Source organism: Numenius arquata, chromosome 1, assembly GCF_964106895.1.
Source record: "Numenius arquata chromosome 1, bNumArq3.hap1.1, whole genome shotgun sequence".
Taxonomy (NCBI): Eukaryota; Metazoa; Chordata; class Aves; order Charadriiformes; family Scolopacidae; genus Numenius; species Numenius arquata.
The window spans coordinates 10,498,305-10,620,200 of record NC_133576.1 but is presented as its reverse complement, the minus strand read 5'-3'; the positions used below and the strand labels follow the sequence as shown (position 1 = coordinate 10,620,200).

Here is a 121,896-nt window from a genome sequence, read left to right as displayed (position 1 = left end):
CATCCCTGGAATTGTTCAAGACCAGGCTAGATGGGGCTTTGAGCAACCTGGTCTAATGGAATGTGTTCCTGCCCATGGCAGGGTGGTTGGAACTAGATGATCTTTAAGGTCTGGTCCAATCTAAGCCATTCTAGGACTCTATGAAAAAATCCAGACCGTGGTAACACAGACCAAAGGACAGTATGCAACAAATGCTGCCTGTCGGCATTGTGGGAACAGCGTCAAACTGTATCCACATGCAACTCCAAACAAATGCCGCTGGTGTTGAATAGTCTGGAACAATGTTGATAGCTTCTTACTTTCAGGGATGCTGAACCTATGCTTGCTGGCCATTCTTCAATTTTTATTTCCTTTCAGATTTTAGTAGATTATTTGCACAAACACACCATGTTCACTGATAGTTTAGGAAGCATCAGTTCAGGGAGAGCCCTGTTCTCCCTGCTCAGAGATGGTCTTTACTGTTTCTTCCCCTCTAGGACTGATGAAGCTGTAGAAGTTCAAGAAAGATGCCACGTGTGCTTTCCATTTGAAAATTATTTTAATACTATAAAACTCATTTGTTCACATATTTTGTACAAAAGAGGAGTTGTTTTCTCTTAATTACAGGAGAATCATTTCAACCTTGAGATTTCAGCTAAGCAGGTCCAAAACAAAACAAGACTGGGTTCTGCTGCTTCTGGAGGGTCCCAATACAGCTCACCCAAGATCTCTTTCCAGTTTGGCTCTCATGGTTATGGACCACCTTGATGGAAAATACCCCACATCATTGACTCTTCGGAGGCTTGTAGTGAATTCGGCAACGCTCATTAAATACCTGAGACACCAAAACAGAAGAGCAAAAGCAAATCAGCCCTCATCCAGGAGATGATCAGAACTTCAGAGCTAGTTCAGGCAACTATCTCTTCACGTAGCACCCGTCTCAAGCTGCCCAGCCCTGCTGTACCAATACATGGTACTTACCAAGGCAGCTGTCTCCATTCACCTTCTCTCCTGGCTTTAGTGAATCCAAAGTTTGCCTGGGGGACTGCACAGCACTAAAAGTATTCTCCCTCAGGTAAGGCAGCCTTATAATCCTGGTAGTCTGCTAGCCTGAAAGATGATGATGCTTTTTTGTCTTTTAAAGAGGGAGGGAAATTATCAGTGGAAGGCTCCTGACCAGCTGCCTGCTGTTAAGTTCACTATGGCATTCAAATTTGGACACTGTATTCTTCTCTGTCCTGAGCAAATGCATTTTACATTGTCACGACAGCTAAGAAGAGGTGCAAGGGCTCTTACAAGCCACGTTCACGCCTTTAGTTATCTGACCGTAGGTGCTGATGCTGCCAGCACTCCTATGCAAAGGGCACACTGCTCTTGCTGCACTTGCCCCTGGCACCCTCTCCGAGTGAAATCTAGCACACAGAACTAGAGACTGAAGATCATGTTCATTCAGCTGGAACTGCAGGACTTGCCAAGCAGACTGCTTACCCTAAGGAGGGACGATATATGCAACTATTGAAAGGAAGGCAGTCTGAATCAGAAGCACAACGCATAGGCTCACTCCAAAGTTACAGGTGCTCCTTACAAGTTAGTTAGTTAGTTACCGGTTTGGCTCCAAACTTTGCCCAGCACACCTCCTGAAAAGGGACACGAGCACCACCTTGCAGCAACTGGAGGCACTGGCGGTTATTGGGTGCCCCACCAGCACTCCTGCAAGAGCACGATTCACCAAACTGCCCAGAGACTTTTCAGGTCCAGATGCCTGTGATCTTCAGGGTGCCAACTTTCCTGAACTCACCCACTGGCTCCACGTGCAAGTGTGTGGTCTTGTACTTTTGAGGAAATTACGCATCACTTTATGTAAATATATTATTTTAAACCATATCTTCGTAGAATCTACTACTCCTAAGCTAATCTCCTTATTCAGAGATCAGAAACCATGGCAACTTCAGCAAAAGTGAAGTTTGCAGCATGCATTCATTTTAGCGTGGATTCTTAACAATTTATGAGACATTTTCAACTTATTTTCAAATTTAATTTACTTTAAGGAACAGACACATACCATGGACTGCTTCATATTGCAGAAAAAAGTTGTGATACAGTTTCTTTCCCAGACACAGAGACAGCCTGTCCCACTCCATTACCACACCCAATGAACCCCTCTGGAAGAGTGAAGAGTATCGAAAGCCCTCAGATCAGATAATTTCTACGGTTTTCTTCCATTGCTTAAGAGCCACAAAGGGTTCTCATTCAGCAGCATTTTAATGCTAAGCAAATTGCACCGCTTATATATCTTAAAGGGAAATCACACTCTAAAACACCATGAGGGTCTCTTGCATCAAACAACACACCCCAAAAGTTCCAACTTCCAGCTTGCTACCATGCAAACTTTTAAAGCATCTTTAACAGTAACTCTGCAGCCTATGGAGGGAAGATCAATACTGCAGTCTTACTCACACTGCCTCCTACTTTTAGGATCATTGACCCACAGATCTCAGTGTGTTACTCAGGCCAATTAACTCCATTGGTCCACTTGTGAAGCGCTATTCTCATTTTTCAGACTGGAAAACAGTGCCTGAAAAACCTTCACATTCATCTTACTATGCAGAAGTTTGATTTTGCGGTCTTTTACATATTAATACGAAACACTCCAACGATAAACTCCAGGGTGGAGGTGCTGTACAGAGACTAAAGCATCTTATTTTGGAAGTCAGTTCCTCGCTTGGTATCAGCCAAACAAAATCCCACTGCACACAGTTCTATAGAGCAGCATCTCTGTGTCTGCCACTATTGCTACAGCTACCCAGAGCAAGCGTTCGAAGATAACTTCCTGTTTCCTCATCAGATTTTTTGAATCAGTTTTCTGTTGGTTAGGGTTTATGTAAATACATGAGTGTACTTTCCAACTAAAAGTCTGCAACAGTAAAAAAAGAGTCCCCACCTGCAAACCAATAAACAGTTCATGTAACAAATGGCATTCAGTCCGCAACTATGACCAGCTCTAATTCTTTCAGTGACATATTTTTTACAGGCAGCTAAATGAGACATCTATGCCTATACTCAAACAGAGACAATAGCAGAGCTGAAGATAAAACCCAGAAATACTTTTCAAGTCCTACTTGAAACACCACTCATACCTCACTATTTATAAACATGTTCTCCACCTTTAGGAAAAATTGGACATTTCTGTCTCTAGCAAAAGCTTAACACAGCTACAGAAAATCACAGGCATCAGGGCTGCCTTTGGTGCCAACTCTGGGCTTCAGGATGGATAGTGCGGGGGGTGTCTTCCCCTCACCTCTTTTAAATAAAACTGACAGCAGGGTTGCCATGAAATGTTTGCCACTGGTGGCCTTCAGCATGGTGTTAAGGCTGTGGAGTTGCTTAGTCATGTCTGAGCTGGCTTTAAATTAATTAAGCTGAAGGGCATGATTAGCTTTTTCAGAAAGTACAGAGGCAATACTGGCAGCAAAGCTTACCTGGAAATATGTGCAGATGCTCATCTAATCAGCCTGCATTGAGCTGTATTGTGCTGAATTCACAAATTCTATTGCATTTATGGTGATGCCATCTAGAGGACTAAAATTCTGAAGCGGAGATTAAAAAGGGAGCTGCAGCTTGTACTAGCTATTTGCAAAAATCCTTTTTGCACTTAAGTGAGGGAAAGAGGTTTGCTATATATTACTGAAAGCTCTGAAGAGCTACAACAAATGAGAAAAGGATGCTAGACGTGAAATGCTGCAGTGACAGAAAACAGCCATCTCAGAATTTAGCTCAGTGTTAAGATCACTTTATAACAAGACAGTGTCTGGGGCCATCAATCCAGAGGGTGATCTGCCCCCTCTGTTGATTCTGGAGAGCAATGGCAAGCCTGCCCTTTGCACCAGGGAGCATCATTCTGGGCCTGCAGAAGCTCCATCAGATAAAGGTTCCATTTCTACAGCCCCACCTTCTGCTCAGAAGTGTGATCAGTACCAAACACAGACAAAGCTGAAAGGCTTATCCCTCTGACACTGTCAGAGGCCCAGCAAAGCTTTTCAGATGGACCATCATGGAGAAGTCTACAAAGCCCTTAGCCACTGGGCAAGGCTGAGAAAGGGATTTACACAGGGAGTACTCCACAGTCCTTCCTCCCCACTCAGTCAGAGGCTTTTCTTGCCTTTGCAGTGCAACTGAAAAGTTTTGATCTCTGCATCCAGAACTGGGAAAAAGACTGATCTGAAACATTTCCCTCTGCAACACTTTCACCTACTTCTAATTCACCTGCCTCCTACGACACTGGTCCCACACCTCCAGTGCAGGACTGTCTGTCAGGACAGAACATCGTCACTTCTTTAAATGACTGAGTACCTTCCAGCTTCTGTCGTTTACCACTTCTTCGACATTCAGCTCCGACTGCATCAATTTCAACTGCGGAAAATAACAGATAAAGAGGTTATTGTCAAACAGGCCTCCCTGCAGCCTTCAATATTCACCACCGTTGCAACTTTCTAGATCAGAGCCCCAGGACCAGGTACGCTCCCCCTCTGACGGCTGCAAACCGAAGGGCACGATACATAATCATCCGGAAAGCCTGGCTCTTCTACTCAGCCAATACTCAGGGCGGTCCGAAGTCTGCAGGGGCATGGTGAAGGTAGACTCACAACGCAAGCCTGACAGAAGTAGCTCCTGATTACTAATGCTCCGTTCTTAAATATTGCCCATCAAGATTTGCTAGCAATTAACCGATTAACATTAATGGCTTCACAGACAAAAATAACTACACCTAATTGAAACACTTGGCACGGGGAATGCCAGCGCTGGGCTTAGCTTTGCAGCGTTGAGTTGTCATTCTCCTGTACACGCATTATTAGAGTCATGCAGAGAGCTGGCAGCAAAGCCAGGGCTGAACACAGATCTCAGATTCTGGACTAAGAACGAAGATCACAAAAGAGATAACCCCCACTTCATTTGCTGTCTACTCTGTGCACCGACCAAAAAAAGGGTCTGCAAGAACAGGTCACGTGTGTTCACGCCCTCTGAACCAGTTAATATGTTATGTGATCACAGTAGGACAAATCAAGTCTACACAGATACAAAAGCTCTGGCTACCACAATATGCAGTTCTTGAGCATGCACTCAGTGCATGAGAAACGTAAGAATCTCTTTGTTTTACACTATTAGAAACTCCAAGGAGCACATGTGACAGCTCTGTTCAGGTGACCTCTGGTAATAGGACCCTGCCACGAGGCTCTAAAGCAACAGTGGGAGATATAAGAACCATTTGTCATTTTTGCCTGCATTTAAGATGTATTTTTGTTGGAGTTTTTAACACAGCAGACTAAGGATTGGAGCTTCTCCATTTTACATACATGGTTCAAATGGGAGAGCTGGTGAACGGTGCAAGCCAAGACAGCAATCCCATTAAAAACCTTCCAAGAAAGATGGCCAGACACACACAGCTAATACAGCTGTTGAATGAACTTTTACCTACTCAGTAGGACCCCAAACTGCCGGAAATAACAATCCAGCATCCACAGGGTGACAAGATGACTAGGATTAGTCTCTATAAAATAAAATACTCACTCAGCAGAAGGTCTTTAGCAGTTCAAAGAAACGTTTTTCCTGCTGGAGGATGTCAATAGGTTTACAGTCATCCCAACTGTTGCATTAATTGCCTTTGACACCAAGCCTAAGCAAAACTATTTTAGCTTTTTCCTTAGAGGTGCAGACCTGAACAGCAATATAGCGATAATCAGCATGGCCATATAGGGGGGTTTGTTGTTGTTTTTATAACATACCGACATTTTAACAAGCCTTACTAATTTGATTTGACATAGCTAATAATCATTATGCTGTATGTTTGGATTTCCAGAATTTAATTGGTTGGGTATTTTATGACACTTCATTCAAGTAAACTAAGACGATAACACATTAATACTATAATCAAATGGTGGTTTAATATAAGCCGACTAAAAGAAATGGCTGCGAGGCTGACGCTACTTCAAGTTTTCTTACTCAATGACCCAGAAGCAGTAATTTTGGATAAAGTCCTCCAAATTGTACCATCATCAGGATGAGAGAAACACAAATAACAAGAGAAAACAGATGTGTACTGCAATCAAATGCATATATTTGAAATGCATAATCTTCAGTGTAGGCTGTGTTCTCTCAAGATGGCTTATTTGAGTTCAAGAAAAAGCACAACTCTCACAGAAAACAACAAAAACCCAAACCAAACCAGGGGGATGACACCTCAAAAAGTCCAAGTGCAAATTTGAGATAATCTCATCAAAAGATTTCGGGGATATTTCCAAACATTTGAAATCACCTGCAATTATTAAACATTATCACTGTGATCCTCCTGGTGGTTTCAGTGATAGGTTTTGGGCTCTAAACCATTTAAAGAATTGGCTCTGCAAACAAAATTTGTAGAAAATACCAAGCTACCATTCTAGTTTTCCAAACATATACGGATTCTCGTTAGCAGTTCTGCAAGTGAGGGTTTAAGAATAAATCCACTCGCCTGCCACCTGGTTCTTTAAATCTGAGCTCACAACAGAGCACTTCTCTGAAAAGCACATGAACAACAGTTCCTTCACTCCATGCCTGGGAAAAACCAGATGATTGAGTTCAAATCATCTCCTCGGGAAGCCTTTTAACTACAGCATTCAACTGCTCTTTGAAACAGGAGCTACAACAGGCTCCTCTTGGAAGTACAGGGGCAAATGGATTTTGAGGTAGTTCATCACTGCAAAAGCAAAATTTCAAGACGCACTTCTTCAACTCTTATGGTATTGCAGCAGGGAAAGCCCCACCCAGGATATAAGACCATATATATATATATGTAGTGATATATATCTCTATATACCCCACTATCACATATATATATGTGATATATATATATATATATATGATGGTGGGATGTCTGGCTGTTATGAGAAGAACTCACTGTTACATTGGGAACTCAAAGACACCATTTTAGAAACCCTGGTCAAGACAGTCCTCAACAAAGGAAGGCTCACTAAACTGTTGAACACCTAGCCAGTGTATGCAAAAAAAGCAGTAAGCAAGCAGTCCTATTTGGTATGTGCTGCAAACTTATGGTGTAGAAAAAAATGTAAAGTGAACATGAGCAACACGGAGAAGGTTTGGGAGAGAAATCAATGGAACAGTTCACATCCCTGCCAATCTCCACTCCTAGAGCTACACATGCAGTATCCTCTCCCCTACAAAGGAGGCCCTGGAATGGGGGCAAGAACTTCAGCAGAGTTCCCTTCTCCACTTCGGATACTCCACCTATGTCACCTCTGGTGAAGTACACTTTCCATTCAGAGGCCAGAAGGTTGAGAGGGTGTTTGCACATTAAAATTCCGTATGCAAACCCAGTAATCTCTCCCACTCCATCACAAGGTACTCAACAAATTAATCCATTAAATGTTAAACAACAACAAAGTTGGTTAAGTGCAATTCAAGGTTGCCTGGCAGCTCCTCGTAGAGGACAGCACCTCCAACTAACACACCAAGTAAGAATGATGCTTCTCAGGGTGATGATGAAGAGGGACAGCTGCATAGCTGTGTGGTGCAAGAGACATACACAAAAGCCATATTCCATTATCTTCTGGCGTTTGCATCTTGGCACCCATACTTGCCGTTTGCAGATACACTGGTTTTACAAGATCTCAAAAAGGCAAAGCGAACCTTCAGGCATTCTCAAAGGATGAAGCAAGCCTTAGGTAAGTTGTACGCTAAGTGGTGTTAGTCAGTGAAGGTTAGAGTCCACTGTGGAGAAGTACACATGCTTTTCATGACATTTGTGTAACAGGATCTCAGAAAATGCTCCACTTGCAGGATAAAAGCAGCTCTGTCTTGAGGGCTAGGGGAAATGGTTCTTACAAACCCAGCCAACAAGAACCTCAGAAAAGATTGCATGAGTCAGGATCCACTTCAGGTTCTCTCTATCATACTGGTCTTTCTGTTTGGGAAAGATACCCCCTTCTTCCTCTCTAAGTGATCTCCAAAAAGCTCCATCACTCACCTTTGTCTGCTCTTTCCTTAGCTGCTTTAATAATGCTAAGTCTTCCTGGGCCTTTTCCCTCTCTTCTCTGAGAGTTTTCACTACGCTGGAGGTCTGAGCGATGCAGTTTTTGATGATTCTCTCTCTGCTGGTGTGAGCATCCATCAACTAAGTGGAGGGAGAGAGAAAGTCACAACAACTAGTTCAGCAGAGAATGAAAACCAAGTTACAAGTTAAAAGAGAGACTTTTGAAAGTCCAGGCATTGCTGTGCCTGTAGAAATCCCTTTAACTCTATAATCCACACGTTGAAAGCAACACTGCTTTGAGCAGCAGCTACCAACTTGATCAAAAGTCAGAGATACACATGAGCAGGACTCTCGCAAAGTAGCACTAAAAGCGTGCTAGCACCCATTTTTAAAAGAAAGAAGTGGACTGGGCCAATGTCACCCACTGAAGCTTGAAGTGCACCTCGAAAGATCGGCATTGCAGAACAAGTCAGTCCCTCACAAGGTTTTAAACTGACATAGCTGTTATATGAACGTGGTGTAGCTGCATGGAGAAGTCGAGCATGGCCATTACAGATACATAAAGCACAATACATCAAGTCAGTGGTTTCCTTAGAAACTGCAGGTTCTTTACTGGCCACTGCACATAACAAAACATCAGGAAGTGTGCTGGAAGTTGAAAGAGTACACACTCACAGACTGGTAGAGCTCTTTACACGTCTGGCCAGCATCAATTTTCCCCACAAAGGAAGCTGTTGGAATCGTAGTGTTTAATTCATGGACGATTCTGTCATCGATTGTCCTCATCACCCTGAGCAACTCCTGTAATAAAAATAAAATAAAAATCTTTCTCATATCTCTGAGAAAAGCTTACTGCAAAAAAATCATAGGATGGTTAGAGTTGGAAGGGACATTAAAGATCATCCAGTTCCAACCCCTCTGCCAATGGGTGGGGACACTTCCCACTAGAGCAGGTTGCTCAAAGCTCCACCCAGCCTGGTCTTGAACACTTCCAGGGATGGGGCATCCACAACTTCTCTGGGCAACCTGTTCCACTGTCTCACCAGCCTCAGAGCAAAGAATCTCTTCCCGATATCTAATCTAAATCTCCCCTCTTAGAGTTTAAAACCATTACATCTCATCCCATCACTACACTCCCTGACAAAGATTCCCCCCCGATCTCTCTTGTAGTCCTCCTTTAGGTACTGGAAGGCCACAGTAAGGTCTTCCTAGAGCCTTCTCTTCTCCAGGCTGAACAATGCCAATTCTCTCAGCCTGTCTTCATAAGAGAGGTGCTCCAGCCCTCTGATCGTCCTCGTGGCCCTCCGCCAGACTCTCTCCAACAGGTCCATGTCCTTCTCATGCTGGGGACTCAAAAGCTAGACACAGAACTCCATGTGCAGTCTCACAAGGGTGGAGGCAAGGGCCAGAATCACCTCCCTCGACCTGCTGGCCCATGCTGCTTTTGATGCAGCCCAGGATGCGGTTGGCTTTCTGGGCTGCCAGCGCATGTTGCCGGCTCATGTTGCGCTTCTCATCAACCAACACCCTCAAGTCCTTCTCCTCTCTCATCTTGTGCGAGTAAGTCTCAGTGGAAAATTAAGCAGACTGCTTACAAACAGCAAAAAAACCCACCCCGCACCAAATGAACCAACTTCTGCACGCAGGACTACGTGCTGCAAACCAACCAGCCTCCCGAGCAGCCAAGGCCAGAGCGGGGTGACACAGACCCGGGCAGCGATGAGTCCCTCACACCCCCCCGGCCCGGCCCGCACCGCTCCCCTCCGGGAACCCGCCAGCGCCCGCGGCCAGGCCGGAGCGCCGCTGTCCAAGGCCCCGGCCCCACCCGTTAACGCTTCCCGGCGGGAAACTGGGCACAACCTGCAGCGAAACGGCAAACTTCGAATGAAAAACCAACCGTTTTGAGGAGGGGAGAGGGGGCGAGGTGCTTAAGAAGAAGGCGGCCAGGTACCGCCGCCTTCGCCGACCCGCACCCTGCCCACCCCGCGGAGGACACCTGCCGTACCTTCACGCCCCGTTGAACAACGCGGAGGCACCCACGGAGCCCCCCTTCGCCCACGGAGGCTCTCACGCCGCGGGCTCCACCTCCCGGGCCGGGCCGGGCCGTCGGGAGGGGGATCCCCCGCCCCGCTCCCTACCGGAGGGCACGGCGCTGCCGCCGCCGGGCTGAGGGGAAGGCCGGACGCCGACCGTTGCGGGAAGGGGTGACCTCGCGCCGCGCCGCGCCCCCCACCCCCACTCCCGGAACGCGCGCTCCCTCAGGGCGGCGCGGCGTTGCCAGGAGACGGCGAGAGCGCGCCGGACTCCGGCGCGGGATGGCGGCGGGAGCGCGCACCCCCCGAACCCCACGCGCGTTACCTGGAACTCGGCGAAGTCCTCGCAGCTCGCCGCTCCGCTGGGCGCCGCCATATTGGAAAGGCCGAGGGCCGCGGCGGCGGCCAATCCGGCGGGGAGGCGGGATGACGCGCCGGGCGGTGGGCGGGGTGCGGCGGGGCGAGGCGGCCCCTGCCCCGGGCCGGGGGCGGGAGAGGGAGTGGGGGCGTGGCCGCCTGTCAGCTCCGAGCGGCGGCCTCGGCGGTCGCGGGGGCGGCCTACGCAGGGCAGCGGCGGCCCCTCAGGGGCGGTCCCGGCGCCCGGCCCGCGCATTCCGCCGCGTCTCTCCAATCCCGGGCCCGGGACGGGGCGGGGCGCCGGCCCAGCGGTGACATTGAGGGGCGCCGGGGAGGGCCCAGGCAGCGCTGCCGGGGCGGGAGGCCGCGCCATGTGGGGCCGCGCCGGTGAGTGACTGCCCCGGGGCTGGGGGAGGCTGACCGACGGACCGACCCACCGACCGACCCCCGCCGGTGGCGGGCCCCGTGGAGGGGGAGCGTGGAGCGGCGGGGATCCCCCGGGGGGCCCCGGCCCGGCTGCGGGCGGTGCGGCGGGGCTGAGGGGAGACGTGAGCGCCCGACTCCGGTGGGCACCGGCGGCTGGCGGCCTCCGAGCTGGCTAATAATAATAATAATAATAATAATAATAATAAAGGGAATGGATTTGTGCCTTTTTTTCCCCCCTTCCCTGACGGTCTCGAAAAGGGTTTGGTTTCGTTAGGCGTGGGGGAAAGGTCGCTTATAGATGTAAAATGTGGGGGTTTTTTTCAGAGCTGGGATGTATTATGCCTAGAAAATACAAGGCAACTGTTTCTCGTAGGGCGTTTTCAACCAGCATAAAGAAAAAAAAAAAAAAAACACAACTCGGTTTATGCTTTTAGAAGTACCCTTTGCCTTTCAAAGTTGGGGTTTTTTCCTCCCCTCAGAATTTTTTCATTATATTAATTAGTGAATAAGAAGCTTTTTCTTGAATGTGTGTTTCCATATATAAGATGCCCTGTCCTTTTCTAATGCACTACAAAGTGTATGTGTACTTTCTAATGCACTACATAGTAGTGCATTAGAAAGTATACAAAGTATATCTCTATACTGCAAGATTCTGTTTTTTTCTTGACTCTGTCAAGTCAGGGACTTCCTTTTGGGATGTGACAACTTTGGTAGAAGGGTGGTGTGCGGTCCTTGAAATAACACTGCCGAAAGTATAACTGAAGCCCAGGAACAGATAAGTTCCTTGAAACCGTGATGTGCGTTGTCTTGTAGGAATTGCTTGTAGGCTGTAATCTTGCATTCCCATTTTTCTAAACAAGGTTAATGTCCAAGCTCAGGTCACAGCTTATAGACAAGCTTTAATTTCTTTGATAGACTCTCTTACAACCTAAATCTGGTGTTTCTTGCATAATATTAGATTGGTACTTATTGTTTTTCTTTCTTTTTTCTCTGGTGTTTAAAAAAAAAAAAACACAAACAAACCAAAACCAAAAAACCAACTTCAATTTAAAAGGTAGCATTCTCTCTTTCTACTGTTCTGTGTTAGATTTGGCCCCTTTGCTTCCTCTGCTTTCTCTTTCAGATAGGACTGTTAAACTGCTGGGAAGAAACATTCCCTCAATTCTGAGGATGACTAAAGGAGTGGATGTGAAGATAAGCAGAAGGCTTTGCGTTAAACCCCAGGAAGAAAGTCAACTTAAGCCAAGAAGTAAGAGTTTCTGATAAAGATTATGCTACATTTCATGACATGAAATATGTATATTTCTAGGCTGCAATCATCTGAACAGTAATTTGGCTGACACAGGTGCTGATATTCCTGATTTCACGAGAGAGAATTCTGATCTTTAGACTGAAAAACTGAGCATTAAAGTTAGCAATAAGACCTTGATTTTGAACAAAGCCAGGGGTCAATATTTCTTCTTGTGACAATAACACATCTTTCGTTTTGTAGCAGGTCTCTAGTATCTTATCTGATGTACATTGAGGCTCTTCAGCTGTGTTCTAGAACTGACTGTTCAACCCCAATGTAAGCTATTGATGTTTAGGAACATCATACAAGCTAAAATACTGCTGCAGTTTTTCATAGTACAACCAGCTCCAGCTGTTCACAAAACTGAACATGTCCTGCAGGAGAGAGTCAGTCTGAATCTTTGGTTCATTCCTGTTTAACCATGGAGTTGTTCAGGTAAAGCTCAGGCCATGAAACATGTTTTTCACTCTATATAGGACAGTTATGATGGTCTAATGAGAACATCTCCCTTCCCTGAAGAGTGAAAGGTTAAACAGAACATCTGTCATTTGTTTATTGGCCGGCCCAACCTAAACCACGACACCCGTATAACACGTTCCTGTCTTTGCCTGCTGATGCTAGATACAAGGAACATACAGGTGTGAAGCATTTTGCATACTTCTGTCTTACAAACATAACGCAGCTCTACTGGATAAGACAAAAGGTCTTCTTAACAGTGTCACATCTCTGGTAGTGGCTGGGAAAGGAGGTCCCTTAGGTTTACGTGAGGACTAATAGGAATGGTGACCAATAGCAAGGATCTAAGGAAGAGCACAGAAATGGAACAAACCTAGTGTTTCTCCCCTAGACTGCTGTCCCCAGAGGTGGCATCTTTGCTTTTAATGGTCCTCACAGGATATTTCTTTCATAAATTTTTCTAGTCTCTTCAAGCTGGTTGTATTTTTAGCATTTGCATCCTCTGGGAAGGAATTCCTCAGTTGAACCATGCTGTGAGAAAACAAGTATTTGTTTTTGAAACTGGTGCATGCTGTTTTCAATCTCATGTTCCTTTATTCAATACCCCTTCCAAAATGGGACCTGTTCCTTACAACCCGCGCTCCCAATGTCACTTAGGATTCTGGTGCCTCTGTTGTGCTGAAGGGAGCTACAATTACTGCTTTTGCAGGCCAAAGGTCTCAGTCTATGATACTATTTCTTATATGATGACCATTCCATACCTGTGGTTGTCCTTACCAAATTTCTCTGTGAAAATTCTATTCTATTGCAGCTATTTTTGAGATGAGGGATCAGTATTTCACATGCTTTTCAAACTGCTAGAGTCACTGTTTTATACAGTGGTATAATAATGCTTTTGTGTTGTGTTCCTAACCATTGCTGGTGATGCTGTTTCCCTTTCTATTACTAAACATTTTGCCAAAAACTCTAGGAAATGCCAAGAACTTACTTCTCAGCAATAATGGTTAGGTTAGACTCTGTTTTCTGCATGTGAACTGGAATTGCTTTCAGTTATATTCTGAAGCCCTGTGGCTCTTCGCACTTAGCCCTCCTCTTTATGTTTCTAGATAACTTAGTATTGTCAGCAAACTGTCTATCCACCCTACTTCCTAAATAATTCATAAATCCATGGGGCAGCACAGAGCCACACAGTATACCTCCCAACATTGAGGTGGCTTTGTTTTGTTGTTTTTTTTGGGTTGGGGGTGTGTTTTGTTTATTTTAAAGGAGGTGGGAAAGTTACCTATCTTTGCGCTTCGCTTACTAGTTTTTAATGGTATGTTATGTATGGAAACCTTCCTGTATTACATTCTAACTACTTTTTTTTATATGGATTTTGAAAGATGGAGCTGAAAACTAAGGGTCTAATCGTTGCCTATGGTCATCTATTTGTTTATACTTCCAGATAAGATAAAATCTTACACTCCCTGGAAAAGTTAACATTTTGTGATGCAATGGTGCAGCATATTGGTTTTTCTGTAGCAGTTCCATTTGATTTATTTTTTAAACTAATTTAAATGTAATAAAAAAACTGTAATATCACAGCAGCTTAGGAAGCTTAAATGCTGGAGCAGGTTCCACAAATTTAGAACTAGAAATATAGAGGTCTTGGGTAAGATTTGGCTTTTCTTACATGGCCTCAGCTTAATCCATATTTACGGGTTTGTTAATCTGACTCTGATACGCTTTTGTTCCCTAACCAGCTCTAGCAATGATACTAAAAATTCTGCATTGCTCACCCTAACTGGTTTCATTACAGTTGTGGTAATTCATCTTCTTGGACTGTTGGTTTTAGTGGGTTTTTTGTTTGTTTGTGTATTTTTTTGTTTGGTTGTTTTTTTTTTTTTTTTTTAGGTCAGTCTCCTTTGAGGGTGCCTGGACACAAGCCTACAGACTGGGAGAAAAAATTTTTGTTGTGGGCAGGCCATTTCAAAAAACCAGAGGATATACCAGAGACTGTCTCGTAAGTGCCAGTTTTGAAGCTGTAAAAGAGACACTGTCTACACAGGAATAAGTTACTTGAATGCAACCTCAGAATAACTTCTCTTAAATGGGAAGGGTTTCCACAGCTGAAAAATCTTACACTGCTCTGTCTGGTGTATCATCTTGTAGATGAGATGACCTGAGCAATTCTGTATTGCTGAGATAATATATCCCTTTTGATTTTTTTCCCCGAAGGGATGACCAGCATCTATCAGTCGTTTCATTAGAAAAACATCACAAATCGGCCAAGTTTTACTCTTTTCTCACAATCAAAAAAGGTTTTTGCAAATACTGGTGTGAACTTCTCGTAGTGTTTTTCTTTATAGGTCAGTCTCCCATTGTGTGCAGCTTCCATGATATAGCATGATATACAGTAACTGAATATAATTTAAAATATTTATTAATGAATGTCTGGAGGACATGGGCCAACTTTCTTTACTCTAGGAATTTAAACTAACAAACAGTGGAAAGGCTCCCTAACAAAAAATATATATATTCAAAATTTCCCTGTTGCTGGTGGAGTCCAATTGTCAATGCTCTGCCCTGTGTGAAAAGTAGAAAATAAAACTGGATATTCTAGTTTGCCTATCTAAAATGAAGATCAAACTTAACAACAGGGAATTATTAGTTTAAAAAAAACATGGTGGTAGTATAGTTATCTTTTAAAACATGCTTTTAAATATACGCATTTATTTAAATTAAAAAGATACAGTAAATCTTGTGCTACTTGGGTAAGCAAACTATGTAGCTGCCCTCTAAAGTTACTCCATTTGTTTGGATGCACAGTATGGGAATTAGAAAAAACTTAGATGCATGGGTGGATTTTCAAGTGTATCACACTGGATATTATTAAAAATGAATTCTTCGATTTTGTATTGAATAATGTTTCTTAAAATTACATTTGAAATACATAAAGGTGTGATTTATTAAAACATACTAAATTATGTCAGTCATATATTTTTGCATACCAAAAGCTTGTTATGGGTGTTTTTTAAAAAAACAGAGTTAGCAGAGTCATTGAAGTAATTTCAATGGTTTATTGAAAGAACAAACCAACTTCTGATAAAAGCTGACCAGCTTTGCAAGTGCGTCAGGAATTCTTGGTTTTATTTAGGCAAATAGTTCAGCTAAAGCTGAGAAGACTATTGAGAACTATAAAAGCACAAAAGATTTTTTTTTTTTCCTGCTCTAAGCTGAATTAAGAGTGGATTGTAAGGACTTGCAGTATAACTCAGTAATCTTGCAAGGTGTGGTGATCAGAAGTAACTCATTAAACAGATGTTAATCTTAGCCACTGAACTGATTTATATCACAAAATGCATTCAGATAACTACCTTTTCCTCTTGTATATTCTAACACATCCAAGGTACTTCAAAAATTAACTAATAAAGTTTTTTTTAAAATCCTACTTCTGTGCATTTCACCTTAATTGCAGCCTGCACCCAAGTTGTTGACCTGGAAGCAAAATTTAACTACTAGTTTCATGGTAGATGGACGTGTTCCCTGTGATCAGAAGTCTTGTGTGCTAGTGGAAAGTGTCCCTGCCCCATGGCAGGGGGTTCGAACTAGGTGGTCCCTTCCAACCCAAACCATTCTATGATTCTGTCAATACTTTGAAACAGTGATCTAATCACTCTTGCCCTCCTCTTCAAAAACAAGAACAAAACTCTCTTTGGTTCTCAGGTCCTACCCTACACGACTTAGCATGTTGAGCTATCGTGGATCCTTTGGTATCTTTTTTTCTCCAAGTATAAGGGTCAAAATGTCAAGATTCCATATTCACTCATGTTTGTGTACAGTGATAATTTTCCAGTTCCATTAAACTCACTAACCACGTTAGTTTTGGGGTATAATTACCTAGTTTGCATTTATTCTTTCATATTCTTTCAACACGATGTTGATGCTTTTCTAGTCATCTGTAATTTTATAATATCCCCAATTTAATCCGTGAGACTATTAGATCCCCTTGAGAAGGGAGTCAACTGCTCTGAATTCTGCAAGGGGAGTTAAATATATAGGGTATAGGTCTTTGGTTATTGTGGAAAGCACATCTAAAAGCATTATGCTTCATTGGCCCTTCTTGCATTGGTATCTCCAATACGAACTTCAAATTTGCTGTAACTGAGATGTTATTTGGGTAGAATGACCTTCAGAGTTTAACCCTAGATGATCTTAAAGGTTCCTTCCAACCTAGACAATTCTATGATTCTAACCCAACTTAAAATAAATTACTTTTTGTCTTAACTCATCACATGTACAGCTGAAAGGCTTTAATAAGTGATACTCTTCTTGTGGAAGATCTTTTAAAAGATAACAGTAGACTAGGCAACAGGTTTCCCGAAGGAGTGGTACAGATACTGGTGTGGCTAGATAAGCCCCCTGAAAAAAACAAAAATAATAAAAGATTTAAAGCAGTCCTCTGTCCAAAGCTGATGTTGGAAGACTTGCAATCCTCTGCGCCTCCTTTAGTTTCTTAGGAAAACAGACTACCTTAATACTATTCTAGCAGGAGGGAAGTGGTAAACACTGGTCTTTTACCAAATCCTATTTACAGTTTCTGAGGACTATTACATTCACAGCCAGCGTGTAATCCCTAGTGTTCTCCAGTCCCGTAGCAGAAGAAGCCCTTATTGCTGGAAAATAGACTGCACCATAAATGAAACCAATTTGAAGGTCAGGCAGAAAGAATTGCTCAGCTGTAATAATGCTTCCCTCTGCCCAAAAAATGCTGGCTGTCAAACATTACGTATTTTATTCCTGCTGACAAAAGGTTTTTTCCTGTGCTTCTGCTATTGAGGGAAAATGCATGTTTTACAATGTTAAATACACTGCAGTTCTAATATGGCTGGGGTACTCGCTGGCTTTGCAGACACTAGAAGGTGGTAGCGAGCGCAGAAGGAGCTAGCATTAAGAAAAACATTGTATTAGTAAAAGCATCCCTCTCCTTTTCCTGTCCTCCCCGTAGTGAACGTACACGTTTAAATACTGCAGCCCTCCTCCTTTGCATTGCAGTCCAGTAGTCTAGAAAGGTGGTAATGTCTTTTAACCATTAAATAACTGAAACTTAAAAAATGTTGGGTTTGTTTCCAACTTTGAGAGGAACTCCTTTGTGATCACAAATCTCCCAAGGTAGCTTGTTCTTGTAAAACCTTTTTGTGAAAAGTACGGTTAGCATGATACAAGATGGCCTAAATAACATGCCAGGAGAAATTAAACAATTAGCCAAATGATTGATCTGTGTCTCTGATAACGAGTCTGTGTTCTTTTATTATTATCTATTGAGGATTGAAACAATCAGAGCAGCAAAGACCACGCTGCGTGTGAAGTTCAGCTACGTGATGATGGCCTTGACAATATTGGGATGCATACTCATGGTGATTAAAGGGAAGCAGGTAAGCCGATTTTTGGCTGGTGGGTACACACCAATCTTCACATAAACTCCTCAGTTCTTCCTATGGATTGTTAGTACTGTTTTGTTTAGGGGTTTTTCTTTTTCATTTTATCACTGAGCAAAAATTAAAAATAAGTCGTCCTAGCTCCCCAGAAGTGACCCTCACTGATTAATTCCCAAGTTAGAACAGGGTGGTGTCACTGTTAGACTACACATGCTCCCTTTAAAAGGGGAAAAAAATAGTCTTCTTTCCTCAGTGCAATACTTAAATTTAGCGCTATTATAACTTCTTAATTTTACTGATGGACTGAGAGAGTTCGAAAGGAAAGCGCACCTTCTGTTCTGTGGATCCGGAAGGCAGGTAAGTGCTCCTTGGGCCATAGGCTCCAAACGCCTCTCTACACACAGCAACACTCACAGAATCAACATAATGGAAATGGCAAATGAGTATGTTTCTCCACAAAACACAAACTTTTGAATTCTCAAAAATCTTTTTAACCAGTGAGGAGATGGTCAGTAATAATTCTGTGCTCTTCAAATGCATTAGAAAATAGATTTCCTTTAGTGTGAATGGAACAACTTTTCTCAAATTATTATTGTTTGTAGAATTAGAAAACTTTTTTATAGAAAAGCTCCCGTAGATGCTGATTATCCTTCACTTGCATAGAATTTGGCAAGATAACAAAGAAGTTCAGTATATGGCTGGTCTATGATTTAATTTGCATCATATAAAGAGAGTAAGCATAAAGTTTAAGATTCCAAGTGCAGCAAAGGTTAGTCATGCCTTAATTTTATGTGTTTTTTTAACATAGTTGGTGGACTATTAACTTTGTGGGATTTCTGTAAAGAAGCAAGGAACGCTTTTTGTGTGCTAAAGCCTCTCAGCAGCATTAAAGACAAGGAAATATAATCTGTGCAGTTTATTGTCATGCTGCTTGTGATTAAAAGCACAGTGGTAACAGAAACAGTCTGCTACATTCTTTTAAGGATGACTGGAAGCAGAAAGCCCCAAGTTCAAAGCATCTGCATGGGCAGAACCTTATCTGTATGCTGCCCTTCTCTGAAGCAGCTCTGATGACAATGTTCCCATCTTGTTTCTGTAGGCTACTGAGTGTCCTACAGAAACCTTGGAACTAGTAACAGAGTCTCAACCCCAGCCCTGGGAACTATTGGAAGTGTCAAGCCACATTTCTACTTGTCAGCGTTCCCCTATCAAAATGAAAAGAATGCAGCACTCTGAAACAAAACAGGGGGAAGGTTTTTCCCTGGCTTCAGCAGAAGAGATCAAACACTGACAACTCCCAGAACGTTTTTCTCTTACATTGGAATAGGATGAATGCAAACACTGGAAAGAAGAGGACAGCTGCTTTGGGACCCTTATTTTCACAGCGGCTGTAATCTGTCGTAACTTTTGCTTTGTTTCCAGTACCTCTGACTTCTGCAGACCAGAGATTAGTATTACATTTTGTGCTCCTGGTCAGTATTTATCTTCTAAGTTTAATTTATTCCCAGAGAAGTAAGAGTTTAAGCCAAAATAGTCTCTGGATGTTTTATTTTAACCCTCTCTCTCCCTGGCATTAAAGCTGACAGAACTGTGCTTTGGTAAAGATAGGCCAGATAATTTTGTAAACTACTGATTCAAGTTTAATCTCCGTAGTCCTTTAGGTGATAACTTTCTGCTCTTGCTTTATCGTTATGTTATAGGCTGTAAAAAGGCATGAATCTCTTACAAGCATAAACTTGGAGAAGAAAGCTCAGTGGAGAGAGGAAGCTTCTCAGAGTGTATCTGCTAAACCTTAGAGGAGGAATCGAACAGACCAAGGACTGGGGAAGAAAAGCCGAGTGCTTTCCAGGACTGGAAGGATGAAATAGTCACATCTTTCCTGTATGTTAGTTCTGTACTCTCTCATGTCCAAGAAAGAATGAATACATTATCCTGTAATCATTAAAACCAGAAATACCTATTTTCTTTTCCTAACAACCTCCCCTTTCATCCAAACTCTCTTCTTCCTTAGAGGAACAGGGCAAGCGAATAAACTGGATAGACAAAACAGTTGTTTCCCACATGTGCTATACGCAAGACAAAGTGTGTGACGCTGCAGGAGCTGTACCTACATTCATGGTACTAGTACCCTTTACAAAGGCTTATGCTCTTACTTAGAATCATTTAGGTTGGAAAAGATCCTTAAGATCACTGAGTCCAACTGTTAACCTAACACTGCCAAGTCCGCCACTAAACCATGTCCCTAAGTGCCACATGTCCACATCTTTTAAATACCTCCAAGGATGGTGACTCCACCACTTCCCCGGGCAGCCTGTTCCAATGCTTGACAACCCTTTCAGTGAAGAATTTTTTCCTAATATCCAATCGAAACCTCCTCTGGTGCAACTTGAGGCCATTTCCTCTCATCCTGTGATGTGGGAGAAGAGTGTGACCCCCACCTCACTAAAACCTTGTTTCAGGTAGTTGTGGAGAGTGATAAGGTCTCCCTCAGCCTCCTTTTCTCCACAGTGAACAACCCCAGTTCCCCCAGCTGCTCCTGGTAAGACTTGTGCTCCAGACCCCTCAGCATCTTCACTGCCCTTCTCTGAACACGCTCCAGCACCTCAATGTCTTTCTTGTAGTGAAGGACCAAAAACTGAACGCAACACTCGAGGTAGAGCCTCACCAGTGCCGAGTACAGGGAGACGATCACTTCCCTAGTCCTGCTGGCTGCACTATTTCTGATACAAGCCAGGATGCTGTTGGCCTGCTTGGCCACCTGGGCACGCTGCTGGCTGATATTCAGCCTCTGCCAACCAACACCCCCAGGTCCTTTTCCACCAGGCAGCTCTCCAGCCACTCTTTCCCAAGCCTGTGGCACTGCATGGCATTGTGACCCAGGTGCAGGACCCAGCACTTGGCCTTGTTGAACCTCATCCCATTGGCCTTGGCCCATCAATCCAGCCTGTCCAGATCCCTCTGTAGATCCAGTCTCTACCCTCAAGCAGGTTGAAACTCCAGCCCAACTTGGTGTCATCTGCAAGCTTACTGAGAGTGCACTCAATCCTCTTGTCCAGATAGTCAATAAAGGTATTGACAGAACTGGCCCCCGTACTGAGCTCTGGGGAACACCACTTGTGACCACCTGCCAATTGGATTTAACTCCATTCACCACCACTCTTTGGGCCCAGCCATCCAGCCAGTTACCACCTAAGAAAAGATAACAGGGACACAAAAGGACAACCCATTAGGTTCCCACTTGTACAAACAAAATGCTTTTGGTGGGCAGTCATCCACTATCACTGACTACTTCAGGTCCCTGCAGGAATAATGGTGCTATATGTATACTCTCTTGTTACAGGCTGCCTAAAATATTCCATATGTTTCTCTTTGTGGAAGAGAGAATAATTATTAGGGGAGTCCTTGAATCAGGAATAATTGTATCACCTGCATTAATACCATCAAAATGCTCTTAATAAAAAGTCCGCTTACCTGTTCAAGGTCCAATATATTCTGGCTGCATTTAAGTGAAGGATTACTTCTTGTGAGTAACTGCCTGCCTCTAATAAAAAGAGGAGAGGGAGTCATAGGGAAATGGTATTCCAGAGAACCAGTGTGTTGCAGGTGACAACCTAATGGTTTTTACACCACAGCTGGTAGTGAGATGAGAGAATATCCAAGCTAAGGGAGCAGAGGAATGTCGAGGAATACCAAGCAACAGCCTCAACCTCTGCAATCAGACTCACTATTTAGAGGCACATGAGTATGAAAAAAAAAAATAAAAAAATCAATCAGACATTCCTGCTCTCTGCTGCTGAGCTCTTTTTTTCCAAACCTCATTTAGATTTTTTGCATTTTTCCCCTTTAAATTGTCATCTGTGCTTTCCTGATACTAGCTCACTCGAAGATCATCTGCCTCAAGTTTTAAAAGCGGTAGACCCAGTAACAACCTGCAAAGAGCAACTCCCAACAGTCCTACTACTGGCACACATCCCAGAAGAGTCACATACTGTTCACGCTGAACAGCCTGCAGCAACCGGAGACCAGGATTCTTCCTCAGTCCTTTCAGTTCGTTTGGAAGGAAATATAGATTGGGTCTGTCAGGACTACTGGAAAGCGTGTTACTCTCCAGGACTGCCTGCTAACTGGCCGCTGGGAACGGAGGAGGCATTATGTGTTTGACAGATTTAGTTGGTGAACTTCCTGAGAGCTGGAGGCAGATTGCATTTCTGGGTACCGCTCATGTTGATGAGATGTAACCAATCAAACAAGCTGTGCAGTCATTCCACCACAGAAGTTACAACCTTCAGATGACATCACAACCTGTTACCGGGTTCTCTGTAAGGCAATTACCATCGCCACGTATGCTGGCAATCAAACAGAGGAGGCTTCCACAGACTCGTCCCCTCAGTCAGCGCTGATTGTAAGTCATGCTTAATTCCACTGCAGGCACGTGAACAGATCTTTCATGACAGCTCTCGTTCTTTGCCACACTAATAAGCACACAGGCAGGAACCATAAAATCTTCCCATACGCTGTGGCTGTGCTCATTTATGTATTAAATGAGACCAAAAAGGAGAACGTGCACTTCAGACGGTATTTCAAAAGAAACTTGTGATTTGATTTATGCTTGGTCATGGCAGAGCTTAAAACCATGCATCTCTCAAAAATATCCCCCTTTCAATAAGCACCTCCGAGTGCACTCTTGTCAACAGAACTGGAGGTACCTCATCTAAGTTTTGGAAATAAAACTCATCCAGCTGGTGAAGTATTTCAAATAAAAACATGTAAAATACCACTTAGAAAGCAACACCCCAGAGCAGCAATGCTCACCGGTTTTTCATTTTAAATTTCTATAAGCTTTACGCTGTTTACTCAGAAATTAAACTCTGGCCCCGTGGTTTGACAGGAAGCCCATGCAGAAATCATAAATCCTTTCCTTCTATCACTCTGGTATCTCCACCATTCCAGTATTTATGCACCATAAAACCTGTGCAGCACTGCACACATTTGTGTTTTCTTTCAGCTTCCACTTACGCTCTGGAGTGGCAAATAAAAGCCTGAGCCACTGGCCTTCATGCTCTCTCCAGCTCCCTCCCAACCATCGCAAATTTTCTTAGCGAGCGTTTGGGCACTAGAAAAATTATGTATATCTTAGAGGAGCAATGAAGGAAACCACCTCTTTCCTCGTGTGATGGCTTCCAAGAAAGCACTTCTAAACACAGACAACAGTTTAGAAAACAACACATATTTCTGGCCTAGGCAGCCCATCTAGCCAACTGGAGAACTTCGTAATAGGCCCTGTATCACCTGATTAGCTCATAGCTTTAGCCTACAGCCTTTTAACCATGCCTGACGGAGAGGAACATACTAAGTCCTTAGAGAGTATTTCCTCTCCTTTCTCCACTTTGGCTTAGTCTGCAATACCATTCAATTTATTCAAAAAAGTAAAATTATCAATCCTATACCATAGAATCATAGAATTTCTACGTTGGAAGGGACCTTTAAGATCACCTAGTCCAACCATCAACCTAACTCCAATAAAAAACCACCACTAAACCATGTCACTAAGCACTATGTCAACCCGTCCTTTAAATACCTCCAGGGATGGTGCCTCTTCCCTGGGCAGTCCATTCCAATGCTTAATAACCCTTTCAGTGTAAAAATTTTTCCTAATATCCAATCTGAACCTTCCCTGGCACAACTGGAGGCCATTTCCTCTTGAAATGCCATATGCCATATTGCTGTACCTGTTCCAGAAGCAACTGAAACTTCCCAGTGCAATGATCAATTTGACAACTTGAATGACACCTTAGGACCCCTATGAGCACGGCCAGAGCCGTACACAAAAAGCTCCTGTTTATTTTCCTACTAAGACTCAGGCATCCAAAGAAAGATTCAAATTCTTCTGGCTAAAGTTGGCATCGGGAAGTACTAACGATGTGTTGTGCCAATCTCAGAAGCAAAGAAACCATACTGGAAGACGTGGGAATTACTTAAAGCTGGCACAGAGGCACAGGAAATACTCAGGGAAGCACAGAGATGTACCACCAGGAGCACTGTCAGGCATTGCAAGTCTGTAGACAGGATGACTAGATAACGATTCAGGTAGTCCTACATCTTCCTTTCTCTAACACACAGTTTAACTGACACTGCAAGAACAACTCAGAGATTCTTGTTCTCATGAATCTTTTTACCTTACCAGCTTGCAGGGCTTTTGGATGGTGCTTAGATTGGATCTCCACAAGCAGACAAAACCAAATGCCTTAACTTCCAGGTTGAGGATAGGGGCAGAAGAAAATATGTAAGATCACTTTTCTGGCACTACACACTGCATGGCAGAGCTAAGAGAAGAACTCAAGAACCCCAGCAGCTTCCTGGCCTTTCCGCTACGCATGAGAGCACGCTGTCTCCTACCTACACACAAAACAAGAACAGATCATTTAAACACACAGTGTGACCTTCACAAAAGTGGAAGCTAGAGGCATCCTCTGAGTTAGCTCCTGTTTGGGCAGCAGGGCACCCCTCAGGAAAGCAGAGAATACTGGTTTCATTGTTTCTAGCAGGGGACACGTCCCTTGTTGCTCTCATGTCAGTCTAAAAAAATGCCTCGTTTCTCATCTAAATGGAACTTGAAACCTTTTAATAGTTGTTGCTGTTCCAAATTTTTAGCAACCCTTTTTAGCTGCGGATAGCAACACCAAGAGCATTCCTGTAAAAAAAAAAGCTGCACCAATGCTGAATTTAAAGTTAATATAAATTTCCCATTTCTACTAAAGATTTCTTTTTGTACCTATAAGCATTAGAGTAACCACAGAATCGTGGTAGGAAATAGTGTTCAAGTGATAACGTATATTGATCTTCATACTCTTTCAGAGGCACTTTTCCTCCAAAACGGTGTCCTTCACCTGTGGCCTGAATGTTATTTATTAGGTGGGTAACATAACACTACACATTTAGCTCTTTTAAAATGCGAATAGTTTACTTGCCGCTGGTCTACCGAGTAATTCTGATCATTCGGTATCAGTGAGCTGTTCCTTCCATAATTCACAAGTCTGATCCCCCTTCCGTACTCACCTAGTTTGCAGCCTTTGTTAGAAGTGGATTTTGTTTCTTTTCAACCCATCAATAAGGCTAAGTAAAGCAAGGCCACGAACTGACTGCTGGAAGATCCTGATGGAAATACACTCAATTAAGCACCATTTAAAATTCAATTGAGACCTATGAGTTAGCCACATTTTAATCCATTTAATGTGTGCCATGTTGATTTTTGTATTGTTTTAGTTTTCAGTCAAAATGTTATGCAGTACCAGTCAAATGCCTTACACAGTCTAAGTATATATGACAATAATATCACCTGTGTCAACCAAGCCTGTCACTTCAAACAAACATACCAAGTTTAAAGATTTATACTTATCTGCTCTGAATTCACATATCCACTGCAAAAGTAACAAACACTGGCCAGGCTCCTTACAGAGGAAGGCACACCATTCAGCTTAAATGGACTCTTTTTTTAATTCACTCATTTAGAGGCAATTGTCATTATTTTCTTGGGGGGTGGGGGGAGGGAAACGCCAATGCACCACATTGTTTTCACTAGCCTGGAAGAGAAAACACTTATATATATATAGATATATAGATATATAGATATGTATATATGTACACACATGTGCATGTGTGTATATATATACGTGTGTGTGTATATATGTATATATACACAACTAGTGTATATATACACAGAATATACATATATGAATATACAGAATATATGCACACACACTTTGCTCAGATTTGTTTACAAAATATGTAGCATTTTTATACCATCCAATAAGAGGTACATGATTTTAAACAAATCTTATAGAAATGACATGTTATTGGAAATTTACACGTAAAAAAATCCAGCACAAAAAAATCCAAAAGCTAAAACAAGATTTTGCTACTAATCAGTGCTTCTATCACCCTTCAAGAAAAGAGAAACACAGTTATTTATATGTGATGTAAAGGCAACATTGAGGGGTTTTTTGCTTTTTTTTTTAAATTAACCACCAAATTTAACCCCCTAAAATTACAAAGAATCGAAGTCCATTTACAGATCAAGTGCAGTAAACTAAATGTTCCTTCAGCACAAAGCAGCACTAGAGAAAATAACTGGGAGAGGGAAGGTGGAGGCCAACTGGCTTAGCTAGGGAGGCAGCAGGTGGCCTCTGCAGTGGCCACACAGGTCAGAGTCTCCATCCTGAAGCACAGGCAGAACTGAAGACTGTATTTAAATAATGGTCACACAGAGCTGATGTTCAGGCCTTTGCCTAGCTTTTTTTCAGCAGTTTGACAAGTGATTTATATGTGTTTATTATTCTGTATCCAATGGGCTGGTTTTGCTTTTGCAGTGGCTTGTCACTGAGAGGAGTCATAAGGAGGATCTTGTAGACAGTTCTGCCACTAACATTTACCACAGGTACACGACGCTGCAGTTGTCAGTGGTGATTTTGAAATGTTTACACTGGACAAATGTGTGTTCCAAGCATCCAAAATGGCTTGAAAGAACATAGCCCGATGCAGGGCGGGAAGCGGACGGTCTGGAGAATCCATTGCATTTACAGAAACGGAACTGCCACTTTCAAGCACGTGGCATCTCCCCAGTTGCGTGAAGAGTTTGGTGTCAATGTCAGCTGAACTCAGTGAGGAGTGGCTGGCCTTTGCATCAGATGTCTGTGATCCAAGCAGGTTGCGGAGCCAAGAACATGCTGCTAGCAGAAGGGCAGTCCGCAGCTGCAGATGACAGCTGTCATGCAGTCAGCGATGTCTTATAGATGTCACCTGTAGGAACCATGCGTTCCATGCTAATTCACCTGAAGTCCCGTAAACAGCAAAAGGGAAAAATGAAATGAAAGGGCCAGGTGGATCTGTGTGTAATATTACTATCCCTTGAATGTAGTGTCATTTTAGTTGTTAAATAAGGGGCTTGCCCAGGAGGACTCCGTTTTATCAGGTGAGCTGGAGAGGAAGCTCTTGTCTCGCGAAAATGAAAAGGAGATCGAACGCTCCTTGTACTAAATTTTACAAATGAAGATTTCTGTATTCAGAAGGTAATTTTTCAGAAGACAAATCTGTTCAAGTCACGCTGTGTAAAAATGTAAAGAGGCAGACAGGAATTTTTCAGCCATAACTATTAATACCAAGGACCAGACTCTGGAGCATGAAGTCAGAAAGGGCTTGATTTCTAAGGAAGGCCCAGGTGGATCATACTGTGCTGGCAAGCAGAAGTGGGGGTAGTTTCTCCATTCTAGAGGCTGGTTTGGAAAGTCATTTCTGGGTAGGTGGTAAGAGTGACCTATTCACAGGCTCTTTTTTTTTTGTGGATGAAGAGGAAAGACTGGGAAGGTATACAAATCTCCACAGTGGCCTGCAATCCATCTTAGGAGCTCAGTGTCGAGAAGGGATAGGGCCAGATGTGCTCAGTATTCTTAAGAACCAGAAAACATGTCCATTGCAGCCTGTTGTTGCAGGGGATAGAGAACTTATTCCATTCTTTGTAACATGTTCTATATGCCAATAACCCCAGCTGGCACATACAGCAAAGTAGATACGTTGCATGTGAAGATCTAACACATCTCACACAGCCATCCAAAGAGGCATCCAGGGAAGAATATGGGGAATGAATTCAGCTACGTTCTCAGAAAGTCCGAATGTCTCCCTGGACTGCAGGCACATGCACTGCAGCAAATACAAGAGAAAGGCAGCCTTATCTTGGATGCCAGGAGTGTGGGGGCTATGGAGGAGGGATTATTTTCCTGTAATAGGAGCAGGGAATATCTCAAAGTATAGAAAGGTGCCTCAACTCCACGAAGATGATAGTGGAGAAGTTCAGAATCTAGAGGAGAAGGGTGATTCTGGCGACCCCTTGCCAAGGAGAGGGCATCCTGCCACGGAGAGCCAAAAGTTTTCCAGACGTATGTAAGAGCATGTGCACAAGGCAAGCGAATGAGCGCAAACAGGGTTATGGAAAACATTGAGAGAATCACTCCACGGGTGGCTTGTGGCTCGACAACAGGATTGGCTAGGTAGAGGAGCACACAGCACAGGGGCACCTCAGAGCTGGAAGCCTTCCATGGGAGCCTCACACTGCTGGAAGATGTACTGTTGCTGGTTGAGATCCACCTGTGGGGCAATGCTGCTGTCTTCATCCTCTGTTCCAAAGTAGTGCTCGATCAGATCGAAGGCCTTCTGATAAATCTCTTGATTCTCATGGCTCTGTAGAAATTCAATCTTGTCCAGGCCTGCAGAGAAAAGAAGCATGTAACAGTTACAGCTCAGTGAAAGCATATGACCATGACAATTTAAGTCTGTTGTGAACATCGAGCTCCACAACAATTCTCTCCCACCTTCAGAAAAAACAGGTCCCTCTATGGAGACCCTTACCCAACTTTTACCCTCCATAAACAAGGAAAAATAAGTTGAACTACAGAGTTCCCTGTAACTGTGTGATGTGTTTCCATACTGCCTGCCTCTACCCTTTCACTCAAAAAATGAAAACAAGCTTAAATGCGTAAAGAACAAGGCCTCGAAGACTTTTTCTGAAGAGACTGTTAGGATCATGTTTCCTGAAAGTGTGTTCACAGTGCTTTCTTTACGAAGACCGTGATGACAGAATCACATAACTGCAAGTTGGAAGAGGCTTCTGGTAATCATCTAGTCCAACCTGCAGCCCAGCCCAGCACTACTACCAACACCAGACTAGGTCAGCTGTGTCTAGCTGAGTCTTTGAGACTTCCAGTGATGGGAGACTCCATCACCTAATCTGTATCATGTGTATACACAACGCAGTTAAGACTCACGCAACCAGTTTTTGGGCAGACATTAAGCAGATGGAGCAAACTCAGGCTTTATAGTCAGAAACAAATGAAAATAATACAGCAAGCTAAACTATCTTTCATACTTAGGAATGACGCTATAATGAATTCCAAGTCTTAGTCACTCTAGTAAATCTCTAATATTGGGAATTGTAGTGGCTTTCTCATCTGCTCCTTTTACTATGTATGAAGACTAGAGGAAATAATTCTATGATACTCTATATATAGGCATTTCTGCAACACTGGAAAAGGGAAATTAAAACCTAGAAGCAGGCAAGAAAAAAAATCCTATTCTGATGTAACTCTTCCCTGGAAAATCAAGGTAACCATGAAGGAAACCATAGTTCAAGAAACCATGTTCAGTGGTTCAGAAATTCAAATTTCATCCTCTTCTATGCTGTTCTTGATAATCCATTTTTATTTTTCTTAATGAGTACTTGCCCATCGACAAGGAAACTAACCTTAAGAGCAGCAGTACCTCAGAACTGGAATAAAAGCATGCTGATACATGCTAGAGCCTCAGCACAGCAAAGGCAAACAAGGAAGCTGCTGCTGCTGCCATAATTCTACAGGGCAGCAGAGGGGGTGAAACTGTAGCGGGTTTGTGATCACTGCTTTAACCCCTGACTTCCACAGATGTTTTGCTCATACCATACGCTTCTTCAATAAGAGCGCAGTAAGGATTAATGCCAGTGCCACTGCGTTTGGATTCCTGCTCTCCAAGCCTCAGGATGTTCTCCAGCCCATTCAGTGCTACTTGCACAATCTTTGAGTCCATTACTGTAAGGAGGTCGCAGAGTGGTTTGATGCATCCAAGTTCTACTAAATACCTGAAAAACACCACATGGAACCCAGTAAATTGTCTGCAAAATTGTAATTTTAGCCATTTAAGCCATTAGCCATTTAGCCATTTAAAATGTAGCCATTTAAGCACTCAGCATGAAGGTCTAAGAACCAAAACAATCAGATAAAGTATCAACTTGACTGGAGAAATTATAGACTTTTATTTGTATCTAGTCAATTCTGCTGAAACAATTAAAATAACTTTAAAATATCTTCTCTGTCTCTCTCTGTACATACAAAATAATAACTTAATTTTGTAACTTAAATTTATAATTCTATAACTATAAAGATTTTTCTATTAATATCAACTATATTAATTTAATATATCTATAATTTTAGGGGGCTGTTTTATACAAAATTGCATATAGGCATAACATACTGGTATAAGTTAAACAGCAAAAACAATGCACATTGTGCCCTCGCCTGAAGGGCTGAGCTATTCCTTCTCCAGACTGCTAATGCACTTTGTTACACTCCACAATGACCACTAAGAAATTAGTTGAAAAGTTGCATTTCATTTTTTTCCACATAAGAGAAGTGGTTCAATTAATTAAATAAGTATTACAGCTGAAATACTTCTGTGATTTCTCCCTAAAGGAATGAATGGCTCACTCACAATACAAAGACACGGTCTCTCTGGAAACAACACTGGGAGCACACAGAAAGGTTTTCCAGTTCCTAGGTTATTAGTTTGATTTCTTGCACAAACACTAATTCACTCAATTGCATTGAAATATTTGAACTATTTCATACTTGATCTGTTCAGCAGAGCCTCCAGACGTTGCATTCGTGATTGCCCAAGCAGCTTCCTTCCTTGTCCGAAACTCAGCCGTTTGCAAAATATTTATAAGAGCTGGAAAGATATGGGCATCTATGACCGTCTGCAAAAAGAAATGACATGGCAGGGTTATAATAAAAATCAGGAATAACTACCTTGTCCTGAGCTAGTTAATGTCGATTCTCAGCACAGCACTTTAAACAATGAAATGTTACTTATCAAGGGGCAAAAATCAGTTTTCAGCTTTACATTCAAAAAATTAGTTATCACTGGGGTCTGTGCTTATCCCAAAAGAGTTCAAAACACATTCAGACTGAAGTGACTGCCACATCTAATGCGTTACTTAATCATACTTTGACAGCCAAAGAATGCCACACTTCCCTTATTTTTCCAGGTAACAAACCACTCAGCTATTAAGTCAGTAAACCACTAAGTCATTAAGATACCCGAAACAGAGAAAAAAACCTCACAAGCCTGTACATTTCCACTAGGTGAGACAACAGAGCAAAGAGAGAATGTATTGTAAGAACTCCTCGAGACAAGAAAGCAGCAATACATTCTTTACAGGTGAAAAGACAAAGCAGTAGATGGTTTGGTTAATTGCTTAGCTCACCAAGCTGCTATCAGTCAAATGAGTTATTTACTCAACAACTCAAAGTTTCTAGTGATTTCCTCTGGAAAGAGGCTTTTGCACAAATGAAACCAGTTTAGTTACACACGTGCGACAAGGATCCAAAACACTTTCATAAGGCTCTTTCAAAGAAGCAAGAGCTTAGGATTACATTTTTAAACTACCGTTTTACAAACACAAGTCATCACAGAAGAGATAAAAGCAAATTCAAAGAAAGCCAAAGAGATTTTTTCCAGGAGCTCTGCAGAAGAAAACTAACAGATTACATACTGCAAAAAGCTATAGTCAATTCACGGTATGGATGGTTAACCAGTGAAAAAAAACCAACTGATATTTCTTTTTGTCTGGGCATCCTTCCTGTTTGTCTGGGCATCCACACTGCATCTAATTTGTAAATCCATACCATGCATCAGTTGTATCAACAGTCCCGTGAACACTCTCTCTTTTATCATAGAATCTGCACTTCTAGTACAGCAATCTGGGCCCCTCTAGGAAAACTACTTACACTTCCATCATGCCATGTTATATTAGACTTGTACCTTTCAAAGAATATTTGGCAAAACGTCCTGAAATTTTTGAACATGAATGATGGTAGAGGTAGATCATAAAAAGGAGCCAGCAATTTAAAAAAAAAAGACAAAAGATAAAAGAAAGTATTTTCAAAAAACAGAATGCATTTTACTCCCTGACATATTTTACTGAGAAAAAACACTTAATTTTTAAAAATACACAAAACCAACACACTGTGAGGCTATGTGGAACACGAGAGCATCTGCTTCATTACAGTTATCAGATCAAGGACCTTTTTAGCTCAAAGGGAGATATAAATAACAGGAAAGTAATAAATAAAACACACGGTGACACAAACCTGATAGACAAGGGATAAGAGAGGCAATCACAAAGAAGGAAAAGGCTCCAGTCACTAATTAATGGGCCATTAAGAAACTACAGGCACAGCTTTGCAGAGAGCCAGCCTGGACTTTGTAACTGGGAAGAGCAGAAACAAATAGGACTGTGCAAAACTTAATAACGTATCTTTTAACTATGCAAATTCCCTCTCTAGATTGCGTGTGTGCTGTAAGGATTAGGTGCTAGCAACTGAGATAGGCATGACTGGATTTAGGCCAGGAACTGAAAGAGGCCTCAGGAGAAACCCCTGTGTCTACATGGCCAGCAACTGAAGTGGTTGGGGGTCTCAGCATCATTAGCAGGAGGGGACATGGACTAGGGAGCATGTTTCTAGGGTACCCAGAAAAGGTGAATTCAAGGCCGGCAACTGGTGTCAGACTGGATGAAGGGGCCCCTGCAACTGGAGAAGGTGATGAAGTTCCCAGCACCAGCCACCAGGGCAGGATCACAGTCCATAGGGCCCATGTGCCTGGATGCCAGCGACTAGGGGACTGGGGTGAAGTTGAGCAAGGGTCTCGGAACCTCAGCTGGAGTAGGACTGCAGGTCACAGGACCCATGTGCCTGGGCACCAGCTCCCTGCGATGGGGGGATTTACATTATCCCCAAATGTGGTGGTGGGAGTGTAGATCACAGTGTACATAATTAGCTGGCAAACTGGACTACGTGGCAAGTAGGAGGCACGGGTTCCAGGCATGGACAGAGGGCTCATGCTCAAGGGATCTGCAAGTGTGGGGGATGCCCGAGATGAATACGTGCATCCGTTTGCTAGTGAGAATCAAGCTGAACTGAGAACTCGCTGAGCTAGCGAGCGGGAGCCAAGTACAGCAAGTTAAGAGAGCTCAGGATCCAGCCCCGATGCCCACAGAGCCCACGCTGATATTCAAGAGATCTGTGAACATGCACATGTGCTTGTAGATCTAGAGAGCGAGGGCATGCATGTTTTCACTAGTGAACTTCAGTCCTGATCAGGTGGAGAGGAGAAAGGGGACTTGGCAGCCTACACTTGCATTTTACGAGTCCAGGTAGTGCTATACAAGGGTGGTGTTGAGGTGAAAGCCCTTATAAGAACAGTCTGTTAAGGCATGTTAATTATTTTCTACTGAAAGAGCTTGATACAGATCTAGGATAGGACAGGTGAGGGCATTAACATTTTACTATTCCAGCAAAGAACAAGTCAAAAATCTCATTATCATTCCTTAAATCCTCTCCCCAAAAGAAAACTTTTACATGAGATTTATTTCCTTTAGAAAGTGTCTTCTTAAAACCAACTGATTTTAGTACTTAATAAAGAGTATATTACACAGTAGCATGCAGCTAAGTCAGCACATCTTAGCTGACAGGCAGAACATACTTTGAGCCATTTTAATACCAAAAAAAAAAAGTTATGGTAAAATGTTTTAATTTAAACTTGCAAAATAGTAGGAGAATTCCAAAACAAAGGGAACTAGCAATAAGAGGCAGCAAGTGGGAGAATCACAAAAGATTGTTATTGTTTTCCTTGTGGCTCACTCAATTGTGAACTTTTTGCTTCAATGCAAAGACTGGTGGGTAAAATTACTCTTCTCAGAGTGGAGAAATGTGCATTTGAACCTTTTCAGAGGGAACCGCGTCCAGATCTTGCATCTCTTGGGTGAGTGCTCTTATTTCTAATTCTACTTATTTCTATTTCTTATTCTACTGTATGAAAAGGCTGTGGGCAGCATGTGTTTGCCTCCTGCTCTGCAGTGAAGCTGGCTATCTTTACCCAAGCAGAACAGGTTACAACACCACGGTGAATGGCAGCCTCTCATAAGGCACTTCACTGGAAGAGACTGGCTCAAGAGAGCAGCAGATTATCAGTCACTGCATTTTTATGTTTCCTACTGCTCGACCTGCAATGTAAGTGTTGTCACCACCTCACCCTAGCACGAGTCCCAGTTGAAGGTATGCAACTGTCCCTCTGTAGTACAGCAAAGTTTTTCAACTGGCAGTCTGTTGACAGTTGAAACTCTCAGAGCTTAGATTTTTTAAAAAAAATACATTAACTAGGTCAGAAAATAGTTTGCTTAGAATCTTCACTAGATTTCAGAAGCCCAGTTAAGCTCAACCAGGGTGGAAACAATAAAGCATTTACACAGAGAAAGTGCTAGCAGCATCTATTATTGACACCCCATGTCTTGCAGCCTTGCCCACAGTAGTTACTCTTGAAAGGGAACTAGAATGTCTAAGGATTCCTAGCTCCATGACACTTTACATGGGAACAACAGTTATTGTGGCAACAGGCCATGTTTCCCTTTCAGTTAAATCCCTTCTAAGTGATAAAACAGTAAACTTCTGAAACAGAATTTGGTTTTGCTTTTTTCTTGAAGAAAAACATGCCTCAGGCAGAGCAAAACCCTAAAGGGCTCTGGCAGAATGAGGTACCTAAAACTTCTAAGGGCTTAGAAAGCGTTAATTCAAATTACTTTACTTTTTTAGCATTATTATACTGTGTGTGCCTGACACGTGGAAGTGTGTTGAAGACTAAAGTAATGTAGTGCATATGAAAATGATCAGGTAAGCATAGCTTTCAAACAAACTGAACACAGTTAAAGGACTTCAGTTCCACAAGAACTCTGAAAGAAAAAGGAAATGAAAAAGAAAATCAAGGTGTAAATTAAGGACTGATGTACAAACAACTGCAGATCTCACCCTTTGTCACTTGTTCAAATGTTCCACTACTCATCAAGGCACTGTGAAAAATGCCTTGGCCGTTCATGAAAATAGCAGGCAACTACCTCATACGTGCCATAAAGTAAAGGACATTTAAACATTCTTTCTGAGCTCCTGATGCATTGTAAATGCTTGTGTTTATCTGTGACCTCTAAATGTGAACTGAAGTTTTCAAGGAGTGTAGCAGCAGGCCAACAGTAAGCAAGACTTAAAGAAAAACCTGTACCATTTTTAGCAGTTTTATATGGATTTTTCCAATCCAAATTACTCTTTCGCTTGCATGTACGAACAGAACAAAACATACTAACATCTTGCTTCCAACAGCAATCAGCAGCAGACGCACAGGAAAGTGTAAACACTAATCATGTTTACTTTTATTTTTCTCCCTTTTCAGTATTCACAGTTACACCAATGAATTCCAGTTTGGCTACACCTATATGAGACGGTATGTGCTTGTTTGTCCTAAACGCAGCATCTAGTAATTTCTCTGATGCCTCTTCCTTCAAGGATCTTGCCCAAAAAGCAAAGAACAATCATTCGTCATTCACCTTCTTAGATGCCACCCATGTTTCTAGCGCATTCTGCCACATCTCCATTCACTTGTCTCATAGTCTACATGTGTTCCTCATATGGGATCCAGTTGACATCTTATGGTTCCCTCCTTACCACCTACTCCTACCATATCCTCTGAAGATGGATCTACATACAGGGCAACATTTGAGTACAAGAATAAGGATTCCCCTTTTGCAGAGCCCGTCCTTTAATACATTAAACTAACACTGAAATTTTTGCCCAACTGCATCCATTCGCATTTGCTGGAATTGAACTCCACCTTGACTTGTAACTACAAGTCTTTCAGAAAGCTGAAATTGATTTTTAATTGAAATCCGAGTTTTCAAATTTAATTTGAACTGAATTGTAATGCTCAGTCCTTCAGCAAATCTGGCCCTTACTTTTGAAGCGTCAACTTTTTTGTGTTTTGTTTTTTATTTATTTTTTAAAAATAAACGGTATCCCTGTGCTGTGGCCCTCCAAGAGGGTTGTCTGTCTCTTGTAAGCATTCTGTCCTTGTTACTTATTTCAATCAATCTTCTCCACTTCATAGTATTTGATTTTTAAAAGTGAAGCTAGATAAAAGTGAATTTTCAGAGTTTTATGACATCTGCATGGATCTTGAATCTAAATACATTGTAGTCATTGTTAGGGAGCAGGTCTTCAATAGTATTTTGAGCTGCTCAATACCAAGTGAATTTTCTTCTCCTCCTTCGGGTTCCCACAAATAAATCACTTACAGTATGTAAAACCACACATATACATTTAGCATGCAAGTGTTGGCATCATTTATCAACATGTGACTGATTACAGAAATGTGAAAGCAACCAAGTCTTACAGCATGACTGTTTTCCTGCTCCTGCAAGCTCTCTAATTACCTTTAGAAAATCAAGATTACAGTCACCACCCTAGCTGGCAGCTGTGAATATAGCCCTACTGCTATGATCTCCTCCTCCTGGCTGGAAATTTCAGTTCATAGAGGCTTCTCAGTTACTTGTGTTCCAGTTACCTTGTATATTGATTCAATTTACAACTGCTTTTTAAATAGCATAGCAAATATTTGTAAGCCAAAGCTACTTAACAACATAGCATGAGTACAAAACCACTGTTGTCTGAGAGTCAGGAAGGAAGCACTTCAGATCTCAGTTCTAATGGACTTTCATGTTATTGACACAGACATCTAAGCCTATATACTCCACACTGTGTATAAAGCAAACTTCTAGCCAGTTTACACAAGGTTGCTACTGCTGTCAAGAACAACCTGCACTATAACGAACAGCACCTTGTTGAGGTGTCTCCAGCTTTTAGCGTCTGTCCTACAAAAATGAGATAGCAATATACACTGCTGAGGCCTTCAGGTGGAATAAACGAATTAAAGGTATCCTAGCTCTGCTGCCATCAATGTGCTATGATGTATGGGATTCACCACAAGTAAAAGCTGGAAAACAGATTTTGTACTCAAATACAAACTTAAACCTGAAAGAGATTGATCTTTGACTTTTGCTAGTCCTCAAACAAACACAGCTATGTCAGCAGCACCATATTTTGCTCCTAATTGAGACACTTTTTGGAAATCCTGCCACCACGAACAGCACATGAAGATTTTAGACCACTCACGCAAACTATGGCATAAACCAAACACACTTTATATTTAAGTAATCTGATACACAGTTTGCCTGTGTAAACTCCAACTCTGTGTGAATCATGCAATTTCTTTTTCATGTCCCCAACATTACCATGTGGTCTTTTTGGAGAAGAGCCTCTGACAATTCTTAGCTTGTACTTTACCACAATTTGTAAAAACGTATTTCATTCCAGAGCTTTTAAAACTGACAGGCAATGTATCATTTGCTACACTTGCCCGTATCACTTTTCAGCAAGGAAAGGAAACCCTGAAGGTGGAAAAGTATGGCACAGGTCCTGCTGCTACCGTGCCTACCCAGACTCAGGTTTCCAGATGTTCTTGTGAGAACTTAAGGTATATTAGAAAAGAAGTGATAAGTTTCTTAACCTGTCAAGAGGAGAGAACTCCTATGATGTCTTCACTGTCAGATATGGAAGATTGTGTCTGATGTACTGCCTTTCATAGCTTTTCAACGGGCTGCGAAGTTAGACACAGAACATTTTCTGAGGTATGTGATAGCCTTTCATACCCTTCAGAAGGGTCGACAGTCAGGATTTAGCTTCAGATGTGCAGTTCTCCTTCTGACTCCCAGGAAGATGTAGTTCCCCTTCTCCCTGACTGGGGAAGCTATCCACTGAAGTACAGCAAAGCTGTATACAAACTAGGAAATTAACAAACAAAAACTATACTTAGTGACAATCATGACTGCATCAGGATACACACATCCAACCCAAACCTTAAAAGCACAGAAATAAAGAGGGGAAAGACTGCTGTATTCCACCACACTTTTCTGTTGCCTAGGCACTCTTGGTAACACACTCTGAAAGGCTTTCACTTCCACCTTTGGTGGGGGAAAAAACCCAAAGCTCCTGTGCTTTAACATCAGCTACAAAAGAAAGTTCAGCACTTACTTTCACACATTTCATGCATGTTAACTTACATTACCTTAACACTAGATTTGTTTACTTGATTGTGTTTGAGTGCATATCTAATGGTGACAGACTGCTGTCCTATCTTTTAGAAATGGCAGTGAAAGCCTTTGAAGCGTGCTACCAAACAGCATTGTAGGCAGTATGAAAGTGGAAATGAATATAGAAGTCCTTCCCTCTAACTTTTTATTTCTATACATTAGAGTGGGTGGATGGAGGGAGTGTAACCCAATGCAATCTTAAAACAACACTAAATATAGCTCTGTCTGTTAATACCTATTAGATTTACCAAATTTTTTTATTTCCTTCTGGGTGTGCAGAAGAGATTGCTAGATTATGGCCTGAGTATTACCCAAAGTTTCCATAGTATTCTAACATCCCAACTGCTCTGGAGCATCAACACACTAGGCAGATCAGCTGGTAACTTGCAATAATGTTGTTTACTATGCCTGGCAGACATTTAACTTTCAGGAAAAACAAAAAAGAAGTACCACGTGCTGAAATTATTATTATCTGATTCCTGGCTAAAGATTGTGCATGTTCAAAATCCAATTAGTATCACAGAGACCAGAGTAGATCTGGTTACAGTCTGCAACCTCTAGTAGGAACTATCAAGCAACTTGGAGGGACTGGGGAGAAAGGAAAATAAATTGTTTAGTTTAGAGCTGCATCTAGTATTTTAGAACTCCTTCTGTAAGGAAGGCCAACTCTCAAGAAGTAATGTTTGAATTAATCACAATGTGAAACTAATTTAGAGAAAGGGAAAAAAAAACAACTCGTAAATGAAATAGGTTCATCTGTGAGCTTAGTTAAATCAGATATTCTTCCCAAATGGGTATTATTCTTTGCCCTCACAGCTGTTGAAAACAGACTGGGCTTTTATTCTCCATTTTAGCATATGACCATCCTCCAACATCACAGATTAAGTGTTTTTCAGCTGGAATGTTTACAATGATTTTTATATTGAGTAGGAGTTGTCTGAAGTAATACCTCAGAGAAGGAGATTTCTGACAAAAGCAGACATATCAACTCTGGAGCTGAAGGTTTCATTGCACCTTGTAGCTCACATGACATTCTCTACATTGAGACTAGAAACTAAGGAATTAGAGCTTTTCTGGAATTTGTTACACATCTGTGATGAAACTTTCCTTTCAACATGAGGTAATAATTGCAATTACATCTGCAATTGCTAATTTTACTTCCAAGAAACAGTGGCCTCGAGATCTACCAACCATGTTGTAAACTTCTCCAATGTCCTTCACTTCATAACTTTTTCTAATGGGCCTTCTCCTGCAGTTCCAAAAATCTAAGCCTCATGATGGACATGATTTGCAACATGTCATAATAACCAGGATAGTTATCTCCTGCTCAGAATCAGAAATACTAATTTTTTTATCTCATTATTGGGTATGCACTTAGGGCAGTGTTCAACTATGCGTGTGCTCCGAGTTTGAAGGCAGCTCAGTTACTCTGAATGGGGGCCTGAGGAATTCTCACAAGAACTACAGCTTTCACTTTTGAGAAGCTGCTTCTCACATTTTTTTTCTCTGGACTGAAGTAATGCATCAACATGCTTCCAACTTTGTCTGTGACATATCATAAGGCAGCTGCTTTAAGCTGGATTCTTTTAAATCTGCATGTATTTTGAGGATTGGGTTGCCACTGCGTTTTCTTGCATCTGCAACATTCTTATATGATTGGGCATCGTGAAGCAACTGTCTGATAGACTCAGGAAAAAAACACAAAGTTAATAAAATGTGTTGCGCTAGACTGTTCCCCAGAAAATACTCGTAGACTTCCCAGAAAACGCAGAAATGGCCTTCTAGAGAGAAAATACTGGCCCTCCCTGTTTCTAAGGTGGTAGCAGCAGGGATAAAACAGCCAAAAGATTCTTTACTGCAAGAAAAACAAAGGCAAAAACATTTTCACCCTAGCACAAGCAGCAGTAACTGCTTCCTCTGCACTGCTAATTGCACAGCAATTACAATTGCTGACGCAGGAAAAAAACAGTGGTACAGTTGCTGATTTTACACAGCACGCTTTGTTAGAAATTCAACTAACCCACAGATTAATACACAAGCTACAATAAAGGCAGAATCAAAATTCTGGGACCTCTACCAAGATTAGATTAAGTAACCATATCACTCTCTGACAAAAAACATGATCTTTGGTGGTGAAAGTAAAATCTTGACAAGAGAGAGACGGAGCAAATACAACTGCAGATTTCTTCACTCACAGTTCCACTGCCATCTGCCATCCTTACATCAGATAAGAAGGACCCACACAGCTTTCCACCTTGGTAAGTTTTGTTTTCTTGCCTATTCATGTTGGGTAACATTAGCATCTCTGAAGTTAGATGAGCATTTGCTCAGGAATTTTAGCAGAAATGGAGTTATCTTCCCCAGAAGCATTAACTTTATTTCCTATGCTTTCCGAGATGAAGATGAAGACCTTATTCAAGGTATTAAGACTTTACGCTGCTCCTTCAGCAGCTGAATGTTCTTTGTAAGGGAGAATGTATAACCAAAAGATTGCAAGTGCCACCTGCAAAGGATATAATACACTTTTTCCTCAGGAACAACATGCAGCCTTTTTACAATCTTCTGCAAGTCTTCTGCAAAAAGAGAAGTAATTCCCTCCCTTGAGAGAAGAGGGTTAACCACCTCATGCTTGTTTTGATCACACAGAATGAATAATATAGAGCGACCAGATATAAGACTACCAAGTGTCAGGCTGCCTTCCATGGAAAAGGATATGGAAGAAAAGAATTACTCCTTGGCCACTTTTGCCAACGTATTACGAGATTTGGTTTACTTTCTGTGCAAACACGCATTGTTTCTGCCTGGCTACTAACGAGCAAGACAAATATTTCTAATGCCTAATATTTCTGCTATTTATTTCTATTCCTTGTAGAATAGGTATCTCCAACTGCACTTCCACACATCCTCTGCAATCTCTGAAAACACTCTCTGTATCCAGCGAGGGAGAAGAGCACTGAGAAACACAACTTCAGAAGAATTAAATTTGATTTACATGAGGAGACTTTCATTCAACTGCCTTGATGGGAACCTTACATATTTATCAGGTGAAGCCTGATTTCACTATGATCCATTTTTCCATCACCTCTGAAAAAGAGAAGGAAGGAGTTGTCGTCCCTGAAAGCCAAGCAAAAAATTCCCCTAGCATAGCTGTTCTTAAAAAAACTCCATAATTGGGGAGAGGAGAGGGAGGAAATGTAGCTGTTTCTCCTTCACCTAGTCAAAGAAAAGATTTTCTCTGAGGAAGAAAGGGTCGATCTCTCATTTATACCACCTGGAGACAAGTCCTGGGACTTCTTCCTGATGACTGACACTAAGTCCAGACTCAGAACAAAGATGTGGTCTTTGGAAGCCAAAACGTAAAGATTGATACAAGGATTTTCATTTGCTTCTGTGTGCTATCGCTTAACATGAAGGGATTACAAAATTTGGTACAATCAGGAAGGACGTATCCTAACACATAATTGTTCAATTTAATAAAAAGCAATTTTAGATTTGGCTAAGCACAACTGCCCATACCAGGAATTCTAGGAAAATATAAACAGGAATAAAGAAACTATTTCACAATGTATGTATCCATATCTGGTGGTAAAATTAAGAAACTTGTAAAGTTATTTAATTCTCAAAGTTTGCAGCTTGCTCCTTTCTTTCTTAAGAATTTCTGTATCTTAGTGATTGTCAAAAGCATGAAGCAAATTATTTCAAACAAGGTTTTCTTGAGCTTAGCCTCATTTTGTCACTCTAGCATGATCGTCTCTTCCCCCTCTTATAATCTGTAGATGATTATAAAATTAAATAATTCTCATTTCAATTTGAGAGATGATTGGGCCATTGAAACATTCTAATTATCCACAGAGCATATAATATATTTCTGCTTATATGTAATTATGTATCTGTGACTATGTATACATACAAATATGCACTTTATACACAAAAAAACAGTGTATCATCTGATGTATGTTTCTTGTAGCCTGCAAGACAAAGATTACTGATCATAGCTGAAAAGGTTACCTGGATCTGGGCTCTGTTTCCAGCTGTTATGTTAGATATTGTCCAGCATGCTTCCTTTTTGATAGATTCTTTTGGGCTGCTTAGTAAGTGTAGTAAACTCTGCAGGGCTGAACAATTCAGAATTACCTGAATACAAAAGAAATAAAAATAAAAATAAACAAACCACAACTTCGAGGAAATTTAAGATAAAGAATCACAGAAACAAGGAATACAATGTCCTCAAAATCTATGAAGCATATCCCATCAGATGATACCAAAAAGTTAATGAAAAACAAACCAAACAAAAAAACCACAAACCAAACAAACAAAAAAAAACAGATCAAGAACTAAGAAATAAATGTTTGGACTTTACATGTAGGAAAGCTAATGAGCAAAACAACTGAGTAATGCAGGTAAGAGATCATGCCTTCATCATGATTTCAGTGTAACCTGAACACAAAAAGATATTAAGCCCATTACAACCAAACAAAAATAAGATGACAGTATTTCCCTATATCCTTGTTTTCTATATTTTTGTATACTTGGAAGCTCCAACTACTACTTCTTTTTGCATAAGCTGCCACAGTGGGGGAGACTGTTGCCTGTGTTGTGTCCGATGACATTATGAATGGGCAACTGTTTTTAAATAATTGTTAAAAATTGCAACTGTACAGAGCAAAATGTTGCAGGGAAATCTGTATTTGCAAAATAAAAGATTTTAAGTGCCTAAAGTGGAAGAGAAAATGCCCTAGAACAGGTATGTTACAAGACAGAATACTTGATAATGTAATGTTTGATAGCGAAGAGCTTTTTGACCCTCTGAAAGGGCATAACAAGATTCAATGACTGAAAAATTAAAGACTTTTTTTATTATTAAATTGCAACTTCTTACAAATAAATAAAAAATTGGAAGAGCCTACTAAGAAGTATGGTAGTTTTGCCTTGCATGGCAAAAGCAGGCATCTTAGAAAGACAGTGTGGTACAGAATTTTATGAGAAATTTTTTAGCCTGTTTGCAGAGGTCGAAAGGATGAAAGTCAAACTGAATCACGGTGATGACTTCTGATCTTGGAATCTGAATTCCCTTGCTTGTCTCTCTCTCTGACTCCACACACGCTCCTGAAACCTTTCCATTCCAAATTAAGATTAAAAAAAGCAAAGGTTACGGTTCAGGATTTTATCAGATATCTACTGGGACAAGAAAGATTTATTTTTCCCTCACATATACTGTCTATGGTTTTGGCCATCTCCAAGCACTGGCTATTGTTAACTGTTAGAAATGAGACACAAAGCAAAAGCAGGTTTGTGCTCTGAGGCTGTACAGGCAACTGTCTTGTATGTTGCTCACATATTCTGAAATATATCAATTGTCAAAGCCAAGCTCTTCCTTCTCCCTTGCACACGTGCCTAAGGATTTTGATATGTTTTCTGAACCCCTCTTTAGCATACAGCACAATCTGCAGGCAGGACTATTGAATTATCCTACTTAAGCAGTTCTCTAGAATTTTAGGAATGCTCATGGTATGCTCCCCTTGAAAAAACAATTGTGTGCAACAAAAATATTTAAACATTTTCTTGAATAGAAATCTAAGATTTATGTAGTATTTAATGACCTGCACTAGATGCAATTTAGTGATGCCTCATGTTTTTATTTTTAATGAAACTATGAAATCATAAAACGCACCTTGTTCTTATGATTGATCTGCAAAACAAAAGCTAATGAGAAAATACAAGAAAGTCTATGTAATTCAACTACAGAAAAAAAATAGCGTAACAATCAAAAAATCACGTTAACCTCCTCCAGCACTAGTGATAAGGTATTCAGTGTCCTGCTGCTCTAACTCATATTTATCTCTAATCTCATTGCCACAGAACTACAGAATTCCAAAGGATGCATTTATACAAACCAAAAAAAAAAAGCATTGAAAGAAGCCTCAAGGTCAGGAACCTGGACTTTAACTTCAGCATAATTTACGTGCAGGAGTAATTTAGTGCTTTCAATGGGGAATCATAAGCTTTATGCATCTACACGTCACTGAAAGCATGTCTCTGAACTCTTCACGTCATCTCACACCTCTAACTGTTACTACTGCCTCTTGGATGTCCATCTCACTTGCCTCCACTGCACACACCTCCCCATTCACAGCTACTACCGTTTTTTCATCCCATTTCTGCCATCAGCTTTAGCAGAGTCAACAGCCCACCCCAGCAAGCATCTTTGAACCTGTGACTTCAGTTTCATTGTGAACGTCAGCCAGCTCTGCAACACACAGGCATGCTTTTTAGTTTGTAAACTAGAGTTGGAGGCCAGGAGTTAGTAAAGTTTTAAAAGTAATAGCCTACTGTGTACTTTCCTTCCTCATATTACCAACTGAGCCTCACAGCAGGGTGTCAGAACACACAAAGGAGAGGGGGGAAAACACTTTAATACAACTTACAACCACAGAAGCCCCTAACTGGAGCTTCTGCTCTACATGTAAAAAGAGATTGCCACCAGTCAGTAGATCACAGGTAACACATTTGCAGACTGTCTGCTCCCACAGATTTTAAAACCTGATGGGAGCTGATGCCTCTTGCAAAACCTACCAAGCAGCAGGATAACCACCTAGTGCCTCTGAAGCGTAAGGTTTCCTGGCTCCCAGTTTAATTCCAATACAGTGGCGAAAGTCACTGCCTCCTACTGATGGTTCTCCAAGCACAGATCCTCACACGGTTACATACCATCCAAAACCTGACCAGATACTCTTTTGTGGTATATTCACCATAGACGGTCAACAGCATGAAATGTAACAGGCCCCTTCGATAGTCCTACCATGACACGTCATTCAGCATAAAATTCAGCCTAAGAGTCAGATTTGCTTTCAACAAACCAAAAGAGAAAAACTCAAAGGGTACTGCACAGCTGTATACAAATCCCAGGCACAGCTATATAAGAATCACCAGCAGTTCAGGACTGAACACTAAAACAATGAAAACCACCACGTTTTGAGGCAACTAGTGTCATCAATCCTTTGCTTTCAAACCTCAAAATGAACTAGAGGAGGTGCTTGTGTGAATAGGCTGCCACAACTAACAGAAAGATGAACTGCAGTACAACACAAGAGAAAGTGAATCCATACCTGGGTCTGGATATCATCTCCTGTGACGATGTTCCCAACTGCTCGTAAGGCAGGAGACACAACTTTGTAGTCGTTGTGCCTAAAATTACCAAGGAAAGATCTCTGTTAACCATCCTGAAGCATGTCTGTCTTTACATCCATCAGTCAGGAGAAAGCTTCCCTGCTAAATCTGACTTTATTCGATTCAAAACACTCTTTGATTTTAAACTAATGGTAAGTCTTTCTAGGGTTTCTAAATATTTAGGCTTTTAGTTATCATTCAGCAGCATAAAAATAAAATATGAGATTGAAAGAAGACAAGTACTTCAGAGTATAGGCATCCTTGGGATGGAAAAAGTAATCAGCTTTAGCTATGAAATACATTTAATGTAGCATGCACAAAGGCAGAGAATGAGACAGGAACACTGATAGAAGCTGTGTGTTTAACTCAACCATGTCCCCACACAGCTGTCCATTTTCTGTCATCATACGCATCCCACCCTGCACTGCATCCCCCCCATCATCATTGTTAAATCAGGACTGGAATAGGAAGAGTGAAGTAAGGAATTACTTCCTGACCCTAACTCCCACAGCTACACTTTACTGACCAAAGTGTGTGTATACTCTTCTACAGAAAGGGTTTAGGAAATTATTTACATTTCAAGTCCCCATTACTGTCAGTTCTACTAAGTTTTGCTATTTCTTACACTTGTTTCTTTGATATCCTTTGGCAATTTAATTGGTAGGTAATTATAACATGGACCTCAACGGCACAGAGAAAATTCCTGTATATATTATCAATTTTACAAAAATGCAGCTGTTAGATGCAGGAAAAAAAAATCTCTTAAGAAATAGCAAGACTAGCAGATGAGAAGTTCCACTGTTTCTGTTACACATGACAAACCGAGAAGGCTGAACACAGACAGGTAATATTAAAATTCAAATCCTGCTTTTTGGAAATTATTACATTTCAAGGCATAATTAAACTTCCTATTGCCAGAACCTTGATTTTAGGGAAAAGAGCGGATAGTATAGTTGCTCAGAACATATTTCTTACATCAGCAATTCCACAAGTCTTCTGCAGACTCCTGCATCAATCACAGCCTGGATTTTATCATTGGGGCCATCAGACAAATAGGACAAAGCCCAGCAGGCATCAGCTAATACATCTGTATCATTGACAAAGAGCAGCCAGGAAAGTACACTAAGACAAGGTGAAACCTGTAAGACATTAAAGAGAGATACATACGTGGTGCAATTAAAAGGGCCAGAAGATCTATTAACATGTCAGTTAATTTTCTACGTGACATTACAGGACTGGGCACTGGCATCTCAAGGCTCAATACTCAGAAAATTTCAGACCTAGGTAGCATTCCTGTGCAGGGCTGCAGCTACATAAGCAGAGAGAAGCAAGTCAGCAGAAAAGTACTATGAGAATTCTTCAGCCTCTACAGTACAATGTCTGGCAACTTAAACTCATACTTGTCTGCTAAGATGTGCCATACTTTGCACTACAGCAGCCGAGATGTACAAAGATTTGTTATGCTGTGGGATGGTCATGTCCAGTACAGGAAAAATAACAAAAAGCTAGGAGGCAACAATATTAAAACAGTCGTCATGAATGTCTGTCCAAAGGACCAAATACATTCAAAAACTTCATCTGTAAGAAGCCCATACATTGTTTCAGCAGAAGTAGTTTGTAATTTCTCTATTTAGTTTAAGTTTCACTACCCTTATTGCTTATTTGTATACCACCACGTCACAACACATTTTCTTTCAAACATCTCTTACCTTGGCAAAATCCGGAGGAGGATTTTTCCCTCTGCAGAGGTTGGATAGAGCCCATACAGCATTTCGGGTCATAGTGAGACGGTTCTGTTTTGAAAGCAGTCTAAAACAAACCAACAAAAAAATCCAACCTTTGTTTTTTAAAAATCAAAGCCAGGCAACCATGTAGGGTCAACTGCATGAATCATTAAAATGTAGGCCTGAGTTTACTTTAATATACAACAGAGCAAAATATGCTAGATTTTTCTTTCTATAAAAATACATTCCAAGGAAAATCATACTTAATGGCTGGATACTAACACATGCTAGACATGTGAATCCTAGTATCCTGACAACAACAATAACCATTACACTGAAAGCGTGTTCATTTAATTGCTTACGTACTGATGTGGCAGATTAAAAGTTAAAAGGTGCAGGAACTAACTGCGACAAAATTACTCTAAGAAGAAGGATGCGCAGGTAGTTTTGGAGTCTACTCTCTTCATTGAACGGCATTTTTATGTCTAGCGTCTATTTTTAGTTTGTGACTATCAGCCCCACTTTTATATGTTAACTAGTGAAGGGGAACAAAACATCCTCAGAAAATGCGTATAACCAGGTTTAGGATTTCCCAAATGGTCAAATACTGCAACAGGTTGCCCCAGGTGGCTACCAAATCTACCTTTCACATTCCAAATTTGACTGATTAAGTAACTGAGTAACCTAATCTGATCTCACCTGCTATGAAGAGAGGGCTTGACTAGATGACCTCCAGAGGTGCCTTTCAACTTAAATTATTCTATGACTCCATAAGCCCAGACATCCACCCACTCTGTAGAATAAAATAGTTCCAGCTTAGCTGCTCCTAAACATGTTTCCATTTTAGCTCCATTACAAAATGTAGTTCAGGAGCCCCCATTAAAAAGTCTGATTAGTCCACAATAAAAAAAATAGTTATTAATATTCAACACAAAACCCGAACTTCAGTCTTATCAGACACTCAAACAAAATTCTGGAAAATGTATTAAAACAGACTTACTGCAATAAAGGGGGCAGGATATTACAGTCCAATACGTAGTCTCTGCACATAGTGCTGTCTCCAGCTATGTTGCCAAGAGCCCATACTGCCTGCAACGAAGAACAGAATAGTGATTGCTTTCATTCTCACGATTCAACCACTTCAGCGTATGTATCAGAGTGGGAGATACTCTGTTCTCACTGTTAGAGCCTGGACAATATAGAAAAGTGGAATGCATTCTTGTTTGAGTATTACATATATACACTCAAGCTCATTATATGACTCAGGAATATTTACACAGACCTAAGAGGAATACCAAAACAGCCAACACGTGTGTCTCCAAAGACTTTGCAGGCAGACATAACCTTGCCCTGTCCACAACATAAGAGATGAGCTTATCTTCTCAGGCTTAGTAACAGACTAATTCTACACTCCTCCTGGTTCAGAGTTGGTTCAAGTCCAGACGGTTCATAGCACAGGTCAAGCAAGTCTATCTACCCAAAAATGTTTCTGTAGAACAGCCCATATTAGTATTTCCTAAGAAGCCATAAAAGCATGCGTTGTTTATGCAGTCATATTAAGAATGCTGACACCAAGATAGATGAAATGAGACTCTAAATGCAAGATAAACCAATATTCAGAATCGAAGAGTTCAGATGGACATTGGCATATATTCTTTAAGAGAAAACTACACAGACAGAACCAGTATTAGATATATGCATGACATAATGCAAGGACAGATATTTTCTCCCTTGGATATCAGAGCTACTGTAACTCTTCATTTTGAGAATAAAAGATCTAAAATATCAGAATATAATTAAAGCAGCATGAAATCCATTTTCTGTAATACAATAAGAATGAAAGATTTGATTGTTTTTGACATATGTTTGGGTCAAGTGGTGTTTTTGATATCCCTATCCACTAGTATGAGAGCTGTAACTGAAAAAAAAAATTAAACTAAGTCTATACAAAGTATAAAAGTCATTTTATAAATGTCATGTGATTTACAGACGGTATTTTGTCTCACAAAAAAAGTGTATGAAACACACATCTGCTTTTAAGTTACCAAAGGGCTAAATGTCATAGCAAATAGATGCCTGCATCTGCTTACTTGGTAAGACCCATATAATGGCTACACAACACTGGAAATACTTCCAGTACTGCACATAGAAGATAAAAGCAATCTGACTTATCACTGACAGCAGCTGAATGTCTTCCCCAAATTTCTCCTCAGTTGAAGACTATGCATTTATTTGCAGTAAAGTGTGTAACGGTGCGTAACTCTTTCTCCACCTGAGAACAGTTAAGTTTCCCACACAAAATAAACGTATTTTTCTTTATCTCTGCTTGAAATAAATTACTCCTCTAAAAAACTGACAGAGTAAGCCAAATTTGCTACCTTAAGGAAATTCTGAGAGAATCTGAAATAAGCTTATTTATTTATTAGCAGTAAGAAGTCAATTGATTTGTTACATTAGATTTCTACTGTGATATGTTTTTAAAAGGTGGCAAAAAGATGCTACTTCAAAAATCTCCTCCAAATACTCCAGAAGGCCCAAAACACTAGCAAATATCTGCAGAATTAATACAGTTAAAACCAGGTAGCAAAATGTATATACAAAACATAGGTACAGAGGTCGGTTTGCCAGACACAAAAAGTCTCCTCCCCTGTATCAGTATTACCAGTAAAACCATAAATAGATCGATCAATAGATCAAAAGTCCCTAAACTACAAGTTGTTAAGAGACTAGGAGACTATTCTGGGGAAGAATTAGTTTGCTTTGTTCTGCTACTGTTGTCCAGGTTCCTGCTGTCAGCCACAGAGAGAGGGCACCAGATTATACCAACCTTTGCTGTGAAAAAGCACAGCAATTACTATTCTGTGATATCCTCCTTAAATTGATCTACACCAAGAAAACTTATTTTTCATTCCCATTCTTATTATTTTACAACTGCTGTAGCAATGGTTTGCCTGAAATAAAAGTGTAACCTTGGGTCTGGCAGCCTCATGGACTCAAGACGGACAAGGCGGCTACTGGAAAAATTTAACTTAAGAGAGAACGTATGCCAACTCCTGTAAAATGTAATTTGTATTAGAACTGTAAGAAGCCATGCTCATTGCTATGCCTGTATTTCTGCAGCAATGAAACGCACGAGGAAAGAATCAAAGATTTTAACCAGTTCTAAATAAGCTTGTGGATCTTTTAAAAATGTTTAGGGGGGAAAGTTAGAACTTGTAGTCATTTCCTTTTATTGAACATGTGGGTAACTTTGTCTGAAGATACAACCTCCTTGCCTGGACACCCTTACACGTGTTAAAACACCCCTGGAAGCTGTATTTCTCTTGTCTGTGGACTTTGTTTCTGCTATTATAGTAATACCTATTTTTAGGGTTGACAACAGTGATAATCACTTAATCCAGGAATCCATTCTGACCCTAAATGACAGACTGGCTTTGCAACAGCAAATCTCACATCAAAAAGTCTGACCAGAGAAGTCAGATAGCATCTCTGCTGCTTTCCCACTCTTGATTTTCTTACAGCAAGAGAAGTCTGGCTGAGTAGTCTGGTATCACAGGACCTGGTAAGTGAGGATATTGGAAAAAATCCTTATGACACTAATGACTCGTAGTACACAAGATGGCGAGAAATTGAAATATCTTTGAAAATATGCACAGTTTCATTCAACAAGGAAGATGTCTTTCCTTAAGGAATTATTTCATCTCTTCAGATAAGTGAGGAACTTAAGTCAAAGCTCATTTAAACTGTTCAGACACTGCTATAAATACAAAGCTTCATCATGGCTCCCACAGAGGACATGTGAATAATGTCAAATGCCTTCAGAGTTTGTCTGAATAATGCTCAGTGATTTCCATTGCTCCTCTTCTGCATTCCTCAAGATGCAAATGGCTTGCTTGCCATACCATTTTGCCTTCATTCTACACATCCCAAATATTTTCATCTTCTTTTCTGGACAGTTGCAGAGGTTAAAAGGATATTTAATTCCAGTAAATGTCAGAGTTTTTAAAAAAATCCAATTTCGGTACTTTCCAATATCCACATCCAGACCTGAAGATGAAAACCTCTAGTTTTAAGATTTGTAGTATGGCTTTTTAACCAACATCTTAGGTAGCAAAGTTGTGTGTAAACTGAAAATGAAAATGCCGTGTTGTCAATTGACAGCATCAATAATACACCTGTATAAATTTCCATTTATTGCCATAGTGGGGTAGGGATTGTTGCAGGTCTCCAGTTTATTTTACTCCTTATTAAACTATACTGTTTTTTCTTGCAGTGCTGGACAACTTCAGCAGTCAGCAACAGTAAAGCGCAAGTTCTCTAGAGTACTGTTGATCCACATGGTGCCTTCTGTGAATAGCCCTTGTGCTTTCTGAGAACCTTCCACTTTCCCCTGGATTCTGAAGGCTCTCACCCATTATTTCATTGGGCCTTCAGATATGTAAAGCAAGTGCTAAACCAACCACCAACAGTGCATAGAATCTATGCCTCTTGGTAGAGAAGAAATACTATGAAGTGAGAATCAACACTTTATTTTTGGCTGCCGACTTCGGAAATGGAGCTAATGCTGGGATGAAGACTGAAGATTAGCTTGCATACAAGTGTGATTGGATTAGCGGGCACAAGGAAGGATACAAGAAGGGCAGATTCCTAGGAGATAACTTCTACTATGCCCCAACACAGAAAATACCTTTCTTTCAGTGGCTGGGGTGATCACAGTTCCGTTCTCACATCTCATCCACACAAACAGAGAAGGTAGCTCATACTCATGCCTCAACTGTTTTTCCCAATTTTGATTACTATGACCTAGTTAGCAGAACTGCTGATGTAAAAGCCAAGCAGAACTTGGACACCAGACTCACGGGTCACCTCTGCCAAACAAATGATGGTTACCAAAAGGAATAGCAATACAACTAGAAATGGGAAAATACTGAGGGAAAAACACCTTGGTTGCTTTAGATGAAAACACAAACATTCCCAAAGGAGAACAGGGCAGCTGGGAATGCTTCTGCCACCGGCTGTCCAGCAGAGCACAATGACACATATATGTCACCATGAGACGATCTCAGCTGTCTCAGGGAGTGTAATGCCTTGCATGGTTTTTGAAGGAAATTCAACATTCATCAAGGAAACCGAAGTTGACACCTGAGTTTTAAATACTTCAGCAAGGGCACTCGAGAGAACAGCAGTTAGAAGACTGCTGAAGCTAGATCAACCTTAAGCATGTCTAAAGGGCTCTGATGGAGTACTTCAACATAAACAATTTCAGGCTGGCGTTTCTAGATGTCTTTTGGAAGAAAAAAATTGGAATAAGTGGAAGAAAGTTACGACATATGCCACTGACTAAATCTAAAACAACAGCACACCAAAACCAGAGACAAACAAAACAGATGTAGCCAAAGAGTTTTTCATAAATAAGAGAGACATAGCTTCTGTCACAGAACTCAGCTTCTTTGGTGGGAAAAATGGATGCCAAACGGTTTGAACAGTGATCACAGGGAATTTCTGAGAAAGACTGATACACAATGCAAATAATTAAAGAGAAGAGTTAAAGGATGGCAGGGTAATTGAATGTCAGCCTGCATAGCTTAATGGGAATCAGATCTTGTACACAAGATATAATTTCATTAAGATATATGTAGTTTAATAAACATAAAGATTCTCTCACAGTTTTCTTTAAAACCATTAAGAATCACACTAGACTCAGAAACCGGCATATGCAAAAGAAACAATGCAACACATTAGATTAAAACAAGCTTACAAATATGAAAAATAACGATCAGGTAAGGTAAATTGGTATTTGTTCCTGAGCCACTGCTAAGAGAAGTTTGACATAAAAGACAAATTCAACAGTGTAAGTCTGTAAGACTTAGATACTGTAAAACAGAAACAGTGGATAATGATTATCCAGTAAGTCAAATTAAAATAATATTAATTTTTTTTAAATTGATGCTATGATACCTATTCAAAATTATATTATCACTTACATTTCCTTCTACAGAATTACTATCCTACTTAGCACAAAGAATGGCTTACTAGACACAGCCTTCAATATTTCCTTTTCTCTTAATTCTTTACTATACAGTTGCAGGGCTAACTTCTGGCTAATGTGTCCTGAACACGTAGTTCTGTTTTCTGTATTTTCCTGTATTTTTGTAATTCGTTACAAATGCAGCAAGAGTTGCTTGCAAATAATCATCATCATAGCACTACTGTGAGAGAAGGTAAGAACCACCATTTTACACTGGAGAAAATCAAGGCCAAGTATCTTCCAGTTTCAGAAATCCATCCTGAAAAGCCCAGATCTGCTCAAAACACAGATCTAACTACAAAAGTCACTTGCAAAAGTGCTGAGTTGTTCTCAACTACAAATTGAAATGCAAATATTTCACATTGAGCATTCAAAAACCACAGAACTAGTATCTATTTACTGAAAACTGATATAAGCAAGCTGTCCAGCATCAGACACTAAGCAGTAGATACATTTATCTCTGAAACCTGCAATTGCCTTAATCGTAAGAATCTCTTCCCTTTTCTCTCCTTCATTCACTACAGTGTGTTCACACTTTAACAAACAGGGCCACAGTGTGACAAATAATAGTCTCTCTTACTACCTGCTGTTTCGTTACCAGGGCAACAATCTGTACATATACTAAATGAGATGAGAGTCATCTGGAAAAATACTATGCAATTGTGTACTAATGCTATCCTGCAATGCAGAAGTACAAGAGCTAATATTTAAATGCTTAATGTTTTTAATTTTTTAGTAGATAGTATGGTGAAGTGTTTGGGTTTTTTCAAAGCTGTCGGGAACAACAGAATTTCTTTCATGCTGGCCTGCATTAAACTCAAAGTCAGCTTTGAGCAGGGCTGCAACCTCCAGACCTGCAGCACAGAAACCCACCGTGAAAAGGTGTAAGTAACACTTTGCAGTGGTATATTTTCCTTCTTTGCTACAGCTTACTACAGAGCAATTTGTAACTGGTATTTAGTGACTTAGTGGTAACAAAGGGATCACGGATTCAGCACCTGAATTGCATGGAAAAATATTTTCCAGTGATTATAACCCACTCTGACTGCAATCTGAATTTTAACATTGTCAGCAGTTTATTAGGAGGCAGAGGGGGAAGACGACAGATAAACTACTTAACTGTGGCCCCTAAGCTCTTCTGTTAATTCACACATCTTAAGGCTGAAAGCTGCACAACTCATTCTAAACAGGTTCACTCTTCTCACCTGCTCTCTGAACATCAGCAGGGATGATAACAACAACCTAATAAAAAAAAGTTAGCTCTTACGCAGACTATCATTAGGAGCAAAAAAATGGAGTAGCCCTTACCACACTCAATGCACCCATTATACTGAAGGAACAGCACTGTGTAAGTGATGGTTGAATTTGGAAAGTAACGCAACCCATTTCAATCCCAAAAAACCCAAACTCTAAAAAGCATTATATAGCCAAGTCTGGATGGATTTTCACATGGGCAGAACATGGCATGTACCCGTCATTTTGGCAAGCTCCCTATCACAGTTCTAGTTTCTACAACAACAAAGACCTATTTCCTCAAGAAAAGCTACAAAAATGGACCAAAAAAGAAAACCAAACAATCAAAACCAAACCTTATTTCCGCTAATGTAGTTTTCTCAAGCAGCTGAATTAAATTTCTCTTAAAAAAAAAAAAAAACTTTTCCAAAATAATCCAGCCTGACATAGGCCACTGAAATGGGAAGCTGCAGAGTGGAAAAACTAGAAAATTATAAGCAACTGAAAAAAAAATAAAAATCTGTTTGTCTTGTGGAAAATGTTAGGCAACCTTGAGTACAGGTGGTACATTCTGGAGTCAGCTATAAGAGAGAAAGGCAAGTTACACAAAGCAGTCCAATGCTTATGCGTCGGGACTCCTCCAATCATGCATCTCAATACAGCCAAATGCAAGGTCAGACATCTAGGAACAGAGAATAGAAGTCACACTTACAGGATGGAGAACTGAACCCTGGAAGTCAGTGACTCTGAAAAGAATAATGGATCATATTGGATAATCAGCTTAACCTGAGCTCGCAGTCAGCTTCTGTGGCAAAGAGTCCGCAAAAACATCTTGGATATTTACACACCAAAGTATCAAGTAGAAACGAAAATGAGGTACTATCTCTGCAAACAGCATTGCTGGAACAGCGCTACTGGAATATTCAGCACTTGTAATTTCACCACCACAAAAAGATACTGAAACGAAGCAATGTTCAGAGAACGGTCACCAAAAAACAAACCAACCACCACAGAAATACCCCCATTATGAGAATTCAGAGCTTAATTTCATTTGCTCCAGAAAAGCTTAAGCTATGGTCTGTGTGGGAGAATGGCTAGCTGAGAAGGGTCACGTAGACATGATCCAGCTGGCCGAGCAAAAGTTTGAGAAACATCGGATTCAGCCCCCGTAACTACTGGGCTGGTAAAGACACCTCGTCCTTGACTATAATTGTTGTAAGATAACAGAGAGGTTGCAGCTGCTCAGGCATGGGAAAAGAGGATGAAAGTAACTGTAAAGAAGGAACCAAGGGTGGAGTTGATCTTTCTAAGAACTAACCAATCATGAGCTTAACTTTTGTAATATGTATGAGCTAATTATGTTAGAACATAAAAGGGCACTGTGTGAATCAATAAACGAAGCTTGCTGATCACTCATATTGAGTGGCCCTGTCTTCCCTCCGTCGCGACAAATGGCGCCCGAAACAGGGACCCTACAGAGGGCTGAACCTGCGAGCCACGGTCAACGGAGTCTCAGTGCTGGTCCTGTAAGCAGCGCAGGAGGCGAAAGGGATTAAAGGAAAAGGTCCCCGCGCCCGAGAGCGAAAGGGATTAAAGGAAAAGGTCCCCGCGCCCTGGAGCACCTATAGAGAGTGTCCTGCCGGCTACGCGCCGCCGAAGTCTGGAAGGCTGCAACAGCGCGCTGACGAAGGTATGAATAGACAAGCGGCGTATGATTTGCTCAAATGCTTTTTAGAAAAGCGGAGCATTTAGGGTATAGATAATGAAGGTATGAACAGACAAGCGGCATATGATTTGCTCAAATGCTTTTTAGAAAAGCGGAGCGTTCAGGGTATAAATTGTAAAAGGGAGTTGCCTGGGTTATCAGCGTATGGAGTAGCGAGAGGTTGCTTTGATAATCCAGATACGGTTTTTGAACACGAGGAATGGCGTAAATATGAGGATAAATTGTTTGACGAAGTTATATGCGATAATAAATCAGCCAAAAAGTTGATAAAGCCGTGGCGGGCAGTCGCTAACGCCCCGTTGCAACACCGAGCTAAAAAAAAAAAAAAAAAAAAAAAAAAAAAAAAAAAAGCAAAAGCCGTTCACTCAAAAAAAAAAAAAAAAAAAAAAAAAAAAAAAAAGAGTCCCTTAATATATGGGTATTAAGCAAGGAAGAGAGGAATCATTTGGCCTATTTATAGATCGAGTAGCAGACGCCATACAGGCGGCCGGGGTGCCCGATTATCTCAGAGGCACTATACTAAAGCAGTGTGCTATACAAAATAGTAATCCGGCCACACGCAACATCTTGGCTACATTGCCAGGGACATGGACTATCGAAGAAGGACTAGAAAGGATGGCTCAGGTACCGGTAGGGCCACAGGCAATGTTAGTTGAGGCAGTAAAGGAACTAGGGAATAGTTTAAAGGAACACGCGCAGGCTACGCAGAGTCAAGTTCTTGCAGCCCTTGCTCCTTTGCAAGCCTCCGTTCATCGATTAAATGCTAGTGAATCATCTCGCCCACGATGCTACCGTTGCGGCGCTGCTGGACACATCAGACGGAACTGCGACGCCGGCTCAGTATGGTGCAGAAACTGCCGGTCAGACAACCACAATGAGACTGCATGTCGCGCTTCCAAACCGGGAAACGGACGATTCAGCGGGAAGAGCCGCCCCGCGCCGACACAAAAAGCGGCTGCATATCCGGCAGCACTCAATCCCTTCAGCTCAGACCAGCCACAAGCGGAAGCCTCGGCTTGGACCTGGCAACAGCAGTAGATTGTACCCTGTTGGACTCAAAGCCTGTCCAGATTGCTACTAGCACTCAAGGACCAATCTGTATCAATGGACAAGCTGTCGGAGCACTACTTATAGGCCGTTCATCAGCCACCATGCTGGGACTTAATGTGTTGGTGGGACTGATTGATAAGGATTACCACGGTGAGATCCAGATCATGGCCCACACGTTATTTCCACCGCTCTTCATCGCTAAAGGCACCAAGGTGGCGCAATTAATTCCCCTACCACATCTTGCGGGAGCCCTTCCACCGCTGCAAGAGCAGCCACGAGGGCAAGGAGCCTTTGGATCTACAGGACAAATGGCCTTACTAACTGTCGGCTTGCGCCAAAGGCCACAACGCCCGGTTGCTGTGCAATACGCCAACCTAACTATATCACTTGTTGCTCTTCTAGACACTGGCGCTGACATTTCCATAATCAGCACGCATAAGTGGCCGGCTCAATGGCCGACCTATGCGAGCAATGCCACGGTTGCAGGAGTAGGAGGATTGACCCTTGCTCGCAAATCACCCCTTCTACGATGGACCATAGGGGACAAGGTACCATCTGGGTTCCCAGCCGTTGGGTAAGGCCTGCCATCGACCACCCTGAAGTCACCGCTGAAGGTGACCCGACTAATCACCATAAACCAACGGACTGAGACCGCTGCGCCTGAGTGTGAACCACGAGGTCGCAAAGACAGAAATTAATTGTACAATCTGTGGGGTCTGTAACCCCTAGGTATTATGTGCATGCTATTTGCTTAGAAGTTGAAACAGAGAAAATGGTTAATTTAGGTATAGAAAGCTTTATAGGAGTTGCCTTAGTTGTAAGCATAAGAGCCATCCCATATAGTGAGATGTTTGACCCACGAGAAAATGTGTGGATAACTTTAGCTCGATCACTCAACACGACCAGCTTTTGTGCAAGCCTAGCAACACCCCGCTCCCCATTTACTACGTGCCTTATAGGGGTGCTCTTGGAGACTGATTGGGTCTGTCCAGATGGCTGAGAAACCTTTTACAGACAGGATTGCTAGTCTTAATCATTGTACTAATAGCGTTGCTTTGTGTGAGTTGTGTGTTGTCTTGTATGAAAACCCTTGTGTTACGGATGTTTAACCAAGCCTATGTCATTCAAAATAAAAACGGGGGAATTGTGGGAGAATGGCTAGCTGAGAAGGGTCACGTAGACATGATCCAGCTGGCCGAGCAAAAGTTTGAGAAACATCGGATTCAGCCCCCGTAACTACTGGGCTGGTAAAGACACCTCGTCCTTGACTATAATTGTTGTAAGATAACAGAGAGGTTGCAGCTGCTCAGGCATGGGAAAAGAGGATGAAAGTAACTGTAAAGAAGGAACCAAGGGTGGAGTTGATCTTTCTAAGAACTAACCAATCATGAGCTTAACTTTTGTAATATGTATGAGCTAATTATGTTAGAACATAAAAGGGCACTGTGTGAATCAATAAACGAAGCTTGCTGATCACTCATATTGAGTGGCCCTGTCTTCCCTCCGTCGCGACAGGTCTGTAAGTAGCTATAGGAAAAAACAGAGAGCTTACTAATTGAGTAGACAATGAAACAAAAGCAAATAGCCGGAGCCAAAGCTAGTCAAATTTGTACAGTAAAGATACATACTTTCAAGTTAGGATTAAGAGTAACTGAAAATCTATTAGTTAACATGATTAATATTTCATCATCCTAAATCTTCAAAGCAAGATTATATGTCTGAAATACATCCTTGTTCAAACACAAGTTACAGACCTCATGCAGAAATTATTGAGTCAAATGTTTGCTTTACACTGACCCCCTTTCAGCCTTAAAGAATACTCAGCTACTCTGTAAGGAAGGTAGAGAAACTATAATTTCCACTCATGCTTTATCTTCAGGAGAAACAAGCATGAACTTTCCATCCCAAGAGCAATTTTTTAAACCAGGCTTCTTGAGTTCCTCAATACACAGAAAAACTTTAACCCATTAGAGATCAAAATGCATTACCCCATTAACTGCCGTCAAATATAATTTCCAGAAAAAGAAAAATACGATACTTGCTTAGACATCTTAACACATACTAGGTAGAAAGGGACTGTTGTGCAAAACTGCCAAACACTACATTTTCTCTAGAGGCTTTCTTACGGAACATCCTTGTTCCTTTCTGGGAAAGGAAAAAACCAAAACCACCACAAAGCAACCTAAACAAACAAAAACCCCAAACCCCACAAACCACCACACATACACACAAAAACCCCAACACCCTTCTTAATCTTTACCTGTTCCTGTACATCTTCAAACTCTGAACTAAGCAGCTCTATGAAGATGGGGACGGCTCCTGCTTGGATCACTATTCGAGTCTGAAGGGAATTTCCCGAGGCAATATTTGTCAGCACCCACGCAGCTTCAAACTGGAAAACCAAACACAAAAGAAAGTTTACTAGAAACCTTCTGTGCCACACCAATAATGAAGACTAAATGTCTTTTAAAGACAAAAAGAATTAGCATAGAGAAAGCATGAGATATTACTCATTAACATAGACAATTTGCAAAGTAAGAATCAGAACGACACAGTTAAGAGTTACTCATATCACTCAAAATCAAAATTTGCAGAAGTTCCTTATGAGAAGAATATCAGGATTGCTGTGACTTTTCAAGTATTATTTTTTCCTAAGCAATTATATTACCTTTGGTCTGTTCTACTGCCTTTCCTTACTGGCTAAGAACGTATACAGAAAAAATGAGTCTTCCCACAAGACATCTGATACCTGCGTTCACTGAATCAGCAATGAAATTCCTGAAGATGCATGAAGAGACAATCTTTGACAAAACTTCATCGATATAAAGCAAATAAAAGCCATGAAAAAAAAACTCTTCCCCAAAATAAAATTTAAAAAAAAGTAAAGGAGATTTAAAAAAAAAACCCTTTGTGATCACAATCTGGTAGAATTCTGCAACCACAGCAAAGTACTTCTCTCCAACTCTGGTGATCAGTATTTCTGCCAAGAGTTATTAGCGTATGATGGTTTTATTCAAGACTTGAAGCAAAACTGAGCTCCTGAATCAACACTGCACATCTTTTGATTTAACTGCTTCTGTAATTTATTTTTCTTTTAATCTCAATGTGCAAAAACATTAACTTTTTAAACTGAAATGCAAATTTTAACATTTCCTGATAGAGACCTCAGAAAATACAGATCCTAGAAATCTACTTTGGTAGATTTCTGCATGCTTTTCAGTCCAAAAATTATTATACTACACTAGCAAATTTAAATCCTATGAGATAAACCCAGAATCTAGAGAATTAAAAGACTGCTAAAAGTTGAATGAAAAGGCAAAAATCAATGAACAATAAAAATGAAAAGTTGTATCCTATAAATGACTGATTTTAACATTATTAATGAATTGTATTACTGCTGGATCAACATCAGTGTGTTCCAGTGAAAACCCTGATACCTTCCAAGACTAGCTATCTCTGAAGAGTAGCAAAGAAATCTATTCAGGATTTAACCATAAAAGCAATTCCTACTAAGCAGATGCACAGAATTCTGAAATGGGCCTGAAATAAGAACTAAACAATTAAGCCTAGGCTTGTAAGGCTTTTAATTTTTAAGTGTTAATAAGTATTAAGACTTCAGTTTTAAAAATACAATTAATCCTGCCCTCCTGACTAACTAAAGGAGAAATTATCTTCTGGTATGATGGGATCACAATAAGTGATTCCAAAATACATCATTGTAATACATAAAGAGTACGGACTGCAATAAAGCAGAAACACACAATGTCAAAACTGCAAGACACATCATTAATGAACTAGAAGCGAAACATTCAGGCCAAAGTTTAAGGCCAACATAAAAGGTACTTGCTTTCCTATAATTTTACTTTCTCTGAAGTGAGTATCCAGTGTTTTGTGATATGGCGTAGCAGGATTATTAGTGATCTTTCAACTACAGAGGTTTGTTACTCATATTTTAGAACTTGCCCTTTGGCTTCCTAATGGGCACCACCAGGTTAAACTATGCAAAACTCAGAGACCCACGTTCTCTCTAGTCATACACCCATAACAGAGAAGAAACACAATGTATAAGCAGATTAATCAAATTTACAACCAAATAGCAGGTACTTCTCCTTGCTCAAACCTGTACTTTATTTCAACTATCTATAAAATAAGTTTTGATTATGAGCTAATCGTAAGATCTTGCCATCTTTTGTGGAACAAAGTTCTGTTAAACTGAGCTCTTCCCAACATCTAACTAGAATCAAGGGTGAATTAGATGATGCCCTTGTGTGAGCACCACTTCTAACATCTCAGATGGTGTAAGTTACAGAAAGGTTAGCCGAGTGGCAGTTTCTCTCCTCCCTATCTTGGACATCTGATGCTTCACAATGTGTAAACTAAGGAACAGCCACATGCAAATGGCAAAGGGTAGAAAAACAAACTACCTTATGATAATTAAAGTTAATTAACAGGAAGAAAATCTCATCCAAAGGATGATCCTGCAGTTTGTCTGGTATTGCTCCTTTTTAAGATTTCTCTCTCCATTACAGAAAGATTTTGCATGAGACAAATTTACTTGTCCACGTATGATTTAAGTATGGCCACGGAGAAGAGGGGAGCTTTTTTAAGTCTTGAAATCACCAGACAAAAAACCGGACAGAGGAATTCCAGACAAGTTACCCTTTCCTTCCAGTGATACTAGAAGTCCGGTTTTTACTGGATATTCCATTGACAATACAGAAGAAAAATAGAGCATACGAACTCTTTAGGACAAGCTCGGAAGTTCCAACTTGGACTAATTTTCGCTCTTTCCATGTAAAAATCGATACAATACACGCTATACCAGTAAGGCCATGAGAACTTGAATCAGCCTACAATTGCTTTTGAAGTTTTTTAAACTAGAGACGTATCTGCATTTGATGAAGTATCCTCTACCTTTATTTTCCCTTCCTATTCAAGTACGTCCTTAAATATTAGGAGCTTGTTTCCCCTTATCTGCCTGTCTTAGGCTTCCATACTAGAGGCCCTATAAGCAATAAAAAAAAAAACAAAACTGAATGCCTTTTAATATCAGGTTGCATACAAACTTTCCACTCAAGTTGCAAACCAATAAACTGGTTTAAATCTGACACAGACTGTAGTTACACGTTTTAGGTCCACATTTCAAACTCCGTTTTTGTTACATGAGAAAGTCAGTGTAAGGATACCACCCAACCATCACACAATACATCTCAGAGGTCTCTCTCTCCTGTCCCCATCAGAGGTCTTGCTAGAATCCCTGAAGGTAAAATAGCTTTCTTATACTAGTAAAAAAAAAAGGGAGGAAGTACAGCTAGTTAAACAAACCACTGATTTTTTTTTTCTATCTAATTTGCATCACCAAATGCTTTCATAATATTGGAAGATAGATATATTTGTATACCTGTAATGTACAGTTTTCTTTTCGTTTGAGGAACTCCACAAACCTGGCCACAACTCCTGGTGTGCTTATAACTTCATCTATTGGGGGATTTGGTTCTATTGAAAACAAAAAGCAAAGTTAGATACATTCATTTCTTTGTAGGGAAATTCTCAAGTTACTGCATCAAAATAATATACAATGACATACCAACTCCTCTTTTCTGAGAGTGTGTTCCTTTTCTAGAATACTGCTTTACCTTTACTAAAAGGCTAGATTCCTATCTGTCACCATAATTTGAATTTTGAGGTAATGAGGCAACATGATTCAAATCTCTAATGCACCCAGTAATTTAGGCAGACCAATTTCACAGCAGCAGTCCTGCGAAGTCACTCTGGCGTGAACACATGTAGAGCCCAACTTCAGTAAATCAGACACTGCCTACAATATTTAAACTTACATTACAGACCAGACATCACATCTGCATCACTTAGTAGTTTTACAGATTTCAAGAACAGAAGTAACTATTACATACACCTAGCTGACATTTTGCAAAACAGAGCTTCATCCAGAAATTTCTGTATGAAACTCAATCTTTATTGCTGTCAAAGTAAAAACATATGCCAGGGATGCTTCTACATTTTTCTCCAAGTAATTTCAGCTCCTTACCTTTAGAAAGAAGCTTCCGGAATTTCTGGGTGGCTGAAAGCTGCTGTTCTGGACTGTTGGAGAAAATCATCTCGATCATATCAGAGGTGATGACTGCACTCTAGCATTCAAGTCGGGGAGATGAAATGAGAGCAATAGAAAGCAAGAGGGAAAAGAAAATCTGGGATTAGTGGCAAGAAGGATACAACATTAGCTAAACTGTTATTAAATTTACCTCTTATTGACTGAAAATCTGGATAAGACCAGTATGGACAATGAGTCATCATACATGTACATCTACATGAGCGCCATCATTCTTAAGTGTAGTCTTTCTTCTCTGGAAGCCAAAATTCAAATTTTACTTAAACTATGGCAAGAAAATTGCTCTTCAGAACCTCTCACTGGTATTCTCTCCCCTTTTTTCCCCTCTCCTCTAAAGTAAATGTAAAATTGTCAGCTTCAACAAAAGGTAGTTTAAATTGGAATACAAATTACTGTTATGCAAGAACACCACTTTGATTATGCTATTGTTTAGATTTCTGCAACATGTACATTTTGAGTCATTCTCTTACAGCAAAATGTACAGGGCCTGTCATTTTCAGAAGAGTTGACAAACCTAATGCTTGTCATGATAATCGAGTATTAAATTTTCCATAACACTGAAGGTTTCCACTAATACAGCTAAATTAAATCAGCGAACTTTCTTATGCCAGGTAAAATCCAACATTCTGTTCATTACACATGTAAATTCATGTAAAGAAGCGTAAGAACAGTCAGATTTCTCCTTCTACTTCTGATCTAAAACTTTAGATATATCTGATCCAAACCCTTAGATAGATAGAGAGACACATGATAGTGATGAAAGTACTTAAGCTTTGTCTGTAACAGCTGTCTAACAGCTCCGACTTTTAAGACCCTGAAATTAATGATACCTAAAATAGTAAACTTTATAATGGTAGTACCTACCTCAATTAGACAGGCTCCTTGCCTTTTTAACCATCTACTCATTTCATGTAAGTTTCCACACAAAAGACTAAATGGGATTTAGGACTTGTCTGATTTTTAAAGACTACCTTAAACAGTAAAACAATATATTCTATTAGTGATTTACCACTGTTTATAGTCATTTCTCAGTAATTTCAAGGAAGGTATAACCACCAACAGAAACCAAACCCAGCCTGACTTCTATGAAAACATCATTTGCGTACTCTTGAATACAGATACAAGTGTGAAGATCAGTGGTCAGACTTTGAGTGAGGACTGCATTTTCCTTTATCTTCTCTGCTACAACCTGAATCCCTTACCATTTTTCTTTCCAGGGAGAAAGCAGAAAAGCCTAATTTCGACTAAAAGCTTTTTCTGTAGGATGAAATTCCAGCCTGGAATTCCACGTGCAGATAGATAAGCTCAGTCTAGCTGTGTTTCCAACACCCTGCCTAAAAATTGTGCCACTTGGAAGTCTGTTAACAGAGATTTCTACCAAGCCCTTTTTTTACTTTGTAAATTGCAATAACACATTGCCTGGTTTGTATATTCACATTTCAAGCATTATGAATTTCAGATTCAAAAACCCCAACAACTCAGGGCAACAGTTGATAAAATCACCCATAATGGTGAACATCAAAACCAGGAAGTAATCAGCCTGCCTGGAACAGTAACATTTTATTTAGTTTTCTTGAAAGCATAACCACTGAACAACCACTCACTCAATCCATAACGTTTCTCTCTCAAGTATTCTATTTCAGGGCACTTCACTGAGACAGGTATTTAGAAGCTGTCCATAAGCTCTCTAAATGTCTTTATTTCACATTTTTCTGGAATTCCACTCCCCTCAAGTCACTGCATGACAGGCCGGCTCAGTTTCAACAAACATTGTATTTCTTTCTCATCACTTACAGAAGTCATCTCCATGTTGTTCATCTGAGCCTCATGGAAGCCACCATCTGACATCACTTCTTCCTCCGCTTCTTCCTCAGCTGTTGCAACATTTCGGCGTTTAAACAACTAGAGAGAAAGTATTTAATATATATTATATAGCCGATATACACACAGCACATCATGTTAGGCTGCAATAAAAATAACATATGCTACCAAATGAAAGAAGCTAGTATACTAGCTACAGAACTCCTCCTGACAGCAAACGGAGAAAGTTTAGTCATGGAGTAAATGAAAAAAGCAACGTGCTAGAATAGTGGTCTCCAACATTTCTGGAAAATCCTCACCGATATTCTCTTCTTCACCATCCCCTCCATCTACGAACTACCTCTAGCTTCTAGACAATTGCTTTCTTACAACTGAGTGGCAGAGGATGTTGGAGCTCAAAGACCTGAAAAACTGCTGTGTATAACAGACCTTTGTAGAAACCTGCAGAGGGTAGGAAAACTGAGTTACTGTGGCAAAGAGAGGACTTTGGAGGACAATGAGATGGAATTGGTCTCAAGAAATTATACTGATATGAACACAATTTGGCTGCTACCACTTAGAGAAGGTACCCAGTTTGAGATGTCCTGAGGAGAGCTAGAGAGGCTACAGCTTCTCCACTTAATCCAGTTGTCTCATTGGAAGAAACAGTAGCAATGATAAAATGGGTTTGGGGCTGCTGCTTGGCCTGCTGAGTTCTGGAAACAAGACTCCAGCATTGAGCCATGTCAGATTTGCACCACTGCAGACAGGAAAGACAGAAACAGACCTGCTGCTGTTTTACTCTGCTCTCCAGAGAAGATGGGGAGGAAACAGTATGCAAAACTGCAAAGTCTATACCAACCCAAGGCTGTGGAACGCTATTCCTTCTAAACTACTGTATGATGTACCCACTCACGCTCAACAGACTTGCTCAAATATAATCTTAACTTGCCAATGTGTAAGTTTGGGTTTATGTGAAAATTCAGAGGCTTCAGGTTGTTTTTGTGGGTGTTTTGCGGGATTGTTCAGCTTTAAAAAAACAACCAAACAACCAAACAAAAAAACCCAGGGAATTTAAACAAACTTCTATGACCTATGTGCCAAATACGTAAAAGAGAAGAACCTGCACAAGGTCTGAAATTGCAGAGCTGCAGACTCCCTTGCAGCTCCACTTTTATTTCACTGTTAGTCCAATTAGGACTAACTATTTTCCTTAACAGAAGGAAATACTGCTACACACTTTATTTAGCCAACCTGTAGTAATCAGATCCAATGAAGGTCAGATGCAAATTTAAGACAGAAAACAACTCATCATTTTCCTAATTTAGTAATGGCTTTACAAATAAAGATTGATGATGTTCTGCACTGCCAGTAGTCTGGAAACGCTACCTGCAGTTACTGAGCAAAATCAACAAGACATTGCAATTCCCTCTCAGAACTCTCCCCTGACTCTTCTTCAAAGCATCTGGTATTGATGCTGTAAAAATGATACTAAACGGAACACATTACAGACTTGACCTACCATTCCAAACACAAGCATATTACTATCTTCATTCTAACTCCAAAAACCTCAACACTGATGAAAAAGGCTTCATTGTAACTTTCTTTGAAATTGAACCAATCTCTTAAGTTTCCAATGAACACAACTAAGAACAAAAGGAAGGACTGTTCAGTGCTACCTGGTTTTACCAGACGATGGTTTTAATCATCTTATCACTGCTGCTGTTTCCGGATTAAACCTGCAGAGCACCTGCCACTTTGCAATGTGAATGAAGCAGCAAAAACTAGCAAGACACGAGCAGGTAGAAAAGCTTTGTTTGCAAGCATTTTTCTCAATCATTTTGCTTACAAAATATACTAAATCCACTACTCAAGGTACCAGCCTTACAGGCAAAAACAGAGCATGAACTTTTGCAAATTCATAAATGAACTGAAACTTAAGACATAATTTCTTCCTTCAAGAAAATCATTACTGCAACCTATCAGGACTTGGTCAGACTTTCTCCTCCTCCTATTCTAGCTGCAATGTCTCCTTCCGTTTCACCCCAGCTTGCCACTCTTTGAGTCACCACAACCCAGGTAGCAAAAATAAAAAAGAAAAAAACCCCAACAAAAAAACCCGCAAACCTCAATCACCTTCAGTGCAACGTCAGACAGCTTGGTTCAAATTGTCTTTAAGCTACTCTGGCCAATCTTACACTCGAGCGAATGAGGAGCACTCAGTCTAAGTTTTATACTGCCTGCAGAAGAGGCAATAACGTCTGCAAGTGACTCTGATTTCAGACTGACTATGTATGAATGTGGCAGGGCAGGATGCCAGATTAGGGCTGCTAAGAAGCGGCTTTGGAGAAGCAAAGAGTTAGAGATAGTGCAAGACAAGACTGTTTAAGTACTGGTCACAGTTATCACAACTGTAGTACCGCACCTGTTCCTCCCTCTTTTGCTTCCGTAGCTGAAGACCCTCTTCCTCCCGCCTGCGACGCATCTCATCAGGGTTTAGAGATTTGTTCTTGTAGCTCTTCAGTCGGAAATTCTCTTTTCCTGAGGTCGTCATGATTCCTTTACAATGCAATTAAAAAGAGAAGTCAGAAAAAATTACTCTTCAATAACACATCATTTTATATTCCGTCTCCATCTCTTAATCTCTGTAGCCATGTACTTTTGGCCACTGTCCCCCAACTTCCAATGATTTAGAAAATGTAAAGCAAAATTTCACAGAACTATCACTTCAGTGTGCCAGTTGTTCACATCAGACTGAAAAACATTTATTTTACTCTCTGAAGCAGCAAGGCATGACTAAGTTAAATATTTTATTAGGAACTGAGACAAAGGACACAGCCTGGGCTAAAAAGAAAGTTGCACTAATAAATCTTTACATTTCCCCACATAGGGAGTTAGCAAAACTAATTATATTTCCCTGTCTTTCCTTTTGCATGAAGGGGTCTTAGGCTGCTTTTTAGCTAATTCACTTTGCAAGTCAGTACAGGAGCTTTTCTGCACTCCAAATCTACATTTTAAGTTAATTCAACCCAACCCTTTGTTCCTTCAATCCAGATAAGACCTACAAGAGAAATGAAAAGGAGAGAGAAATTTTAGGTGAGGATGGTTTAACCACCAAAAATGCTCAGAAAGCAGTGCCCCTCCTCCTCACCCCAAGCCTCTAATCCTGCCACTGTTTATGCAGAGGGGCCTCTTTTCAGACTATGATTTCCAAGTACCATCTTATGTAACTCAGTAGATCAGCATTTTTATCTATCCATGATGATTTTCCCATATACAATGCTGCACTTTGGAGTTACTTCACATAAATCAACAGCTATGAAACTGTGTGGAAAGACCACCCTCCCTTAAATCAACGGGCTGCGGATCAGGACTTTAGTCTTAGTGCTCCATTCTGATGTTGCTTCTCTCCTTACATCCCCTGTTAAAATCCAAAAATAGGTTGGGAACCAAATACTAAACATCTCGGTATGTCCATGCATCTTCATACAGATGCAGAATCTCCAATATGTTGTAAGTATCTGCAACTCTGTAATACAAAATTGAGGAAGCTACATTACATAAAAAGTTACTCTACAGGGCTTTTAAACATCTCTTTCAAATGCCCTGATGTGTTGTATTAAATATGCTACCTACCTCAAACTCCATAAGCACAGAATCATCAGGCAATAAATGATCTCCTGTGCACTTTTTACTTTAAAATGGAGCAATACAAGTGTATACAGACTCTCAACAGCTGAGGTTTCCTACTTAAAACACATCAAACGTATTATCCAGTCTACTATAACCTCCTCTTCTTTCAGTTAGCACAAAGAGTTTTAAGAGATTAAAAAAATAAAAGAGGATACCCAAATGTGCTTCTTATTAGAGCCTCTTTTTAAGTTGCTGCTACCTGACAATCGTTTATAAGAATTTTGATGATCAGAACTGACTTTCACAGAAGACATTTTGGGCATCACTTCAAGTGTTACTGTATTCTGCCAGCTGAGATTTAAAAAACTGTTAAGGGACATAAAACTACTGTATTCAAGATCAGTCACAGATTGTACTGAATGCAACATAAAAACCTGAGGACGTAGGTAAGCAATTCAGCAGCCTAATTCTGCTGAGAAGGCTCTTCCTGAAATGTTTTTTTTTTTTAAAGATAAAGGTCCTGCAAAAACATAGATCTCAGAATGCTGGAAGTTCTCTACATCATTCCTAACAGCTTAGAGACCCTTTTCTTCCCGTGTTTTGGTGTCTCGTCTTAAAAGTGTTCATGTTTCTTGCAATATGCTTGGCAATAACATTTTCTTCCTGCTTTTAATTTAAGTGACTACTACCTGTGTATTAAACATACAAAATATTTGGGGAAGACCTGGATTTTAACTGTAGAAAGAGATTTGGGCTAGCAAATACTCAGAATACAAATTTTTTTTGTTGTTTCTAAAGCATTTTGAAAGAAATATTTTATATATTTTAGAACTAAGAAAATGAGCTCAAACACCAGATGGACAACCATGAGCTAAAAGGACACGCCTAACAGGAAAACGGCTTTGCAGCCACTCTAGTCAATCTGCCCTTGAGAATCAACAAACACGGACATACACAACAGCCCAGATAATATCTCAGGCCATCCATGACATTATTAACAATTCTCCATTTTTATCTGAAACACATCTTCTCAAACTTAAAAAATTGCATTTGCTTTTATTTGGGATTGCAGGACTTTAGTCTCCTGTGATCAATTTACACCTTCAGTTTCAATCCCTGAAAGTTCTTAGTTTAAAGAAATCCTTGACAGTGAGCATCTTTATTTCCTATTTCACAATTTCACCTCATTTCTACTATGTAGCCCCTCCATATGATGTTCCAATGTTTCTAAACATCAATGACACCATCCAACTTCATTATCAGCAAGTTTCCTTAGCGTATTCTTCCTTATTGTACTTATCTGCCTAGTTTCGCCTCATCTCCCAATTTGTGTATTAATTTGTTTCCTTAAAGTCAGAAGCAAAATTGAAAGGATTTTCAATTCCCTCTCGGAGCTCTATTCATCCTCTCCCATTATGTTTTACATCATCATTTCATTTATTGAAAATACAGGCACAACATTTATCAGTTTCTTATGTGAATTAACTGACTACCTCAACCCCTCACATTTTTCTCTTTCTCCTTATTTTTATAACTTAAGAATTCTCTTCTACTTATGACAACCTTTACAAGCTTTAGCTGTAATTTTTGGCTATACTCATTTCGGACTTTCAAGACAGGCCACTTTGCTGACAAACCCCCTCTCCTATTTTCTGACTAATCTGTACACTTAAAATCTTTTCAAAATAGTGTATTGCGTACATAGGAAGTAAAGCCTTCCTCCAAATTCCTACTACCAAATGACTAGGAAGACCAAGTTTTTTCTATTAAAGGTAGAAAAAACTAAGCTCCCTTCATCATTGAGTAGTTACCAAACTCAACTAGTAAAGAGTTCTGTAATTTATTTCATAGTAGTCCCTCATTGGTAGTAAATAAACAAAATCCCAACACACAGGCAGGTATATAAAGTGGACATGTGGCTATCTAACCTGCATAACTATTAAATCCAAAGTTATTTTCTAGAAGTAGCTTTTGTAATATCTTCAATATCTCCTAAAATAAATTTTCTTCATCGTTTTTTTACTGGTTCCCCAAATACTGGTGAAAAATTCAATGACCACATCAAGGATTTCATCTAGCTCACACCTACTTCTAGCATCTTTAGACCTATTCAGTATGAGCACACAATTTTTTTTAAGACTGAAAATAAAATAATCCTGCATTGTTGCAGTCATTCAAGGACTGTTTTCTATAAATCGCCCTTTTCCATTTTTCAGGATGTTAGCCTTTCCTTCAGACTAAACGAGGCAAAACGACTTCAAATTGCCTCTCACTCATCTTCAGCAGCTTTGTTGTGGCTTAATTGAAAAACTTTCAATGGTCACTTTACCCACGGTAATCTCTGCACAGCAAATAGTAAACCTTGAATCTTCTCTGCACTATCAAAATTAATGCTACTTCTGGTGAAAATCTGTGGTGGTTGTCATGGAAATGTTCTACCCATCTTTTCTTTCCTAAAGATAGCATACTATTTTCAACGGGTTTTGATGCTCCTGTCCATGGATAAAAACCTCTGGTGACCCGGTGAGGAGTTTTCATGGTGTATTCTTTGGGGTTTTGCGCAGCACCACTCAAATCCCATATGACACTTTCTCCTCCTCAGTTTGGCTACCATGAAAAAATTATTTTTAGTAAAATTAAAAGCACCATCTACTTCTGAATGTCTGCATTTCAGTAAGGAAACTATGATTCCCAAATTTTCCCCTGATCAAGGGATATCCCTACCAAATGTGGATGTGTTCTAAGCACACATTTCTAGGAGAAAGGAAAAGTACTGCATTTCTCCTTGCTCATCAAGTCAAAGAAATTCAGAGGCACTGGGAAATGCAGAGTCACTTACTGAGATGACCTAACTTGTCCCAAGCAATCATCAAAATAAGAACAAAAATGAACTCCCTGCCTTCTTAAATCAGGTATCACTGTCACTAGACTTAAGGGCTTTGCTACAAGGAATGCCACGTGACTAACGCTCTCGGATATTCTACACATCAGAGGTATCCAGATGCAAACATAAAGGCCTTACAAATCAAGACGTGCATAACGGTATATATAACCAAGATGACTGAAACTAAGATCACCATATACACTGCTGATATTAAAGACTGTTAGAGACAATGCTTCCTTCTTTGGAATAAGGGATGGGAAGAAGAAAAAAAAAAAATTTCAGAAGTATAGACCTGTAGAAGAAATGTTACCTCCCAACAGAAATATATCAGAAGAAGAAGACTTGAAAATAAAGGTAGACAAGGAGTTTGAAGAGATACAGTGTGATAAAAAAAGTTATCTTGAAAATCCATGATCTGACATACTACCAGTCAACATCTCCTAACAGAGGCAGTTGTCAGAAGGAAAAGGACTTAACTGGAGGCATACTCGTGAGCTCTACTATACTGTCAAACTGCTGTGTCTCATTTAGATTGCTGCCAGGGAGACAGTGAAAAGGTAGGAGAGGCACTGTCGGCCCTGAAAGGACGATCCACATTGGAAACAGCACTGTCAAGACGGAATTCCTAGTAGTGAGAGAAGCTGGAATTATTCAAGATAAGAAATGGTTCAGCTAAACCACAAAACCTTTACTTCCAAGGAGATTTTTGTTTGCTTGTTGGCTCTACCATAGGACTCCAGACCTCCTAAAGGATTAAAGTTTCTTCACAGTCATGCTTCTTGACATCATGCCAAATACCTACAGCACAGCGTGGACAGATGTTTGAGCAATCCACTGGCCTCCGATTACAGGATACATCATGTTTTGACACTCTCAGTGAGAGTGTAGAAAACCCATCCAATTAAAAAAACTACCCTGAAAGCAGTACTTGGTCATTCATTTCTCTCATCAACACACTCCCTACAAATCCAAGATTGTGGCCACAAACGTGCGTAGTTTTTTCCACCCATGAAGTGTAGATTTTGTAGAAGTCCTTCTAATTTACTTTTTGAAATTTCTAAGGCAACAGGTTCAGGATGCTAACAGAAGCATTTAAATCTTGTGGAAAGAAACAAACTGTCAGCTTTCTCAGAGGTGACAGACCATGAAAGGTCTTCATAATAAAACCATGAATAATATATGACGTAGAATGATAAAAATATCACCTGGGATTAATGTTATTTCCCTGGAAAAAACTTCTAGAGCAACATCCTACATCTGCCATCATCCTAGAGAGATGAAAACACATCCACCGAATCTCTACACTGTTGACAGCGTTATCCGAGGAAAAAAGAAAATACAGAAAATCAGCAGACTGACTTCTCTCTTCACTGCCACCTCCTGTTGTTTGAAAAACTGGATCAATCAGATAAACATTTTGGTGAGGTTCTTTTGCAAAAAAAAACAAAGCATACTGGATTATAGATGTCTATGGGAATGCATATCACCTGAGGGATAGGAGTGTTACTTTCTAATTTCCAATGTCTTCAGATTCTTGTAAAGCTCAGAGCATCTAGTGGAAAGGACATTTAACCATCTCAACTACTAAAAGCTATTGTTCAAGCACAACACAGCCAATTTCTAAAATCTTTGCTCCACTTTCTCTAGCTGTAAAATGGGATTGGGAAACATGCCTCAAAGGCACTATGAAACTAACGTTTACAGTATTAGTAAAGACCTGCAAAATAAGTTTTGCTGATGATATATCTAAACCTAGCACTAACAAGGAAACAAAACAATCACGCGAAGTTCATTTTCTGTGGCTGGGGAAAGCTGCAGCAGCAGGCACCACTGCCATTCACCAGCACGAATGACACTTCAATTTATGCAGAATTGCAGGGACCCACACTCCTAGAACAACCATCACACAAGAATGCTGGAGAAGAAACAGAACCATCACCTTCTGCTATCCTGAAGGCCAGAAGATTAAAGGAGCTTCAAATGGAATATAACATTCATACGTAAAAACGGATAGCACATATAGCCTTGAAACAGGGTTCAGACTTTTAGGAACCTTCCATCAAAAACTGGAAGTAGCAAGGGAACCTCTTAATGGAATTGCTGCCCATCTCTTCTGTATCTTTCAGATCTGCTTGCTTATGCAGGCTTCCAAGTCTCTCCAGTTTTTTTTCCATGCCCAGTAGTAGGCCTTAGTTGACAATTGCTTCTGTTCTAGCACCTTTATAAACATGTGAAATAGCAAAGCAAGTATTAATCCACTTAATCTACAGCAAATTCAGCATGTTCCAGTTCTTTGGCCATTTGGCAAGCTGGACTTCTACTTGGCCAAAACAAGGTCAACCTTAAAACTCGTGACAATACAAGGCCTGAAAGACATAAAATTTTACACGATATGGAACATGAAAGTATAGACTAATTAAAAAGTTCAATATTGACTATTTTTCTAATATAAAAGGCCTCCTTAAAAGCAAACAAAAGGGAGAAAAGAAAATAGACTGTATTATTTTAACAATGCTGAGGACACCTCATGTCAGGTTTGTAGGGATGTCACATTTCAACAATGTGATCTCATCTTCTTTGAAGAAACACCACTGAAAAGATTAAGCAGTAATGCATTTACAAAGTTTACTGGAGTACAGTTTTACCAAAGGGTTTGCAGGGGAGAAATAAAAATCAATAAAAGATTACACACTTACACTGTATATCTAGCAGTTCGCTATACATTCAGTATCACCTAGGTATTTCCAAGATGTTTTGAGCTTCATTTTTTAAAGGTCCATTTTGACTTGTGATATATCTTTCAAAGTTCCATAAAGCTTTTAACTTGAGCAAGAGTGCAAAAAATAACAACTCTCAAAGCCAGATCAACTTAAAGGAAAACAAATTCATTAACTGAGCCTTTCTGATTTGAGTTACAAACACAAAATTCCTTTACTGCATTCAAAGCCATCGCAGTGCAGTAAATCTGTTTAAATGAAAACAAAACAAAACTACCCTGATTTCTGTAACTCCACAATCAACCTGAAACCCAAACGTTCCCACAAGTCATAAAACAAAGCGGCTAGTGATGGGGAATTAAAAACTTTTCAGACACACAGGATTACACTAACATTAAAATTACTTCACTTTAAGGTGCCCATCTACAAAAAACAACAAAAGCGATTATTCCTGTGTGCCAAACTAAAATGTAATCTGTTTTTTCTTTTAAAGCAGAGATTCATTTGTATTTTGACTAAGATTACAGCACATCTTCCCTGCACTTACAGAACGACCTGACCCACAATGTGTCTTTTGTAAGGTCACATCTAAAAATCGGACCATTTGAAAAACAATGGTTATCTCTGTCATTTGACAGTCATCATCTGCCAGGAAAAAAAAATCATCCTAACATTTCTAACATCCCAACATGCCCTACACATTTACAAGAGAATGAGAGTGTACCTTTCAGCATTTCATATCACAAAAATAAGAAATCACAAACACTTTAAAATAAGTTAGGTTAAAAATAAACTGAAAATTAACTAAGACTTGACTTCGTAGTTTCAAGCAACTTTTGTTTGGGGTTGTGAATGCCAGAAGGCACTGTAACCAAACCTACCTCATGCCTCCCCTGATGACAAATTTGCCTTCAACAAATTTACTGGTCGCTGTGACTCAGCATTATAAATATATGTGTGCAAAAGCACAAAATAACAGTAAGTCAAAATGCTACTGACTTCATACTAGCTTTAGACATCAGCAACCAAAACAGTCACATAATACTGATGTATCTGCCACATCAAGCCAAAACCCACAAGAACTTTAAAGCTTGATGACACTCAACCTCCCTCGCCCTATTTACACCTAGTACCCCTCCTACCAAAAGCTCTCGAATCCAACACACAGTACATTCACAAAAACATCTCTTTTCCTTTCTCATCATTTTGCAATACGTTTAAAAAAAAAAAAAAAAAAAAAAAAAAAAGGTAAAACAAGAAGACACAGGCAGTTAAAGAGGTTACCATGCAGAAGCTACACAAAGGAGTTCTGCATCTTTTAAGAGACAATCTCCTCCTACTTCAGACAAAAAACACATTACAACATTATTACCTGACTTTACTTAAAGGTAAGTTGTGATTTGCGTGCCACCAAAAAGTGGTTTGTTTGCCAAAATGACATTTTTATATATCAACAGGTAAATCTTCTTCTAAGTATAACCTTAGCACCAGATTTGGTAGGCTTACAATACTTTCTTTGAAGATAAATACATTCAGGATGTTTAGCCAAAGGATATTTACTTCTAAAATCAGCATATCACTTACGTATAATCTCAACTTTACGCCCAGACTGTAAAAAAATACAATCAATAAAGATCTGTGTGTCAAACTGGTTAATTTATCACTGAACATATTAATACTCCTGCTGAGCCTGGCAAGCAGTCTTAACTACCAAATAAAAATAGAAAAAGAGAAAATAATTACTCTAGATCATAAGGAAGCTTTCAGCAGCTGGTGACTAGCTAAATCTTAAGTCTCATGGCATACTCTGAAAACTCAATGTCTGTTACTCTCTATATTCATTTCATTTCATTTATTCCTGTCTTACATGAATGGATCAACAGAAGTGATAATGCGATGTCCGATCTACCATAACTTCTTACCACTTCTTCATACACTCCTACTACTAACATTCTTTTTAAAACAATACTGGTGAAAGGAAATCTTCTGTCACCTGCCTTAGACTACCTCTACTTTTTATCCTCATAATGAATTATTAAGCCCGCACAACATACAATGCAGTTCAAGACATTCGTGAGTTGGCATAATAAAATTTCCAGCTCTATTGTTCTACAGATTTTATATTTAGCAGAGGTTTTCACTGAGTGTTTTGTTTAAACTTACTTTTGCTGTTTTTCCAGAGTTTCTCTACCTTCTTCAAAATAATTTAAAAGTACTGATATTTTTATGGGCCTTGCATTCTACTTCTGGCATTTTATATCTTGAAAACCCCACATTCGTTCTTCGAACACAGAGCAGTTTAATCCATGAATTGCTTGACAAACATCAAAAGCTGTAGCAGACTAAGACTGGACTTTTTTCTTCAGAGCAGAAAAAAAAACTGACTTGCTATCATATCACTGCCACAATTTACATCAGCATGTTTTTCACTGTTATTGTTGTATTATTTAAATAAGGACTTCCATTAGGTATTAGCCCCTTAGTATGAAGCTGAATAATTTTCGTTTTCAGTTCAACTTTTACTCTTGTTCTCTGAAAAAAAGAGGTGGTCTGGTCTAACTTGTTTGTCTGTTACATCATTCCAGAACCTCCCGGTTAGGCATTTCAGCCACTCACAACATTTCATCAAGTGAGTAATCCCTTTAATATAGGTTTTAACATCAGCCTACTAGGCTCCCTCACATCCCTATTCCCTTTGGCCTTCAGGAGTATGTAAACAAATCCATTAAATTTAGCTATTTGCTGCTGCTCTTCTATTTCTCCTTACATTTCCAATTTACATTAAACCCCCTAACTCTAATTCACATCATTTTTTCTTTTTTTTTCTTTTTTTTTTTTTTTAATCTGCCATATTCTATGCTTTTTTCACATAGATTTGGTTTCCATTTTTCTCAAGGGCACTGCTTTACACCCATTAACCTCTTACCACAAAGTTATGTTTTCCAACCCAGCAACTTATTTACTGTTGCTTTTAAAGGTAGTTTCCACTTGTGTTCTTAAGGATATGAGTTAAACCCCTCACTTTGCCCCTTCAGGACTTCTAAAACATTTCAGAAGAAAAATTCCACAATCTTGAGGAGAAAGAGACAAACAGAAAGATATCAAAGCAAGCCTGCCAGATACAGGACAGTCTAAAACAAAACGTGCCATTCTGTTCATTTTAGCTTATTCAACAGAAGGAAGGAAAAAAAAAAGAAAAGAACACTGTATTGAAACACTGAAGTTGAAATAAGACTATCAAACAATCTGGTTAAATAAACATTTACGCTTAAAAGTCTCTATAAAGAACCTTTCAGAAATTGCTACAACATCTGACTGTCCTACTTTTAGTTCTCATAGTGTCTTTGGTCAGTGCTTCCGACACGGGCAGTTGCTGCCTTTCCCCTTCTAAATGGACTAAACTGTGACTTCTCCAGGAACCAGCACTCAGTTGAATACACAGGACCACATAAGCAAGCCAGCTCTGAAGGCATCAACACAGAGAATTTAACATCAGGAAAAAAAAAATAAAAATCAATGGATTGCACACAGACAGCAAAAGGTAAATATCCTGGTACAGCATTAGAATGAGAGATGGGATGTGACAAAGATTCTGTTTAGAAGTTTTAGAGAGAGGGGAAAAAATCCCAAGCCTCCAAAACAGCCGTGTTTTTTGGAAGTGAAGCATCTCTGCATCTGTGTGAAAGATTATGACAAGGGAACCCATTCTGAAAAAAACCACTACCTTGCATGTCATCTTATGTTACCATGCCTCAAGCTACTCTTCATTTTCCCTGTGCCTATGGATATGTCTAAAGGGTAATTAAAAGGTGCAACCACAGTTCAAGTAGAAACAAACTTGTTTTGAACGAGCTAGTTCACATGTCAATGCATGTGGTAACACTGTAGGGACAACAACATAATGAAGATATAATAAAAACAAGGACAAATACACCAAAGACTAGATCGATTCAAACAATTAATTTACACAATGTTCTATTAAATATTCTCTTCTAACTCCTAATTGTCACATGTACATACAAATTAGCTTTACAATAACTAGTTCCTAGGAATAAAGTTGAGATCTTATTTCCGGATAGCCCATAGACATATCCCAACTTTGTTAAGTCTTTCATTAATATTAAGCAGAGTCAAATATGTCAGCAGTCAAATACAACAGCGAACCAAAAAAAAATCCAGGGAAACGGCAGCTTGAATAAAGGATAAAGGGACTATTAAACACAACCATTCAGCACCATTTGGGAATTCTGCAGAAACAGCAGCCCAGTATTTTCACAGTTCATGACATATCTTTTCAGGCTGGAGTTTCAGTTTTCATGAAACGCCCTCAAGAGGCAAAGCTTCAAATCATTCGTTACATGTAGTCTTGAGCGAGCAATACAAATTTAAAGACTATGAATGGGACGAGTTTCTGCTGGTTATACGGTCTCAGGAGACATGACAATCGGAAACGGCCACCATGGCAGAGAGAAAACCCGAAGCCTTCATCCCACACAGGTAGTCAAAAAGATAATGCTGTCGCCGGGACAGCGTGAGGCTACCAAGCGACGTTTGCAGGGAGAAGGAATAGCTTTTGTAAGATCAACGAAGATCACAGGAGGTAAAAAAAACCGGACAAGCTTGGAAGACCCAAAAGAAAGTTTCCCTTCCCCTCCTCCTCGAGCCGAGGCACAGCCTCTCCTCACGCCCCGTCCCGCCAGAGGACCACACGGCATCCAGCAGCACCGGGGAAGCCAGTCTTTGCGGCACGGACGCGTCCCGACTCCCCGCTGCCGCCCCGCCGACTTCTAAACCACGAGCGCGCCGCCTCTGCGGAGCCCAGCCCGCCACAAGCCCCGTCAACCCACCAGCCACACTGAGGGGGGCTTCCGGCGAGCGGGCCGGGCCGGTGCTGCCCCGGGAGCCCCCTCTCCTCCTGCTCCCCGGGGCGGGCGGCGACCGGCCCCGGCCCACGCGCGCGGCTCCCGCCGTGCCGGCCCCACCCCGCCCCGCCCCGCGCGGCCCCCGCCTGTTGCACGCGCGCAGGCCGGGGGCTCCCGCCGTCGCCGACACCCTCAGGCCAGGGCCTCCCCCGCAACCCGGCCCGAAGCGGCCCCCGCCGACCCGTCCCCCCCCCTCCTCCCGCGCCCGGCTGCCGTTATCCCCCGCTCCGCCGGCTCGCCTCGGCGCGGCGCGGGCCCGAGAGCGGGGCTCTCCCCGTCCCGGCGGCGCGGAGGGCCGTGCTCTCCCCCGTTCCCCCGCCCCGTACCTGCTGCCGGCGCGGCCCGGCCCGGCCCGGCCCGGCGCTGTCTCCTCTCGGGCCCGAGGCGCGCGAGCGCCGCTCCCTCCCTCCCTGCCTGCCCAGCGCTGGCTGGCGACGGCAGTGCGCATGCGCCCAGCGCGGCGCGTAACTTCCGTCCTCACCGCAGCGCACTCTGGGAGGGAGAACGTTTCCGCCGGGCCGGACCGGGCCAGCCCGAGCGGTGGCTACGGCGGCCGCCCCTCACGCAGCAGCGGCGCCCTCCTCAGGACGGCGCTGACGGAGGCGGCGGGCCGCCGCCCCAGGGAAGACTACGACTCCCGGCATGCCGGGCGCGCCTCTCCCGCCGCAGTGTGCCGCGGGGCATGCCGGGAGTTGTAGTGCAGCGGGCGGCGGGGCCGCAGGCGGGAGGGCCGGGGGGGGGGGGGAGGAGGCGCCGCCTCCCCGTCTAAGGGGCGGCGGCCGGGCGAGTCGCAGGCCGGGGGACGGAGCGGGGGATGGCGGCCGGGCGCTGCCTTGCGGAGCGTGGCGGCAGTGGACGCCGCAGCCGCGGTTGGCCGGGCGATGTTAGGCCGCCGGCGGACGTGGGACGTAACCTGCCGCCTGTCAGCGCTGCCGCCAGGGTCCTTCGTGACAGGCAGCGGTAAAAGGGGCAGGGACCCCTCCTTCCAGGGGCCCGGAATAACCTAATGAGCTGATATTTCCGCTATAATTAATGCTTCCCGCGATGCAGGTTACCTAGCGGTGGCCTCGGTGTCACCACAAACCGCGTCACTGCAAGCGAAGCACTGCCGTCTTCTGCGCGCGCCAAGGGGTACGGGTGACAAGCGAAGCCATTTCACAGGCGAGCGTACTGTAGTAAGACTGAACAAGTGGCAGCAACAGATAGAGGTGACGCTCACTGGTCACATCGCTAGCACGAAAAGGCACAACAGCTGCTAGTCAACCGTGATAGGTGTTGAGATTGATACATAGGTTAGACTGTGTGGCACGAGCTCGTCTGCACACCCACGAAGGAGCACAGGGAGGTGACAGCAGGAGGGGGAGCCCCAACAGCACCCTGCCGGGCTGCTCCCAGGCCCATCCTGGGAGCCATCGGCCCATCTCGAGGAGAAAAGGGGCACGATGGCAGTCGGGAACCCAAACTAAGGGCTTGGAGGAAGGGACACCCTATCTGAGCCCCTCCCAGAGGAGCCTCAGCCCCAGAACACCTTTTGGGTTGGGGGGGTCGCTGCAATCAGGGGTGTGGGATAGACATGGGATGCAGGGGAAGAGTGTTTGGGAACTGCACGGGACTCATTAGGGGAGGAACCAAAGGTGGGAAAGGGAGGGATATAGGTGATTTGTGGGGGAACAAGTGTGGGAGAGCAGAGGAATATGGGAATAAAAAGGGCCGGCTGTGTGTAAATGGTTTGAGACGCTTTGTCTGGCCATGCCCTGCGCCTGATGAGCACAGCCTGTCCCGTCTTCCCACTAAACTCCTTCCTCAGTTTGCCCTGAGCGAGGAGCTGTCGTTGCCATGTGTTTGCGGGGAGTCTGGGTGCCAGTGGCTGGCCTGGGACTCAGGTTTTGGGGCACCACCCGGCGCAGGCGAGTGTATGAGCGGCAGCAAGGGTGAAGCAGGACCAGTCAGCGAGGGGGGCCTGGGTGCTGGGGGGGGGGGGGGGGAGGGACACGACTGCGAGGGAGGAGCTGGCAACCAGGAAGACTGGGGGATTCCAGCAGCTGTCAAATAGACTGGGGGGTCCTGGGGGATCTTAGCACCACGGCGGGAGCTGGCTATTGGGGGACCTGGGAGACTGGAGAGGCTGGGATCGAGGGGCAGCTACTGAGCAGACTGCCTGAGCCCAGCTGCTGAAGGGAGCCACATAGCACATACGTATGTGTATGTAGGTTATATATAAATATACACAGATATATATGCACTCCATAGTGCACCTCCATCCCGCTCAGCCAGAGGGGGAGGTGGGATGAGGTCATTGGCGCTGCCTGTGTTCATGTGAGTGGTCTGTGTGGCTGGCTGCTGTGTATTTTGTGTAGCCATCCATGTATATGTTTCAGTGGTGTATATGTGTGTTTGTGCATGTGCCTACTGGGAATACAAGCTCAGCCTGGCTACTGCTTCAACCTGGGGGCATGGAGCTGCATCAGCCTTGCCTCTCTCAGGCTACCAGATCTGGCCTGATTTTCCCATATCAATAGATATGTATATTTGTATACATATCATATACGTATACATATGATAGACATATAGATAGGTATATTTCATAGGGCTTCTATATAGCACAGTATTTCTACCCACAGAATTGAGATAAGAGAGATTAAAGCAGACAGGCAACAGCTTTCTCCCAAAGCATTTGCATCAAAAGTACATAACAGTTAACACTTTTCTTTCAGTGATTTGAGGTTTCTCACACCCTGCCATTAAGCACATCTATACTGCAGCAGGAGGTCTGGTTACGGTATTGGTTGGCATTCCTGGCATACCGTGAAGCAAATTAGCACAGGTAAGGGCAGCAGTAGAGATCTGCAAGCTCTCCTGTTTTTGCTGAGTCTGGTTTCAGATGCAGCTGAGCTAATACAATGGTGTGCTGCAGGTACAAGGATGAATTCCTGTTTCCTATCACCTTCGCTCTTCTGCTCCCTTCTCTCTGCCACGCACATATTTTCAGGGGTGGTGAACTACTTTCTTTCTGCATCACATCTTGCGATACCCTGCCCTAAAAGGCCACCGCAGATGATGCCTTTTTGGAGTACAGTCATCACCTGCAGGCATGGATGTGCAAAACTTGGGGGCTTGTGTTACTTGAGGCTGTGCTGCCAGGCAGAGTACCAAACAGAGTGAGGCAGGCGCCGGGCAGGCTGTTTGGGTCTGTGTGATCACCAGGCAGCACATGGAAGCAGTAAAAACTCTTCTGCCAGAGTTCGGACTGGAAACACGGAGATCTAAAGCCAGGCTGACATCAGGTGCCAGTAAAATTAAGACAGAAGGTAGCTTCATTTCTGACAACAGCTAATCCTGAAGCCCGAAGTATTTTAGTAATCTGGGGTGATTCAGCTGGAGGGAGTTTACCCTTAAGCCAATAATACTGAATTTTGAGAAGAATTTTTTACTTTTATATAAAAGTGAGGCACGCAAGCAGTATGTTTTTAAACACAGTCTAAAAAGACAATGACAACATTGAAGGCTGAAGAGTGTCGCTGAACTGCAGGGTGAGAAGTGGAAGTGGATGGAGTAAATATATCAGAGATCATATTGTGATTGAGTGAAATTTGGCTTTAGGCACATTACCACTGGTCCCTGTTTTCCCCACTGCAATAGGATGACAGAAAATGGTATCACGATAATGCAGCCCTTTCTAAAAAAGGCCACGGAGCCAGACTGCTAACCATATTTAGCACTACTAAATTACGATTGGCACCAGCAAGCCTTGGTTGTCACCTACTGGCATTTTGTTCAGCCCTAAAAATGAAAACACAGTTGCCTGCACTGTTTGAAATGATGAGAGTCACTGGGAACTTGTAGGTAGGGAAAGAGAAAGATAAGGCAAAGCAACAAGTTCATCGTGACTTAGGATCTCAGAGCCGCCACCACCACAGCCAAAATATGTTGTTCTGTGTTTCTGAGTTGGTGAAAAGTGGTCAGGTAGAGCAGCAGGGTCACAACAGGTGTCTACAGCCAGATGGGGTGAGCACCCACCAGGGAGAAGGAACGCCTGCCCCATCTGCACCCTGAACCTCACTGACGTGTCGTAGTACCAGTATGTCTGTACTCACCATCAGTATGAAATGCTCACCGTGAAACTCATGAAAGAACACAAAATGCTTTAATGGGTCCACTTGAAGGTAAAACATGACTGATCTCCTTTGCTTCCTCAGGTTTGGCTGAGGAAGGGTAACACTGGGACCTGCACTCTTCAGGCTTCCTCCCGGTGGCTGGTGGGACCCTTTCACTGTGCTGTGGTAGAGGGGCTGGAGCTGGGGGGGTCTCCTGGGGGGTCCAGGGAGATCTGCCCAGCTGCTCAGCTCTGGGTCATTCCCGCTCTCTTTCTGCCCAGACAGATCGGAAACCCGCCGTCACTGTCTGCACCAGCTGCTAGAGTTAGTGACGATGGGAGCCGGGGGCACGGTGACAGTTCCAACAGCAGAAACCACCAACTGGTGTGGGCACCGAGGGGAGTTAAGTCGTAAAGGGCAAACCTCCATCAGAGAGCATCAGGGAGCTGATACAGGACCCTGGGAAGGATTTTAATCGTTTCCTCTCATGCAGGGGTTACAGAGTATTATTGGTTCCACGTCTCACATCTTCTCTGTGAAGTATCACTCCAGAAGTGACAGTGTTAACAAATACAGTGGAATAGACTGCTCTGTAAGCTGAGCTACACGGTCACATGCACGCGATTTATTTTTAACATCCCAAAACTACTTGATGTTTCTGCCTGGGCTTGCTCCGTGTCCTCCCATTCTCTCCTCTTTCTTTGCTTGCAGTTCTCCCTTGCCCACCTCACTTCAGCCCGGCTGAGCAGAACCAGGAGAGCAAGTGTTTGCTACACAAAGAGGGACTCTATGATTAAGGTAAGGCTTTGTAAATAGAGTTGGAGTCTTTATTGGTCAAACCTTACGCAATGCAATGGCTACTGTATCGAGCTATGAAAATCAAAACATTTTCAAACCAGCCTTAGTCATTAAGATGAAGTAGAATAATCAGACACAAGATGTCTTAAATGACAGCCTAAAACAGAGGCAGCTGGTAACTGTGAACACTTCTGTGACATGCTACTCTCAAAAAAAAAAAACCCTCCATAATATATTCAGTGGATTAGCTATAGTTTACAGCACTGCATCTGGGGTTTAAAAAACACTAAGATGCTGATTCTAAGATACAGTAGCAGGACAGATGATAAATCGAAAATTCAATATCTGTAATTTTCAAGAAACTCTGAGAAGAAGACAAGGAGTAAGGGTCAGAGTAGAGGCACAAGCAATCTTCTGGCTAAAATGCTAAGCCTTAAAATCCATTGAGGTTTGTAGATTCAGACTGCGAACTGTATGTTCATAGGCCAGAATGAATAATAAGATGATGAAGTAAGAATCACAAGTGTTAGAGGTACTACTGTACCATTTAGAGCTGTGGCTGCTTAGCAATTTTTATTCAGGAATCTCTTCTCTTTTGATTTTATGCCTTAGATGACCTGTAGCTCTGAAATTCCCTATATGGGACATCTGCCTTGGTCTGGGTTTCTTTTGTTTTGCTTAAAACCATTCACTTAATTATCTCAAAAAGTTTTCGGCAAAGTATATTAATGAGATTGTTACCAGGGCATAAAATAGAACCAGAGCCCAAAGGCAAAAAGCACAGTTTGGACCATTCTTTTGTTGTTTTTTTTTCTCAAACTGCAACTAAACTTTTTTTGTTATTTTAAAGCACTTGCTGAACTCAAACCAAAACCAAACCCATTTCCCAGTTATCGATGCAAAGTGAGAGTTTGCCTGACTGTGTCTCTACCAAGGACAACACAGGGACCCCTCACATGCAGGACCAGCAGCTGAGCAGCTCCATGCCACAGCCTCCCCCTTCTCCCTATCCTGCCTGTCCCCACACAACTCCCCAACATGCCCAGCAGAAGACCCTCCTTGCTGGGCTGCCCTGCACACTACCGCCAGCCCAGGGGACCACTTCAGCACCTGGAATTTTGGGGTGGGTTTGTTTCAGGTGGGCTATGGCTACATTGCACCAGGTAGGGAGGAGCAAGAAATATTGCTCATCCAGGTCTCTCAGGGGGAAGTGTGGTGTGGGGTTTCTACCAGGAATGCCTGCCCTCTGTTACCTGTGCCTTACTGCTCTGAGCTCTCCCCTGCTCCTCCCATGACAGCACCAGTGCATTTCAATGGACAGGAATTGCAGTAGCAAGATTCGGTGCCTCTTTACTGCGCGCGTGCAGCACCAGTTTACCAGTTGAGGGGGAGGCCTGATGATGTGACAGCTTCTTTTGAGCTCCACGCTCCTGCATACCAGGTCTAGGGAGCTGAAGAGAAGCTGATGTGCTGCTGTGGGAACCTGAGCAGCACGCACGCTCTGAGAGGAAAGCAAGGAACCTGCCTGACTGATGCACTGTACTGTGGACCTGCTCCGTCCCTGTCATTTTAAAGCATTTGGTTTTTTCAGTATAAAGCAATTCCAGCCTGTTCAGTAACTCTAAACCAGTGGTTATTATCATGAAACACCACAGGCTCAACCAGCTGATCCCCAGCTATAAAACACAGGGAGTAGCTCCCTAATTGTCACAGCCTCATCCTTCCGTCTTTGGGCTTATCTAACAGGTCAGTTGTCTCATGGAAAAGCTTTTCACTCTGCATGTCTTATACTGAGGATTTGAGGTTCACCAGAAGGATTGTCCTGGAATTAAAGTGCCTCCATAAAACCCATGTAGACTTGTTCAAGGTCTGAGTCTCCAAGAAAATATGTCTTGCATATGCTTGCTAGAAATTTATTAGTGTTATTCATGAAGTTTTCATCTATATCTTTTATTCTCCCTCTCCACTTACACTGGGCTGTACCATATTCACCGCCTGACTCATTTAAAGCTCGGCTGGCAACACGTATATGCAAGATCAGTCTGAATGGTAATTGCAGAGCAGGTGTGCCATGAAGGACAGTGACCCACTACATCTAATGCCAAGGCAATTGCTCAAGCTGTAGCTGTCCCTGCTGTGGGTGTCAAGATGTGGGGCTTGACTCACTTAGAGGTCACTGTGATTCCAGGTGGTGCTTTTTATTTTGTGTCGAAGGACAGGACTTCTGAAAAATGAGACTCCCAAGAATCATTTACAAACGCAGTATGGTACGGTTTCCAATGGCATAGTGTTTTCTTCCTCAGCTTCAAGAAATAAATATACCTGAGTAGCAAAAGGAGACCCAAGCCCGATTTCTTGCTGAGGTTGTTGAGTATGTAGTGATTGAGGAACAGCTCTGCACAAAAAGAGAAGAAAATCTCTAGTTTAAGGAGACTTAGATGCTCTTCTAGAAAACGTGATTTACAGCTGGTTCTGGCAGGGGTTTTGTGCAGGAGGTATGCAACTTCAAGTGAAACATCAGAACCTGAGATATCCATGCTTGGTGTATGTGTGTATATTTATTTATATAAAATATTTTATTTAATTGTATTTATTTTCATCTTTCTATACTTTAATTCTACATCTGCCACACAGAAGTAATAGTATCTTTTAACCTCAATTGCACCTTTGGTCCAATACATTATTGGTTGTGAACCCCCTCAGATACTAAGATAGCAAATATATTGAAAAACCCTGTAAAGAAATTAATAACTCTGTATTCACCTCAGGATTTAAGTATTATAATAAAAATTAGATAAACACTACATACTGGGTAACAAGGATTAAAAGAAATAGACAATATCTATCTGCCCTGTACACTCCACCAAAAATATTCACATTCCTTGAAAATTTTTTTTTGGTTGTAACATTGTATAGAACTTTAACATTCCTGGCTCCAGCATTTGCATGCAAACTTTCCTGAGATTGTTTTAAGAGCTCCTTATCACATTGTAAACCTTAGAAATATTGTTTTATGTTCATTTGCAATCTCATCTCAGAGAAACTCTTTAAGGTAATTATCTGGGATTTCGGATGGCCCTTTTTGATGGTTCTTTAAAATGGGAGGCATCTCTTGATAAGAGCTTAGATATGATGTATAACCTTAGTATGTCATATGATCAGTCACATATAGCAAATATCAAATAAGAAAACAGTTGTGTTGTTTTAGATCATTGACTGCAACTGAATTAAATATATATTTACTGAAAGTAAATTGTAATTTTATAAACTTTAAGTTATTGTCACTGAACAGATCTGCTCCAGACACAGACATATCTGCAGTCAAAATATCAGCTGTATATTTTTAAACCTTACTTGATTTGCTGTCATGACGGTCTAAAAATAAAGATTTACCAAAGTGGACCGACTGTGGACTGTAATTTGCATCCTTTCTTTCCACAGTTGATAGAACATGATTCAAGTAAGCACTTCTGGTTTGATTTTTTTCTAACTTGGCTCTTAGGAAATTTTTCAAGTTGCAGGGAAACAAGAAGTGTACAGGGTTAGAGAAATGTTTCATCACCTGACATATCTGTGTGTCTCCTGCCTCTGGATTTTCTGTATCAAACTTACTGAAGCAAGAATTTGTTAACTTCCCACTCAGGGTTTTGAAAGTTGCAGTTTGTGTACTGACAATGATACCATCAACTAAACAACAGAGCTAACTAGATCATCAGTTGAAATACAGAGCTCCAGATTACCAGCATGTCAGAATTGAAGAAGCATTCAAACCCTGATAAATACCAGAAAAGTTTTCTCTCCCTTCTTCCTGTCCTCCCGCTTCACAGATTTGACAATGAGAAGAGAGATATAGAAATCATTTGTCTGACAAAACAGCATATACAAGTTAGAGATGAGGTAAACTCAACTAAAAATGGCACATCTGAACAATGATGAAAACTTATTCTGGATCTGAATGCTCCGATATGGTCACTTTTGATAAACAAAGCATGTGTTTTCTTTCTTTACATGTGATTCAGATGGGGTTCATTTCAGCATGGAACAGTGTGAAAGCAGGCTCCTCTCCAGAAACTTTGTGATCAGCCCTTTCTGTGGCCCTTTTGGAGAACCATAAGGGCTGTGCCTCAGATGTATTTTTATTTATCAATCATTTCTCTCCGAGTGTTGGTTTTGCAGTGGAAAGTATTGTTCGCACATTCATGTTTTTATTGCGGTGTAATGTACCCAGCCTTCCTCTGACCTTATGCAAGTCATAGCTGGGACTATTTTTAGAGATTATATTTGCAGCAAAATGCTACAAGAATGAGAGCAGCAAGGATGCTGCCAATGTGAAATAAATCCATCTGTATCTCCTGCTTCTCTGAGCCACATAAAAGTAGATGTGACTAAACAGCCTATAGCAGGACAGATGCCACCCTAAACCACATGTATTTTGAGGGCTGCATGTGGCTGGGGGCACCCCGGCCAGCAACCTGGTGTCACCTCTGTGCAGAAGACAGTGCTTCCCAAGACAAGGCAGGGAATGTTATAGTGGATAGTCACAAAATATTATTTTTCTTCATTGCTGTCTCAAGCTCTTTCCCTGCAAACAAAGGTGAAGGTACTTGAGGCTTATTCTTCAGAGTCAAAGTTTGTCCCTAGGTAAAGGGGCCACAAAGGACTTACTCCTTTACTCCGCAGGACCGAGGAGGAATGGGATTCACTAAGAGTCGTAAACAGCTATTGGTCAGTGTTGGAAGTTGCAAGAGATGGAATAAAGACGTGTTGAGCAATTAACACACGTTGAATTCAAACACGAGTGTGCGATCTTTGGTGGCTGCAGGAACCTGTGCGTTGCCTTTCCCAGACATGTCCCAGACTTTCCTTCTCCTGCGTTGTTCATGACTTCCATTTCCTAGATGTCAAAGATGAGAAGTTAAAACAGCAGCTTCAAGAAAGAGAGGGGAAGCAGCTTCAGGGAGCATCTCTTCCCCTTGAGCCTCAGCCTACTTCCTCTGCAGCACAGCTCTCCTCAGGGCTAGGTCACTTAAGCCTGGGATTGCAAAAGCATTCACATCTAGGTAAATGACACTACTGACTTTCTTTAATCTTATAAAACAAAACAAAACAAAAAACCCCAAAGGCTAAATTATTTTACTAATAACGTGTATTTTTTCTAAGAGCCAAATGAGAGCCTGCTGGGCCTATGGTAGTTCCTGCTGCATAGAAAGTGTGGTGCGAAGACTTGTCAAAAATCTTTTTCTCATTTTCACCAAAAAAAAAGCACCCTGGGTCCTATTTGGAAACAGAACTACAGTTCCTCCTGATCATTAGCTTTTTCCCTTCCACAAAGATAGTGTGAAACAAGCTGGAAGGTAGCCTCTACAAGAAGGAGCAGAAAGTCAGAAGTCTGCGCTTTTCCACTTGCAGCAGCTCTTCTTTGGGCCAAGTTGCTGTTACCAGTTGAAGGTATCCAGGGAAGCAGCTCCAAGCAGTGACCGAGCAGCCCCTAGTTCTGTAATCCAATGACTGTGTATGAGGGGAAAGGACCACAGGAGGTCCTACATGTTTCCCCTAAACAGCATCTCTTATGGACATTGTTAAAGAAGATTACATTGCTGGGCTGGGTGGACCACTGGTCTGACCCAGAATGTCATTTCTTATGTTCTTAGATTTTTCACAACAGAAGGCATCACTCATGCTAATCACCGTCTCCATTTACTTGCTGTTGGACTCTGTGCTTCTGTTTTCCCGTGTTTAGGGAGAAGTAACAGTTATTGCCAGGAATTATTGCAAGGGTAGAGATATTATGAGCAAGGGCAACTGAGAACTTTTGGAAGCAGGCCTCATAAGTGCATTGATTTTACTAATTAAACTGATTTAATTGACTTACTGGGAAAGAACATAAAACACAATAATGAAAGCAAAGCAGACCAGTTTTTCATTGTGACACAAAGCTAGTAATCTGGTAGCGATAACTTTTTATATAAGGATCTTCATACATCATGTTCTTGTACTTCTGCTTTTTGTTGTTGGATCTTGTCCTGAATTGAGGTAAAACAGAACCAATTTTTTTTTTGTTCAGTAGTTTTACTTTGCAGCTAAGCCTCTTCTAACTAATTGAACACTCTGAAATTAACAGCATATTTTCCAGACACTGTTCGCTCCCAGAGAGATAAGACATGATTGTTTCTAATTTATGCCAAGGAATGGTATTCAGAGAGGCTCTTGCTTATACTTATTGCTGTAACAACCAAGGTCACCTAACTCTGTTCTTTGCCCCATTGGAGGGTTGGAAATGGAAAAGCGTAGAAGGGGTCACACCTGTGGGGAGGAGCGGACAGGACAGGTGACCCAAACCTGACCAACAGAGTATTCCATCCCATCTGCCCGTGCTCAGTATAAAACCTGAGGGATCAAAGGGTCAGATCTCTCTCTTCAATGGCCAGCGTCCAAGAAGGACCATCTGTTTGTCTGCCTTTGGTCCTGATCTGTGCGATCCTGAATTGAGATTTGGAATCCAGTTCCCATACATCACTGAGTCCAGCCTCAGTGACGTGATCGTCATCCTGGGAGCTTGATACTGGTCTTGTATATACTGGTTATATTTCATTATTTCCCTTTCATTATTTTGTTAATATTTTCATTAAAGTAGATTAGTTTTTTCTAAAATCATAAGTCTCTCTCTCTCTCTCTCTCTCCCTCCTCTCCTTGGAGAGTTTGGGGATAACATCTGTCATTCATTTCAGCGGCCAGTCCAGCCCAAACCATGACAGATCTCAGGAAACTCGTATGACCTTTTTACATCAAAGGTTTTTAAGGCGAGCAGAGGAAAAAATTATATATATAATTTGAAAACGTATTAATGTGGAAATGTGAGAACTTAAATGCAGTCTTCCTTAAGAAAACATTTAGCCTGCTTATATAATAAAGCTGGTTGAAATTTCTGAAACATTTGTTTTGGCAACCTCAATTTATTTTTTTAATCCAGTCTGTTGGTTGCAAAATGTTAAATTCATGGAGCTGTCTGGTGGCAGCTGAATTTATGATATGGAAACTGGTAATTGTTTATTACTTGCTGCCTGGGGTCTTTTTCTCTATTTTCTGTCCCCTTGTGGTGTCACTAACACCTTCATAAATTGCATCTAAAATATGATCAACTCAGGATCACCCATTCTGTTCCAGGTAGTGTTCAACACTGACTGGTCAGAAGTAAGTAGGATGACTGAAACAGTAGAGCAGTGGTGACAGGTTTTTGTAGGATCATGCTCTAAAATAGATCCCAAAGGAACAAAAATGGATTCTTTCTCAAAGAGGCACCCTGCAAAAGGCATGCTCAGAACTGACCTCTCCCCTGCTCCATCACAGGAAGGGAAAAGCTCTGTTGAAGTTTAGACCTTTGTGGCTCCCCTTCTGCCCTAACTGCACACTGTGGTGCGGAGCTGAGGATGAGATAAACCGTACCTGCCGCCTTCTCCTCCTTCCTATCTGCTCAGCCTTCACTGGTGACAGCAAGGGGAAGAAAGGTGAAAGGAAGCTTGTAAAAAAAAAAAAAAAAAAAAAGTGAAAGAAAATGGATCTAACTGGATGAGTATAACCTTGCAGCAAGCCCCCACTGCACTCTGGAGCTTCTCTCTAAAACACAGACCGAGGCATCGCCTCATTCCACGTTTTTGATGCCTGAAAGTAAATGTAGCAAGAAAAACCTGCCTGAAAGAAAGTCCCCTGCAGTGTCTGTTCCGTGACATGCAGGCATCATCTAGGAGTGTAAGGGTGAATCAAAAAAGCAGAGTAAAGAAGGCCAGGCAAATTTGCCTTTACCCAGGCTGGTTTCCACACTGGAAACTGGGATCATGGTGGTAATCCTCACTCTCAGCCTTGCTGGTGTAGAGCAAAGCGAGGTTCATTTGCACAACATCCAAGTCTTTATGGGGGGAATGACAAGACATGTAAGCCAACCAACCAGCTAATTTTTCTAGAGAGAAAGAAATGTCATCTTTCCTACTCAAACAGTGTTGAGGAAGTGGGAAGGTCCCTCACTGTGCCTCTGGCAGTCTTGGTTTCAGCACCTTGGTATAGATAGACCCAGAGTAAATATCGGGACAGAAAACAGCTTGCTCCCAAGCCCTCGCTGCCTCTGCTGGGCTAATGAGTAAGGACCTTATCTATATTAGTGCTGCTATCAGGCCACCCTGTATCGTGGGTATTAGTGCTGATACATGACTGTATAGAGCTGGCAGTCACCTGCCCACAGCCTTATTCCCGCTAGAGGTGCATATGAGCACCTAATGCATAGAAACCAACCACGGGCACAGACGGCCTGTGGCCATTCTTGCTCCTTCAGGCAATAACTCTTGTCTTCTTGTCTTTGCTACGCACAGCACCGGGCTCAGAAACCTCCCCCTGGGCAGCACAGGCACTGTGAGAGATGTTTCAGCCGGCACTGCCGTGCACCAATTGAGCCCTCCGTCTCCTGCATGGTGATCAGCTGCCGCTTTCACTGCGGGGCCACCTTCCACATGTGCAAGGAGGAGGAGCACCAATTGCTCTGTCCCTTAGAGCAGGTCTCCTGCCTCAACTCAGCCTATGGCTGCCCTTTTTCCATGGCCCGCTTTAAGCTGGCGAAGCACCTCCAGGTCTGTCCAGCCAGCGTTGTCTGCTGCTCCATGGAGTGGAATCGCTGGCCAAACGTGGATTCAGACACAACCCTCCACAAGAACATTATGAAGGAGACCTTGAATGAAGACTGCTTGGACACAGCCTTGGCGCTCAGAGACCAGAAGATACTTTTCAGGACTTTGAAAATAGCCGACCTGTTTCCAGAGTGGAGGAAAAAGGATGAAGTGCCAGAGCTAATGGATGAAGCCATGGGAGGGGAAGAAGGTGCTGTGGGAGGAGTAGCCTGTGGTTCCCAAGAGGGTGACGACCAGTTGTGCGAGCTCAGCCAACGTGAGCGTGAACATTTGGCAAAGGACAAAGAGGGAATGGATCTGGGGAGCTACAAAACCTGGGAGAACATATTCAGCAAAGAGCTACAGGCTTGCAAGGTAACGGGCTCAGCAGCCAGTGCAGGACAAAAGACAGAGGAGGCTTCCAAGAAAACAGCTTCAGCCCCTCATGCTGCCAGCTCCACAGAGAAGGCAAAGGAAGTACCTGACGGTGCAGAAGAGGCAAAAGACCAAAAGCCTGAACAAGTAGCACCAAATACAGAAATGACAGGACTGGCTCCCTGGCAAGAAGGGGTCCTGGAGAGGCTGAAGAAGGAAGTTGGTGTAGGTGATTACAACATGTATCTGGTACATCATGGAGGAATGCTCATCCGCTTTGGCCAGCTAGCTGCTTGCACGCCCAAAGAAAAAGACTTTGTCTATGGGAACTTGGAAGCTCAGGAGGTGAAAACTGTTTACACCTTCAAGGTGCCAGTTAGTTACTGTGGAAAAAGAGCACGACTAGGAGATGCACTGGGCCACAAGATGCCAACTTTGGACAAGTCAGTGGATACCTCAGAATTGGGAATAAATCTAGAAGAACTACCTAAGGCAAATATAGTTAAAGCCACATTGCTGTGTGCACTGGAAAAAGAGCTGAAAGGCCACGAGATCTCCGAAGCAAGGGGTATCGATGGACTCTTTGTGGATTTTGCAACACAAACATACAGCTTTCCTCTGGAGCCCTTCTCCTCCAATGCTGTTCTAGCAGACATTCTGGATGAAAAAAGCCCACCAGAACTCCATGTGGAGCTCTACACTGAATGCGTAACCAGAAGACACAACAAAAGCAGTTCAGCTTTCACATTCACTTGCAGTCATTTCTTCAGGAGAGACGAATTCCCATTCCACTTCAAGAATGTGCATGCTGATATCCAGTCATGTCTGGATGGATGGTTCCAGCATCGCTGCCCACTGGCCTACTTGGGATGTACTTTTGTTCAGAATCACTTCCGCCCTGACGGACTTAAGGCCAAGGTTATATACAGCAAGCCTCTCAAGACATTTGCTATTAAACCAGAGGTGGACACCCTCCTTGCTGAGTCAGGGAAGTGCAATTCCACAGTGGTTAACCAAGGGAGAAATAAGGACTCGCTGAGCAGCCTCCCAGTAGAAGTGCTCAAGTACATTGCGGGGTTCCTGGACAGCTTCAGTTTATCTCAGCTGTCGCAAGTGTCAGTACTGATGAGGGACATCTGTGCCACTCTTCTTCAAGAGAGGGGAATGGTCCTGCTGGTCTGGGAGAAAAAAAGATATTCCCATGGTGGTACTTCGTGGAAAGCTCGCAAAAAGGCAAGTGACTGTGATACTGGGAAAAAGCCATGGGCTCTCTCCAGGTAAAACACAAGCATAGCAAGGGGTGCTGCACATAAGCATGCAGTTATGGGGAAGGTTCATGAGGTTGTGAATTTGCATCATGATTGTCAGGGGTCACGGCTGTAAATTGCAGTACATCCAGTGAAGGTAGGAAGGTGTAAATGGACATCTTCTGACTAGCTGAAAGTCCCCTCCCAAGCTTGTCTTGGGTAACCTGTTTGCATGTGCACCATTTTTATGCACTGGGGACTGAGAATTCCCGACATTTAAAGGTTACACATGGAATTTTGAAGAACTTGAAGTTCATACTTTATTTTTGTTCTTTACAAGCCGATTTAGGTTATGTCAAAACTAAAACACACTGTAGAATGCCAAAACGGTGAAGAACAAGGAGACATGGCTATGAAAGGAGCTCAGGCATGAAGGCACTGAGGGCTTTCACGATTAGTAGTTCACAGGATTGCCATGAGTGTCTGACTCATTGGGTTGTGAGCACCTGAGGGAGCAGCATGGGAACAGGAAGCTACCTTCTGCAAAGCTGGTTTCCCACTGTTTGTGCTGGAAAATAACCACCCTTATTGGCTGTTTCGGTAGTCTGAAAGAAATATGTAAACACAGCTCAGTCTAAGTGCTAGTTGAACAATAGCTATTAAAGGGGTTTTTCTTCTAGCTGATAGCCTTGCAGCTGCTCTAATATAAAACCGTTTGAAAGAACAACATGAGAGACTCCAGCATGACCAATCAGACAAGACAGAGATCTAGGAATAAATAGAGATCCAGGGAAGACTCCCAGAAATTATTTAAGCACCTGGCTTTCAAGCAGATCTCTGAAGGTCTCCACCGTTTGATTCTTATCAAATGGAAGCATAGCAATTTGTGAGTCTTTCATTAAGAGAAAGGACTCTTTATTAAGAGAAAACATGAAGTGTGGTGAATTAAAAATCCGTGTAACAAAGTTTGGTGGCTGCAAGTTGAATTAGCACAATCCAAAACAGGAATCACCCACTGAAACAATTTACTGGAGGATGTGGCTTCCTGCAGTAAAAGGAAGAAATTCTGGCTGAGCAATCATATAGCAATTAGCTTCAATTATTGCAGTGCAATTTCAAACCAGCAGCATTGAATTTAAGGACTGTCTGACCCTTTTCATGTTAGCGCTCTGTACTGACCACACACGAATCTTGTTTCCAATGCACAGACACTGCTTGAAAACATTCTGTTTGTAATTGGTCTGAATTTCTTGACTAGTCCGTATAATAGATATTTATACAGACTTAGGACTAGGACAGGTTCAAGTAATCTTCAACGTAGCACACCCACACACTGTCCTTCTTCCACAGGAAGAGACATTTTAGGGAGAAGAACTATGGCTTTAAAAGTTCATTTGATTTAATGGTATACAGCAAATATTGAAGCGACTTAATCACAATCTAATCACTGGATGTTAGTGTATCACTAAACGGTACATGGTATCACTGCAAACAGAATCGGAAAATTTTAACTGCACATTTCTATTTTTCACAAGCTTGTATGTCCTCTAGGAACAGCTTTAACCTTAGACTTCCCAGGCTTGTTCTGGGGTGGGGTGAATAACAACAGTGTTGTAACGTTAATTACTTTGAAGTTGCTGATAGATGCTTTGGAAGGTCTCTATGAAGTCAGGTTTCCTTGAGATATGTATCACACAAGTATGCTGTAGTCATTTTGCTTTATAAACATCTTGGATCACACTGTACATGTGATGGAGTTTTCAGTAGAGGTGCGCTGGTCAGGTGTCCTGGATTTCCTCACGCCCTGCACTGGATTGGCACCAAAAAATGTAGAAGGCTATTTTCCCATTAAAAATGGCAGGTGATGACTAAAGCAAAATCAGCAAGCAATAACATAACAATACAGAACCCATTTTCATTTGTTACGCCAGCCCTGCACAATCAGATGTTCGGTAGCCTGTCCGGTACAAGTAATGCACATCCACTATAAGCACATACAGATTTTTTTAAATCCTCTTCTATTTTTACCAACATTCCCGTTTCCTCTCTCCAATTTCTCTCCCCTTTCCCATATTAGATCTGGCAGTTCAGTAGCCTGTTCTCCAGAGTTAACAAATGGCAGCGCAACGACGTTGTGTGCATGTCAGAGCACCTGAAGCATTGTCCCTTCTACCAAGTGGAGCACAAGACGGACCCCGTGCTGCTGACAGGCATGTGCGAATCTCGAGAGCAGACTCAAAAGACTTTGGTTTCTACTTTCAAGCGCAGAGTCTGAAAAACCTGCTTCCCTTCCACCATGCTCTCTTCAGGGCCCTTGAAAAGAAGATTTGGGTGTGAAGATTGTTGCTTCCAACTCTCCTTCAGACGCACAAAACTGGCTTCTCCGCAGCTGCATTTGGAATAGCCTGTATCTTTTTTTTTTTTTCCTGCATTAATTTAATTGTTTAAACTTCCTTTGCTGCTCACTGATGCTGTGTGCTTTCAGTTTATGTTTCTGTTCCTTGTTTAAGACAGCCTTCTGGAGAAAGCAATAAGGATCTTGTCTGAAACAACATCTTTGCGACCTTGAAGGTAGGCTGCTGCTCCTGTACCACGTCCCTGAGAGAAGCAAAAGCAGTTAATGTATGTAGCTTGACTAGGTCTGAAACACCTTCGTTTTGGCTGGAAAGCCAAGTTCTGGGAGCACAGGTAGATGCCCTCCTGCCCAGCAAATCTAGGGACTGCTAATCTGTTCTGAGATGTGAGCAAAAGAAAAGGAGCCCCCAAAGTCAAGTGAATAAATTCAGACTCAGGAATGCGCCACACAGCCACAGACCATCCTTTAGGGCCCTGATTCAGGCAAGCGTGCCTAGCTAGGACAGAATTTGAGCACATGCCTAAAGCTGAGCTTATGGGAACATTCAAACCAAACCAAAGCAAACAAACTTGCTTTTTGTTAGAAATAACCAAGTAGCGAACAGTTGTAGGGGCTCAGTTGACTTTTTATATTTTTTGGTTAATAACTTTCTCTGCCTTTATTTAAAAATCCATTAAAGCCACCAAAAAAATATTTGAAGACATTCTTAGAATGCCTTACCTACTCACTTTTGCAATCGTAAATTGCAAATTGTAATTGTAAGCAATTGTAAATGATTTGTCAAAGAAAGATTGTATTTTTTTCTGTAAAAGAAAAGGCATTCTGCAACCCATTCAGTAATGATATGGATAATGTTTGCGTTAGTTAAATGGGCTGGAGTATAATGATTTTTTTATTTTTTTTACAGAGCAGAAGAATTTGGTTTATTTTTTAATAAATGCACTAATGTAAAAACAGAATGTACTTGTTGAGGCAACAGATGAGAGAAAGCAGGCATGTTACCAACAGCGCCTGTCTTATGACACTATTTAAACCCATTTCAGAGGAGTTCATCAGAAATTCCATGGCTGTGGTGGTGGGTGGGATTCCTCTGAAATGGCTGTGAACTGATTCAACAGCTTACGGACAGACATGGTTGTGCCAACTCTCGCCCCCTTTCTTTGTCTAAGTTTGTAGTCAGAAGTGCGAGCTCAGGACATGGGGTCTGGCTTTCATCTCACCGCCTCAGGCAGGAGGACCTCACCAGGAGCTGGGACGTCTGCTGGCCTGGACCACTGCTCTCCTCACCTGAACTGGCAAGGTGAAAACTGTCCCAGATGGATGGACACACGCCGCACTTGCCATCCCTGGTCTCAGAGCAGATCTAGGATGAGGCAGGCTATGCAAGAAGGAGCCCTCTCCCACCGATAAAGGTTGATGATGAACCAACTTAAGCACTTGGTAATTGAAGGCATGAATTGCGTGGTGACCCTAACTGTGCTGAGTGCAGCTCGTCTTTGTCCACACTTGCAGCTTAAGTGGTCCCTGTGAGATTTTTAACCGTATGAGGATGTTTTTCTTCTCCAGGCACACACCCTGAGGAGCATATTATCTAGTTGTGGGGACAGGGGATTGGTCCCAGGAGCAGGAGTAGCAGCAGTTACATTTTCATTTTTTTTTAATGGTGTTCTGTTTCCTGTCCCTAGAGATCCTTTCTGGGAAGTCTCATAATGCCTTACACATGAGAATAAACTTGTCTGCACAGGTATCCCGTGGAAAACACAAGTAGCATCTCAGTTTTATGCAGAGGAAACCAGGAAATGAACCCAGGGAACCTAAGCTGGGCCAGGAGCAGATGAAACTGGGTGCTCTGATCCTTCATCCTGTGGCTTAGCTACTGGGCAAAACCAAACTGGCTGTCCTTTAAAGTGGCTTACAAAAATTCACCTGTCCTTAAAACATCCCCTATGAAATAGGTTGCCAAATATTATCACCCTGTTTTACACAGGGAAGTTGGCAAAGGTGAGGACATACAGCTAGACTTCCTAGACTGGCCTCTACATCAGGGTCTCATCCTTCATATATCATGTACCTGATTTTGAAAGATGCTGAGCTGCAGCATGATGCATAGCTGCAGACCACAGCAGCTGCAAATGCATGTCCAAAAATTGCGTACCAGTGTCTATGCTGGGTACTTAAAAATGGAGACACTCAAAATTATGGATAATTTGGGGAGAAAAAAAAAAGATGTTTAAACGATAGGGTCTCAGAGTAAGTCAGTGTCTGAGGCATTTCAAGTAAGAGACCGTAAAAAAGTTAGTTCAACCTGTGAACCGTCTCTCACCTGATCAGCCACTTAGCTGCTCTAAGCCGGTGTAGCTGCCCTGAAATTGGGGGTTATGTTAGGTATGAATTGGGCCACTTTTACCTTTAGTGCCAGGGTGACTGAGGTGGAGAGAGACATGTTGCAACCTCTACCTCTTGGGATCAGCCATGGTGTACATTACAACTTCTAGGAGACTGGACTTAGATCATTTTCCTTCTGGTACTGCTACAGGGTACTCTAGAGAGACACAGGCTGTTAATCCAGAGAGAGAGAGACAAATATTCCCCCATGAATATATAGTTCTGTAAACTGTAAATTTGGTTAAGTAACCTTCAGCATATACAGGGGAAGCTGAAAATCCACAGTCATCTTCAGGTTAGTCTGGTTAACCCAACCCTGCAAGAGGGAAAGCTGTGCAGGGAAGTGGAGATCACCCTTATACTGGTGTGTAGCCACCTGGCAAATTCCAGCTGGTAGCCACTTCTCACTTTATTTTGCATTTAACACTGGTGGAAAGCTGCGATCTGGTGTCAGACACAGTTTAATTAATCAGAGGATGTATGCCAAGGCAGGTCAATGTTGATGCTCCTGCTCATTAGCAGAGTCGGCAGAAGCTTTGGAGAGCTGCAGTGAACCGAATTTGCCGGCTCTGTTCATTTTGGTGAGGACAAACCCATCTTAGTTAAAAGATGAGAGGCTTTGATTCGGGTTCAGCAAGTCCTTAGGCTCCTAGTTTAAGCTCATAACTTGACTGATGGAAAATTAAAACTCTTCCTAAATTTCAGCTTGAGGGATTTGACTAGAAGAAATTGGGCATTTGGTGGTTTTCAAAACAGGTCTTTTGCTGTGGCGGGGTCTGAACTGGAAAAGGGGACCCAGGTCCTGCAGAGCCCTGAGATTGCTCTCGGTCCAGATCTCACACTCCAGACTTCCATGGCTTTGATCCCATTTGTGGTGCCCACATGTCTTGTGCAGGGCAAGAGCAATGCTCCGCACACTCCAGGCTGATGTGCTTTGCAGTGTGTCCACTTGTCGGAAGAATGGGAACAGGAATGATGGCATCGTGAAAATCAGACAAGTCAGAGCAGGGCAAAAGGGCCCAGGACAAGATGGGAAACAGGAAAGGTAACGGGTTTGGATAGAGGAGACCTGCCTGATTGTAGATGCCATGGGGAGAGGCAAGCGGAGAACGGTAAAAGGGCAAAGGAATGGAGGGATGTGGGATGTGGAAGAGGTGATGCAGCTGCAAATGTTTTAGAAGGAAATGATTCAGACACTAGGAGAATAGGAGTGACATTTAGGAAAGCAGAGACATAAGGGGAAAGGAGAGTTTATTTTATTTGGTTTTGACTGACAAAGTAAGATATTTGAATGAGCCTGATGAACTCAGTGAGATGCAGACTCTGTTTTGAACTGTAATTTTTACAGTGGACCTCACACTGCGGAACAACCTCTGTTCTGGGTTAGAGTATTTGGCCAGCAGATCGTTGAAACACGAGCTGAGAGGCCACTGTAAAACCACAAAGAGTCACCAGTTTTGATGTCCCTGTGCGTTCATCATTTGCTGCCAACAACAGACTTTCTGGATAAATGCTTCTCCTTCAGGAAGGGGCTGGAATTTCCCATCAGTATTACAGAGTAACATGGGACAGATGACAGTTCTTAAGGAGTGAAAGGGTAGATCACCTACTGACACGTATTGTAAATCTGGGTTGGAGGAAGAAATTATTTGCCGGGCCTCCAGCTCCCAAAACTGAGTGAGCACAGATAAGGTGAACTTTATCTGAACGGTGTTTGTAATTTTGCAAAATTCTGTAACTCCTTGTTGCTTTCTTAAGAATAAAAATTATGATGGTTTAAAAAAAAAAAACCCAACCAAACAAAATCCAAGTCTTAGCTTGTTTTCTTAGTTTCATCACATTAATGTTTGCTTTGCTTTCAAATTAGATGGGTAGTTCCTGTACCCTCATATTCATTATGCTCCTTTTCTCTACTCCACTCTTCACTATTATTTTCCCAGTTGAAGACTATTATTTGTATTTATTATTGATATTTATTTTATATGCATTTAATTTTAACAATTATTCTTGGTTTTGACCCCATCCTCTTTGCATAGCCACTTTCTCCTTCCTGGTTCAGTTATTTACTTATATGAAAAAGTTCCTCTTCTTTTAAAAATCCAGTTTCCAGTTTGACATTACATTATATCTACAAACATTTGAAGAAGAGTCTTCTTTGCTGATCTCTCTCTCCTTACTCTTCACCAACTTTTAATAAAACCTTGTGGCTGTTCAGCCAGGAAGATCCAGGAGAATTTTTGCTTCTTGGGGTGCAAGTTCCACAGCTGCTGTGCATCACCCTGAGAAATTCTGGGCTTCTTTCACATCAAGTTTCCTTACTGCTACAGTCCAAATTAAAGAGTTCTCTTAACTCCTTGATGGTTTTACTTCTTTTGAAACAAAATCTGCATGTACAGTACGGGCCTATTCTTATTTAGCTTCCCACTTCATTTATATGTAAGGAAATTCTGATCACATGCTCCAAATTTATTTTTGATGACCACCTGCTCTATGACTTATTTGCTATTTACAACTAACAAATCTTTTGTAGGTTCAGTGATGGTTTTGTGAAGGAATTTGTCATGTGTCATATTGAGAACTATAGGTCTAAGGCCCATTACGATCATCAGAGATTATTCTCTAGTGCGTAACTCTGAAGTTAGTTTCCCCACGGCAGCATAGTTCTTACTGGGATTTATCTCTTTTAATACTAGCTCTCTCCCTACATATCTGGTTACGAACTTGAGCGGTTCACAGCTGATTCTGAGCTGCAACAGTAAAAAGTCTCTTTTAACTTTCTGAATTCCACTTAAACAACCTATAGCATCATTCATGGGATGGTAATGCACTACTTTTATCTTCCTTTAGGGCAGTCCTGAACAACAAAACATTTTAATACTGGGGATGAATGTTACTCTACCACATTTCTGTTACTTGCATGATAACTAGTTTACACCCCGTATTAGTTGTTCATATTTCTACAAATATCTGGAAGGTAGTTACAAAGATAATGGAGCCAAAGTCTTCTCAATAGTAGCAGGTGATATAACAAGGGGCAATGGCAATGACTTGAAGCTTGGGAGGGTCAGGCTGAATTTCAGGAACAATTTTTTTACCGGAAAGGTAATGCCGCACTGGAACAGGTACCCAGCAAGGAGGCAGTATATCCACCTTTGGAGGGTTTCCAGACTTGTTCAGACAAAATCATGGTGACCTGATTGAGCAGGAGGCTGGATCAGAGAGCTCTATAGGTCTCCTCCCACCATCACTTCTCTGATTCCACAGCATCACCTGAGAGATTCCTTGTAGCATCAAGGCATCTGCCTCCCTGGCCTCACCCGCTTTCCTTAGCTGAACTAAATAGCCCTTTGGCTACCGGTATTGTCTGCTGCTGCTTCTCTCCTCGCAATTAGTATATTCTTTCCCCTTGTTGTCTAGGCCTCTGCTCATTGATACCTCCTTATCTGTCATCACATAGTTATTTACCTGGTTTTCATCTCCCTGCATATGAAACAGATACACAGCCCTCTCCCAGCAGCTGCAGCATCGCTGAATGGCTCTCTTGAACACGATACCTACACTGTAAAGTTATATTTACTAGCCAACTTAGCAATTTGCACAACTTTTTACCAGAGCTGTTTGTTTGAGGCAGGCTGATCCAGCCTGCAATGGATTGCAGCTCTGGAGAATGGAAGAGTCCCAGCTTTAGCAGATACCTGGAAGCATTTGATTATACAGAAGAGCTTACTGCTCTGCAAAACAAAGTCTATCGCAACTGCTGTGTTTGAACCTCCCTGCAGGCAATGACCCACAACCCATTTCACAGCCACAGCCCGGGCTGCAGACCTCCCCCAGCTCCTCTGCATAAACAGCCCATGGGCAAATCTGCTGAAACGCAGTTTTGGCCTCACTGGAGCAGGCAGAGAAACAAACCAGGGAAAGGAGCCTTACCTTAGCAGATACTGCTGCTGCATTTGCCTGGGGTGAAGGAGCTGCACAAACGCTTGTGCTCTGCTTCATTGGCTGATGGGAATATGTGGGTGCCCTCCAAGAGCACAGATAATGCCAGATAATAACATGCAGGGCCAGGGGAACAGAGATTAAAGAGGGATGCAGCGACTCACAGGGTGTGCTGGTAGGTGTGTGATATTACCCCGGTGAGGCAGTGGGAGAGCTAGTCAGAGCCGTGTGCCTGACAGCTCAGGGCTCCTAAGCATAACTCCTGCAGGAAGAATTAATATTCCTTGTGAGGCTTTTCCAAGGACTGAAGTGATGGGTGAGGGTGGGATTGGGATATAAGGGGCAAATCTGTATCAAGAATCCGTATCAGGCCAGCACGAGGTTCTTCTTGGGCTGGGTGTCAGGAGATTGTACTGGAAGAGCTGGGACTGGGGGTGGCCGTGGTTACCCGCAGGTGTGTATACATGATTATAGCAGGCCACAGCAAGGGTGAGTTGTGTTACTGCAGGGCTGGCAAGACTGCGCAGAGAGGAACAGACCAGCACAGAAGCAGCCATTTTCTCTCTGTGTCTGAAAGATGGGGAAAACCAATAGTTAAAATACCATCAGAGCTCACCCATTTCCTCTCACGAAGCTTGGGTTTTTTCCTGTGATGTTTTTTCCCCACGAAGCCAGGGCTGGTGGTGGCACCACACGCTGCTGGGCTCAGGGGGCCGGCTCATGCTGGCACAGAGCAAGCCGACTTCTCTGCAGCTGAAGAAGGTTTGGCAAGGGGAAAAGGGAAAAAAAAACAAAAACAAAAACAAAAACAAACGAACACCAAAACAAACCACCTTCAACCTCCAAGGCTCTCATAAAGTCTTCTAAAAAGCAAGTGGACAGAGATGTGGCTGCTTTCAGAGGCTGCTCAGCGGGTCCGGAGGAGACGAGTTCACACGCAGAAACGCAGTGGGAAAGGCTGGTATCACACTGGCTTGAAGAGGGACCCGGCAACAGCAGCCCAGCTGCAGGTTTGGGGATGCTCCTCGATCCCAGCCGATCGCACCCCACTCCCCCGCTGCCTCCAGTCTCCCGCGTTCGGTACAGTAAGGGTTAACGGGTTTAAGGGTTGGTTGGTTTGGTTTTTTTTTGGTTGTTTTTCCTTTCTGCTTTGCCAGAGCGAAAGTGAAACGAAGAGCGCGCATGGCCGCCGGCAGCCGGACCCGGGTTTAGTTCCCGGAACGAGGATTCCAGGGCTTGGATGGAAGGAGCATTTCTGCGGGGCGGGATGGCCGAGGGGCTGGTGCTGTGCGGGGCCCTGCTGCTGTGCGGGGTCCGGCTGGCCCCGGCGGCGGGTGAGCGGCGGGGCGGGGGCTGGGATCGGGGCCGGGGACTTCTCCTGCGCTCGCATCCCCCCCCCTCCCTTTAGTGAAGGGTCTCCCGGGGGAAACTAGGGTCTTCCTGAGGGTGAATGGTGTTGCCAGGGGAGGGTGGCGCCGGGCTAAAGGGGTCCGCTACCAGCAGGGCTGGGAGAACAACCTCAAAGCGGCAGCCAGCCCCCAGCCCTCCCCATTATTTATCCCCCATCCCAAGAGAAACTCGTGAACTCCTCTATTTTTGCAGTGGGGTTCATGCGTTCAACCCGTTCTTTTCCCTCCCTAAAGGGCCGGCAGAAGTTCCTACACCAGCACCTCCATTTCGCAGGGTGGATATCGCCCTGGGCTGCTCCTACGTGGGGGAAGAGGTAAGGGGCTTGCTGCGTGCCTCAGGTGGCTTGTCCTCCGAGCATCCAGCTACCCTCGTGCTGAGGGGGATCAGCGTCAGAGATGACGGGAACTTGGATGATCTGACTGAGTACAAAGTCCCACAGGAAAGTCCTGACTCTTCTCCCATTGTATTTGAAGCCTCAGGTGAGTGGGAGAGCTGGGGTGGGAGAGCTGCTGCCAGGGTTTTGGCCACTTACCTGCACTAGGCTTCCTCGAGATTTGTCTTTAACTGGGTTTAGACAGTTTTTGAGTGGCCACTGTAGGTTTCACACATGATTTCCTGAATTTGGCAACTGGGACTTTAAGAAAGGAACTTTGTGGAAGACATTGAGGCACCTCTCTCCTGCTGGGGCTATCCTAGATTGCCTGTCTCTTGGGAAAAACTTGGTCAAAAACAACTCAGGAATTACGCCACTATACAGTATTATTGCACCCGTAAAGAGGGTTCACATCTTTACTCACGCGGATGTTTTTTGCTAGCAGGAAGCACGGTGGCAAGTAGACATGAAGCAGAGCTGTCCTGCTCAGAAAGCCTCCTGTGTGCAGTTTGGCTCTCCTTACTTCACTCATGGGTGGCAACCTGCAGTCCAGCCTCTGTAGCCCTTGCTTCACACGTAACTTTGCAGACACAGTCAAGCAAAGGTCTGAGCCTGTACTTTGCTGTTGTCATTCACTGCCCACAGTGCTTACCTGCGAGCATGTGCTTCAGTACAAGCTCTGAGACATTTTCAGAAAGGAAGCGGAAGGCTCGTCAGGATCCATTAGCCTGGGTCCAAACTGTCCTTCAGGTGGTGTGAATGGACTGGGCATGGGCGAGTTCAAGCACCCTACACCCAGGCTACTGGCAGGCACTGCAGACACTGAGGTGGCTTCCATTGATGTCCATGGAAAGCGTGTAGGTCACTAGGATGCTTATGCCTACAGTAAAGCCCATGCTATGACCAAAGGCACAGATACAGTGTACATCCAGCCACTCCTGCCTTCTTGCCACCCTTTCTTTCCTTACTTGGGAATCTGTTCTGTTTATTCTCCTTTCCTAACAGCTTCTTTTGCCCAGAGTGAACTCTGTGCAATCTGGCAGGATAAAATACAACCAACAGACTGAGGGATGTAAGACAAGTCATGACAAATGTCATATCTTCTTTGCAGGCCTTCATCTGCTCTGACTGACCCCAACAGCACATGGTGCTCCTCCAAAATAATGGGTCTTGTCAGCTTGCGCTTTCTTTCCCCTTTTGGATTCAGACAGTTAAACCTCTTCCTCTATCCTCACAGCCGAGTTGGTATCCATCCCACATGCAGAGTCCCTGCTGCACGCAGACTGTGAAGGGGAGGAGGTGAACTGCGAGATCTCCCCGTACAGCTCCCGCTGGGCTCCTGGTGAGGGGCCCTGCCGTACCTCCTGGTTCATGGCCACCCTGCGCCTCTCCAGTGGGATCAGTATCGTCCTGGTGCTCAGAGGACCCCACTGCAGCTGCCAGGAGGAGGAGCACGATGCAACACTGCACCCAAAGCTGAGAATTCCTATGAGCAAGGAGGGGACGTTGCTGACCACAGGTGATCAGGTGGCCCAGGGTGCCCCCACAGCACCAAGGGACATGAGGGGAGGGGAGCCTGCCTCCCCAAGAGCCTCATGCCCCACTTCTCACGAGGACCTGAGGGCTGCCAGAAGCTGGTGCTCAGGGAAACAGGAGTCAAGCATATTGCCTCTCTCATGCCTCCTTTCAAGGTTTCCCGTGCCCCAGACCCTGAGGATGACAAGCACCTCAAGACCATGACATGCACTTGGTGTCCACCTGTCTTCCTGTCCCACTAACCCCACTGGGCTGTCTTCCTTCAGCTCTTCAGTCCACATGGCCCCTGGGGCATCACATAGAGTGTCTGTGCCTCCTCCTCCTCTGGGTGGGGAGTTCACTGCCAGCCCTTCCACCAGCCCTTCCTACCCGAGGGTCCCTTCTTTAACCACATCTGTTTAACTCTCTGCTTCCCTGTCCCCTTCTTTCTGTTTCTAGTTGAATTTCAATCGTCATCACGCAACACTTCCCTGCGCACGCATCTTGGTGCCTCAGTAACCCTCGACTGCCACTTTGCCTTGGCTCCCAGCTCCTCATTCTCCTCCCTGGAGTGGAGGAGGCAGCATCAAGGCAGCGGCCGCAGCCTTTTCCGGTACCAGGTGGGGAGCACAGGCCCAGCAGCGCAGCCAAATGTCCATGTGGATGTGAAGGAGCTGCTGGGGAGTGGAGATGCATCACTCGGCCTGCAAGGAATCAGCGTGGGAGACGAAGGGACGTACATCTGTTTGCTGTCCACGCCACTGCACCAGGCCCAGCACATCATCCAGCTGCATGTGGCTGGTGAGGAAGGGAAATGCCCGGGGTCGACAGAAGTCCCATGTCCCCAGACACTGAAACTTTGCCCTGCACCCTTATCCCATCACTCCCAACACTTATTGTCATAGGCAGCTCATTTTCTGTCCCTTGTAGATGGGGACTTCTGTACTCTGCAAACAATAAGTCAATTCCCTCTTCATCTCCTACAGCACCTCCAAGAGTTCGTGTCATTCCAGAAGTGGTGTCATTGGAGAGAGATATGACGACTACTCTGACCTGTAACATTGCTGGCTATTACCCACTGGATGTCTCGGTGAGCTGGACACAGAAGACTCCTGAAGATGACATGGAAATCCCTCTCTCAAACGCACGTTTCTCCAGCCACCGGCAAAGCCGAGATGGCACCTACAGCATCACCTCCTACCTCAGCATCAGCTCAGCCACAGCACGGGCACCAGCCACCTACAGCTGCCATGTTTCACACATGGCCCTGGCAGAGCCCATCTCTGTGAGCTCCCATCTTAAGGCACCAGGTCCAGGTAGGTGTCATGGCAAAGGAGTGAGTTCTTCATCCTGCCCAGACCGTCTCCCACCTCATCTACCCACCACAGGGATCAAAACCTCTGAGTCACACCACATCTGCCTGTTTCTCCATGCTTTCCTTCTTGTGTCCTCTCATACCCATCCTCTCTATCCTCTTTCCTTTCCCTTTCACTTCTTCAGCTTCTTCTGGAGTTTTTGGGGAGCAAGAATTTCATTTCCTTCAGGGTAAAAGAGATTTTTATGATCGAAAGTGGAGCCACAGAGCAAAAGTTTGTAGCACGTGGGCTGGACCCCACTGGACAGGCACAAGAAAACAGCCATGCCCCAAGGAGTGAGATGCCCAACTGGACTTGGTATTCAGCTGGAGACCAGGGCTGCTCAAGAACTATAGCAAAAAATCCTTCTCCCCTTTGGAGCTGTTGGGGTTCTCACTCTCCCTGCTGATGTGAGATTGCTCCTGTGTCTTCTCCTGACCCAGCAGGGAAAAGCAAGCAATACTGCAGTTTAACAAGTTACAACATATAAGTCCAGCCAGTATAACTGGCCCTGGGTCTGTGTGGCTTTAGCTCACATGTTTTGTGTCACAGCTGTGTATCTGACAACAGTACATAAACGGTTAGTGGCTGGGGGAGCTTGTTTAAGTGTGACAACTCGCTGGCTGTTCAGCTGCTCCAGCCAACCTAACATCAGTGATCCTCCTCTTCCTCTGCAGAGCAAACGGGATCGGAAGGACTGGTGGGGGGTTTCATTGCTACTGCCATTTTCATCGTCGTCCTTTTCATTGTGCTCAGGCGAAGAACAGGTAGGAGTTTAACATGCTGAGACACTTCCGCCGTTGGTGAGGTGGAGCAAGGGGTGTCTTCCTCTCCCCTGCACCTCCGCTCAGGAGAGATGGAGGTCAAGATGTCCCAGGATCCTGGGGAGGGAGGTGGGGAGTAGATGAGCTGGAGACTCATTTCTTGTGGAAGGCAGCCTGAGGTGATGTTTTGCACCGCTTTGGTCTTCCTGAATCTTACTTCTTTTTTCCTTCTCTCTCCTTTTCAGCTAAGCCAAAGTCTGAGCAACTTTTAAGGGCTTCAGAATAGAAGGAACCCTTGTGTCACCCACCTGCACTCTTTTCCCTCCCATCTCTTGACACATCCTGCTCAGGAGAGCCAGCCCTGTCCAAATATTGACAGAGCTATTGGTCTGTATGGGAGGGGTACGACTGCCCTTGGTGGAGGAGCTGAGTGACAAGTCAGAGGTGGACTCACAGAAAAACATGTCTTCGTCTTGGGAGGGCAACATCGATAGCCTCAGCTCTTTGCTGAGTTGCTGTGTTAGATGCATCATGCGTACATTTTTAGAAATGCTTCTTCTCTGGCTTCAGGGAAAATGAAAGTGTATATAGGTGAGTGTTTATATGACTGTATATATGCATGTGTATATACAGATATATGTATGTATGTGCATGTTGTAAATAGGTATACAGCATTTACACACGTATGTGTCTGTAGATGTATATAGGTACATTTGGTTAATGCCGATGAGGCAAGTGTTTAAGTAAGATATTTATAGAATCATACAATGGTTTGGGTTGGAAGGGACCTTAAAGATCATCTAGTTCCAACCCCGCTACCATGGGCAGGGACACCTCCCACTAGACCAGTTTGCTCAAAGCCCCATCCAGCCTTGCATTTTGTGTATATATGTGTTGTAACTGTAAAGTTGGGCAAATATGTAGGCAAAATTGGTACTTCCAAATGGTAAATCCTCAAACAGAGGAAGTTATGGGTTAAACTGATCACAAGTCAAGCAATCAGAAAAATATGACTCTCCAGGAGAAAGCTACAATAAAATTTTTAATAGAAATTTCACTGCTAGAAGTTTACAAGACAGAGATTCTGTAGCTGTGAAAAAGATGGACATGATTAAATGCTTTTCCTGCCTAACAGGGAATTTGAAGGTAACAGAAAGCTTGTATATAACCAACAGGGGAAACAAAAGCAGAAGGAAGGTGTGCATGGAAAGGAGGTATATGGCACGCAATAAAAGTGAGAATTTATGAAGCATACAAGGAGATAAGGAGTGTTCAAAATATGGAAAAACTGGATTTCTGCAAGTGTTAACACCACTGGGAAAGAGTTTTTTCAAAATACATTGAAATCCAAGCAATTCTAGCAACGGCCTAGGCTCTTACTGGGTGGATGTAGGTAAAACTGTTGATAGAGAAGATTTCTGATGGAGACTTTTTGATACAGAGAAGATATTTGTTTGTATACAGAAAGAGGCAGAATTGTGTATTCGTACTATGTGAGGATGGTAAACAACTTCCTAATCTATTTGTGAACCAAGGAAGGTTTTAACAGTATCTATTAAGTGTACGTATTTTCAGATCAGTAGCCAAGAAAATTTGCATCTCAGAATCATAAAAGATTTGGCTAAGGAGGCACCTGGCCCAATGGAGTTAGGTATTAAAAAATCCTGGCATACTAGAGAAATCCCAAGAAGAGTGTGTTGTGGGAGCGTTCACAGACAGAAAGCGAGATGACACTAACAACTGTTAGATGGTTCCTCAGTAATAATCATAGGTAAGAGACTGTGAAGTTATTACAAGTTAGCTAACAAAGGCTTCAACAATGAAAATAACATTAATAATTTAGTATGTTGGTTTTTTTTAAAAAAAAAATGTTGTGAGAAACAAACCAGACTTAATTCTTTGATGAAATAATACATTTGGTTGATAAAAGGACTGGTGCAGGTTTAACAGGCCAAGAAATTTGTGAATTCTGAAGAAACAATAATAGTGGATGTGTATATCGTAATCTGCATCATATGGATTAATTACTAGCTAGCAGACAAATGGCAAAAATTCTGTGTCCAAAAAGAAGCAGTAATCACTGCTGAAAGTGTGTACCTCTCTGCAAGAACTGTGCTGTTTAATATTTGCATCAGGAAATACCATTGTAAAAAATATTGTTGATAAAATTGTTGCAAATGGCAAGATCAGTAGCTAAAAAGTGGAGGGAGTCCTTCAGATCAACACAAGTCACCTGGCCAGCTGAATATACTGAAACAAGGTAAGATGCTTAGTAATGCCATTGGAGTCTCCTGAGGTACTGGACCACCACGCTGTCTCAATGTCGTTGATCCACAAATCCCTATCTGTTGCCTGTCCTGTGGGAACACCTAAGAGTGACCATGGGCAGAATACAACTGCTGGTGGAAGCAGTTTTTGCTTGTATCATTTCCTCTTCGGTTTTGATGCATTGCCAATAAATAAGTGGGTTTAGTTTCAATGTTTGACTTCTGCCTGTGCAGCTCCCACACTGCTCTGTGGAGTCAAGCCAACTGCATGGTGGTGAATGGGCAGGATGAGCCCCACGCAGAGGGGGAAACCACTTGGGAGTCAGGAAGGGGAGCTCCAAGGGACACGTGGTGTCAATACCCCTCGTTCCCAGAGGCTGCTACTCTGGAGCAGGACTCATGGAAGCTTTTTGTACTGCCTTCAGAGACACCCCCAGATGATGGGATATGTGATAGCTGGCTCCTGTGCAGCCGTGGAGGAAGGACAAGGTACCAAGAGCAGGAACCTCACTGGCAACCACCAGAGAAGTCACTGTCAGCTGTGACTGACAATACCAAGTCAGAATCCCAGCAAAGCCTGAAGCTGCAACACCCATCGTCAGTGCAGGCGCTCACGTGGTTTTTTTAATATCTTGAAAGCTTGGAGGTGGTCCAGAGCAAAATGACAGGACCAATTAGGAAGGTCAGAAAACTCACTTTGAGGCATCACTCTGGTCTTACTAAACCAGTGTCTCTCAATGACACCACAGAAAATACAGAGTACCGGTGGGACCGTAACCCGCAGAGAAAGGCACAGTGAGAATCAACAGCTGCAAGTTATATTTAGGCATGTTCAGAGTAGAGTAAGACATATACACAACAGTGAGGAGGATTGTCCTAGCCATGTGTCAATAAAAATGGCAAACTATCTCTCAAGGTCTTCAAATAAAGGCCAGGTTATTTTTTTTCAAGCTGTTCTTTAATAATAATTAAAAAAAAAAAAAAGTTAATGGCATCAGTTAAAGGTGACACTGGATAAAATTCCAAGGCCTGTGGTACACATGAAGTGACAGCTGGTGGTTTGTCTGCCTTTTTGGCCCATGAGCCAACATAAAGGAAAGAAAAATAATGGAGAGGTAGAAGAAATGCATTAAGAGTGGCTGTATTCCTCATAAGGAGAAATACACCATGGCACTTGGTTTGACGACCTGCTCTCTGATGCTCCCCACTGGAGTTGCTACGGGGAGTCCACAATTACTGTGTCCCTGAAGATCTCAAGCTGAATTTAAAGCACAAAAACAAGTAAAGCATATACTCTAAAGCAGAAAAAGTAATACTTACTGATAAACAAAGTGACCTTGTGTTTAACGACAATGTTCCTTATATTTTAAATTTAAAACACTTATTACGGAAAATGCCACTAAGAAACTTAAAGTTCATCAAAGATAAACTTGATTGCATTAGAGAGACATGGATAAATAATATTATGTTTTGCGTCTCTGGGAGACAGCCATGCTGCCTTCCAAGGTCGAACGTGCCGTGGCCAAGTGCCACATGGCATCACTGCCTGGCCACGTGAATTGAGAAGCAGGAGTCTGGTCACCATCTGATTAGCTGCTAGGCAGACCAACCCAGTTATAAAGTATACCGTGTCAATACAAACAAATATTAAATGTAGGTGTTTTAAACTAGTTCTTTAGGAGAATTATTTTATATTAGACGTGAAATTTGGTACAGATTTTGTCAACCTGCAAAACGTAAGACTAAGTCCTTTGCATTTCAGTCAACGCGAGATTACTTGGGGGCTGTGGCTGCATTGTACTGTGAATATGGACAAGCCCAAACTTCTAATGCGGTATTGAAGGAGCGGTCATTTTGCAAACGATAAAGCCAGGCTCAAGATTGCCTTTTCCACGTAGGTTCCCCTTGTTTGGTTATGCCTCTGCTCGTTCAGTTTAAGCTAGCAAAATAGATCTAGCAGTCTAACAACAGTGCTTTAGATGCACTTCATGAACATAGCTGAAGCTCAGCTGGTATGTGCCTCAAAGAGAACATGCATTAACTAGAAGTATTTTAATAAACTGTGTTTGCTTCAACCTCACATTGTATTATGATCACACATTCTGCAGTGCCTCCAAAGCAACTGTGCGTTGGAACATTGCTTTTCTAGTGCAGGTACCCCAGCACAGATGCCTTGTTCAGTCAAAGCCCTTTTCTGGAACATGACAAAGTACGTGAAAGGCCACTCTTGACCCTGAGGGTCAGTGTGCAGGCCCTCTCCAGGCATGCAGCTGCTACATACACACCATTGGAGTTCAGTGTAAGTGGCCCCATGGCAAGGCACCACAGTAAGGACAGGCTTAACAAGGATTGCTTTTTAAACCGTAGAGATGTCACTCTTGAAATACTTGAGAACGACATCTCTGAAAACATCAGAAGCCCCGAGAGCTGCGCTCACCTTTACATGTAATTGCCAAGTTCATCACAGATCAGACTAGGAAGAGTCCTTCTTTTGTACCTGAAGGGTTACAACAATACAGCTCCCTACAGCAGGGAAATTCTATGAGAATTCCAGATTCTATGGTTCTGTGATAGCTGTCTTTATAAAGCTTGTTCCCACCTTGGTACCATATGTTCAGGCTGAGAAGCTTCGAATTCCACCTGTTAACCCTCAGCCGTTTGCAGACTCATAGTGAAGTGCCTAATGCAAAGGAATCATTCAAAGCTAAAACCCCCCCTCCCATAGCCCACCAGGCAACGAGAGAGAGTGACTCCTTCAAGCCTAGCATGCAACAAGAAACAGGCTTCCGCACTGAATGTAGACATAATGCCAAACTTTCCCCATCTTCCCTATCTTGGTCAATGAACTGCAAGGAATCACTGCAACCTGCTTGGTAGGGGTGGGCCGGGATAAAGCATCAGGGCCAGAATTCACGCTCTCCGACTGTACCTTTCTTCCAGATCAGAAGCTTGAAGCAGCAAGCTCTGTTGCAAGAGCTTGACATCACAGTTATCAGTTGGATCAGCACAGTGAGCAGCAGGGAGTTCACATATGTAGACAGTACGGTGACTCCAACATGACTGCAGCTTGTTGAAAGCCCGCAAACATCAGGTAGTTCTTCTCAATAGCTGGATACTTCTTTACGTTGATAAGGTCATCTCAGCTATGCAATGGCTGCTTCCCCTCCCTGGCACTGCCTGCAGGAAAACTGCCCCTGGGCTTCTGTCTGTGAAGAGTATGAAATCCTGACCAAAGACACGTCTTCACTGGTGCTGCACGTTTGCTTTTCTTGGTAACAGCAATCATCTTCTGCATTGATCACTTTCTCTGACCTCTCCTCCATCTGGACTTGACTGATGTGACCAGTGATAAACTACAATGGGTAATGAAGCTCCTGTAACATTCCACACGCTCTCTCTCTCAAAAAAACCCCAACCAAACAAAAGACAACAACAAAAAACTGAAACAAACAAAAAACCTCAAAGACAAAACCAAACCAAAATAAAACAAAAACAGAGAGGAGAAAGAAGAAAAGGGAAAAGAGAAAAAGGAAAAGGGGAAAGGATTGGGCTTTTCTTTCCCAAAGCCTCCAGCTCCATTACAACCACTCCCTAACTTGTGTCCCAGACAAAAGCATGGGACACATGCTTCCCTACAGGGCATGATGTGTCACACTAAGTCAGCCCAGCTCCCACTCACTGCCAAAACACACTCCTCCTCCCAGGTCAGCTGAAAATTCCACTTCTCCCAGCACACAGAATGCATGTTCCCATGCATCTCCTTCAATGACTGATCAGCAGATGCTGAAAAATGGTGGATGGCCCCTCTGGATGAAAAACTAACTGAGAAGCTCAAAAAGCCCATCTGGAGTGGAGAGGGTTGATTTCAGCTTCCAGGCCACCAGCTCCTGGTGAGGAGACACAGCAGAGAAATGAGGACCATCCCCACCCATTGTCCCCAGGCAAATGCAATGGTTGCAGAACTGGGAGCCCTTAGAACCCCAGAATCAGGAAAGGAGAAAGAAAAGGGCCACCTCCAGCAGCTTCATTTCTGGTGCTGACACAAATACACCCCCCTGTCACTGCTGCTGTCCCCTTCATCAGTAGCTGGGTCAAAGTGCCTAAACCACAATACCATTATGTCCTACAGCAAGAGCCAACAACTCTGCCAGGTCCCAGCTGGCTCTAATGCTAGCAGGCAGCGTTCATCCAAGCATACATCCAAATCCTCAGGAAGTGGACCACAGCACACACCTCCCCTAGGCTGGCACATGACGGTATGGATTTCACAGCCCACCTGGGACATAAGCATCATGGAGTAGTACGCCAGGTTCAGGCCTTCTGAACTCTTAGACTCTAGCTGTACTTATCTCTCAACTTTTTATTCATGATATCTTAATCTGAAGCCCAAATAAGTCCCAGAACTTCTTCCAACACCTGCCCCTGGCCACCTGCAGCTCCAGAGGGAGGATGTTTGATTGCAGGGGTGTTCCTAGTGATTGCACAGCCTATTTCTATTCCCTTGTGCTGTTACAACTCTATGCAGAGGATCACAGGGCATCATCCAACACCTAGCACCCTCAGGTGCATTCAGGAAGCAGTGGGTACTGTTGCAGATGTTGTGCTCTGTGACCCCCCTTAAGTTTCTGGTTTATGTTTTCATCTTACCCTCTCTCTCTCTTCACTCATTCCTCACCGTAAACATTTGATTTCTCTCTGATTTCTCTTCCTCTAGCCTCTTCCTCTCTCCTGATCAGGGAAAGCTCAAGATGAACAGGGCAAACATATCATACGTCTCATTAATACTCTTTTAGTCTTCAAACACTTTCAGGGCAGGGACTTCCTGATTGGACGCAGTTTCTGTGGTTTAGTCATCCTCTGTAGATTTATTTTCCATGAAACTGTCCATTCTCCCCTTGAGCCCATGTAAAGTCTTTAAAAATTGGTGTGACATTCACCACTCTCCCCTCCTCAGGTACCACGGTGGCGGTAAGCATGGCTTACACACTGTTCGGAGCAGTTCGCTATTTTATTCTTGAGCTCCTTAAGACTCTTGGACAAACACCATTGCTCCCAGGAAGCTGTTACTGTTCATTTGTCAGTGTGTTGAACAGCCTTTTCCACGTCCACTTCAATTTCAGGCATGTTCATTGGTGAACCCCACCCTGCTGAAGAATGGGTTCTGCCAGGATGATCTCGTCACTCAACACTTAACACAGATGCAGAGATTTCTGCAATGGCCTTATCTCCCCTGTGCAGTCCTCTCATAGCCTCATCACCAATTTGCCCTTCAGAACATCTGGCAGGTTCCTGATATGTTTCAAGAGAGATCTGATGTTAGTTTTGATTCCTTTTGCTACTTGTTCCTTGAAGCTTTGTTTGACCTGACTTACTGTCTTTATATGTACCAAAATTTATATCCTTCTCTACTTTTCCCATTGTAGACGACTTTTGCAAGCTTTTTTTGATAGACGCTTTTTGTGACTTCCCTTACCCAACTGAACAATGGTTTCTGTATTCCACATGAAAGGTGTCCATCTCCTTTTTCATGAACATGCCCAGTTAGTAAGGATGGCAAAGGGTGTCAGAGAGTGAATTCAGGCAATGAAGATGAAAATATAAAAGGGGTAGCACTTTCGGACAGACAGAAGAGAACAGTTGTGGTAGGTGTTGGTATAGGCCACCAATGCCCAGGCAACAGGTCAAAATGACAAAGGCTGCCAAAGCAGAACGGAAAAAAGAGAAGTGGCTGGAAATCAACAAGAGGTAGAGGGCAGGATGTTAGCAGCAGTGAAGACATCAGGTGGGAAAACAGGATTATGATCCTGAGCCTTGGGATATCACAAGGGGGGCAGTGACAAGTAAGAGGGAACAGCAACATTGCCCCAACAGGTAGAGTTGATGTGGTGATGTAGCGTTATAACAAGAGGTGGCAGAAGGAGTTAGGGATGACAGTGAAGAGTAGTGGCACAGGATTTTATGGCATGACAACATTGACATGTGGCAGGTCAAAGCAATGACTGTGTCCCGGTTTGAAGTAAAACCGAACCAATTTTCTGTTCTGTAACTTTACATCCTAGCTAGGCCTCCTCTAACTCTCTGAAATTAACGGCATAGTGTGGAGAAAACTGCTCGTTCTCAGAGTGATAAGCCCAATGTTTGTGCTCCATGCCAAGGAATGGTATGCAGGGAGGCCCTTGCTTATACTTATTGCTATAACAACCAAGGGCAGCCAATTTCATTATTTGCCCCCTTAGAGGGTCGGAAACGGAAAAAACGTAGAGGGGTCACATCGGTGGGGAGGAGTGGACAGGACAGGTGACCCAAACCTGACCAACTGGGGTATTCCATCCCATCTGCCCCATGCTCAGAATAAAAGCTGAGGGATCAAAGGGTCAGCTCCCTTCCTGCGATGGCCGACGTCCAGAGAGGACTCTGTTCATCTGCCTTTGATCCCGATCCGTGTGTTCCTGACTCCAGAGCTGGAATCCAGTTCCCATTCGTCACTGAGTCCAGTCTGGGACTTCCCCAGTGCCTGCCGGTGATGTAACTGACATCCTGGGAGCTTGATACGGTTTTGTATATATTGTATCTATTTCATTATTTTCTTCTTTATTTTTATTTTAATATTAATTTTTCATTAAAGTAGTTTAGTTCATTCTAAACTTCTGAATCTCCTTATCTCTTTCTCCTCCTCTCTCCTCTTTTAGGGGGGGGAAGGAGGGGGGAAGGGCCATCTGCCGGTCCGGTTTTGGTAAATTCAGCCAAAACCACGACAGACTGTCAGTGAAGAAGAGCTGCACTGGACAATGCTGATGGACAGCCAAGGAGAGGCCTGGATAAGTTGGGCCAATAACAATAAGGTGCAGCAAAGGAAGGGAAGATGACTGCAAAGACAGAAAAGACAGTACATCATTGTTTCAAGTGTTTGTGGACCAACTTCAGCCTCCTGTGCAGTAAACTGTCTGGCATGAGTCACCTTCTGGGAGACAGATAACTTGCCAGCAAGTATTTCAGCGTCGCTAGGCAATCCAGGCCTTCCCACCACAACCAGGCACGGCCCGTGGGGAAGAAGCAGCCCAACAACCGTGGGACATGGTTTTCTTCTCTTTCTGAGTTCATTCACTGCTCTTCTTTCCATTCAGCTCCCTCTCCTTCCCCTGTTTTCAACAATATTTTTTACCATTTTCTTTTCCCCTTTTTCAAATGCTTCTGAAGTCATGGGTTTGCTTAGTACTGATTTCTTTATGAATTGCTGTTTTTCTCTTCTTTTATACTTTTGTATATACCAAAATCATTCTCACAGACCTGCCCTCCCATGAAATAGCATGAATTAAGTCCTTAGCATGAAAGATCAATTGCCTCAGCTGATAAATATGTGCAGCTTCATACCAGGAGGGATGCTGCAAATACTTTGAGATCCTTTACTGGCAGGGGATTTGGAAGGCAAAAGGCCCTAGACTCTGTGAAGTGGACCCTTTTTCAAGTTACAGGGGAAGATTCTTTCTCTAAAAAATAACTCAGCAACCCCATGTGTCACACTTGAGGAAAAACCCTTCCTGACCCCAAAATTTAGCCAAAAGTATAAACTTCTTGATGTGTGAGATTTATCTAAAACAGCTTCAGTCTTGATAGAGTTAAAAGAAGAGGTGACAGAATGGGACAGTGACTATAATAAAGAAATCTCACTCTTCTCAGTATCACTAGAAGAGGTCACATGGCTTGACTAAGATTCATGTTTTGTTGGCTGACCTCTTCTCCTTAAAAGAAAGGAAGAAAAGAAAAAAGAAAAAGAATTAAGATATGAATCCAGACATTCCAGGCCCTACAGGGGATAAACCTCAGATTACTTCATCATGAAAACCAAGATAATGCTAAAGGGTACCCTATCACCTAATCCTTAACTTGAATTTATCAAGCCACATCTTGAAAAAAAATTAGGTTCTTTGTCTGATGGACCATCCCAGAGCTTCACAACACTGCTAGCCTGAGATCTTGTGAGGGAAGACACAAGAACCTCTCAAGCAGAGGAATGAATTGAGCACATCTGAAGAATTAAAAAGGAGATGGGAAAGGGGGGTGATGCCTTCTGCTCTGCCTTTTGAGAAGGCTGTGGTGGGAAGTGTTCCCTCAAGCCATTTGGGTATGAAATCTGGCCTTACCCATAAAATAAATGGGATTTATAGATTACTTCTTTTCTTAAGGTCTTAATTCCCCATGGACTCCCTTTTTGAGGGCATAACTTCTCGTTTATATTCCAAAGGAGGAGAGATCTTCATCACCAGAATGGAGCCGAAAAGTAGAAGCAACATGAATCCACTGAAACTGAAGGGGTAGTGTCAAAACCAGAGCTAAACACAAACTGGGTTGTCCTAACGTCAGCTCTAGTAAATCTTTAGCTGTCTGCTGTGCTGTGCTGTGCTGGGTGCCGCGTTGGGCTCAGAGTTGTGATCAGGAACAACCCTGCGATCTCTGTCGTCTGCGGAGCAGCAGGTGTCGGAAGAAAAACTGGTCTGGGGTGGCTGCATCTGCCTCGAATTTCCAGGAAAAGGCAGGAGAGATCTTGAAAGGGGTGGGGACACAGGCCTGGGGACTCAGGTGGCTGTGATAAGCGTTATATTGTTAGGGCTGGAATGAGGAAATTAAAGATTTCAGCTGGGGAGAACAGAGTGGGGTGGGGAGGGGGAGATACGGGGGACGACACTTAAGGAGGCTCCATTTTGATCTCCCCAGTTATTACTTGCCCCTCGGGACAAAGCATCCAGAGAAACCACTGGGTTTGACATCCAGTCCTACAGCTTTGCTCTCTGCTGTTTCAGCCCGGACTGCACATCCAGCTTCCAGATGGGCAATTAGTCTTAGCTTAGCTACACCAGTTGGCAGGAGTTTTCATCTGGTCGTTTCCACAGTGGACCCTACTGCGACCGGACATTTGAGATCAGCATCTGAGGAGCTGTCAACCTGGCTGAGCAACCCTAGATGAGATCCTGGGCTTAGGGAATATGCAGCAGAGGTAGAGCTTGGAGGCCCATTTTCAGTGCTCGGTGATTTTCTCACGGAGGACAGGTCACTAATAGCAAAGGCGGCAGCTGACTCGGACACAAAGGAGTGTGGCCAACGTACCACGGGGTCTGAGTCACCGGGCTGCCTCAGCACCCAAACTGAGTCAGCGTTTGCAGGAGGCAACATCCCTCGTCCTGCGATACAGACAACAGATGGGAGAGAGCTACATTTTTCAGAAGTTAATTCCGATTTGCCAGCTGAGGCTCTGAGGCTCTCCGCCGGGCTTTGTACTGCATTGCAGCGTGCAAACAGCAATGAAAGAGGATCCATAGGGGTCTTCTGGAGTCTGTTCACAATAACTTCATTCTCCTAGGAAGAAAGACTGGGTTCCCTCCATATAGTTTCCAGCAGTACTTTTCTTAGTCCTACTATATTATTTGCCTGAGCTCTACCCTATCCTCTCCCACCTTTCATGCTGAAAGAAGGGGATAACACACGCTGCTTCGGTTTCCTCCCAGGGCTCCCTTTTGCATCACCGGAATGGCTCTCTGCAGCCACTCTGCTCCTACAATGTAAAAATGAATAAATACATTGAAAAGCAGCCTCCTCAGGACGCAAAGTTGTAAGAATGCGTACATAGACGTGCTCCTGCTCCTGTAGTACCACTGGTTATCTGGGACAGATGCCACTGCTGCCTGGCAGGTTATATCAGTAGCAAGGGAGAAGGCATTCAACAGCCCTTTAGATTGGTTTGCAAATCCCTCAATGGTGTCTTAATAACAATCCTCTTTAGAGATCACCACCTCTGCCTCAAGGGAATCCATGAATCCTGGGTAAACAATTCCCCACTGAAAAGCAACAGTGGCACAAAGTGTAGCCTCATGTCTACCCATCTTTACCAGCCACTAGGCTGGTGTTTTTTTGGCCAAACACTTCAGTTCAACTTACAGCACCATCCGTGCTACTATTCCTTGACAGTTTGGGTTGCTAGTTTTAATGCAGAAAACTATAATCAGCTGTAGCTAATCCAGAAATAATCACTGGCTTCTACCTTGCAGCAGAAGGAAAACACAATTGCATATATAAATATACAAAAGAACTAAACTGACCAAAGGTCTTTCAAGTAGTTCAAAGAGATGTGTAATTTTTTACACTTGGAATCCAGACCAGAAGGGGAGAGACTTTTCTTTTTTTCCCACCACAGTAGCAGTGTGTTGAAAAAAGTTTGTTCTATTTTAAAACATTGGGTGCATTGCAGATCATTATCACATTCCTACCCGGGCAGATAATAGACATAGCTGGTAAGGAAACATTTCAAATTTGATGCCATAAAAATGATTCATGTTTACTCAAAGGTTGCTCAGTAGCAATAAAAAGCAATCATGCATTCAGCTTGTGAAGATATAATATGCAGAAGCACTGCCCAGAACAACAGGGCACTTCCCCTTTCAAACGAGAAGGACCCAGTAACAAGCATCTGAAGGAAAAGGATCTTTTCAGTATAAAGTTCCTTGGATTTAAACATCCTTGGATGTTGTTAGAGGTGAAGTTGATACTATGAATCAAAAATTCTGAAAAGGATTTTTAATACCTGATAGATCTTTCATCCTAATGGAAGACTCGAGATTTCAGAAGACCATTTATCCCGTAATTGCTGAGCCTGAATGGGAGTGGGGGAAATAACCATCAGTGTCAAAATGAGTTCTATCATGTGTGACTCACCTTGATAGACCGATACATCAAACAAATATCCAGAAAATGCTCAGAAGACTCTTGCAGTGAGGGAAGTTCAAGACAGGAGTGTATCTAATCACCTAAAATATCAACCGGAGTCACTTTTGCAAACTACACTAATAATTCCATGTCACTGTCTGTTGTCATACTGAAGTGTGCCTGAGAAAAATGCTACCATTTATGATTAACAACCTTGGCCAGAAGGTGGTCACTCAAGTGATCTAGTTCATCTACACATTGGAACAAATAGAACAAAAGCCAGGAAGATGTAAATAACACAAAAAACCCCCAAAGAGTTAGAAAATTGTGATGTTCTGCAAATGAAGATTGAGACTGGCAGGTGAGAAGGCAACAGGAGATTGGTTGTTTGCGTTGTTTCTAAAGTATTTGTGGAACCAAGAGGTAATTGTGGTTGTAGGAATGTTAAAAACCAATTTTTGGTTCCTTTGTGAGTTGGCAATCAGCCTGCAGCACATCTATGGGACCACAGGAAGGTAAGGACTTTCACAAAGCCACAGCCAAAACGCGGTATTCGTATGACTGAAATGACTGGAAGTCACCTCTGGGCTGATGTGTGCTCTGAGGTGTGCCACAACAGCAGGTAACGTTCAGCAGCCTGAGCAGCTCACTGGAGTGAGAAAGAGGGAAAGGGGAATTGCCTAGATCACGGCTGACACAGCAGCTGGAAACAGTGAAAGAGCTAGTAAGCAGGGTTTCTTAATTCTTTAGGAAAAAAAAAAAAAAACACATATAGTAAAAGGCTTCTGAAAAATAAAACAAATATGTATCTAGATGTGCATGTGTATATAGAGATACATAGATATATGATG

The 121,896-nt window shown here is 42.5% G+C and overlaps 5 protein-coding genes across 7 annotated transcripts; 3 read left to right on the top strand and 2 right to left on the bottom strand.

The window, feature by feature from the left end:
* Window positions 1-523: 523 nt before the first annotated feature.
* Window positions 524-10,424, bottom strand: MIX23 (mitochondrial matrix import factor 23). Of its 3 annotated transcripts, none has more exons than XM_074157651.1 (5): window positions 10,361-10,424; window positions 8,678-8,803; window positions 7,997-8,143; window positions 4,330-4,389; window positions 524-814 (listed from the first exon to the last, which is right to left on the bottom strand). In XM_074157651.1, exons 1-5 carry the CDS (start codon window positions 10,409-10,411, stop codon window positions 764-766), a joined length of 435 nt encoding a protein of 144 aa, XP_074013752.1. In that variant the 5' UTR covers window positions 10,412-10,424; the 3' UTR covers window positions 524-763. The 3 variants fall into 3 exon arrangements, with proteins under 3 accessions (XP_074013752.1, XP_074013743.1, XP_074013760.1); XM_074157642.1 differs by having other exon boundaries at window positions 530-814; window positions 10,352-10,411; XM_074157659.1 differs by lacking the exon at window positions 4,330-4,389 and having other exon boundaries at window positions 530-814; window positions 10,361-10,414.
* A 273-nt stretch (window positions 10,425-10,697) lies between these two features.
* FAM162A (family with sequence similarity 162 member A) lies at window positions 10,698-21,729 on the top strand. Its single transcript, XM_074157620.1, has 5 exons — window positions 10,698-10,779; window positions 11,942-12,067; window positions 14,459-14,567; window positions 17,871-17,979; window positions 19,683-21,729. Exons 1-5 carry the CDS (start codon window positions 10,764-10,766, stop codon window positions 19,776-19,778), a joined length of 456 nt encoding a protein of 151 aa, XP_074013721.1. The 5' UTR covers window positions 10,698-10,763; the 3' UTR covers window positions 19,779-21,729.
* A 3,736-nt stretch (window positions 21,730-25,465) lies between these two features.
* On the bottom strand, window positions 25,466-67,219 carry KPNA1 (karyopherin subunit alpha 1). The gene is made up of 13 exons (XM_074157485.1): window positions 67,091-67,219; window positions 64,660-64,767; window positions 62,785-62,884; window positions 62,140-62,234; window positions 58,999-59,130; window positions 47,702-47,790; window positions 46,687-46,786; window positions 45,953-46,116; window positions 44,917-44,995; window positions 41,819-41,944; window positions 30,408-30,535; window positions 29,463-29,641; window positions 25,466-28,238 (listed from the first exon to the last, which is right to left on the bottom strand). Exons 1-13 carry the CDS (start codon window positions 67,217-67,219, stop codon window positions 28,051-28,053), a joined length of 1,617 nt encoding a protein of 538 aa, XP_074013586.1. The 3' UTR covers window positions 25,466-28,050.
* A 12,416-nt stretch (window positions 67,220-79,635) lies between these two features.
* Window positions 79,636-96,557, top strand: FBXO40 (F-box protein 40). Its single transcript, XM_074160284.1, has 5 exons — window positions 79,636-79,781; window positions 79,872-79,952; window positions 87,541-87,610; window positions 92,074-93,972; window positions 96,064-96,557. Exons 1-5 carry the CDS (start codon window positions 79,636-79,638, stop codon window positions 96,259-96,261), a joined length of 2,394 nt encoding a protein of 797 aa, XP_074016385.1. The 3' UTR covers window positions 96,262-96,557.
* Window positions 96,558-103,906: 7,349 nt separating this feature from the next.
* TAPBPL (TAP binding protein like) lies at window positions 103,907-112,429 on the top strand. The gene is made up of 7 exons (XM_074157510.1): window positions 103,907-104,000; window positions 104,310-104,555; window positions 105,687-105,968; window positions 106,424-106,765; window positions 106,951-107,280; window positions 107,997-108,086; window positions 108,329-112,429. The coding sequence occupies exons 1-7, from the start codon at window positions 103,907-103,909 to the stop codon at window positions 108,367-108,369; spliced, it is 1,425 nt and encodes a 474-aa protein (XP_074013611.1). The 3' UTR covers window positions 108,370-112,429.
* Window positions 112,430-121,896: the final 9,467 nt, after the last annotated feature.

Excerpts from the sequence above, each read along its gene's own strand:
- MIX23 (XM_074157642.1), bottom strand. The coding sequence starts at position 10,411 with ATGGCGGCGCCCAGCGGAGCGGCGAGCTGCGAGGACTTCGCCGAGTTC. Across the intron at positions 8,144-8,677 it reads GTAAAGAGCTCTACCAGTCT|TTGATGGATGCTCACACCAG; the intron begins GTGAGTGTGTAC and ends CCCTCCACTTAG. Across the intron at positions 815-4,329 it reads TAAACGACAGAAGCTGGAAG|GTATTTAATGAGCGTTGCCG; the intron begins GTACTCAGTCAT and ends TTGGTGTCTCAG.
- FAM162A (XM_074157620.1), top strand. Across the intron at positions 12,068-14,458 it reads AAGTCAACTTAAGCCAAGAA|GTCAGTCTCCTTTGAGGGTG; the intron begins GTAAGAGTTTCT and ends TTTTTTTTTTAG. Across the intron at positions 14,568-17,870 it reads GATATACCAGAGACTGTCTC|GATTGAAACAATCAGAGCAG; the intron begins GTAAGTGCCAGT and ends TTATCTATTGAG.
- KPNA1 (XM_074157485.1), bottom strand. The coding sequence starts at position 67,219 with ATGACGACCTCAGGAAAAGAGAATTTCCGACTGAAGAGCTACAAGAAC. Across the intron at positions 62,885-64,659 it reads ACAACATGGAGATGACTTCT|AGTGCAGTCATCACCTCTGA; the intron begins GTAAGTGATGAG and ends CTTGAATGCTAG. Across the intron at positions 46,787-47,701 it reads ATCCTGCCCCCTTTATTGCA|ACTGCTTTCAAAACAGAACC; the intron begins GTAAGTCTGTTT and ends GGTTTGTTTTAG.
- FBXO40 (XM_074160284.1), top strand. The coding sequence starts at position 79,636 with ATGGCGGCCGGGCGCTGCCTTGCGGAGCGTGGCGGCAGTGGACGCCGC. Across the intron at positions 79,782-79,871 it reads GTCCTTCGTGACAGGCAGCG|GTTACCTAGCGGTGGCCTCG; the intron begins GTAAAAGGGGCA and ends CCCGCGATGCAG. Across the intron at positions 93,973-96,063 it reads CGTGGAAAGCTCGCAAAAAG|ATCTGGCAGTTCAGTAGCCT; the intron begins GCAAGTGACTGT and ends TTCCCATATTAG.
- TAPBPL (XM_074157510.1), top strand. The coding sequence starts at position 103,907 with ATGGAAGGAGCATTTCTGCGGGGCGGGATGGCCGAGGGGCTGGTGCTG. Across the intron at positions 104,556-105,686 it reads CATTGTATTTGAAGCCTCAG|CCGAGTTGGTATCCATCCCA; the intron begins GTGAGTGGGAGA and ends CTATCCTCACAG. Across the intron at positions 107,281-107,996 it reads TCTTAAGGCACCAGGTCCAG|AGCAAACGGGATCGGAAGGA; the intron begins GTAGGTGTCATG and ends CTTCCTCTGCAG.